Source organism: Emys orbicularis, chromosome 1 (assembly GCF_028017835.1).
Source record: "Emys orbicularis isolate rEmyOrb1 chromosome 1, rEmyOrb1.hap1, whole genome shotgun sequence".
NCBI classification, from domain to species: domain Eukaryota; kingdom Metazoa; phylum Chordata; order Testudines; family Emydidae; genus Emys; species Emys orbicularis.
Window position 1 is genome coordinate 140,796,815 of NC_088683.1, and position 144,179 is coordinate 140,940,993.

General features: G+C 43.0%; 2 protein-coding genes across 2 annotated transcripts; one reads left to right on the forward strand and one right to left on the reverse strand.

Annotated features, from left to right (window-relative positions):
* Positions 1 to 28,460: 28,460 nt before the first annotated feature.
* Positions 28,461 to 53,947, reverse strand: NDUFA9 (NADH:ubiquinone oxidoreductase subunit A9). The gene is made up of 11 exons (XM_065408428.1): positions 53,845 to 53,947; positions 46,037 to 46,201; positions 44,941 to 45,038; positions 44,652 to 44,743; positions 41,255 to 41,396; positions 39,808 to 39,910; positions 38,924 to 38,991; positions 38,727 to 38,803; positions 33,091 to 33,186; positions 31,733 to 31,799; positions 28,461 to 28,733 (listed from the first exon to the last, which is right to left on the reverse strand). The coding sequence occupies exons 1-11, from the start codon at positions 53,900 to 53,902 to the stop codon at positions 28,563 to 28,565; spliced, it is 1,137 nt and encodes a 378-aa protein (XP_065264500.1). The 5' UTR covers positions 53,903 to 53,947; the 3' UTR covers positions 28,461 to 28,562.
* Positions 53,948 to 67,923: 13,976 nt separating this feature from the next.
* AKAP3 (A-kinase anchoring protein 3) lies at positions 67,924 to 79,662 on the forward strand. The gene is made up of 3 exons (XM_065412196.1): positions 67,924 to 68,016; positions 71,760 to 73,979; positions 79,507 to 79,662. Exons 1-3 carry the CDS (start codon positions 67,924 to 67,926, stop codon positions 79,660 to 79,662), a joined length of 2,469 nt encoding a protein of 822 aa, XP_065268268.1.
* Positions 79,663 to 144,179: the final 64,517 nt, after the last annotated feature.

Sequence of the window (144,179 nt, forward strand, 5' to 3'; positions counted from 1 at the left end):
AGTGCCTAGAACATAGTCATATTAAAAAATCTTGCTAAGTAGTAATAAGATATGTGAATGAAACTGAGTTGCCCTGCTGATGTCAATGATGCTATTCAAGTAAGACAGGCAAGCAGGATTTGGCTCATATTTCATTTGATTTGCAGATCTAAGAACATTTCAATAAAGTGGTCCCCAGCTAACTCAATTCTTAAAAAAAAAACCACTTTTGGCCAAATTCTCCAATTCTAGAATAACTTAAGAACATACCATCCCACAATTCCAGCTGGGCTGTACTTTCCTGTCTAACTCCTCCTTTCTCTTGCACTCATTTTAACTCCATATTTGCTTTCTCCATTTCTGCTACCCTTCCACAGCATTTGAACAGAAATGCCATCCAAGAAATCCTTCTCCCGTGCTGCCAAGTTGGCCAGAGGCTGACACCAGCTTTCTGGTAAAGCTATAGTATAATGTCAGTAAGACCCATAATTTGGAGAAATGTCCCCACAATGATTTTTTAATGTTTAGTGGACAGGAAAGAAATGCAGAGGCAGAAAAGTCAGTCCGATGTGCTACCAATCACTTTGTGGTTTGCAGACCGAATTCCTTAATGATAAAAGTTCTTGGTTCCAAACGCTATTTGCTTTCACCTTCAGAACTGTCTGCATTAACAGCAAGTAATCCTAGCTGGCATTTTTTTAAATGCAGTATTGTCCTCATGTCACTGCAGCTCTGTGCTAGAGGAGAGAGAGCAAGATCACCCTGCGAATGAATTCATAGAGCAGCCCAGTTTAATGCCCTACTAAGAATCAAGGGATATCCCACCAGAAACACATCCCAGTACATGGGCTAGTACAGCACCACTGTGGATGCAGCCATATGTAGGGATGCCACTTGTCCAGTTTTATACCAGACAGTCCTCCATTTGTCTGGCTTGTCCCCCTCTCCAGTACTGGGACAAAAGCTGATGTGTTTTTGTCCAGTATTGGACAGGGGACACCATTTTCAACAGCACACCACTCTACCTCCGCTGTCGTCATCTTCACGCACATTGCGCACCAGGTCAGGCTGGCAGGGCAGCGCACTCTTGAAAATGGTGTCACCCATATGGCATGACTTTGCACGCACCATGTAAATGAGGTCACCCCAGCAGGAGCATCGCAGCACAGAGGAATCCCCCCTGTGTAGGGTGACCAGATGTCCCAATTTTATAGGGACAGTCCTGATATTTAGGGCTTTGTCTTATCTAGGTGCCTATTACCCCCCACCTCCTGTCCTGATTTTTCACATTTGCTGTCTGGTCACCCTACCCCTGTGGTGTGACCTCACACATAGCATGTACAGGGGCACGCTGATGGGGGCGGGGCCATGCAGGCAGGGGTAGGGCCATGCAGGACAGGTTGGGCCCGTGCCTTTCCTGACAGTTCCGGAATCTCTGGTATTCCAGGAACATGTGAGTGGCCACCCCAGCCATAGGGGTGTGACAGGGGTAGTGTTTTGCAGTGGCTACTTTCCTCCCATGGTAAGCGAGCCCAGGCTAACTCTGCAGTGAAGACATACCCTCTGATTTACACCGCTTGTTGTCTCCCAACTACTATTTACCTTTCCAGGTGAGGCACCGTTTGAGTGGATACGATTAGAAAAAGCAAAAGAGTAAATAGAGCCTGTGTCAACGTCCCTATTTGTTCTGTCATACTATAGACCAGACAGGGTCGGTGCAAGGAAGTTTCGCGCCCTAGGCAAAACTTCCACCTTGCGCCCCCACCCCCCAGCCCTGCAGCAGCACCCCGCCCCCCCCCCCCCGGTGCTGAGGCGCCCCCCCCCCCCGCAGCAGCGCCCCCACCTCTGCCCTGAGGCCCCCCCCCCCCGCGGCAGGTCCATCCCCCACCGAGGAGCCGTGTGGCAGCTCACCTCTGATCCACCTCTTCCCTGAGCACGCCGCCCCTGCTCTAATTCTCGTCCCCTCCCAGGCTTGCGGCGCCAAACAGCTGATTGGCGCCGCAAGCCTGGGAGGTGGGAGAAGTGGAGCAGCTCTACGGCGCGCTTGGGGAGGGGGTGTAGCAGAGGTGAGCTGGGGTGGGGAGCCCTGCAGCAGCTCCCACCCCCCAACCTTGAGGCACCCCCACGGCAGCTCACCACCCCCAAGCCCGGGGAGCCGTGTGGCAGCTCCTCACCTCAGCTCACCTCTGCTCTGCCTGCTCCCCGAGCATGCTGCCCCCGCTCTAATTCTCCTCCCCTCCCAGGCTTGCGGCGCCAAACAGCTGATTGGCGCTGCAAGCCTGGGAGGCGGGAGAAGTGGAGTGACAACAGCGCGCTCAGGGAGGGGGCATAGGAACACTGTAAAAAAAATTGGGGGTACTGCTTTTTGGCACCCCCAAATCTTGGCGCCCTAGGCAACCTCCTAGTTTGCCTAAATGGTAGCACCGGCCCTGAGACCAGCCAACCCTGTTTCAGCAACAGATAGCTCCTGGTGGCTATCAAACCTCAAATTATGCCAGGCTTTATGAAACAGACAAAAATCTGCTAGGCAAGAGGACGCTATTCTGAGATAGGTGCAGTAGTGGGGCTGTGAATAGAAGGATTATTTTTCAGTCATAGGTATCACAAGACTTAGCACTTCTATGCAACTTCTGCTCTTCCACTGAAACATTTTACTGCCATCCACAATTTATTTAGCCTGCTACATCGTCACAGCTTCAACACAATGTAAACATATTAAAGGCCAAGTTTTTCTTCATTTTATTACAGGGGACTGAAAAAATGACGAAGGTGGATTCATGGAGTGTCTGCTTGATTATCCCCTCTGGGGCCAGAGTTTGATCCCGCACCTGTAGCGAGATGGTTTGTGGTTAAGAGCTGGGACTCAGGAAATCTGGGTTCAGTGGCCTGCTCTGCCACAGACTTTCTGTGTGATCTTGGGTATGTCACTTAGCCTCTCTGTGCCACAGCACCCCATCTGTAAAATGAGGGTAATAACTTTCCCTTTCTCCCACCATTTGTCTGTTTTGCATATTGATTTTAAGTTCATTGGGGCAATATGTTTGTACAGTGCCTAGCACCATGGGACCCCAATCTTGGTTGGGGGATCTAAGCACTACTGGCAAATAAACAATAAATAAGTAAAATAACTAGCTGTCTAAAATGGATTCCCCTGCCCTCCCCATAGAAATGGCTATGGGACCCCAATCTTGGTTGGGGGATCTAAGCACTACTGGCAAATAAACAATAAATAAGTAAAATAACTAGCTGTCTAAAATGGATTCCCCTGCCCTCCCCATAGAAATGGAGGTGGGATGGGATGGGATGGGATGGGATGGGGGAGGAAGGAACTGGAAAGGATCATACCGGAGCAGTAGTGTCACAGAAGTAATGATTATCCTTCCTGACATCATATCCCCAAATCCCGCAGGGTGGAGTTCGCATTGCAGGCATGGTGGAGTCTGGCACAGATTAATGCTTATGTGGCCAACATTCAAAACACACTGGGAATGCCCACAAAGCAGAATGGAGACAATGCCATGCCATCTCAGGGAGGTAGAGATGGATGTGTAAAATAGAGAGGTGAAATGGCTTGCTCAGGTCACATGGTGAGTCGGGGGTAGAGTTCTTAGCTTGCAAACCCATTCCCAGGACAGAATTCCACATTGCCTCCCTCTTGGATAGATCCCTCTTCTTGGATCTGATCTTCTCCCCAAAACAGTCTTCCTTACCTCACACCTAGCTAGCACATACCTATATATTAGGGTGCCAACAGTCACCAAAGTACTCAGGCCCAGGTCCACAAAAGAACTTAGGTGCTCACCTCCCAGTTCAGGCACCTACATCCAAAATTTAGGCACCATGAAGATCCTCAAAACCCCTGTTCAGCTCAAGCCTAACCTGTGTAAGTGCCTAAACTCCCCATAGGCACCTACATTTTTGCTGTAACCCCCCCCCCCCCCCCCCCGCCGCCCCCAGTCAGCCAAGCTTCCACCTCTGGGTATCAGCACCACTGCCTCAGGTAGGTGGCCAGACACTTATCCCACACCTATGCCCCAGTTCAATACGCACCCCAAGTGAAGATAGGTGGGGGAATGCCTATCTCACCTTTAGAGCTCAGTGTGGTAGGTGTGCTCTGAGAATGCCTAACTCCGCACAATAGGTCTGGGATGAGGACGACAAGGCAGGCTCCCTTATAACCTCTAGCCCAGTGGTCAGGGCACTCACCTGGGATGTGTGAGACCACCACTTCCATTCCCCCACCTGCCTGATGAGAAGGGATTTGCACAGGGATCTGCCACCTCCCAGGTGACTGCGCTAACCACTGGACTATGGCATATTACGATATAGCGCTGTCAATCTCCCCTGTTGAAGCTATTCCACTTTGTATAAATAATTAAACATGCAGTGAGCCAGAGAGCATGTGAGAATGACTCTACGGGACCCACCTGAAAGGTAGGGTGTGACTCGGGCAAGGGCGCCATTTAAGGAGGGCAGGGGGGGCTGCCAGGGCCGGCTCCAGGCCCCAGTGGAGGAAGCACTTGCCTGGAGTGGCACATGCTAAGGAGCGGCATTCCGTCCAATCTTGGGGCAGCTTCAGCAGTTCGGGCAGTAGGCCGAGCGCCTTTTCTTTTTTTTGCTTTGGCAGTTCAGGTGGTGGTCCTCCTCCACCCACATTTCATACTGCCAGCTGGGAGCAACACTGCTTCCTCCTCTGCCTCCTCCCCTCACCAGCCAGGAGTGAGAGTGATGCAAGTTGCTTGTGTCACTTAATCCTTTCCTCCCCTTCCCCTCACCAGCCAGGAGCAACATCACCAGCTCCTCTCCCTCCTCGCCTCCCTGGGCTGGCTATTTTTGCACAGGAATACAGAGGTGTATCTGGCAGAGCCAATAGCAGGGCTGGCAGCTTCTGCAGCACTTTTTTCAAATTCATTCCTGAAACAAACACTCTCAGAGATGGGGAGGGGAGCTCTGTGCTTAGTTCACAAGATGCTTGCTGCAGAGTTCATCATGATCTGCCATTCACCTTCACATGCTGACATGTTACAAAGGCAGGAGCAGGGCCAGCTCCAGGCACCAGCTTGCCAAGCAGGTGCTTGGGGCGGCCACTCTGGAGAGGGGCGGCACGTCCAGCTATTCGGCGGCAAGTCGGCGGACGGTCCCTCACTCCAGCTCGGAGCAAAGGATCTCCCGCCGAATTGCCGCCGCAGATCGCGATCGCGGCTTTTTTTTTTTTTTTTTTTTGCGGCTTGGGGCGGCAAAAACCCTGGAGCCGGCCCTGGACAGGAGCAAGCCCCCTGTGACACCAGTAGACATAGGGCTGCTCAGGCAGGGGAAGCAAATTCAGGGGATAATTATCCCCACAGCCAGCCCAGCTTTGGAAGTTTCAGGCTGCAAGAGCAGTGCTGAAGAATGACTACCGGGGATCTTTCCCTCCTGTCAGAAAAAAACGTGCTGTCACACCGCAAATATTGTTTAAATTACACTTAAAACTTTCCAATTTTTTTCCAACTCTCTAAATTTGTAGTGAATGGTAGTACCCCAGTGTGGCCATTTATTCTGCCTCACTTGTCTGAGTTTTTCCTTTGCCAACAATGGGCTTTGGGTCAGGTCCATAGGCTGTGATACAGAAACACAGATTCCTCTGTGAATGCCTGGATTTTACCAAATCTCCCCATAGTGAGGTTGCACTTTTCTAGAACCTTTTTCCCAGATAACTTTTGAAGAGCTGCTGCCCCTCAACTGCTATCCATAAGCAGCCATTTTTAGCTTTCTGCTCTATCTCCTTCTCTTCCAGCTGGTAAATATTGTTATCTCCTGTTGTACTTGCTGTTTAACATTTCTGAGGGTGGCAGAGTCTCACAAACTTCAGTACCATCAATGAATTTCATAGAGGTGATGTTTACTCTCTCAAATCCTTACAGCAACACACTAGAAACCTCCTTCCAACTTAATCCTTTCTATTTATCATAACTATTTGTATAAACCCTTCAGTGAATATAAACCCAAGCCAATCTGAACAATTTGTAAGATTTGGCTGCCAAGATTTGTTTGTTACAGATCTATGCTGCTAACATTCATAATTTAATTATACTCTAAATAGTGATTTTTTTTTAAAGGTCTAGACTGTAGTGTTAATAAATACATTGTTTAAATAAATAGATTGGGCTAGTTTTTAAGTGACTATGGAATATTGATGCAGTAGAATATAGCCCCTAGAATCATGGTTAAAGTCACCCGCGCCCCATCAAAATCTGAAATGGTGCCCCTCCTGGGATGCTTAGGGCAGCCCTCACTGAAAATGCCAAGGTCAGGGCAGGCTGCAAAAAGGGGAGTAGATTCTCCCCAAAACTGGTGGTTAACACTGAAGCTAGACTCACCAACCGTGCTCCTGATCCTCCCACACTGGTTATCAAGAAGCTGAAAAAACAACTCACACAGCCCCCTTTATTGCATTCCAGTTCTTTGACTCCCAATCAGCAAATAGGTCCAGTACAGTGAGAAGTTATTTAAAAACTCTGCTCATTATACAAAATGTTCTTCTGACCCCAAAGAGCCAGCCACATTGCCAGATCAGTATTAGTTTGGATCTTACCCAAAATACCACGCTGCCAGACAATCCTTTAGTGTCTAAAACTAAAGGTTTATTATAAGGAAAAAAGAAAGAACAAAGAGAGAGTTGTTAAACGATAAAGCAGTCAGATACATACAGAGACTTCAAAGTCCATATATCAGGTTCTTAGCAGTACTGGTGAGGTTGTTGGCTTGAAAGTCCCTCTGGAAAACATCCACAGCTTGGATGGGTCATTCAGTCCTTTGTTCAGAGCTTCAGTTTGTAGAGAAGTTGCTCCAGAGGTAAGAAGCAAGACTGAAGACAAAATGGAGAAGATGCAACTGCCTTTTTATATCCTTTACCATGTGGCCTGTACTTCCTTTGTCTTGTCAAAGTTAGACTCAGGACTCATAGTTTGTCAGACCACTCTGTTTTATTAGCACAGCACTTTGCTAATACATTTAGATAATGTGAGCCCCCCTGCAAGATTTAAACAGTCTTATTTATACAGATAAAAGGGTGTGAACTAAACAAAGGGACAGAGAGAGCAAAATTGTAAAATTTGCATGGGGCACAATATGCATATCCTGCTTTCTTATTAACTCTTATTAATCTAAGGCTAATGCTTCACCAATCGCCCTTAAGTGGAGCAATTCATTAAGCAGTTAATGTCTGCTTTCCTGCCACATGGATTGCAGCATTTCTTATTTCTACTTAAAGAAATAGAATGAATTAAAGAATGCTGTATGTACCTTTAATATAATTCATTTCACTTTCAGAATCCCTCCTTTTGGTCAAGCTTACGCAAAGACCAACAATTACTGGGTTTCACATATTAATTGTTCTTTATCTCTTCGTTCATCAGTGATATTTAACATTATCATATTAGCACTCTGTTTTGGGGCAGTCACCTGGGTGGCATACCTTATACAATTTTGGATACAACAGGAGATTAACTGAAAACATACAAAAATCATTAGGATTTCAAACAGGATAGTTAGGGCTTCCTGAAACAACCAGTTTTCTATGCCAGAGAAATTGAACAGGTTACTTAGTCACTTTCATAAAGAACTCGGCTCTTCATGGGAAAGATATGCGATTTGTTCTAAGTGACTAGCACGATCTATTACCTCATTGGTGTTGTCAGGTATATACACACAATATTTTTTCTTTTTCCAATGAGAGCACAGGTTCCTCCTTTGGCCGCCAGCACTATGTTCAATGCCTGATGGTTTTGGAGGGCCATCTGTCAGATCGCCCGTTTCTTTGGCCAGGGCTCTTAAACTTTTTTTAGTTTTATTTGCCATTATTTTAACTACTGCTTGTAACCTTAGGAGCCTTTTTGCATGGTGTTGAAAGATTGTATTGTTTTTACTAAGGTTACTGTAGGGGGAACATGAAATTGATTTTTCTGTTTGATCCTCAGGTCAAGAAAAAATTCATATCCCCATACCCAGCCCGCCACTTTTTAGTTTTATTCGAATAATTCCATACACCATTGGCCACAGTATGCTGAAGGCAATGGCTTTTTCCCAGCTCCAGCCCTGTTCCATTACACACCCAACACCAATGACCTTTTTCCTCCACCACACTTATCCATTTAGATACATTTATTCCCACTGTTTCCCAAGTGTCATTATTGTTCCATGTTTTGTTAAACGGACGAGGTCCTCCAGTGAGATCTGGGGAATTGAGTGGGATTGCAAGGACAGGAACACCAGCTTGAGAGTGGGCTGGGATGTGGCTGCAAACCCAGCAATTAGAAATATTAAGGGTCTGAGCTATCCACACTTGCTGCTGGATAAAAGAATTGTCATTGTGGACTCCCCAAACCTTAAGACACCAGCAGCCGAGGAACAGGCGCCACCAGAGGCGCATGTTGGAGGCAAGGCCCTTCTGGTTCTGACAACCTCAACTGAGGGAACCGCAGTCACGGTTTTACATCCACCAGGCAGCAGGCGCTAGACTCGCTACTGCTCCTTTTCGGGCCTTGCTTTAGGTCGTTGTCTGCTTCTGGCAACCCTTACCAGAGTGTAGATGGTAAGGTATTTCAGGCTGTTCCTCTACGTTTTCTTCTGGAGTCAAAATTGACTCTGCGTAGTCCTGAAGTTATGATTGGTTCACTGGGGCTGGTGCCTTCTTACACTGCGAAGTATGTATCCACGCTGTGATGCCAGACAGTTTAACAGCCGTCTGGGTAGTAAGCAGTATCTGATGATTTTTTTATGTCTTTTAAGTCTCTTTACTTCTTTTTCCTTGACTCTGGCTATAACAATGGCCTTCACACCTTATCTTTTTCTGATGCATACATTTCTCATTCACACAAACAGATTGAGAATACAAACAGTAGTATTTTATATCGAGCAAAAAGGCATTGCAAATTAAAACCTTGCTAAGTTTTACAATCAATAACCAAGACAATTTACATTGAGACCCAGGCCTTTAGTGTTCCTCTAATCTACTTAACATAGACACAATAGAGAATCCTGTTTCTTACTTACTGAACCTTAAAACAAAGAAATGTATATTTAACTAGAGTGCCTACTTTGTAATACATATAGGAAACCATAGTAGACATTATAACTTATTTTAAAACAAAAGGGTGACCATAATCAGTTATAAGGATTGTTCTGGTCTGTTATTCCTTTCTGCTATTTAAAAAGGGTGGCTGACAGGATGAAATCAAATCATACAGTAATTCTTATGGGACATTATAAAATCCTGCTCCTACATATCCCCCTTTTGACACTAAGATTATTAATCGCCAGTGTCACTTTTTATTTAGTCCACGTAATAGAAAATACTGGGAGGTGATTTGGGCCTGTGGCTCTAGCTTTGCATACATTTGTTTTATTCAACAGCACATTGCAAACATTTTAATTAAACACATACAATTTAAAACCCAAAACAATTAGGGTTAGTAACATTAGTATGCCAGTAGTTGTGGGAGACCATTCAGAAAATGTTATGCCAATGGTAAGCTATGTCTTTTTGCAGTGGCAATTTTTAACATGTTGCCATTTGCATGTATAATATGAATGGTTCGGTTTTTCACATTGCCTTTTTGTTTGTTTTAGGAACTATGTTACCTTTTTACCTTTTTTTAAACACAGTACTTACATTACATTTACATTTGTCTATTGGAAGCTTGCTAACACTTTCATTTTTTTAAAACACTTTTTCCCCAAGAATTAAACACATACACATAGCCCATTATACAGTACTTTGGTCTTATTATTCATTTTATCCCACATACAGGATCCTAGTGAGATGTTTTTACTACAGGGCTTTGGAACAACAGGCATGGATAAGCATACCCACTTTTATTTGTTTCTGTATTAGGTTGTCCTGTAGTTGGTATTAGCTTTTTCTGAAAGACAAAAATAACATTTTTCTACCCCTTTTGGGGTGGCATTTATTATTGCTTAAAATATTCCTTTCTTTTACAAATACCCTTGCTGATTGCAGGCAAAACAAGAGGAATTACCTCCATATTTTCCTGTGTTTTTGTTTTATAGGCAGGCCAGGTTTTAATGGCTTCTATCTTTTAAGGGTTATGGGGAAGTTATTTTACTGTTCAGTCATTAAATCCATGAGGTGGTGTACCTCTTTTTTTTTTTTTTTTTTTTTACAGCAGACCAAGTTTACAATGTCTTTTCTGCTGTGTTAAGCTTTAAGTTTGTTTACAGGTAATAGCTGAAAAGCATTATTATTATAAAGGATTTTTTCAAAAATCATACACACTATACATTGTTACAGGGTTACTTATTAACATTACATTTATTTTAATTAAAGGTATCTTTTTATACCGTGCCTTTTATTTAGACAATTTGTTTGCTGACGAGGTATGTCCTTTATTTGCAGTTACTTTGTGCTGGCAGTTCTTTCCTTCCTTTATCAGTTAGGTAATTTGCATTAACACAGGCTTGGCTTTTGGATTTAAAGCCATCAGCAGAGCTCAGAGACGCTGTCTTAAAAGGAACACAATTAACTTTTACCAGAGTTTTGATTACTTTTAACTTTTGCTTCCAAAACACACAGAGATCTGAAAAAGAAAACACAATTTATTGTGGCTCCTTTGGAGCCCTAATAGGATTTTAATTAAGTAGCATGTTTTGTTTGCCTTTTTTTTACCCCGTCTATAATATACACTGAACATGTCTGCACATTTCTTTTATACTTTTAAAATATTAGCCATATTAATGTTTACATAAGGTGTAACTGTTTCTTTTGTTCTTACAGAGTTTTTATGTACCCTTATCAAAGTGACAGTCTGATTACACAGAGCCATTTTAAGGCTCAGTGTTTCTAACATTGCTTCTTTTTGTTTTGTGCACCTCACCCCTGCTGTTGCTTCAGAGGGGCACTGTCTTTATTCTTTTACTACAGCTCTTATTTGCTACTTTGTTACAAAAACAAACAAACAAACAAACAAAAAGATTCCAGAATCTCTTCCTATTCTTCTGATTTTGACTGTCCTGCTGCAGCCATGACTTGGTCTTTATTTAAAAACATTTTAAATTTTGTAAAGAATCAAGTTACCCCTTAAGGGTTAACTACCAAATCCCAAAGCCAACCAACACTGATTACCTGTGTCTGGCAAAAAAGGTCTGTCAGTTTTGCAACTTTGAATTAAAGAGTTACATGGATTTTAGTGGCATTATAAACAAAACAAAACCAATTTATCTTAAACCTACAAAACAGGAGTTTTACAAACCTTACATATTCCCACAGACAGACAGATACATACTCATTTTTTCTTCCTTAACATCCCTTTTACACTGCTTTGTTTTTACATAGCTGTACATAGATTGCATTACCTTTATACATTTGGGACAGTTAAGTTCCAATAGAAAACCCCCCCCCCCTTTATGTTCTTTTAGCAAATTTGACTAAATTGTTTATAGTCGAATGATTTTAATTAGATAGTCTCTTTACCTGGATTATTTACAGGCATTCCTCTGGAAAAGGGCCCATTCTTTCTTTAGAATGGCTGCAAAGAAACCAAGAATTTTTTTAACAAGGTCCTTTTTAACATTTTTACAAAGTTTAAGTGTTTAATTTTCTCCAGTTCACTCTCTTTCCTTAAATTACTTGTTTATTTTCCAAAATGACACCTTTATCAACTCAGATGTTACCATTTTAAAGTATTGTTCCAGGGGTTCATACTTGCACTTACTCCTGACACTATGCCCTTAGGGCTTCCAACCTGTTTTTTAGTTTTTTTTATCTGTTGCTTGCCTGCTTGTCTGGGCCCGATCCTGCTTTTTCCAATGAACCGTTTTGTTGTTGTTGTTGTTGTTGTTTTTGAGTGATATTGTGGTCATTTCACAATTTTGAAATAAATGTTCAAGGAAAGGGACCAGGAAGAGTGGGGGCTAGTTGAGGAGCCCACCCTCCTTGCTGAATTGGTAGTGGAACACTAAAGAATCAGTTTCTGAGGCAGACAACGAAGGGGAACAGAACAAGGGGCTTTTTATTCTTTTTACAATGAGAGGGGAGTATGAAGGGGGTTGGGATCGATCCGGGGTTGTTGTTTTTTCTTTCAGAGAATGGGGTAAAGAGGAGCGCTCGGTCTGGTGGTGGGAGAGGAGGCTTTTAATAAAGCTTTTAACTTATTACTTGAATATTTGAGAGAGGCGAGTTTTGATTTTGTCCACCTACGATTTGCCTCTTCCCACCACTGGATGAAACAATTAACCTCTCCTTTAGCCAATTTAGTTTTAGGTTGGCCGAGTTTGTCTTTTAAGACGTCCACTCGGTCTTTGTTCCAAGATTTGAACAGTGGCCACTGAGTTTTGGGATTCCCCTGAGTTAGCCTAGACCATTTTTCTATAAATTTACAGGAGTCCGGACCCTTCCTAAAATACAGAAAATACAGAGCCGGCATTCCTTTAGGGAACTGTCCCGACTTAGACATCTGGTTACCAATACAGGAGGACTTTACACACACCAATTACACAAGAAGGAAATTCGGGTTCGTCAGAGCGATGCCCGGTGCAACACACAAAAGGAGCCCACAGGCTACTGCCTTAATTGCCCTTGCTTTCACACCAAGGGTTTTACCCAAGGTGTGGTGCGGCTGCAATTGTACAGATTTCACTCACTCAGACCGCGGGGACAGGAACCCCTTGGTCGGCCGATCCCTGGACGGAGATGGCACCCAGACTCAAACACTCCACAGGAGAACGGATAGACACAGAGACAGGACAGTCCTCAGTCCGGATAAAACACAGAAATAATTATCTGACCAGATTCCTGATGTCAGATCCCGGGATCCCTACCAGAACAGAGTGGGAACCAACAGATTCGATGGCGTAGACCTCACTGTGGTCGTGCGCCCTTCCGTTCAGGAGGAGGACCGCTCGGGCCAAATGCCCAGGTGCCGGCTGCCACGGTCATCCTACAAAAATGGTCAGGAATCACACAGCCCCAGTGAAGACGGTTGCCATCTCAGTGGGACCTCCAAATTGTCAAAGTTAGACTCAGGACTCATAGTTTGTCAGACCACTCTGTTTTATTAGCACAGCACTTTGCTAATACATTCAGATAATGTGAGCCCCCATGCAAGATTCAAACAGTCTTATTTATACAGATAAAAGGGTGCGAACTAAACAAAGGGACAGAGAGAGCAAAATTGTAAAATTTGCATGGGGCACAATATGCATATCCTGCTTCCTTATTAACTCTTATTAATCTAAGGCTAATGCTTCACTAATCGCCCTTAAGTGGAGCAATTCATTAAGCAGTTAATGTCTGCTTTCCTGCCACATGGATTGCAGCATTTCTTATTTCTACTTAAAGGTACATACAGCATTATTTAATTCATTCTATTTCTTTAATATAATTCATTTCACTTTCACAGTCTCAAACACAAGCTTCACAGCAGATGATATGGAAAAGCCTTAGGCTATGTCTACACTGGCAGAGTTTTTTTGCCGAGTGTTTGGTTGATGATCAAAAAGCATTTAAAGAAAATTATTGTTGTGTGTTCACATTGTCTTCCACTGGCGGCATAACATGTTCACACTTGGGGCAATCGCATCAGCAGTGAGAGCAGTGTACTGTGGGTAGCTATTCCACAGTGCAGCTCTCCCCCTTCTGCCGCTAGGTCTTGTGGGAAGGCAGAGGGGATCGCAGCACATCAGGGGTCCAGGCTTAATGCCCCACGATGCATTGTTTTCCATCCCAGCATTGCATGTGCATCTGTCTTCAGTTCCTGGCATTTTTCAACGTCCCTTGTTTTCGCCCCGCCACAACTGGCTGCAGGAAAGGATGCCATGCTAATCTCCACTGCTCTGCTAGCTGTCACTAGCACATCACAAATAGCAGTGGAGTTATTCTTGAAGTCACGAAGGCAACGGCAGTCACATTTGCCTGACGCGGTGTCCGACATGGATAGCAGCAACATTAGATTGCTTTTGACATTCACAGAATAGCTGAACACAGTGGAATGTAGCTTTTGTACTCAGAAATCTAGCACTGAGAGGTGGGATCGCTGATTTTGAGCAGCCAGATACCAGGGCTGTTAGAGGGGTGCAACGTGGGGCAATAAGAATCAGGGAGGCCCTGAGGCAACACTTCGAAGATGAAAACCAGTAATGTTTGTTGCTATGCTTGGGACTGCAATGGTTAATGAATTTTGGTAGGCTAGGAAGCAGTTGTGATTGTTCAGGCCTAGGATTCAATATAAGCAACTGATAAAACTGCCTGTTGATTTGCAAGTGCCATCTGCTACCATAGCTTGCATGGAAACAAATAAAAAGTGCTTATCATTCAAACAACTTTGTTTTTATTGCCAATAAAAACCACAACACCCCCACACACACACTCTCGGGGGGGAGAGGAGGTAGCAGGGTAGCAGGGGAGGGCTGACTTTCAGAGCTAAGTGGAAGTCCAGCTTTCATATGAAAAGGTGTCTGCGGGGTGGAGCATAGGGGAAAGTGCCCAGACACTGGAAAGGAATGTGCGGGTGGAGTTTGGGGAGGGTATGGGAAAGAAGCACCGCTTCTCTCTGGCCGGCTTTGAAGGGGAAAGCGCCGCTTCTTTCCGGCCGCTGGCTGCGCGGCTGCCCCTGCTCCTCCTGAGTCCTCCAGCCCCTGCTTGCAGGGCTGCATTCTGAAAGGGGCTTTAGAGCTGCAGGCCAGGGCCCTGGGGCCCCCTTAGTCCAGGGCCCTGCAGCCCCTAAAGCCCCTGCATTCCGGGTGGCCCTGCCTGCTGGGGGGGTGGGGAGGGGCAGCTTCCCCGCTCGCTCCCTCCCTCCCTCCCAGAAAGTCCTAAGCACCGGGAAGCGCTGGGAGGGAAGGAGGAAGGGAGGGGGAGAAGGCGGAGAAGAGGAACTTGTGCAATGCTCCCTTGTAAAGTCAGCCAAACGTTATAAGGGAGCATTGCACAACTTTAAACGAGTATGTTCCCTAATGGAGCAGCGACGTGACTTTGAAACAACGTTAAGCGGGAGGACGTTAAGTGAAGAGTTACTGTACATGACCTTGTACTTTGCACTATTAAATTTCATCCCATTTCTATTACTACAGTTTTCAAGGTCATCCAGATCTTCTTGTATGATATCCCGGTTCTCCTCCTTATTGGCAGTACCTCCCAACTTTGTGTCATCTGCCAATTTTATTAGCTCATTCACACTTTTTGCATGAAGAGCATTAATAAAAATGTTAAATAATATTGGTCCCAAGACTGATCCATGAGGAACTTCACTAATAAGGTTCCTCCAGCTTGACTGTTCACCTTTCATGACCCGTCGTAGTCTCCCCTTTACCAGTTCCTTATCCATCTTTCAATTCTCATATTACTCCCATTTTATCCAATTTAAGTAATAATTTCCAATGTAGAACTATATCAAATGCCTTACTCAATGCCAGCAAGATTAGATCTACTGCATTTCCTTTGTCTAAAAAATAAGTTATCTTCTCAAAGAGATCAGGTTGGTCTGGCACAATCTACCTTTTGGAAACCATGTTGTATTTTATCCTAATTACCGTTCACCTCTGTGTACTTAACTACTTTCTCCTTCAAAATTTGTTCCAAGACCTTGCATACAATTGAGGTCAAACTAACAGGCCTGTTTCCCAGATCACCTTTTCCCCCTTTCTTAAAAATAGGAACTATATTAGCAATTCTCCAGTCATAGGGTACAACCTCCGAGTTTATGGATTCGTTAAAAATCCTTGCTATTGAGCTTGCAATTTCATGTGCCAGTTCCTTTAAAATTCTTGGGTGGAGATTATCCGAGCCTGCTGATTTAATCCCATTAAGCTGTTTCAGTTTGACTTCCACCTTGGATGTGGTAATTTTTATTTTCATATCGTCATTTCCATTAGCCACCCTGCCACTACACCTAAACTCTTCATTGCCCTTATTAAAAACTGAGGCAAAGTATTTGTTTAGGTGTTGGGCCAGGCCTAGATTATCTTTAATCTCCACCCCATCCTCAGCATTTAGTGGTCCCACTTCTTCTTTCCTTGCTTTCTTTTTATTTATATGGTTATAGAACCTTTCACTATTGTTTTTAATTTTCTTTGCAAGGTCCAACTCTGCTTGGCTTTGGTAGTTCTCACTTTATCCTTACACTTTCTGACCTCCAAGAGAGAGCTTTCCTTCCTGATCCATCCCATCTTCCATTCCTCGTAGGCTTTCTGCTTTCTCTTAATCACCTGTTGAGATCCTTGCTCATTCAGTTTGGTCTGCAACCCTTCCCTACACATTTTTTACCCTTGCTTTGGATGCAGGTTTCAGATAGTTTCTGCAACTTTGACTTAAAGTAATTCCAAGCCTCCACCTCATTCAGATCCTTGCGTTCTTCAGTCCAGTCCACTTCCCTAAATAATTCCATTACATTTTTTAAAATTTTCCCTTTTGAAATCACGGACCCTAGTTGCAGACCTATTTTTGTTTACCCTTCCATTTAGTTTAAACTGAATTAGCTCATGATCACTTAAACCATGGTGGTCTCCTATAACCAGTTATTCTATGAGGGCCTTGCTACTCACCAATACCAAATCTAAAATGGCATCGCCTCTTGTTGGTTCGGCAACTATTTGGTGAAGAAATCTGTCAGCTTTCACATTCAGTACAGTCTGGGCCTTACTATTCTCAGTAGCACTAGACCTCCAATCCACATCTGGGATATTAAAATCTCCCATAATCACACAATTCCCAGTAGTATTTATCTCATTAAAAACAATAGAAAAGGTCTCTCTCCATATCCAGATCAGGTCCTGGGGGTCTGTAGCACACCTCAAGCACTGTGCCATGGGAGCCTCTGGTAGCTTTCTTCCCCAAAGTGATTTTGACCCAAACAGACTCTGTCTGATCCATTCCATCACTTCTAATTTCTTTACAGTCTACCTCGGCCATGTCTACACTTACCGGGGATCGACGCTGCTGTACTAGACCCGCTACATTGACTGCAGAGTGCTCTCTAGTCAACTCCGGTACTCCACCGGAATGAGAGGAGTAAGGTAAGTCGACGGGAGAGAGTCTCTTCTCAATGCAGCACAGTGAAGACACTGCAGTAAGTTGATCTAAATTATGTCAACTCCAGCTACATTATTCACATTGCTGGAGTTGCGTAACTTAGGTCGACTTACCCCGATAGTGTAGATAAAGCCCTCATCATTAATATACAATGCTACTCCACCACCTTTACCTTTATTTCTGTCTTACCTGAACAGCACATACCCTTCAATACCTGTAACTCCAATTGTGACTACTATTCCACCATGTTTCTGTTATCCCTATAATATCTGGTTTCACTTACTGCACCAGTCATTCTAGTTCCTCCATTCTGTTACCCAGGATCCTTGTGCTGGTGTACAAACAGCTTAGTTTCTTCTGCTTGACTTCACCCAGATTCCTCACCTGATTAGATACAGTCATTCTACTGCCGGTATCACTTACCTGACTGTTCATTCTCCTACCCACTGCTCTATCCTTTCTCCATTGCTGTAATCGCTCTTTCTTGATTTTTCTCCCAGTCAATATTAAGAGAGATGACAGCTGGGAGCTGGAAACCTTTAAGTGAGTGTCTTTGGTGGACGACGGAGGGGGAATAGTTTCTGGGCAACAGCACCTCTGTGACAGCACCAAGCTTTTCTCTTTGAGCAGCCAAGGAAATTAAATTGAAGTAAATGGGACTAAACAAGTGCTAAAGTACTCTGCTGGGTCCCGGACCATGGACTACTGGACCAAGGAGGTTTCTCCCATCTCTAACATCTGCATTTCCATGAGCTTCAACAAAACTACCATCCCTCATTGAAGCTGGAGAACAGGAACCCAAACAGCCTACACATAGGCACCATCACTACACCAGTGAGTTACAAAGTGACCGGAGAGTACCCAAACATAAGCCTAACTGACTGGAAACTCAAATTGCTGGTAGAAGAGGTTCCGATTTAAACATACACCCCTAATGGTGTTTTTAAAAATTACTTCCTCTCACCTCTAAGTCATTTGAGTATCAAGAAAACCAGATGTCTTAGATTCTAGATTTCTTCAGCTCAGTGAACTACAAAACATAAGACCCAAAACAAAACAAAAACCCACTGACAGATTAATGCACAGGCCCACGTCCCGGACAATTTGGGGGCCCCAATAGGAGCGCCAAAACTTGGGTAGAAGTGGGCGGGGGGCAATGGTACCGGAACTGTGGCACCATCTCCAGCTCCTCCTCTTTCCCCTGAAGCCCTGCTCCCTGTCCAGGCTGGAAGCCAGAGCAGGGCTGTAGTAAGAGCCTCCCAGGGAACCTGGGCCTCTGTGGGGAGGGGCATGCCGCTGCCAGTGGGTCATGAGTTATTAGCTCTCCTTTCTCACTAAGTTTCCTTCATCTTTCCTTCTCCTCATGTATTTAAAGAACCACTTCTCATTGTCTTTTATGTCCCTTGCTTGATGTTTCTGATTTTGTCCCTATGTACTTATGCTATTCTTTCATATTCCAGCTTAGCAATTTGTCCATGTTTTCAATTTTTATAGGATTCCTTTTTGATTTTCAGGGCGTTGATGAGCCCCTGAGGGAGCCATATTGGCTTCTTACTATTCTTCCTAACTTTTCTTCACACAGGGATAGTTGAGAAACTGCCAGCTCTCCTAAACTCCTTTGTCTCTTAGATTTTCTTCCCATGGTACCTTTCCTACCAGCTCTCCAAATTTGTTAAAATCTGCCTTTTTGAAATCCATTGCCCTTGTTCCGCTGCTCTCACTCCTTCCTTTCCTTGGAATCATTAAATCTGTAAGCAGAGTCAGGATGAGCTCTACCCTGACATCTGGTGGTGAATTAGGGTGAGTGTGGAAAAGAACTCCAGGGGCTGATCTTGTTTGCATAGGCACACCCACCCGCCTGGCATGAGACAACAGCAACTGAAAGTGGTTACTTTGGCTGGTGTGGGATCCCCAGTTTCTCTGTTATTGGGGCAGGAAGAATAAAGTTTTGTTACCCTGATTCTGTGAATCAAGGCCAGTGGAACTGTTGTATGACAGAAGGACTCACCATTAACTAAGTAGCACTTGCTTGACAAGGGGCATGGGTTACAAAACCTAGTGAATTGAGAGAGGACGGGGACAGGTATTTGTACCTGATGGTATGGGACCCCCCCCCATTTGAGGGTCTGAAACACCAATTCCTCCACCTTCTCTCTCTCCACTGTTGAATGTCAGAGCTAACTTTGATTCCATTAGGAATCTAATTACAGGCTGCTGAGCTGAATTCACTTTAGGCCAATGGTGCACCAGCACTGGGGCTCCCGTACTACGAACTGAAATCACAAAAGAGCTAAAGTTACTAAGAGCGGAGATTACTGAGTGCTGTGTTAACTAGTGGGGGAGCCTGAAGCTATATTGCTAAGCGGCTGGTGGAGCAGCGAGCGGCTCGGAGCCTTGCGGAGACGGTTGGAGCGGCCCAAGGAATGGCGAGGGGAGCCGTTTGCGGGGATGGCTAGAGTGGCTCACAGGTCGGTGAGCCGAGCCATTTGCGGGGACGGCTGGAGCGGCTCACAGGTCGGTGGGTGGAGCGGAGCAGTTCGTAGAGCAGAGCAGTTCGTGGGATGGCAGGAGTGGACTGGCTCGTGGTGAAGGCTGCAGTGGAACCCCACGGAGAGATGGCCGGTCGGCCTCGGATCACGTAAGGTGCCCCTTAACACCCTGCGTGCCCCCCTTTTAGTCTGGGGCTGCACTGACCAGGGACAGAGACTTTGGGGGTTGTTGGACTTTGGGGACTTTGGGTGGTTGCTGGACCCAAGAGACTTTGGGGGTGTTGGACTTTGAGGACTCTAGGTGATTTTTGGGTTGCTGGATTCAAGAACCAAAGGGAAAGGACACAGCCCAATTTGCTGGGGTGGGTCTTTTGCTCATGGTTTGTGTTATGAATCCTGTTTGTGGTGTTTTTTCCAATTTAATGCTGATGTTGTTTACCTCATGTTATTAAACATTTTCTGCTACACTCAGACTCCGTGCTTGCGAGAGGGGAAGTATTGCCTCTTAGAGGCGCCCAGGGGATGGTATGTAATTGTCCCAGGTCACTGGGTGGGGGCTCGAGCCGGTTTTGCATTGCGTTATTGAAACGGAACCCCTAGATACAGAACCCGGCCCTTGTTGCTGCCAACTTAGATGGGCAGGAGGGTTACAAATCCATCATTTCATGATCACTTTCACCCAGATTGCCTTCTACCTTCTGATTCTCAACCAATTCCTCCCTGTTAGTCAGAGTCAAGTCTAAAATGGCTGTCTCTCTAGTTACTTCCTCTATCTTCTGAAACAAAAAGTTGCCCCAATACATTCCAAGAACTTTTTGGAAATTTTGTGTTTTGCTGTATTACTTTTCCAACAAATGTCTGGGTTGTTAAAGTCCCCCATCACTACCAGGTCTTGTGTTCTGGATATTTCACGGTTTGGGTCCATCCCTTACATACAGGCATCTCCAGAGGTGTTCCATAGGATTTACATATGGAGACCTCAACAAGCATACAATGTCCCTTTAAAATAATTTGCAGCCCCTAAAGACACATTTCTCCCCACCTCCTATTTATTACACCAGCAACTATGTCAGCATTAGAAGACAAGGGCTGCCAGCATCTCCAACGTAAGCCTGCAAAAATCTGCAATAATGCCCTTCTAATTTACTTTTTGAATAAGTCCATTAGTATGTGAGCACACACTCAGAAAATACCTGTGGGAAAAAATACCATATTGCCCTGATCCATACACATGCAACCCCCATCCAGATCAGTGAGAGCGCCACTGGGGCCTGAAAGCGGTATATGACACTGAGAAGTTTAACATGCCTTCCAAATATCCTGTCCCCCTGCTGAATGGTATTACTCAGATGTGTGTGGTGGTTGCCTGGTGGTAAAGTTTTCTCTCTTCCTTTTTAATCCTCTCAACCTCAGCAGCACTGTAACCTGAAGAAGCGTGTGTTCCCCATTGTTCCTGGACCCCACATAGCTGAGTCTGTTCACATTTCCAGCCCGGTGATTGAGCTGGGAGAGTACTTTGATGAACTCTACCTGACTGCAGGCAGAACACAGAGATCATGGATGGCAAAAATCAGAGGGCAAAGCATGGAGAGGGGAGGGGATCACTGTCAGAGGGTTTAGATGAGCCCAGCTTTACAAAAAGGTCATCACACTCTGCTCTAGTAGTGCCCTCCTGTGGTCAGTGTGGCAAACAACCCTTGTGTTTTATATGAAAACTTAGTTTCACCTTTAAATTGCTTTGAGCAATTTCCTGTAAAGAGGAAACAGGATTGTCTACATTTTCAAGAGACTTCTGCAGCAAAGTGTATAGCTTTGTTGTACAAATTCACTGTGGGCTGAGAGTTAGTATCCAAGGTCTTCACTATCGGAATAATACTTTTCCATTACAAAATCATGAAAAGTCAATTGTGTGTTTTCTTATAACAATTAAATTAAATACAACAAATAGAGAAGACAGGTCCTTTCTTCTTCTCCTTTCCTGACTTTGCAAACATCAAGATGTCTCCCCAACCCTCCAAGCCCTCCCAAATTTAAACCCTGAGTGTAGGAAATTTTTACATGAGCCAACACCACTCTCCTGACCAAAAACGATACCCTTCTCCAGTGACAAAGAGAAATGAAACCAGAATCAGCACCACACACTCCATATTCTGTGCTACTAGTCATTTTATCAAACAGCACCTCCGTTGGAATAATTTCAAATATTATGGGAACCTACCAAATATTTATTTAACTATAAATTCCTTTATTAAATCTAAAGGCCAAATGGTACGTATACAATTGCTCTAAACGTGCCTAAAACGACTAAATAATAAGCAATTTACTATATCCAAACAGTAACAAAACATTTATAAACATTTAATCAAGATACTTACAAACAGGCTAAACCAAGGGGTGCTTATTGGTCAGCTCCAGCGTGGTCAGGCAGGTATTATCAACAAACTCTTTAAGAATCTACTTTTTATACCCTTTAACCAACAAGTGATCATTGCCAATTATTGTCAGCTAAAAAACAATTTGAGACAATTCACCCTTACTTCCAGTCTTAATCAGGAGAAGATTTACAACTTCTTTTCTTCCCAAGGCCTTTCCTCCCCCTCCTTCTTTCTGTCCAACAGTTTTCCCATTGCACCTGGGTTCACACAAGCTTTAACACTGGTGTGTGGGTAGCAAAGAGCCATGTTGGCTCATTTTAAGACACATTCTCTTTGCTTGATTTAAAACCATTTGCAGTCAGTCACCCCTATCGGTCACAGGCCTGCTTTTTAGAAACTTCCTCTTATCTCATCAGTTATTCTCTGAGCCAGACATCCTCCCTACTTCATTCCTTCTGGCCTTCTAACATTACTTTCAAGGCTTTCCCTCTACTTGCAATTCAGGGCCTTTCTTTACAACACACACATATTTCCTTAACCAAACTTAAGCTAACTTTAATTCTTTAATTTTATACCTATCCTACAAACCCTTCTAGACAAGAAATGTAATGCTTTAGTCTAAGCCAGGTTATTCGGCTCAGTACAGGAGTAATTGGGTGGGGGTGATGTGCAGGTCACATTAGGGCCTTTCTGGACTTAAACTCTATGAATCTAGAATCCCCTCACAGAGGAACAAATCCTGAAAGGAGCAGAACATGTGCAGATTGCACAGAAGTCAGTGGAAGTTGCAGATGCTCAGCATCTCTCAGCATCTGGCCCTAATTGTACTTTGCATCAGATATTTCTACAGTAAAATTCTTTGACATTTCCAGATGCTGGTAAGCTTCCTGAATGTTTCACTTTCCAGTTTAAATTTATTCCCCCAAATAATAATTCCTAGCACTTACATAGAGCTCTTCATTCCAAGATCTCAGACATTACAGAGGAGAGCAAGTATCATTATCCCCATTTTACAGATGGGGATATGGAGGCACAAGAGAGGTTAACTGACCTGCCCATGATCACATAGCGAACAGAGGGTAGAGTTATGAACAGAACACAGCTCTCCACATGCCCAGTCTAGTGCACTAGCCACTGGACCATGCTGTCTCTTGAATAACCAAACATTCTACCATAAATGAGTTGGGAAGGCATGATGAACTATACGCCATCCCGCCCTCATCTTAGCAGATGCTGCAGAGGCTCTGTATTGTAATTAGCTTAGAAAAGTTATATCAAATCTGACAGATGGAGACAACCAGAAAACTCTAAACTGGTTGAAGTACAAGTGGTGAATGAGACAGTAATGAAGGGATTTAAATTATGGAATAGGGCATATGGCAAGGAAACAGTGGAAAAGAATAATGTTAAGGCGTGACTTGATTACAGTCTGTAACTACCTACATGGAGAACAGAATTTGATAATAGAGGGCTCTTCAGTGTAGCAAACAAAGGCACAAGATGCAATAGCAGAAAACTGAATCTAGACAAACAGACTAGAAATAAGGCACATATTTTGGATAGTAAAGGTAATTAACCAATGGAACAACTTACCAAGGCTTTTGGTGGATTCTCCATCACAAGAAATTTTCATATCGAGATTGGATGATTCTCTAAAAGATATACTGTAGTTCAGTGGTTCCCAAATTTTATTGGTTCACATACAATATTTGTAAAAGAGGATGTTTGAAGTACCACATGCAAATTTCTCCATCTTGTGCATTTTTAGGCCTTAGTAGGCTTAGCTTAAGTATTTATGAACTTATAATAAAAAAGGTTTTGAATTCGGTTGGTGGAGATATGTCTGGAGAAAAACACAGGTGAAGAGAGTTTGGCTGGGGGAGACTGGGTGGGAGGGTTGGTGGACATGAGGTTTAGAGATGGCTGGAAAATGTCTATTTGTCAACACTGAAATTTTGCAGGAACCTACCTGTTTTGATGAAAATTTCATCACAAAAGATTTCTCAGGTCTAAGATGGAATTTATGGTCAAGACCAGAGAAAAAGAAACCCACCTCAGAGCAGCCTGGTAGTCAGAGCACACACCTGTAGTGCGGGAGACCATTCGCTCTGCTGTACCTGATTCAGATGAGTGCCCTGGCCACCAGGCTATTGGCTACTCTGGGTTGGATGGATCTCTACCTCTCTTGCGCACTCGCTGATTTTTCATGAACAGCTTTGAAAGTTCTCGGTTTCATCCTGATGCAGAATGAAAAATTTTTGACATCACAAAGTTTCACAAAACGGGAGAACAATTTTCTATCCAGCTCTAATGAGGTTAGGTTGAGAGACAGGATTCTGGATGGAGAGCAAGGGGGCTTTTTTGGGGTGGGGTCTAGAGAAAGAGAAGGGGCAGGGAAGACTCTGGTGGTTGTGTGTGACTCAGGGAGAAGGGGCATAGAGGTGTGGGGAGTCTTGGCTGGGAGTGAGGGGCTTTACCTGGGCATCAGGCTGCTACCACCCTTCTTCTTGCGGTCGTGGTTTGATGGAGGCAGGCTTCCCCAACCCACCAGTCTTCCTGCTGCTTTTGTTACCCTCACCAGGGAGTTTTACTCCAGACTTGATGCTCCCTTGCAGTTCTCCTCTCCAGGCTGTCTGCCCTCTTCCTTTTAATCTTCCTAGAAGTCACTTATCAGCTGGGTTTTATCATGATAAGGAGATAGCTACCTTTCTCCACTAGTCTGCTGCTCCCTTGAATACCTGATTCCTTAAAGAGGCCGTGTAATGTAACAGGGACTGGCTGGCCCCAAGCCCCACTACACCTTCAAGGGAACAGACCACTCTGTTACAGCACAGAATCCTAGAAATGTAGGGCTGGAAGGGATCTTGAAAAGTCATCTAGCCCAGCCCCCTAAGCTGAGCACGACCAAGTAAACCTAGACCTTCCCTGGCAGCCATTTGTCCAACCTGTTCTTAAAAATCTCCAGTGATGGGGATTCCATAACCTCCTATGGAAGTCTATCCTAGAGTAGCATGCCTCTTCCAACAAGCTCATGTACCACTAGTATACACACGTCACAGTTCGGGAACATCTGCTGTAGTTCAAACAGGTATTAATGCAAGGGAGTTCTGTGTTATACAGGATATCAGACTAGATGATCACCATCGTCCATTCTGGCTTTATGACATATGAACAAATGTTTAATCTAGAGGTAAAATTTGCACCTAAAGTCTTCTCTACAACTATCAAAGTACTTCAGAGAAACTGAACCACTGTATTCAAAGTGACATGGATGCCGAGTATAGGATTAGAGTCACCCTGTGAATTTTGTTGCACTGTAGTTGCAAAAAGTCTTCACGGTTTATTGGCTATGCAGCTATCTGCAGCCAAAAAGACAAGTAAGAGCCAGCAACTTACCCTGTATTCCAATTACACAAACAAAAACTATGTTAAATACCCCATTATTATGGTCGCTAAGTCAAGCACTCAAAAAACAGGAAGTGCCAGAATTAAGGTTGCCCATGAAAACTTGGTGCAGCCCCCTCGTGCATATGCATGATAGTTTTTAATGACATGATCACATACTGTGTTTTCCACAGGCATGCTTCCTCCAGTGCATAGGATAGATAATGGCCACTGAGCTGCTGTTCAATATTTTATTTTATCCTCATTGCTCAACATGTAGCTCAGGCCTTATGCACTGAACACTAGTCAAATCCTGCCCTAAAGACAGAATTATTAATTTCCTCATGGGTTTTATTATGGTTCTCAACAGTATAATATCGGAGCACTTAATAACCTTTAATCTATGTTAACAATACTCCTCTGAGGGGAGGGGTTATCATCCCCATTTTATAGCTGGCACAGAGATTTCAGGCCCAAAGTACCTACTACTGCCCGATTTGAGACATCCTGTATCTGATTTTTCCAACCGTCTCTCATTATGTACCACTTCATATGCTCAAAGCACAGCTCCCACTGACTTCATTTTCAGTGAGAGTGCTCAGCGCTTCTGCAAGTCAGACCCAGGGTCTCAAGTCAGGCACCCAGGAAATGAGGAACACAAAATGACCACATGAGAAAAGCTTGGTTTAAGTGACTTGTCCAGCATCACACAGGAGCTCTAACAGAGACAGGGATAGAATGTAATTCTCATGGGCAGCATTCAACTGCCTTTACTATGAGCCCTTACTTTCTCTTCCTGCAATCCTCAGCCTCATTCATTGCACATCTTCAAAAAATGAAACAGGTCCTACAGAAACAGCCTCTTTCACTACATACTGCTAATTCAACCCCAGAGCAGGTCCTTCCTGGGCACTGAATAAGGTAGGGGGCCTCTGAAAAAAAATGTGCTGATCATGTAATTAAAGACTGCATCATAATAGTTCTGTGCAATCTTAATTCAATCATAAGGGATAGATTAAGATTGCACAGGCAACCTTCATTCTGGCATTTCTTAACTTCTGAGTGCTTGACTTTGCAACCTTGCTATTCTTTTAACTCTTTTGTGTGTGTGTAATTTCCTAGTTTTTAAAAAAGCAAAATGAAAACACAAATTCCATCATAGGGCATCATATTAACATCCACTTTGTTCATCAGCAGGGTTGGAACCATTAGATCCACAACACAGACTTCTGCCACTTCACCTAACGGGATAAAAGATAGCAGTACTAGGTTGTCATCCTCTAGGTAGATCAGCACTAGACAAGGATGGGGCACTGTCAGCAAATATGTGTGAAACACACGGGCAGCAGAGGAATAGTGAGACTCAGAAATTTTGAGTTCCATTGCAGGTTCTGGAAGGGTGTGTTCTCTGGTGGACACAGACACTTTTGCCCATTCCTCCACATGTGACACTTTCTATTGTGTCCCCTCCCACCTGTCCTTATCTATGTTATGGCTCAGGCTCCTCCCTGGTTCTTTTGTTACAGATCGATTCTCCTCACCTAGCCAATCCATCTTCACTCCTCAGACCTCTCATCCCTCTGCCAGTTTCCTTGTCCAGCCAGTACTAATCTCCCCCTCTGGACGTCTTGTCCCAATCCCCTCTCCTCACACCCAACCCCAGTACTGATCTTCTTGCCCAGACTGTCACAATTCCTCCCTTCCTCGTTCCTCATTTGATCTCTCCCATATCAGCTTCCAGTCACCTCCAGACACACGTTTCCTGTCCCCAGTGTCCCAGTCCCTATCACACCCCCTCTTCCTCGTCTGATCTCACTCTCCCCTCCCCCCGCCTTCCAGTCCCCTTGCCCAACCCAGTTTGCCACCCAACTCCCAATCCCAGTTTCCTCTCACCCCCATCAACCTCCCACCCAGTTCTTTGTCACAATCTACACCCACAACCTCTTGTCCCCTCTGCATTTGATTCAGGCAGTTTCCTCCTCCATGCTGCCCGGGTCCAGCAGGGTGGGGCACTGAGAGCACAGGACAGGCAGGCCCCCTACTCTCAGTTCTGGTGCTCGAACCCAGACAAGCATGAGCAGCTGGGAACTATGATTGCAGGGACAGTCCTGCTTACTCCTAGGTTGCAGCATGCAGATGGAATCTTTGGGGAAATCAAACTGCAAAGCTCTAGCAGGTCTCTACTGAGCATATGTGAACTATAACTTTTCTAAGCCTTATAACTTAGCCAAACTCAGGCAGATTTTCACAGGAAGAGCAAAAGGCACATCCCTGACACAAAAGCTGACCCCCGGCCAAATTTCAAGTCCCTGCACCAAAGCATGGTGGCACTTGAGCTTTTCAAAGAAAGTCACCAGAATTATTTTAATCAACACAACCTTTCCCCCTAGCCTTGTTCTCAAAAACAGCTGAACTGCTTTGGGCTGAAATCCCCCCCGCCCCAAATTAAAAAAAAAAAAAAAAGATCAGCTTGAGGCAGACACCCAGTATGGAAAATTTCATAAGAACATAAGAAAGGCCGTACTGGGTCAGACCAAAGGTCCATCTAGCCCAGTATCTGTCTACCGACAGTGGCCAATGCCAGGTGCCCCAGAGGGAGTGAACCTAACAGGCAATGATCAAGTGATCTCTCTCCTGCCATCCATCTCCATCCTCTGACGAACAGAGGCTAGGGACACCATTCTTACCCATCCTGGCTAATAGCCATTTATGGACTTAGCCACCATGAATTTATCCAGTCCCCTTTTAAACATTGTTATAGTCCTAGCCTTCACAACCTCCTCAGGTAAGGAGTTCATCCCAGCTGTTAAACTCTGGCAACGTATAAGCAAATAAAACAGGGGCTTATAGTGAGAACTATTGGGCAACCTTAACAGGCAGCACTACCAGCTCCACCTATAATAAGGGATGGCTTCTAAAGTCTGATGGAGGAGCACTGAAGATGAGAGGACAAGGGCTCTGAATTTGTTTGAGCTAGGTTACACTAAGGTAAGGAGCCCACTGTACAGTGGTTTTGAGATTGGAAGAAGGAACTGACTGTATTTTTTAGGCTCCCATGAACTAAAACATTTAATGATCACAAACTGAGCAACATCATGCAGTATGGATTAGATGAGCTTTAAAAAAAGAGAATTAAAGACATCTGAGACCCCCCCCCCCCAGATTAAAAACTTGAATGGAAATGATGACACGGCTGAAATAACGCTTACATGATCAACATAGGGATTTTACTCAGTATGTACAGAATTCTCCAAACAAAGTAGGTCAGCACAAAGGCAGTCTGAGAAGCACTGGAAGCCACCTTTGCCACTGTTAGATGGGAACAGTCTTTGATGGTTTTGTGTCATCTAGCTCAGCATCCAGCCAGCGATATTTGCGGTGACGGCGCAGAACTTCAATTGCTTTTAGTTCTATGGGAGTTGGTTGAATGCCCAGGTCCTCCAACCCAGGAAGATCAGGAAACTTCATGTCTGTTGTATGAAACTTTAAAAAAAAAAAAAAAAGTAATATGAATGAGCATAGCAGAGAGAACAGCTATACATGTACAATTACTCAGCTATTACAGTAAATCTAATCCTTAATGTACTAAATACTATGTACTTATAACTGAGCTTGCCTTTTATCCTCCAGAAAAACTGGTATAGAATACTAGGACTAGAAACAAATGTAAGTAAGTCTAAATGCAATGCCATAGCATCACTGCAGATCCTGGGAGATTCTACTTCAACTATTTGCAAAATTCCCTTTACATTAGTGCAGGCTGCTGGCAAAAGATCTTTCCCAGGAGAAATAATGCTCCAATGCAAGGCACTGCTGGATCTTACAATGGATTACAGGGGACTGTGCAGCTATTGCTTAGGGATCAGGTAACTACATGCCACCTCCAGATCTCTGATCACAATTTGCATGCATGGATGTGTGTGTTTGTTGGTGGGGGAGCGCCTGCAGGCAGGCCTGATCCAAAGAAGTCATGTACATTTGTGTCCTGAATTAGCTTCACCAGGAGTTGCAGATTTATATTAGGGTACAGGGGAGACAAGCAAATGCATTACATTTCTTTACTCCCTCCCTTCTCTTTCATATATTAATGGAACGTTTACTGTGCACCACCTGCAAAGAATTAATGCTGACCTTGCATTCACAAGCACATAGCTGGATTGAAATTACTTCTCTGGCACTTTGTCAGAAAACTTACACTGAATTAACAACTGTGATGGGCTGCTTTATTCAGTTTGCAGTGCTGTACAGATTCTGTAATACAAAGATATATTCACTCATCTAGCCCGGCCTCTGGTAGATGGTGCAAGATTGTTCCTTACTGTATATTCCCCAATGTTTTGGTTCAAGTCCAATTTTAAAATGGCTCAAGTGATGGGACCTTAGGAGCATATTCCATAACAGCTTCCATTTCACACATCACAACTGAGTTTGAACTTTAAAGCCACATACAGATGGCTAAAATTGTCATTTTAAAAGAACTGTTATAAGTTTAGAAAAATTGTAGGTTTTAATGAAGAAAATTAGCTACCTTTGCTATGAAAGCTCTTTAAAACGAGGTAATTAAAAATAGATTCTGGATTCCTGAGATCAGCATTTGCACCATGTCCTTGCATCAACAAAACCTCAACACATATATCTTTGTTTATGCTATTTATGTTCACCCTATTTAGCTGCACACCGGCAGCATTTTATCCTCATCTCTGCTACACCACAGCTTCCCCTGCTTCTCTGCTGTGTGCTCCAGCAACTGCATTATCAAACTCTGTTTAATCTTGACTGCTGCAGCTGCTCACCTTAGAGCAGGAAGACAGCTGGATTTTGCGACTTTTGGTTTAGAACATTGCAACCCCTGAGAACCTTAGAGCTGTGGGTCTCCCACTGTGATCCAACAACAAAGGCTTGCAAGCAGTTTATCCAGCTGAGCCCACTGAAGGTAGTGTGCCTTTGAGCTGCACTGTTATGATCACGACAGACCAATTGAGGGCAACTTTCTCTAGGGTGGCAGAGCGAGGAAAGAGGGTCAAGTATTTGCAATATGCCCTGGACTAGCTCATGAATAAATAATACGTTCTTACATAGCACTTTTCACAAGGGATCTCAAAGTGCTTTACCAAGGGGGTGAGGTGTTTCTATTTCACAGAAATGGAAACTGAAGCGTAAGTGACTTGCCCAAGGTCACACAGTGAGCAGATCTGGGAACAGAACCTAGGTCTCCTGACTCAGTCCAGTGCCATGTCCTGCAGACGATGCGGTGTCCAATTAAAAGTGATGCACACATTATGTTCAGACAGACTACTGCTGCCCTACCTTAGTGAAAGATTATCTAAATAACTCCATTTATGCAAAGATTTGTGGAATATCAACAACCTTTGGAAAAAATTACATCAGGTACTGACATCAGGGGGTATGACTGCATTTTTGCTAACCTTACCCATGGAATAACAGGACTTTGATATGTTAATATTGGCTAATACCCACATTTTCACAGTTGAAACAAGGTTTGGCAAGAGCCACATGGCTAAAACCACATTAAAAGCAACTATGAAAAGTTATGGATAAATGTCAAGAGGCAACGCTTTTGCTTATTGCTCAGAAGATCACGGATTCCAGTGTTAAATTAGGACTTCAGTCATACCCAATGCCGAGATTTCACCTTGAGTTGTTAAAGGTGTCATCATCTGGATGGGATAATTAAACCAAATTCCCTTCTGCCTACCCTAGTAAAACAAAAATCCTGCAGAAAATAGCTATGTACGCTTAACTGTGCTACAAGGGAAGGTGCTTGTGATTTATTTAAGTGCACATAAAACTAGGGAAAAAATCCTCATTCACTGCACAAAAACAGGTAAACTTTCCAATAGAAAACAGTCAGCTGCATGCCAGAGGTCTACTTACAATAGTTCTCTCTTCCCAGCCACCCCCTTCCTCTGACACTTCAAATAAAAGGTTTATCTTTCCAGGTTACCGTCAACAATTCTGTTGTCAGTCAGCCTGGCTCCTTCCTTACATGTTTAAGAGAAATGTGCCAAACCCAGCTGGCCCTGATTTCCCGTTAAATAGCTGCCAGACCAAACCAGGGGAACCTCCAGGCTGCTTCAGGTATGAATTCCTTTGCAGTCAACTCCCACATCATCCAATAAGCCTGGACAGGTAAAAGTAAGTGGGAATTCATGGGGTAAAGTAGCTGCAGCAACTATGCTATGTATCCCAGGAGGATATTTGAAGACAGTAAAGGAGAACTCTGAAATCTTAACATCTCCATAAAGAGATTTTTGTCTCCAAGAACAGTCTGAGAATGTTTGCAGGGTTTACACATTCTGTTAATGACACTCTATAACACCAAATTCTATTTGTGGAACAGATTGAAACACTGCAATATACAATCTGCAGGGACATCATGTTTCATTACTCCTTGGATTGCTAAGAAACACTCATAACACTTCCCCAATAAAAAAGATTAACTAGTGCTGCCCCAGACCTACCCGATCCACTTTGTCTCTCGTTGTCCTTGGTTCAAATGGATTAATCTCAAAGAATCTTGCAAATAAACTGTAACCATGAAAAATGGTGCAAACGTGAGTATTATCATAATACAGATACACAGAAGGCAATTCAGACAGGCATGAATATTCAGACTACCCAAAAAATTAACATTTTCTGTTCCATATTTCATTTTCCTAGCTGGAAATTCCATTAGTGCATAGTTAAGAATGTTAAGGTTTCAGCAAATTCTCAGTTATGGTTCTGATTACTATAAATGATCGCTATGACATTCTTCCATCTCCCACCCCCAGAGAAATGATGTGTGTGTGTGTGGAATAGGGGGAGGGAGATAAAAATCCACATCTAATAAATGCTCACTTCTACCCCCACTTTTGAAACTGGAAGGACTAGTATGCCTCTTTTTCAAGCTCTGCTCCTTGGCAGGCATAGGCAATAATCTCACCACTCATAAATGCTACAATTCAAAGCCTCTAAGGCTAAAGCATGCTTGCTGACAGCAAAAATTTAATGGATGTGCAAGCTAGGGGATGTAGTTTGGAGCTATCTGCATATATAATTTCCATATTATAAAAAGTGCAGTTTTAGTCTTTAAAAAACGATTGAAAATGGCAGTAGGGTGATGAAGCTCAATGTTTATTTTTGCTCAATGTCTCAACATCAGATTTGCTCAGTTTAAGTGAACAGGTGGGTTTTCTAACTGCTAGCCCTGCAAACAAAGCCTGGAATCTAAGAGCCAAGATGTTTTTTTTTCTGGTTCATGCATTATCATGCAATAGTCGTGATTCTGTAAGCCAATTTCTGCCTTCAGTTACCCTTATACAATCCCATGGTCTCCAGACGTAAAAGGGCAAAATTTGGTGTTGCAAATTTACTTAACAGTTCTGTTGACGATACTCAAGGCCAGAAAAGAATCCAGTTCACTCCCTCATAGCTATGCTGTCTCTGCAGTGCTAATATAAGTGGATTCATTTTGCCACTGAATGACTGAACACACAGTAGATCTGGACACCTTTGGTTAGTTTTGATTTAGCAAAAATGAGACCATTTAATAATTGCATAGTGAGCATGCACAGTTAAGAGTTACCTTAAGACTACTACAACTGCACACTTAATTGCAGTACATCCTAATGGGTGGATTTTTGGCTGAGCACGAGAGCCAAAATAACTGATGAGTATTTTGGGAAATTCAGTCTACATCGACCTCTTATTACATCCCTTACAGTTATCCTGTAGTAAAGTTTAAAGACCAATGCAAATACTCAGTTACTTTACATTCTTCATGCTTCTACCCACTTGACGGGCGGCAATTTCTAAGCCAAGAAATAATTCTACTTACTGGTAGAGAGGACGTGGGAGTGGGTATGGGAGATAGTATCTATGGGCAGTTGCATACAGATAGTCTACCAAGTCATAAAGAAGGTATCGATGAGGTCTGCAAAAAAAGGGTATCAGTTAAATGATGCTGTTTCATGCCTCCTTTTGCAAATATTCAAGTAAACGTAGCAACGTCTACTTTTCTTCAATCTAAATGATTTTTCACTCTTGTTGCCAGAGGGCAGCATTAAGGGAAATTTAATAGTTCAAGAGAAAACTCCGTTGTTTGAAAGAGTAAGCAATGAGGTCAGTAAAACGTACGAGCATCATATACAGAGCGTGAGGACACAATAGGTTTTATGAGCTTAGTATTACCAACCAGATTCATCCCCAAGATGTAACTCTATTGCCTTCAATAAGCTTACCACAGGTAAATATGGCCTTATTAAACCTGGATACAACATTTTCAATGTTGGGACTGAAATGGACTTGCAGTGTCCTATCACTCAGACTTCTATCCATCTTGTCCTGGAAGGAGGCCAAGAAGTAGTGGATCTTGTTTAGATTCACCAACATCTTGTTTTGAACTAGGACCCCAAACAGAAGACTTTGCCAAGGAAAAGGGGGTGGTACAATTATAACAGGGGAGATCAGGGGCTTCCAGAACACCTCTGGACCAAGAGTTTACCTATTATCTGGAGGACTCTGCCTATCAGTGAGGAGGCAGAGTAGTAGAAATAAATAAGAAAACCTCCCAGAAAAAAAAAAAAAAATGCATCCACCCCAGGGCTAATACCTTTAGCACTGGAGTGTCACTTTCCTGCTTATCAGGTTGGGTACTAGTTCCACATACAATTGTGGCATTTTAAGAAGAAACAGATTATTGGAGTTCCCACTCCCCTACCTGGTTCTTGATCTGGTTTTGCCAGTTTGTCCTGGCAGTTTAGTACTCCTGTTAAGTGAAAGGCTGAGCCTAATAGAGAATTTCTCTTGGCCCATATAAGGATGTGTCAGAACTCTATTGCCAAATCTTCACAACTACTCATGGCAGCCCTTTATTATTGAGCTATGTGATATGTCACACAGTCTGTTTGAATCCTCATAATGTTGTCATGCAGGTCATGATCAAAGGAGAATTGAACATGCCAACAGCTTTGGTCTCTGAAGGATTTATTGGGAATTCTCAGCTAGCAACCAGTGGCCTTGATGACCCACGAGCCCTGATGTGACTGTTGTAACTATTATACAGTCGGGGCATTCCAGAAGTAATACTTAGTGGCATTTTCACATTTAGTTTCCAGGGGAAAGTGGGATTTCAGATCCAGCTATAAACACAGGAGGATCAGACAGTGCCAGGATTATGGTGACCAGTAGGTGAGCTTGTTAAACTACACACATTACATCTATGCAGATGGCCATGAAACTGCAGGTTGGAACAACTGACTCAGAGAGGTGAACAAACTTCAGTTTGACAAGCCAAGGTTCAGACGGGAAAACTTTGTGTTTCCATGCATCAGAACTCATGCCCACAACTGACAAGCTCTTGGGAAGGAAGAGCAACGTTTAATAATTGTGTAATTCTATTTTCTTAAAGAATATGGAAAGTACTATGGTAAAACCACAAAAGTTTTCAGGGGCACCAGAGCAAGGATAGTACAGCAACACCTTTAACTATTTTTTTTTTTTTAAACTGACTAGGTCAAATATTTTCTAATTTGTGTGCCTAGAGTCAGATATCTAAATACAGAGTTAGGAGCCACCTAAATGTAGGTGGCCTGATTTTCAATGGTGCTGAGAACCAGCAGTTTCTATTGACTACAATGGGATTTGTGGATCTCAGCGCCTTTGAAAAATCAAGCCACCTATATTTAGGTGACTAAATATGGATTTATGAGCCTAACTTTAGGCACCCAGAATTGAAAATGGTGACAGGCTTCAAACTGACAGTGCCCCTTTAGTACCTCATTCTTATAAAGCCACATTAAATTCTATTCTCTTGCTAAAACGTGAAATGAAAACAAATAAGTAATGTCAAATTCTCCTGAATTCGAATATTACCAAATGTTGAAACAGAAAAACGAATAAATCAATTAATTCTTAAGGTTTGTACTGAGTTTCTTGCACTCTTAACATCCTCTTGTCTCAAATTAGTTAAAAACTAACATAAGTCAACTTCTATATTGGCTAAAAATCTATCGGTATAATACTGTAGATAGTAGGGGGTGTTCAAGTATATTCACACTTCAGCACTCATTTTTTCTTTAGTGTTCTCTGCTTTCCCACTAGCAGTTTCTTGGTGATAACAGGGGCCTTATTGTGCTAGGCACGGTATAATCATATAGTAAATGAAGAGCTTACAATCTAAAAGACAAGATATAACAAGTGGGAGTGACAAACAGCCAAGGTGGGAAAAAGTGGGAAACAGGATCGCAATAAAATGTACAAAATTCTTAGGCATTCAGGAGCAGCAATAACAACAGCACCTGCCCTGTCACAATTTAACATACATCTCAAAGAAATTTAACAGAATATTAGAAAACAATGTTTTGTTTTACAAGATGAGCGATTTTATTTTGCAACATTTTAATAGCTTGAGTTGCTAGCACCTTTTAAAAGAGGCAGTGTGCAGCTTTAGTCAAAGATTACTAGGCAGCCTTTCCTTGATTTCCCAAAATTGATCTGAACCTTAGCTTAGAAAATGACTTATTCAAAGTCTTTTTAGTCATTGCTAGGAGCTTGAATCTCCAAATTCCTTGGGGTGAAAGGATGGTATCCCTTGCTTGAATTCCTGCCTCTGAATCATGGGTGCTTAACTCTTGGCCTTCTATGGACTTTCAAAAAAATTAGACTTTCAAACAATATGAGTATGTTCATAATTTAGCTGATTCATCTTTATATTTGGCTGGAGAGCGCTATTTAATCCTCACTTCCTTCTGAAGTTGGAGCACTTGTTTCAACAAGGCCAAAGCGCTGCAGTTGAATGCATTTTTCTGTTCTAGTAGGAATCATCTGCTATCAATGGTTTGCATGCATAGAGACCTATCTTCTCGATTGCCCCCACCTGTAAAGTACGACAATTCAGAGGTTTAATTCCACTCTGATGTTGTTGTCTGGACTCTCTTCTAAATTTGCTGGATCCTTGCATGTTCTGCCCATGTGATATACTTCTCTCTCATTCTTTCAAAGAATTTCTATCTTTGATCTGCTGTGCAACATTTGTCTCTACTTGTCCTTTAAGATGACACTTCATATCATCCAGAGACTCGTAAGACTTTTCCAGGTTCCTTAAAACCCCCATTATCATTATTTGCGCCTTTAGCCAATTACTTGCTTCTTCCTATTGCTTTGCCATTTATTGAGAGAGATTTTGTAGTGTACTTTTCAGGAAAAGTGAGTAATGGCTGGTTCTGGACAGACAGCATGAAGCACACCTGCCACAACAGCTCCTTCTAAGAGCCCTGTGTCTGAGAGCTTAGTTACAGTGCTGAGGACAATGACATCACAAGAGGGAAAGACTGACCACCCGTGTCCACTGCATATGAAACTGGAGGGCTACCATAGTGACAATATCATAAACTAATGAATACAGAAAAGTTATTAAGTCACAGATAGGGTTTTTACAACCTAAGTCCCAGGCTACTAAACATATTTTATATAATTGTGTGGAGGTTTTTTTAGAAGCACTTTGTAACTTGACTACTTAGTTACCATTCCTCTCCATGATGTAGTCAAATGCTTCTCTTGCCTCATATACTAACTAGACCTAATTTTGCTTTGACCCCACATTACATCACTGAAATGTGGAAGTCAGAGCAAAATTTGGCTCTTGGGAGTTTCTGATATCCTATTCTACCCTGGAGTTTTCGTGCTTAGACCACTGAGTTGCTACCCAGTTTGGTTCTGAGTGCCCCTACAGAGCTGTTCCAGAATTCTCTCCAAATCGAAGGGTCTGCATCAGAGGCTTTCACCAAAGTCAGTGGGATTTCTCCTTTAGTTTTTGCCTCTACCTGGTATTACTACTTTATCTTAAATACTGGGTATTATAAATCAGAATTACCAAAAATAAAGATTATAAGTGAGCTGTTTCTACTTCATGAAAACATCTAAATAGGGCTCTTAACTAACAGAGATACACTTGTTAATGTGGAATAAGGGAGGTGTAACTGACAAATAGATTTTTAAATTTACAGTAAGATGTTAAATTATGTTCTTCAGGGAACTGGCTGATAGTTCTCTCCATGCTACTGAAATAATGCATACAAATTTCTCTTTAAGCTTACTCCTCTCTCATTTCCTTTATAGAATATCATGACAGCACATATGCTACTCAGTCCTATATAATAAAAATCAGTGTTTATAAGAACTGTTCCCTGTGTTGATGTTTACAATATTAGACAAAAAAGAAAACCCAGAACAGAATGTCATGTGTTAAACATTAACCATCTGCCTGTATGTTGTATCCCTTTCCTATACGCTTTATCTATGTTGTCTAGTTAGATTGTAAGCTCTACAAGCAGGACTGCCTATTTCTCCGAATATGTACACAACAATAAATACAATGGAGCCCTAATTGGGGTTACCAGAATATTAAACATCATGGCTCAAGTCTGTGTTTTTGTTGGGTTTTTTATTATTATTTTTTCAAACAAAGGAGATGGGATTTATTCCAGCTAAAATGGCATGCATAACACAGCGGGGAAACAGAATTTACTGCATAATATGTAGGGCCCTTCGTTTTCAGTTTTTATTTTATTTAAATTTTTCCTGGGAATTTATCAGTGTTTATTACCACAACAAAAACAAGTGAAAAGCAGTGCAAAAAACTATTAATAGTTTTTCTGGGTAAATATCGGGGTTTATTTTGGTGGACGGAAAGATGGGGGGGGAAATATTCAGTAGATTAATGCTCTGAATTCCGTTCATCAATGTGGTTTGCTGCAGAACTAAAACAGAACTCAAAACACAATGCCACCTCTGAGATTAAGAAAATATCTCTCTAATCCCTAATAAAACTTTTCATTTGAATAAACAGTTTACTGTTGTAGACTTAGAACTATTGGCCTATAAATATTTACATTTAATAATTGGACCACACCATTTACAGAGCATACACTCAACTTCATCCCTTTCTCCTGTTTTTTTTTTAAATTTCGAATACTTCCTTGTGTTCTGAAACATATTCTGATACAGATTTTCGTTTTCTTCCCATTTTAGTGCGTCAAATCTTTAAATCGTTATCTGTTAATGGGTATACATGAAATGTGTACATGGTGGGTGTAAGAGTCATCAGTATGTTCAGATGCGCACGCACTTCAGAGTGTGCGGACCTGTTTGTTTATTGTGTGAATCTTCTAGACTAGTACATAGCCTTACTTCAACAGGTAGCTTTGCATATACGCACAGACTAATGTAGTATCAGAATACATCTATCTCACGCAATGTATTGTATTTTCCTAATAAAACAAGTTATTTTTTATATATTTGAATTATAGAAAAGTAGGGTGAAAAATCAGAAAAAAGTAAATATTGCTTTTTGTAAAATTTGGAAATTTTTCATTAAAAATCGGTTAAAACTGAAAACGAAGGGGCTTAATAATATGTGGAAAAAGGCACCACATAGAAGCACTACAGTTAATTAGAATCAGATGAGTAACCTACCCAGTCAAGGCATATGTTTTTCCTTTAGCATCAGGATCCTTAATTGCACTCATAATTGCCTTGGCTACATCAACAACCTAAGAGAAATATTTACAGTAGTTTAAAAATATTTTTAAACTAACTTTAGAAAAGCAATTATACATTTTCTACAAGTGGTTTGAAAACAAGTTTTTGTTTTGCCCTTTTTTAATACCTACATATACAGGTTGCTTCTCTGTTTTCTTGCCCAGAGCAATAAGTGGCACACCACCAAAGGAACGCATATCTGGTAAAGGAGACACATGAGTAACTTAAGAATGTAATCAGTGAATCAGAGCATTGGGCAATAACCAACATATGATGTTTCAGAGCAACGCAGAAGAGCCAAAATGCAACTACACAGTGTTGAGCTACTATGGAAAGGGACTATGTTTAAAAAGTGCATAAACAGTCTTATTCAACCACAATCTAAAATGTTTATTAGCTTTTATTGCAATTAGCAGTGCAGAACCCATACAACCTTGGGAGAGGGACCTGGATTCTATTCTGGCTCATGTATCAGCATCAGAATTGCTAAATAAATTACAGTTCCAGAATCTTTATTCTTGATGATGTATGAGCCAGAAAGAGAACCCAGCTCAACTGTTGCACTCCAGCACTGGCAATTGGATAAAATAAGCAGACAGTGTCCCAAATACTCCAGATAAAAACATGAAGTCCAATGCTATAAAGTCACTTTTCAGAGTAGACACTGAATATTCTTTCCTAATCCCCACAGGTCATGATCTTAAACATGAGGTTCACTTTTATTTACATTATATAGATGATGACAAAGTACAGGAGATTTTCAAAACAAGTGTCGAGTATCAGAGGGGTAGCCGTGTTAGTCTGGATCTGTAAAAAGCAACGGAGAGTCCTGTGGCACCTTTAAGACTAACAGATGTATTGGAGTATAAGCTTTCGTGGGTGAATACCCACTTTGTCAGATGCATGTCAAAACAAGTATGCTTGTCCCCTTGAGAAGGGAAATTAATTATTCCCTACTTCTACAACCTCTAGGGTTAGTTATACAGATTGCATATTGTTTTATTGTAATACATACTTGCATAATAATTGAAAAATCGGTCCTCTCTTCCAAATATCTCAGCGGGCTTCATAATGATAGCGTCTGGAAATTCCTCCCTCACTACCCTCTCTCCAACAGCCTGCATTAAATCAATATGAACAAACCAAACAAAATCTCATTAATGTTATCCACTCTAAACAGGCAGGGTGTTTCTCAACCTTTTTGATATCAGGGACCGGCTTGCTGCCTTCCTAAACTGTGTTCTCCAGGACCAGCACCGGTCCACAGATCGGTTGTTGAGAAACACTGATATATAGAGTATTATTGTATCATACTATTGAAGCATTACCCGAATAAAATATTCCATGAACTAACTCTGGCAATAACATCTCAACATTATTTCCTTCCAGGCCATTTGATCTTTGATACGCACACAGTTATAGCAATGTGCAGTTCTCAGGGCAACCCACAAAAGCACCATCAACATTTCTTTAATGATACTCAGATGTAGGTTACCTACGTAACTCCCTCCTTAGTGACAAGATAAATATGTAAAGCAAAGGAGTTTAAGACATAGCTTGGCCTCAGCACGTTTCTCTGACACATGCAGGGTTCAGAATAAGTCAGGTGAGTCACAGGCCCCCACTTCGCCATCAAAACAAATGAGTTGAAAAACTCTGACTACAGTTTAAACTTGGTTGCAGCTGAAATATTTTCTAACCTTTGGCTGGCCTATGTTGACAAGGCCAAACTATTTTCTAGCCTAGTTAGAAACCAGGGCTATAACTCATTTTTTAAAATTGTCCTAATATGATTTGGCCCGTTTTAAATTTTGTTTTGATACTGTGAAAGTCTCGTGAGTTCACTGAGAGGCCCACATACCCAAAAATGAGACAGAAGCCATCTGAAAAAAGCAAGGGAACAGAAAAAAATGGTACCTCCTATTAAGAAAAAGAGATTAAACACTAGTATGGATAATTGTGGTGCAAGAGAGCCTATGCGTTGTAATCCCAATACAAAAGATAGTACTTTTGAAGCCTTTCTATACTCTCGTCCCCCATTTCTTCATTCCCACTACCCACTTACCCCACTCATATGCCACACCACCACCGGTTGTTAGGCCTGTTCCCAAATATCAACTCATTTTTGCTGACCAAGACAGTTCCCTCCTCTTAATGAGAGTGGTACTAGATGCAGGGGATGCTTGAGGATATAGGAGTAAACCAGATTAGATCCAAGATTACTTTTTTTCACCTAGAAATGTGTATGGAGAGCTAGGGGGCTCTGTATACACACTGAAGGGCACACTGCACTAGGCCCAGGTGCGCTGTGTCTAATGGTGTAAGGAGACTACATTTTAGGAATTGCTCCCAACCAGGGAAAATATAACTAAGTGAACACAGTTCCTAAAGTAATCTCTTGAAATGGATCTGGCAAAACTTTTCAATCTTCTGAATAAAATACAGACTGAACTCAGACTCACTTTATTCCTAAGGTATTTGGAAGGACTTTTCATGTCAGCATTCAGGTGAGAGATGTGAATGAGCTTTTCTACTCCAGATTCCCTGGTTACCTGGGCAATCTCTCTAGGAATATTTACAAATTCATCTTCAAAACTGAAGTTTCTAAAATAAGAAAATAAACGTTACTTTAAGGATCTTAAGAACAACCGATCCTGTTATCTAGTTCACTGTCACATGTTTCCTGAACAGATTTCAGAAGCGCATTATGATGCCATTGTTAGAAAAATGTCCTTAAATTAAGGGACTCTTTGCATATTAAAGACACCAGCAATTCAAACATGGCAGAATACTGTACCAAAGCAACTCTACTTTGTGGTTTTACCTTATCTCTAGTTAGACTAAAGCACAGCTTGAAAAATTCACTCATCTGCTTGTCTGTGGCAAGCAGGAAATTTTTCCAGGCAAGTACTATCAATTTCAGCAGAGGCTAAACTGTTCAAAAATAAAAAGTATGCTTGTAGCCCTTTTTTCAGGTTACCTTTAACCCACATGGTTAAGACTGTAAACCAATGTGATGTGTAATCTTCCTGAAAAATATCAGTTTCAGTGCTCGGTTTTTCCAAGTTTCAGCCTTGTGAAATCTGACTGGTCTTGTCAGTTTTCACATCATCTATTCAAAACATTGCAAGCAGTGTGAAACTGACAAGAATCAAGTCAATTTCATAGTGTTGTTGCTTGGGAAAACTCCAAACAGCTTCAGAAGCAGGAATTGGAGCTATTCAATGGGAAGCAGAACATAAGAACTGAGGCTCTGAAATGGATCTGTTCTTGTGGAAGCCAGAAAACTGAAAGGGGCAGAGCAGCAGTGATCACCTCACAGAAGTGAAGAGGCACTTGAATAGGAGTGGATGGAACAGAGAATGTTCCTTCTCACATTCCGCACCCAGAAGGGCTTGGGGGAGGAGTTTCAAATTTATCAAATACCTACTAGACTGAGCCTTATACAAAAAACAGGTCCCCACAGCATGGTAGAGATACAATAACCTGTAGAAATCCCAACAGACTACCACTGGCCAGAAACTGAAAAAGGAGGGAGTTGACTTCTCTTGCCTACACACTATCCCTGGAAGAACCCCCAGCTTCCATCATCTACATCTGTCTTTGGATAGTAGAAGTTTTAATCCAATGCTGCTATTGTAATCTGTCACCCCAACTCCACAGATCTCACTGATGTCTTTATTTTTGAGCATTCCAGAGTCATTCTGATCCTGGGAAGTTCTTGGAAATGTTACTCTTGCTCTGCTTGCAAAAATGCATATACTAGAAACACACAACAAGAATGAACAGCATCTTCGAGAATTATGCAGTGACTAAACAACATGGGATACCAGATGAGATCGGATACTAATACTATGCAGAAAGGCAAGTATCTAATGAAAGGCTCAGTAACGGAGGTTAGCCATAAAAGGAATCTCACTGTTTTTCTTCCTGCTTATGTGGTTTACAGGTATTAGAGACAGGAGGGATCATTATGATCATGTAGTCTGACCTCTTGCATAAAACAGTCCATAGAATTTCATCAAGTGGCTTCCTGCATCAAGCCCTATCTTCTGGTTGAGCTACAGCATAGTAGTTGAATTTTTATTAATGTTTAGTCCTGTGAAAGGTGTTACTTCAATAACCAGACTATCTTCCCCCTAGATAAAGCAAGGTTTCTATATGGGGCAGACAAAGGTGTTTTAAATGAGCACATGAAGAATATAATGTGAAGGATATAGGTAATCCCAGTGGCAAGTCTACAGACACTTCCCTCTCCCCCCTCCCAACCCCTCCCCCCCCCCCCACGCATGCACACAGACAGGCACCACATTTAAATTTATTCCAGGATCAATTTTTTGTCTCCCAAATTAGCAATAAAGAGTTCAAAGCTACTGTATTCAGACTTTAGAGATAGTGAACACAAATCTGATGTTTTAGATATAACTAGTAATATATAAACCAAGGTTTTAGGAATGCATATCAAATAACATGGACCTTGTTAGATACACAGAGCAAGTCATTTTTTAAAGTAAGCGAGCATTCAGTAGATTCAAATGATGTAATGGAAGGCTAAAAAAGCATCTACTAGAGTAGAAGTAACTAAAACGGCATCTACCAGACAGAAAAGAAAAAAAGCAGGGCCTTTATAAACTAATTGTGATCATCAAATGAGTCTGTCAAGCAGGTTCCCTCCTGAAAGTTATGTGTTCTGTTTGAATAGTCAGGTGTAAGTTGACGTATATGCTTGCTTATAAAGGCATACTGCTTTAGTCTCTAATTCTAATTCACAAATATTTTTTCTAATGACACCAACTGACCATTTAGAGAGAAAAGAAAACCATATCACAACAAGTTTTTTGGCCACAATTAGGGATGTCCATGTTGTAACATTTGCTTCTTTGCAGTGTGGACACAAAGAAAACATGTTATACCACATTAGGGAACCATGTTGTAACTTAAATTAAAACTTATGCTACTCTTTTTTTTGTCCTTGATGACACACACAAAAAAGTTTTAAATATGGATGCAAGTCACAACTAATCTTGGTAAAGAACTGAGCTCTAGTTTGGGCTGTGTGTGTAAACAGGGCCTACACAAACTTGAAGTAGTCATGATTACAAATAAAAAAAAAATTGGAGACTATCACAGGTATTTCTTTCAATCTAAAACAAGCTTTAGTTTTTTATGAGTTTCACAATTTATTCTAAATCCCACGTCTGTTAATAAATTAGCAGTATAAAAAGGAGCATACTGCTTTTGAAGCTAATAAGGTGTCCATGACAAAATCCCAAGGTGTTCATGACAAAATCCCATAGAACTGATGAATTCATTCATAGATTTAGGAACTCTCCACTAGCTATTCTCATTTATTAAGGTCTATACATGAATAGGAAATGCTTGGCCAGCATTTATATTAGGCCAGAATTCAATCCTGCATCAAAGTGGCTGTGTTTTGTCAGAATACTAGGGTCTCCATTTGCTACAAGTTCTATGAACATTTTTACACTACAAATGTAAATCCAAAAAAATTTGTACACATTAATGGCATAATATTAGTTCAGCAAACCAACATACATTATGATTGAGAAAGCAGTAAATTCAACTCTTTGTAATGAAGCAAAACTCATGCAAATGAGCAAAACTCTGTAACTATGGAAAGAACATAAAGCTTAGCTCCAGCTCACACTCAAGACCCCAGTTAACCCTTCGGTCACACAGAAGAACTGTGACACACAAGATTTCAGTCTTGTCTCTTTATAGATAGGGAGGATAATCCCAAAGTGATCATGTACCGTACATTCTGTGCTAATTATGTTGCTAAAATACCCAATGCCTGTTATGAATCTATCCATACAGAGAGACAAACAAGAAAATTACTTTGTTTCCCATTCTTGTCCAACAAGATTAATGACCACATTGCTGTGTTCCACGGCTCTTCGGGTAGAGTCTTTGTCTCTAGAGTCCCATTCCTGTAACCATAACACCAAATAGGAAGGATATGAGATAACGTCCAAACAGGTGTAATCAAAGGAAGTTCTTTCACATAATTTCCATATACAATTTAAACAGATGGAACTCTGTGGCTTACTTCACAAATGATAACCACTGGCTTCCTAGCATAAATCAAAAGCAATACTATTGCTAAAGTCAAAGCCAAAAGACTCACCAAGAACAGAATTTGCCCCAGGTCACCCATGGGTCGAAGATACATGAGCTCATACTGATCGCAGCGATGGGGTATGATTATCTGGGATCCAATACGCCCTAAAATGTTCAAAACAGTATTTCTTGATTTAAATCAAACTAACTATTATATAAATATTAAAGAAAATGCTGCTGTTAAAGTACAATAATTTCTTTTTAACTGCATAAAACAAAAACTCAATAGATGAGCTCAAATAACTGGATTCCAGAGATAACTTTTGTGATCAGATTAATAATGACTTTCACGCATCTGAGGATCTAGAGGTATTGTACAAATAAGTTACATTTCTCAATAACCTATTTTAAGAATTCTTATACCAGTTATGGATGCCTCATGGATCAAACCCTGTAACTTTATAATAAGTTGACTTCTGTAAACTGCCTGCAAAAGAAAAATTCTGTGTAATAATTTGCCACGTACATGTGTGTGTATTGCAATGATATGACTGACTAGCACAAAAAAGTGGATTACATCTAAGGAGATTTATGATTTGCATTGTGATTAATATAATTTTTTTTAAAAGTTGGAGGGAAATTGCAAATATTATTTGACATTTCAAATTATAAAGGACAACTTTAAAGGGTCAGATCAAAATTCTAAATAAAAAATATTGCTGCAAAAAGGTTTTTATTATGCAACTAAACACAAGGTCTCATCACTATTTACTTAATAATGTTTCTTAAGAATAAATTCTCTTAATGTTGAAAACATAAGAACTGACCAGAAGCTTCACCTAAACCTTGAATTGGATTTTATGAGTTCAAACAAAAGGTAATTCCCCTTCAATCACTATCCCCATTACTTTAAAATGTGTTCCGATTCTTCTGAACTCCCTGGATCAAAACCAGAAATCTTGTGAAAACAGGCCAGTTTTCATTTCTTGGGACTACAACATTAGACAAACATTAGGAATGTACCACAGAGAACAATCCCACACTGGGTCAATTTCTAACCTCCAGTACTCAGGAGATTTCCTTCCCAACTTTGTAGACTAAAAAGATGTGGATAGTTTAGACAAACATCTGAACTGCTGAATGTTATTCTCAGGCAACATTACCCAGACGGTTGACAACATATCGTCCCAGAAATCCTGTGGCCCCAAAGACAGTTGCCACAATGCCGCTAACGGAGGAACGCCCGCTTCTTCCATGGGGGATCACAGCATAATGTACATGGCGATGCTGCTGCAGCACAGGAGATACTGAGGCAGGAATGCCAGAGCCTGAAATACACAATCAAAGAGAGAGAGCATGTGAAGTCACTGCAAGAGTTATTATTTTCACTCCACAGATAAAGTTGAAGTTAGCTTTCCATTAAAACCCTGATTTTAAAACCACTTCCTTTTATTTCCCTCCAAAGAAACCAGTCCCCCCCTGAAATTTCCCATACTACACATGATCTTAGCCAAAAGGCCGAGAAGCGATAGGGTAGGATATAAGTTTGGAAAAGTCAAAAAAAAAAAAAAAAAAAAAGGAGTGGGTTTGGGTACAGGATCAGAGTAAGAGAGGGTTGTGGGGGAATTACAAAGGCATAATATAAACACCACAGCAAGATAGACAGGGAAAGGGGTTAACTAAAAGATCATTAAGGCACTGATACAGACAAACACAAGGCAGCTCCTGTAGGGACCTCGAGGAAAGGAAATGTTCTTCTTCCTCAATCCAGGCAACAAGGGGAAACTGATCACTTTGCTATACTGTTTATAAGACATTTTTAATTTAAGGTCTTTTTGCTCCCGTCTATACAATTGACCAGGATGAAGAAGTGCTCTGTTCAGCTGTATGTGCTATAAAGTGGCAAGACGCAGTATTTTCTTTCCTCCCTCTTCTTTTTCTTTATCTGTAGCTAAAGCCTGTTATTTCTTATTTGTATTACCATAGCACCTAGGAGACCTAATCGAGGTCCAGAACTCAATTGTGTTAGGTGCCGTACAAACATAAAAAGATGGCCCCTGTCTCAAAGAGATTACAATCTATGTATAAGACATAAGACAACAGATGGATACAGGCAGATAGACAAGGAAGTGCAAGGCAACAATGAGACAACATTGGTCATCATGGTAGGCAATGATATCAGTACACCATCAACCTAATAGTTGTCAAGCTTTTCGCAGGCTTCATGGCAAAGGAGAGTTTTAAGAAGGGATTTGGAGGACAACGATGAGGTTGCTTTGCAGATATTTATGGGAAGTTCCATCCAAGCATGAGGGGCAGCATGGGAGAAAGCACAAATCTGTTTTCACATGTATAAGAAGCAAAATTAATAAATATAAACTGCTTTGCCACTGGGCACAGGGATACATGGTAGGAAATGAGGAGTGGGAATAGATGTGATGGCGCAGGCATATGGGAAGGGACATGAGGGGAAATGGACTGGGTGGTAATGAACTATGTTACCTGCTCCTGGAATATCTGGGAGACGGGTGAGTAAGACAGGAGTAGAAGACTAACAGGGCAGAGGAGGCTGAAGGGGTGGTGGTGTAGACCATGGGCAGGCATGGATGTGGACAGGGGAAAGCAGAAACTTTTAACATTAAACTTCAAATGCTTATCATTTTCTAGATATAAAAACCTCTTCCCTTCCACTGTACTGAAGTAACAATTATACACCTAACTAGCCAGATCCTGATAGGAAAGCATCCTCGTTTCCCTTGTCTGATGCAAGTATAACTTCCACACACTTCCTATGGACTTGCTAAAGACTGCAGCACCTTAAGGTCTAACGGTGCAAGACTACCCTCTTGTGGGCCTTACATGCCAATGCAAGTTAAACTATTAGGGCTTATTAAAAAAAATGGGAAATTCACAAACTAAACAATTTGTTAAAGAGTTCAGTTGCAAAGAGTCCAGTTAACGCCATCATCAATTATACATTAACACAAACATTTAACATCTTTTTAAAAACCTAAACATTAGAATCCCTCAAAATCAACATTTGAGGAATCTGCCAGTTCATCATGACCATCCTTCATCACTCACTATCACCCCACCTGATTTACACCTCTGAGTCTACTTTAAAGTTGCCCCCTAAAATCTACAAAGATATAAACAAAGGTAAAAAAAAAATTACTAGGAGATTATAGAATCTCATTTCCTACTCAAGGGATTCATTTCTATATAGTGTATTATACCCTACATTATTGCTCACTACAGAAAACATTAGCTGCTAGACAATTTTGCAAAGTCTACACACACTCAACTCCTTATTAATAATATACTTCGTAACACTAAACATTTATTCATAAAAAATATTATTCTACTCAACCAATCTATTTCTTCTATGAGAATTTATAGAACTCACATAAATTAATATAGGCTAGGACTATATTCCTATCAATATATAACTTCAACAATATACTTCCAACAATCTTTTTCCTTTATAGAACAAAGCAAGGAGCAATGTTTAAAGTAGGCTAGGTGATATAAGTGAAGTAGGTGAATAGTGTGTGATCCAGAATTATGTTGTGGTAGAGAACTGGATGGATAGTTTAACTTCATTTTAAAGTATTCCAACATTTGGGGTGTTTTGAAGAGGTAAATAATTTTTGTAAAGAAAGCAATTGCTTTTTGAGTAGTTAGCTGGACTCCTTTGAAAATACACTGTCAACCTCAAATGTTTAAAGTTTTTTTGTGAAAACAGTATATAATAATATACACATACAGTATCAGTGCTGCTAGTTGTATTACTAACAGCAGGAGAGTTTCGGTCACAACACATCCTCCCAAAAGCAACATTACCTTAGACAGGTATGAACAGAATTTGAAAAATGTGCATTACTAGACAGATGATTAAATCTAGTGGCCAGAAGCTAATATGAAAGATGGGGCAAAAGGTTCACCAACAATATATCAGTAAACATCCGCAAAGCTACCTCATTATCTTCCTTCAAATCTCTCTACAAAACTCTCATTTTCCATGATACCTACAAAAAAAATCTGACAACGGTTAGGCTGATGTTGCACTGATACCACTGCCTATCATGCTGACCAATATTGTCTCGTTGTTTTCTTGTACTCCCTCATCTAGGTCTGTATCCATCTGTTCTCGTCTTCTTCTCAGATAGTGAAATCTATGAAGTAGGGGGCATCTTTTTGTTCTGTCTAGCACAATGGGATCCTGGTCCATGACAAGGGTTCCTAAGTGCTAATACAAATAAATGATGAGAAAAGATCCAGAGGCGATACTCTGGTAAGAGTCTCGATCTCTCGGTTGCTAGAACTATGATCCTGGACTCTGCTAAGGGATTCCATCTTCTCTGGTAAAGATCTGATATTTCATCAATTTGAAACTTTGATTCTTTTGGTTGATGGAAAGAAGCACGTCTCTCTCCATTCTTGCTCCCTTCTGTTACACCTCCAGAAACCTTCTGATGCTTTTGGGAGGAGGAGTTCTGTTACTCTGCCCTTCCCCAGCCTCTTTTTAAATCTTCCTTCTCTCTCAAAATAGCTCCATTGCCTGTTCTTGCTGCTACCTGTAATTTTCTGAGGCAGCAGTAGATCGACATAGATTTTGACAATGTTACTGCTGCCCAATGTGTTACGAATTACAACAGTGAAACCAGGTTTGTTAATTTCACTCTGCTGCTTGCCAGAACTATTGTAACTGTCTGCAAAGTCAGGAAGGTAGCTCTACATTCGGTCACATTCAGAAAGCTATGTTTGCAACGTTAAGAGTTAGTAACATGACCTAAAAGTGTTGCTGCTCCAATTGAAGTCACTAGTAGAATTAGTTCCTTTAGGGATTTTTGAGACTTTTAAGAACGTTTACACACTGTAGAACTTGATGGCATAGGTCTTTTCACTGACTGGGGAGTTTCCTATTTGTCACTAATTTGATTTTAAAAGCCCTGCTTGACTAAATTTTACAACACCCGAAGAAGCAAGGAACTATCATCTGTCTCCAGAAAAGGCATTTTTTTTTTTTAAATGTGAAGTGTAAAATGCTCAAAAGAGTTGCCCAGGAGAGGTTTCGGTTGCAAACCTTGAGACACATAGGTCCAGATTATCTGAGGTGCTGAGCATTTTCAGATCCCTTTGAAATAAACTGAAGTTCTTTATCTCCTTGGGACTTGGCCAAGATCACACAGAAAATCTGTGGCAGAGCCAGGAATAGAACCAGAACCTTAATTCCCAGGCCTGTGCTCTGACCACCTTTGCTGCAGCTCATCAAAATGGCTTTTATGCTACTTTTAATTAAATTACTTGGTTGTATTCTCTATATACCACACTACCTCCAGAACAATGCTTATGGTGATGGAATTAAATTTTAATCATTAATTTTTCATGCCATTTATCATTTTATATGCTCCATGTGACTTTAGCATATGACAACCACGCAAATATTTAAAAAATAAGAGGGAAAAGCTATTCCCAGCCTGTGGAATAACCAACTTGATTGGTGCACATTGATATAGCTTTCTTTCAATAAGTTCTAAGAGATGAGTACTGAACACAGTAAAATCTGTTTTTAATCTCTTACAGCAGGGGTCGGCAACCTGCGCCACGTGAGCCGATTTTTACTGGCACGCTGCTGCCAGCCGGGGTCTCGGCCGCTGGCCCTGCTCAGCCCGCTGCCGGCCTGAGTGAACGGAACCCCCGGCCAGCAGCAGGCTGAGCGGGGCCGGCGGCCAGGACCCCGGCTGGCAGGACCCGGCGGACGGAACCCCAGACTGGCGGTGGGCCAGCTCAGCCCGCTACCGGTCTGGGGTTCTGTCCGCCGGGCCCTGCTCTGCCCGCTGATGATCTGGAGTTCCGGCCGCTGGCCCTGCTCAGCCCGCTGCTGGCCTGAGTGAACGGAACCCCCAGCCGGCAGCAGGCTGAGAGGGGCCTGGGATACCAGCCGCCGGCCCCGCTTACCTCACTGGCTGGTCTGGGGTTCCAGCCGCCCGGGCCCCTGCCAGCTGGGGTCCGGGCCTCCGGCCCTGCTCAGCCCTCCTGCTGGCCTGCGGTACCAGCAGTCAGCCCAGGGCTCTGCTCCTGGCCTGCTCTTGGCCAAAAATTACACTACAATTAGCTTAAAAACTTGAAAACTTTGTATATTACAGTAATCGTTAAAACACGTATAATGTTAATAAATACATAGGTTTGATGAAACAAAGTAGTTGTACTTATATGCCTGTGCTTAATTTGTGTTTTCAATGATTTACCTTCTAAAAAAATCTTGCATGTCTCGCACCCCCAGAAAGGGCATCTCGCACCCCCAAGTTGCATGCACCCCAGGTTAAGAACCACTGCACTAAACTGATAAGATCTGCATTTTAATTTAATTTTAAAAACCTTGTTTACTTTACATACAACAATAGTTTAGTTATATAATATAGACTTATAAAAGCCATTAAAATGTACTACCGGCACGCGAAACCTTAAATTAGAGTGAATAAATGAAGACTCGGCACACCACTTCTGAAAGGTTGCCGACCCCTGTCTTACAGGAAAAAATCCAAGTTTAATCCAGTGCCTGTGTAAATTCAGTCCTGCAATTATGCCCCTATTCTCCCCATTTCCTACCCAATGGTTAACAGTTTCATAGGCCAGGTCTACACTGCAAACTCTATGTCAGTTTAGGAATGTGAAAAAAATCCATTCCTAACTGACATATGTTACAGAAACAAAGGTGGGCAAGATAATATCTTTTATTAGACCATTTTCTGTTGGTGAAAGAGACAAGCATGACAAAATCTCCCATGTAGACACAGTTTATACCAGCAACTTTTACCAGTATATAGTGTATTGTTCAGGGAGATGCATGGGCAGCAGGTATCTTAGGCAGGGATAGGCTGTGCCTCTCCAAACAGCCTAGTATGGCCCCATTCACACTCCACCCCCAGGCCAGGCCCCTTCATGCGTTACCCTGCCCTGGCTGGCCCAGGCTGGCTGACCAGCCTCCCGCAGGGACTCAGGGCAGCCGGTGCTGAGGCTGTGCCACATGGCGCAGCCAGACTCGGGATGCCAACATCCGGTGCACTGGTGCTGGGGCCTCGACGCCTGGTGCTGGGGCCCGCAGTGGGGGTGCTCTGGCCTCCTGCAGGGGAAGGGGTAGAGGAGGGGCAGGGCCTTGGGCACAAGTGGAGGGGCCGGGAGCTAGCCTCCCCCAAAGGCCAGGTCACCGACCACCCACGGGGAGATGCATTAACTATGGACTTGTCTACATGCACAGCACAGCAGTGGCACCACTGTGGCGCTTTAGTGAAGACGCTACCACGCCGATGGGAGAGCTTCTCTCATCTGTGTAGTTAATCCACCTCTACAAGGGGTGGTAGCTATCGACAGGACATAGCACTGTGTACACTAGGGGTTAGGTTCACACTCCTGAGTGACAGTTATACTGATGTAAGTTTGCAGTGTAGACCTGGCCTATATTGGTAAAAGTATTCCTTTTGTCAGCATAAGTTCTCTCTCTACTAGGGAGCTTTGCCAATATAGCTACTGCACCATAGACTAGCACATATGTCCAGTGCAACACAGCTTCTGTGTAGGTTAGGGTAAGGAGAAGCACTGTCTCACTCTTGCTCCAAACCTAAAACGTAGGTCTACCTGGCTACATCGCCCTGGAAAACATCATGCCCTGTGTGATGTAGTTAGGTTGACCTAATCCCCACTGTAGATACAGCTAGATTTCTTCCACTAACATAGCTATCACCTCTCCGAGAGGTAGATTCAACATAGCAACAAAAATACCCTTATGTCACTGTAGTAAGTGTCTATCTATACTGTTGCAGCTGTACTTCTGTAGCAATTATGGCACTAGACATACCCTGAAGTAGCTAGGGCCAATCCAATGCAGTACTTTTAATATCAAAACAGATCTTACATTGAACTCTATTAACTGGGGAGCTGGAGCAAAATACTGAAATCATGATAATCACTGTAATGATTTGTAAATTTAAAGAGTTCTCAAAACTGTAATCCTATGAGCTTTTCCTAGCGCTCCGCAGAATTATTTTGAGGACCAAATGCCGGGAAGCGAGATAGACCCATGGACAGATCATGCTCTTATGAAGTGGGATGCAGAAGAGAGATGTCAGGGATGCTGAGCTTGGTGGAGTGGAGAAAGCGCAATGGTGGTGCTAGACATAAGCAGGCTATGCAACTGCTTGGGGCTCCGAGCAACTCATTAGTATTATCTCCAATATATCATTCATCTTATTTAATGTGGACTTTTCAAGAAGTGTATTAGTATGAGCAAGCACTACCTCTGTGTCTGTATCACCAGGTATGCAGTGTAGTTATAGGCTTGTCGGGCTCAGGATATTAGAGAGACAAGGTGGGTGAGGTAATAGCTTTTATTAGACCAACTTCTGCCAGTGAGAAGCTTTCACGCCATATGGACATTACAACAATCTGCAACCCACTAACCCTTTTTGTCCTATGACTGCAGCGGGGTCGGCAGGCCACTCTACCTTGAGCGGTTCCTTACAATCTGCGCTAACTACTTATTCCAAACAATCTGCCCCTCCTTGCACTTTCCTGTGACCCCGGGAGTTCCTTTTCCAGACATGACGAAGGGCTCTGCGCGGCCCGAAAGCTTCTCTCTCACCAACAGAAGCGATTGCCTCGCCCGCCTTGTGTCGCTCTAGCACCGGCTGTCACTCCCCCGACACCGGGCAGCGCAGACGCGGTTTCCAGCCGGGCGGGTTTCTGCGGCCAGGGATTAGCAGCAGCCTCCCCGGGAGCTGCCCCCAGCCCCGGTCCTGGGGCAGGACGCGCCCCCGAGGAAGCCGGGGAAGCAGGAGCTCGGTCCCCACCCCTCGTTTCCGGGCGCGCTCCCAGCAGCGCGAGCCCAGGGGCGAACCCAACGCGCAGCCCGCGCCGGGGGCGAGCGAGCCCGGGCTGCCTCAGGGGGAGGCGCCGCGGCGGTGACACTCACCTGCCCTTGGCAGCAGCAGGAGACTGCGGGCAGCCCGAAAGCAGCCAGCTGCCGCCATCTTCCTCTCCCACAATCCCCCGCGGCCAACGGGTCCTCCGCGGGGACAGGCTTCCCCCTCCTCCGCCGGCCAGGGAGGGGAGGGGAACGGAGCCGCCTCCGAGCTGCGCATGCGCCACTGGGCGGGGCAACGGCGCCGGCCCTTCCCCCGCCGCCGGGAGACGGAGCGTGGAGCCGGGGGCGGAGCGAAGCAGCAGGGTCAGGGCGGGGTTTTCGCAGGGAGCAACCCGGGGGCGGGGAAGATGGACCCGACCCGAACGTCCAGCAGCCCGGGCTCTGCTCACACCTAGCCAACGTAGTCCTGGGTTGCCTGGAGGACTGTGGTTTGCACTGTGTGACCTTCCTCAAGAAAATAGGTCACTTTATAATCCTAAATTAGGAGTTTTTGAAAAGCAGTAATGTTAAGTGAGTCTCAAGGCTGGTTTAATAGTGAGAGAGAACAAGTTCCTTTGTTTATCACAGTACAGGTAGCAGTTTTCAGTGTGCCTCACCTTGGATGTGGACCGCCTTTAGAAATTATGGGGTTTGAACTCTGTAGCCATCCAGGTTTGGATTTACAAAAGCACCTAATAGAGTTAGGTGCCCAACTTCCATTGGAATTTAATGGAAGTTGGGCACCTAACTCCCTTAGGTACATTTGGAAATCCTTCATGTGCCAGTATATTTATGCTTGTATCTGTAATTTTCACTCCATGCATCTGAATAAGTGTTTTTTTTACCCACAAATGCTTATGCCCAAATAAATCTGTTAGTCTTTAAGGTGCCACCGGACTCCTCATTGTTTTTGTGGATTCAGACTAACATGGCTACCCCCTGATACTTGAAAATCCTAGCCCCACTCATTAGTTTTTCTGGAGGGATTGCCATTTGTCAGGTACGTATGCATACTTCTGAATGCCTGTCCACTAAGAAACAAACTTGAGACCAAGAGTTCAGCTACAATTTTTGGTCACTACCGCGCTGTACTGATTTAAATCATACTTAGTAACTCATTACTTATTCCTTGAACCACCTGGTCCTGCGAAATTGATCTTGAATGGACATATGCTATAAGTTATATGAATTCTGCATATTATCTGTTTATTAAGGACATCCAGCAGTTCTATCATTCCTAACTCATTCCTCCTCCAGCTCTTCAACTTCTTTTTCATCCTTAAAGAGTACTGCTGTAAAAGTTGCATCGTAGCCAAACACAATGTTCTCTAAATCTGCTACATGCAGTTGTGTTTTCCTGGATTTTCCTACCGATTCCCTCTGCTTTTTAGTCTACTTTGAATACAAATGACCAGTCTTTTGTAATCTTGCTTACCTCATTGTAATGAGCACTCATATTCACTCAAAACATTTTAAAAACATGAACTCAGCCAGTGAGGTGGGGAAGACAAAGATCTGTTCCAGTAATTGTGGAAGTGCAAAAAACAAATCATGTAAATGGAAAGAAGTAGGATAATAAATGGGCTAGAATATGATCTCACTTATGCTGGCATAATTTCAGAGTAACCCTCAAGATGCTTTTCATATATACTGTTGTAAGAGAGTAGACGCCACATGGTGTTTATATTGACTTCAGTAGACTTAATCCTAATACACATGCAAGTGTAAGTGACAGCTAATCAGGCAACACTAGACTCTAATGTAAAACAACCTCATTAAAAAATTATCCAGTTTTGTCTTAATTAAGGGCCCAGTACTGTACTCAGGGATGGGGGCTGTTGCACATATCACCCCTTCTCTTTCTCATGCACTTGCCTTCTCTTTGGTGTGTATTTATTCTGAGAGTGGGCTGCATTAGTGGAACATATTTGCTAAGACGGAGACTAATTGCAAATTTGTTGTTATAGAGTGGGCCAAAGTCTGTGTTGGTGTAACTATTTGTCACACTGCCAGTGAAGTTACGCTAGCTGAAAATATGGGATAGTGTCAATTGCTTAATGGGCAAGCAGATGTGTTGAGGCAGCATTTTAGTACTAAAGGCAATACAGTCTAGATTCTGAAAGTCTTACTCAATTTTCTCAGCACTTTCTCAGACACAGATTTCCTTCCAATCAATGGAAGTTTGGCTTAAGTAAGGTCTGAGTCTGACTTCAGATTCCAGCACTATATAATCAATATATTGTACTGTGTGCTCAGGTGGAAACCATGGAGACTTACAAAGCATACTTGGAAACCAGTCTCATTTTAACCTCAGAACTGTAACTTGTGAGTGTGTACTTTAGGCATCTAAATAAAAGAGAATTTCAGGGGTGCTGAGCACCGACAGCTAACATTCACTTAAGTCTATAAAACCATTCAGTTCCCAAGCAGCTGCATGGATCTTCCCATCTTCCTCCTCCCAAGCTCCTAACCCTCATGTTGCCCTATTCTTGTCTTAACCTAGACTGGAAGCTTTGTACTGCAAGGACTCCATCTTTCTTTGTGTTGTACAATTCCATGCACATGTGGTGGTATATAGAAAGTAATAATGTTGTTACCATAATGAGCAAGGATGGATTGTGACTGAGACAAAAGATTGAAAGTCAGCCAATGTGGGTTCTATTTCTGGCTTTGTCACAGACTTCCTCTTTGTGCAACTCACTTCCCATATCTGTGCCATATATTCTCCTTATATAAAATAATGCTTTCCATTCTCACAGTGGTGTGAAGGTAGATTTGTTAGTTTGCCAGAGATGTTCAGTTATTACAATGATATTCATCATTAAAAAGCCTATAAAATAATAAATAAATCCTTCTTGCCTTGATCGTGCAATGAGTCCCATGAAAATCAATGAGATTAGTTGTGTGACTTAAGGTGAACAGGATTTGGCCCTTTATATTTTAAAAGATTTTGGGAAGGCAAAGCTGAGTGGAAAAGAGCTCATTGTATTTGAAACAGGAAAATAAAAACCAAAGACCAAAAAGAAGTCTAACTGTTATTGATCACCTAAAGATCTGGTAAAAAACCACATACTTCAGCAGTCATGTATTTCTGCTCCATCCCCTACTGTACCCCAGGGAGGAGAAAGTATAGCTGCAAACTCTATATTACGGGTACGTCTTCACTTACATCCGGGTCCGGATGTAAGCAATCGGTTTTCTGAGTTCGATTTATCGCGTCTGGTTAAGACGCGATAAATCGATCCCGGATCGATCCCGGAAGTGCCCCGGATCGATCCCGGAAGTGCTCGCCTTCGACGCTGGTACTCCAGCTCGGCGAGCGGAGTACGCAGCATCGACGGGGGAGCCTTCCTGCCGCGTCTGGACCGCGGTAACTTCGGACTAAGGTACTTCGAATTCAGCTACGTTATTAACGTAGCTGAATTTGCGTACCTTAGTCCGAAGTGGGGGGGTTAGTGTAGACCTGGCCTACTTTATATGCTACAAGAGTGGGGATCAGCTATAAATGGTATGTCTCATTTTCCATTTGCCCACCTAGTCTAGATCTCCTCCTTGTGGTGTTACTGTTGCTATAGAAACACTGATGTCTCCAGAAAGCCTTGTGATGTCACTCTACATTCTGACAGGAGGAGGTTAAGTGGATGACCACAGCTACTGTCTTGCAAGAACATCCTAGCAGCTTAGTTGATAAAAGTGTCCTTTGAAATCCTTTTGGGCCTTCCACTTCGATGGCGCAGAGGTAGGAAAGTCCAACTGGTTTTTTATTCCACAAGTTATTAAATGTGAGGATTAAACAGTAACCTAGAGAGAGCTTTCTTATGGGCCTACTCAGAGTGGAGTAAATCCAGATTACTCAGTCTGAGTAAGAGGGAAAGTATTAGGCCATGAGTTACTCCCTGCAGGTTCCTTCTTTTTTATATCAATACCCCTGTGAATTGATCCAGATGGCTCAATGTTTAAAAAACAATAAAATGTTCTAAAGCTATTTGCTGAGTTCTCCCATCCCCATCTTTCCAAGGCTCTCCTTGTCCCCAGTTTGACATCTGTGAGTGTGTGGCAGGATGGGGAGCAGATAATCTCTACCTTCAGGAATGCTCATTTCTCTGTTAATGAGCTCAGAGAAGTTGGGCTAGTGGCTAAGAGGATAGAGCAGAGGTCCCCAAACTGTGGGACGCACCCGTCGGGGGGGCGGGCATGGAGGAACATCTGGGGGGAGCATGTTGGGGCCGAGCCAGCCCCCACGGGGGGCAGGGAGGGATCGCCATCCAGACCCTCCCCACCCCCAGCTCTGCTCCGGTCCAGCCACATATCTGACTCCCGGCCCCACGCCTGGCCCCAGCCCCAGCCTCAGCGCAGCTCCGCTCCCAGACCCGTCGCCAGCCTTGGCCGCTGGCTGGGGGCGGGGAGGGGCAAGGCCAGGGCCCAGCTGCCAGCCCCTGCCACAGCCAACCTGCAGCTCCACTCCCACCCTCAGCCTTGGCCCCGGCGCGGTCCCAGACCCATCCCCAGCTGTGGCCCCAGCTGTGGCCCCAGCCTCGGTCCCCTTACCCCCGTTCGCATCCCTCCCCCACATCATACCCCGAGCCGCAGCCCTGCTCTAGGGAAAAGTTTGGGGAACTCTGGGATAGAGTATAATGTACCGGGGGTAGGAAGCAACCTTGTAACACACACACACATGCAACCAGAATAAAGTTATTGGAATGCTGTCCATTAACCTCTCTAACATGAGAGGTTACATTATTTCCCCAAATCAAAATCGTGTCAGATTAAAAATGCCCATGGCACTAGATTGGAGAGTGCAAGGGGACAGTTTTCAGCTGTTGAGACCACTGCATATCGGGATGGCATTTAATGTCTCTCTTCTGTTATTACTTGTCAGTCTGTTTTGCCTGAAGTTTGATTGATTGCTCTCGGTGACAGATAGTAAAAATTAGTTAAAGCTATTGCTGGTGAGGCAGTGTTGCCTAGTGGCTAGAGTGCTAGATTACCACTTAGGAGACTTGGAGTCTAGTCCCCCCTCTGGTACTAGCTTGTTAGGTAATCTTGAGCAATTCACTTCACCTCTCTGTCTCTGTTTCCCCATCTATAAATGAGATAATGAAACCTCTTTTATAATGCTCTTTGAGAACTACTGATGAAAAGTGCTATAGAAGAGCGAGGTATTACTTATTAATAGTCACTTACTATTTTTTCCCCAGGTAACATATTTTGTGGACTGAAATCTCAACTCTACAATCTCCCCTGTTTTTATAGTTATTTATATCTGTTGATCATTGTTTACCTTTATATAATTTTTTTTAATGTCTTTTTCCTAATTGTCCCTTTAATAGCAGAAATCTCTTCCTGCTTCATTTTTCTCTTGACACAGCGGTAATGTAAATTGTCACTTGATTCTGCCTCAGCTTTCCCCACAAAATTCTCTTTCCCATAATATATTTAGAGAAAATCTTTTAGAAGAGCAGATGTGTCCAGCTCACAGTCAGACCCATTCAACCAAATTACTTTAGCACAAATGTAAAGACCTGCTTTTAGCTGGGCAAATACTAAACTGAGAACTGTTTTCAAGCTAAATTCAGTCTAGAATCTACTGTAATGAAATCTGGTGTTACACCTAGACACAGGAAGCCTGAGGCAAAAAGTCCAACAGGAGGAGGTTTGTTGGGGGCACAGATCAGCCCAGACTCCTTTCCATTGGGGTGGCAGGAGGCTAGTTGGAGCCCCACACAAAGCATGACTCAGCACATCCTCTGCTTCAGGACCTGACTAGTTTTTAAAGCTGCCTCCCTTAAATGGAAACCTCAAGGAAAGCTGGGGTAATAGCCCTTCCTGTGGTGCAAGGATCTAGGCTGGTGGAAGGAGGAGGTAGGTATAACTTACACTTTTCAGCACCGTGCTCAGGAAATCTCTCCCAGCACCTAATTAAGACATTGCTGTAAATGATTATCAAAACTCATCTCTTCTTGTCATCCATACTATGTGAATCTTAATACAAGCAGATTGTCCCTTACAGGCATGAAGGGGTGTAATTTGCTGCAACTGATGTGGAATTCACTTTCTGGATAGGCCAGGCATTAGTATTTAAGGGTTATGCTAGGGCCAAACTTCTAATTCATAGTCAGAGCCCATAGGATTGCTGCATCTCTTGGGTATCCTGTTCACACTTTGTAGCTGGACCTGCCCACTTGCACCAGCTGGCCCCAGGCTTTCCAGCAGAATGGGGGTTGCAGGCAGCTTGCATTGCTGTTTGCCTATTTCCTTTTCCCTCAGCCACGGCAGCCTTTGTGCCCATGGCCTAGGTTTCTCCAGTACAACTTAGGGAATCAAACCCATTCTCTTCTGCATTACAGGCACACAGTCATTTTGAAATGTAGTCATCTAAAAAAATTAGATGAGTTGTTTCAGCGACTACAAATATCCCTGAGTCTCCCTGACAATTTTTGTGGTTTTGTAATCATATTTTCCTAAAATTTTAAATGTTTTCTCCCACCTGTTGCCACATGAATGATCCAAACAAATTGACTATAAGGGGGGAAATAGTGAAACAGATGATAAACAAAGTCCATCAAATGCACAAAGTAAATAAATGGAAATAATCAAGCTTCTTTCTCTAATCTTTCAGCTATATTAATCTCAAGTGGTACTTGTAGTAGTACTAGGCACAACATATTCAGATTTCAGAGTAGCAGCCTTGTTAGTCTGTATCCGCAAAAAGAACAGGAGTACTTGTGGCACCTTAGAGACTAACAAATTTATTAGAGCATAAGCTTTCGTGGGCTACAACCCACTTCTTCGGATGAGTGGGTTGTAGCCCACGAAAGCTTATGCTCTAATAAATTTGTTAGTCTCTAAGGTGCCACAAGTAAACATATTCAGAGAGCAGTGTAATTTTTAAGTTGACAATTCATCATTCCCATAACCACATCTCTATGTACTCTGTGTCAAACTTGACCTAAATTCTGTAGCACTCTAATGCAGCAGACTGGAAATTCTGTGGCATCTTCAGATTCCTTGAATGTATTTGGTTTATTGAATGAAATATGATAGAATGGGATGTTCCAAGGGGATTTACACATATGCTTAATTTTACACACTGTGAGTACACCCATTGAAGTCAGCCGGACTACTCCCAGCATGTAAAGTTAAGCACGTGCTTAAGTCTCTGCAAGACAAGGGCCTAAGGGAGTTATAAGCCTAAATCTTTCCAAGCCATAACACTGGTCTACAATTTTTGAGAAGTCGTCTGCTTCAGAGATAAAATGTGCTATTTATTATGTATTTTGATGTGCTGAATTCAAATATGACAATTAAAACAACTGATTGGCTACAGTTTCTAAGATATTTAAGTTTTTACATTTTATGTCTATGTATATTGTGTAGATAGTAGAGTTTTAATCATAAATTGTAAACCTAGGTCTTTTCATGTGTTTATGGTTGCTTTACATGATAATTTTTATAGCCATATAAATAGGAAGAAAACAAAGAAAGAGGAAGTGGGACCGCTGAAGAATGTAGATGGAGTGGAGATTAAGGATAATCTAGGCATGGCACAATATCTAAATGAATATTTTGCGTCGGTCTTTAATAAGGCTAATGAAGGGCTTAGAAATAGAGTGAGCAGGACAGAGGGGAATAAAGGAGGGGGGATTGACATTACAGCATCAGAGGTGGAAGCCAAACTTGACCAGCTAAACGGGACTAAATCGGGCGGACCGGATGATCTTCATCCTAGAATATTGAAGGAACTGGCACGAGAAATTGCAAGCCCCTTAACGATAATTTTTAATGAATCTGTAAACTCGGGGGTGGTACCGTTGGACTGGAAAATAGCTAATGTGGTTCCTATTTTCAAGAAGGGGAAAAAAAGTGACCCGGGTAACTACAGGCCTGTTAGTTTAACATCTGTAGTATGCAAGGTCTTGGAAAAAATTTTGAAGGAGAAAGTAGTTAAGGACCTTGAGGTGAATGGCAATTGGGACAAATTACAACATGGATTTACAAAAGGCAGATCGTGCCAAACCAACCTGATCTCCTTCTTTGAGAAAGTAACAGACCTTCTAGATAAAGGAAATGCGGTGGATCTAATATACCTCGATTTTAGTAAAGCGTTTGATACTGTGCCGTATGAGGAATTATTGGTTAAACTGGAAAAAATGGGGATCGATATGAAAATCCAGAGGTGGATAAAGAACTGGTTAAAGGGTAGACTGCAGCGGGTAGTACTGAAAGGTGAACTGTCAGGTTGGAGGGAGGTCACCAGTGGGGTTCCTCAAGGTTCGGTTTTGGGTCCGATTTTATTTAATCTATTTATTACTGACCTCGGAACCGAATGTAGGAGTGGGCTGATAAAGTTTGCGGATGACACAAAGTTGGGAGGTATTGCCAATTCGGAGAAGGATCGGGATATTCTGCAGGGAGACTTGGATGACCTTGTAAATTGGAGTAATAGTAATAGGATGAGATTTAATAGTGAGAAGTGTAAGGTGATGCATTTAGGGATGACTAACAAGAATTTTAGTTATAAGCTGGGGACGCATAGGTTGGAAGTGACGGAGGAGGAGAAGGACCTCGGAGTCCTGGTTGATCGCAGGATGACTATGAGTCGGCAATGTGACGTGGCTGTGAAAAAAGCTAATGCGATCTTGGGATGCGTTAGGCGAGGTATTTCTAGTAGGGACAAGGAGGTGCTGCTTCCGTTATACAAGGCGCTGGTGAGACCTCATTTGGAGTACTGTGTGCAGTTCTGGTCTCCTATGTTTAAAAAGGACGAACCCAAACTGGAACGGGTACAGAGAAGGGCCACTAGGATGATCCGAGGAATGGAAAACCTTTCCTATGAAAGGAGACTTGAGGAGCTCGGTTTGTTTAGCCTAACCAAAAGAAGGCTGAGGGGGGATATGATTGCTCTCTTTAAATATATCAGAGGGATAAATACCAGGGAGGGAGAGGAATTATTTCAGCTCAGCACTAATGTGGACACGAGAACGAATGGATATAAACTGGCCGTGGGGAAGTTTAGGCTTGAAATTAGACGAAGGTTTCTAACCGTCAGAGGGGTGAAATTTTGGAACAGCCTTCCGAGGGAAACGGTGGGGGCGAAAGACCTCCCTGGCTTCAAGATTAGGCTAGATAAGTTCATGGAGGGAATGGTTTGATGGGATAACGTGATTTTAGTCAATTAGGCAATAACGTGCCATCGCTGGCAAAATGAGGGTCCGGCTGGAGATTCTTGCCTGTATGCTCGGGGTTCTACTGATCGCCATATTTGGGGTCGGGAAGGAATTTTCCTCCAGGGTAGATTGGCAGAGGCCCTGGAGGTTTTTCGCCTTCCTCCGCAGCATAGGGCAGGGGTCGCAAGCTGGAGGATTCTCTGCGACTTGAAGTCTTTAAATCATGATCTGGAGACTTCAACAGCTGAGTTAAGGGAAAGTGGGTGGGTCAGTTTTTGTCATGCGGGAGGTCAGACTAGATGACCACAATGGTCCCTTCTGACCTTAAAGTCTATGAGTCTATGAGTCTATAATATTTCACCTGTCCTGTTTATGTAACACTTTAAAAATCAGCAAAAGGGTTATATAAATACAATTTATTATGAAACAAAAGGCAAAAAACTATTCTGTACATAGTTTAGTCCTATTCAGTGTCTACTCGGCGCTTCTTGGCTTGTCTCCTGTATTCATTAAATGGAGCATCTCTTGTCACTGTCCAGCAATAGTCTGCAAGCATTGATGGGCTCCATTTGCCCTGATAGCGTTTCTCCATTGTTGCAATGTCCTGGTGAAATCGCTCGCCGTGCTCGTCGCTCACTGCTCCGCAGTTCGGTGGAAAAAAATCTAGATGAGAGTGCAAAAAATGTATCTTTAGTGACATGTTGCAACCAAGGCTTTTGTATGCCTTGAGGAGGTTTTCCACCAACAACCTGTAGTTGTCTGCCTTGTTGTTTCCGAGAAAATTTATTGCCACTAACTGGAAGGCTTTCCAGGCCGTCTTTTCCTTGCCACGCAGTGCATGGTCAAATGCATCATCTCGAAGAAGTTCACGAATCTGAGGACCAACAAAGACACCTTCCTTTATCTTAGCTTCACTTAACCTTGGAAATTTTCCACGGAGGTACTTGAAAGCTGCTTGTGTTTTGTCAATGGCCTTGACAAAGTTCTTCATCAGACCCAGCTTGATGTGTAAGGGTGGTAACAAAATCTTCCTTGATTCAACAAGTGGTGGATGCTGAACACTTTTCCTCCCAGGCTCCAATGACTGTTGGAGTGGCCAATCTTTCTTGATGTAGTGGGAATCTCTTGCACGACTATCCCATTCGCAGAGAAAACAGCAGTACTTTGTGTATCCAGACTGCAGACCAAGCAAGAGAGCAACAACCTTCAAATCGCCACAAAGCTGCCACTGATGTTGGTCATAGTTTATGCACCTCAAAAGTTGTTTCATGTTGTCATAGGTTTCCTTCATATGGACTGCATGACCAACTGGAATTGATGGCAAAACATTGCCATTATGCAGTAAAACAGCTTTAAGACTTGTCTTCGATGAATCAATGAACAGTCTCCACTCATCTCGATCGTGAACAATGTTGAGGGCTGCCATCACACCATCGATGTTGTTGCAGGCTACAAGATCACCTTCCATGAAGAAGAATGGGACAAGATCCTTTTGACGGTCACGGAACATGGAAACCCTAACATCACCTGCCAGGAGATTCCACTGCTGTAGTCTGGAGCCCAACAGCTCTGCCTTACTCTTGGGTAGTTCCAAATCCCTGACAAGGTCATTCAGTTCACCTTGTGTTATGAGGTGTGGTTCAGAGGAGGAGGATGGGAGAAAATGTGGGTCCTGTGACATTGATGGTTCAGGACCAGAAGTTTCATCCTCTTCCTCTTCCTTGTCTGACTCAAGTGAGAATGATTCTGGTGCATCAGGAACCGGCAGTCCTTCTCCGTGGGGTACCGGGCGTATAGCTGATGGAATGTTTGGATAATGCAGAGTCCACTTTTTCTTCTTTGACACACCTTTCCCAACTGGAGGCACCATGCAGAAGTAACAATTGCTGGTATGATCTGTTGGCTCTCTCCAAATCATTGGCGCTGCAAAAGGCATAGATTTCCTTTTCCTGTTCAACCACTGGCGAAGATTTGTTGCACAAGTGTTGCAGCATATGTGTGGGGCCCACCTCTTGTCCTGATCTCCAATTTTGCAGCCAAAATAAAGGTGATAGGCTTTCTTAACCATAGTGGTTATACTGCACTTTTGTGATGCAGAAGTCACTTCACCACAAACATAGCAGAAGTTATATGCACTGTTCACACAAGTACGAGGCATCTCTGCTCACTTTGGCTAAACAGAAATGTGTCCCTTTGCAAAATCAAACACTGACAAATAAGAGAGCACGACACTGTATGATTTCTAGAGCTGATATAGGGCAATTTGTTCAGCAGAGTGATGTAAGCTTCGTTATGATTGCATCATCCATGACTTCTAGGAATAACATGATGCAATTCATATCATGTATGACGCAATACCAGCTTCAGATTGCATCATTCATTGTTTTGCCTAAAAAGCAAGTACTGTCCAAACCCAGTCATAGATTTATTCATAGATCCAGTCAAAGATGTATTTTAGTCATTTCTGGTTTAAATTGAGATCCCTTCCCTTTATAACTCACTTATCCTCCGCCATTCCCAAGTCAAGGGTCGTATATACTGACCCAATAGCATATCTTGAAAACTAGAGCCAATCAACAATTTTAAGCATCATTTTCGTTCTCAGTGACCCAGAATTAGTAAAGTTTGACTACATTTATTTCAGAAGCATTTTGGCTGTAGAGCAGTGTAATGAATAATATCAACAATACACTGCCTTTGTGTTAATTTGGTATTTAATTTATTTTGTTTCCTCAGAATTTTTACTGTGATGCAGAATTTTGTATTGAAAGTGGAAACCACTAGGGGGCTTGTCTAAACAAATAGTGCATGACAAGCTGAAGTGTAAATCTACAGTGCACTAGCCTACCACACACTAACTGTCCATGTGGACCCTGCTACCACGTACTAAACGTTTTCTCAACAGGGCCGGATCCAGGCACCAGCGCAGCAAGCAGGTGCTTGGGACGGCCAACGGAGAGGGGTGGCACATCCGGCTCTTCGGCGGCGGGTCCCTCTGTCCCTCTCGGAGGGAAGGACCTGCCGCCGAATTGCCGCCGAAGAATGAAGCGGCGGCGGTAGAGCTGCCGCTGATCGCAGCTTCCCGCCCCCCTCCCCCCACCCCCCGCTTGGGGCGGCAAAAACGCTGGAGCCGGCCCTGTTCCTCATGCACGTTGATCTCCCTCTGTTTCAAAGCAGAGTAGATCCTATCATACTTTTAGTGCGCAGCAGCGGGGTGCACACAGACAGTGAGTGCACAGCACCCTAGGGCACTGTAGATTTACACCCCAGTTTGCTGCATGCTAACAGTTCGTCAGGACGAGCCCTTAAAAAAATTCAGGGGTAATTGGGAAGTTTTGGAAATTGGATAGGAGGCATTTGAAGCTTTTGGCAGCTGACAAGGTGTTGGAGGCAAGTTAACAAGCATACTAGTTGGATGTGAAAATGATCAGCAATGTAATAGTGAACAATGTTGATAGTGAACTTTGCATAATTAGATTTCCAAATTAACACATCTCTCAGAGCTGTGGTTTCAGGATGTGTGGAGACTCACACTGTAGAAGGACATGGCTGTGCCACTGTACACGCTGTTCAAATCAGAAAGCTGTCTTCACAAGCATAAGGGCTAGAACTCTGGAGCATAAGGCTGCAGCAAGTCCACAGCTACAGAGTACATAGAACCTTGACCATACCCAATTAATTATTATTTACATCTGAACCATTACTGTATTATTCTGCAGTTTTCCAGCCTTGCTACTTGTTGCTGCTTTTTTTTTTTTTTTTTTTTGACTGCAGCATAAACTGTATTTGAAAGGATAGAGAGCTTAGTCCTGAAATGTTTAATTTTCTTTCTCTTCCCCCCATTCCTCAGATTTTATTTCTGGCATCCAATGGGCCTTTAAATAGCTGACACTGCTGCTGTCTGTGGTTTTTAATGTTCTCAAGTATATGGTGATATTTCTAGTCACAAAGAGTTTTGCAGGCTGGATGGAAAACAGGAAGTTGATGCTGCCACTTTACAAAGATATCTTAAAATCAGATATTTTTCTTCTCCCTTTATAGGTTCTGATTTTATATGGCTGCCTACGGGAGCAATTCTCAGAAATTGTGAGGACAAATCACAATTTTTCAGAGACTTTCCTTAGGTCTCAGAACGTGTCCTAGAAAACGGTGAGTTCATTCATTCTGTTTGAACCTTATTTTCATTAAAACTCAGCTCTGAAAATGTTGGGAGAAGTGTCTTGAAGACCAGGATTAGATTTGCTCTTTGTGAGCATTTGTGTAATATATTCAATTGTATGGATTTTCAACATTTGCAGTCTTCCCTTACACAATCATGGTTCTGTTTTCTGGCAATTGTATCCTTTGTCAGGCTGGGGTTTTTAAAAAAAACCTAAGGGAGTTAGGTGCCCAACTCTCACTGACTTGCCTTTGAAAATCCCAATTATAGTATACAACTCTCAATGCTTATCAAAATCCATTGTGCCATACCCACATTCCCCTCTGCAAAATTGTGCTTAAAGGGACATTGCTATCTTGACATTTTGATTTCTGTCTGAAAATGTATTTTCTGAAATGTCAAGTAACACCTAAAGTTTCTATAGCTAAAAGAATTTAGTGTGGGCAAAGAATTATCTTTGTTTTTTCTTCAGTTTATTGCTAGCATTATCTTCTACTGCATGGTAGGGCATAGGTGCTGGAACTAGAGGTGCGGGGGGTGCTGCAGCACCCCCTAGCTTGAAGTGGTTTCCATTATATACAGGGTTTACAGTTAGGTTTAATTGCTCTCAGCACCCCCATTATACAAATTGTTCCAGCACCTCTGCGGTAGGGTACTGCTCTGAGATTATCTCTGGAGTGGTGAAGGGTCATGTGGTATCAAGAGACTGCATTTTGGATATCTCTACTATAGATCATCACTGATTGTCCCCAGCATTGTCCACATTCCTTCACCTTTTATATCCGTGCCTCTGATTTTGGTTTTCTTTCTACTTCATCACAGATGACTGACAACATTGACTGGTTACAGAGCCAAAGTGGACTCTGTAAAGTGGATCGCTATACTCCAGGAGGCGAAGAAGAACAGAACTGGACAGTAAGAAATGTGTTGGTTTTTTTTAATTATTTTATAAATATATTTTCATAAAAAGAACAGTCTGGAAAAATAACCAAAAAATATACCATACAGAGTCTGAAAAGTGATTTGTCTCTGTGTGGATATATTAAAGAAAGGCAAATGTTTTTCCCAATGAATTTATTAGTAAACAGGGCACTCTACATTGCAATTAGATTTTCAGTCACGTAATCAAAAATGCCAGATGTTTGCACTGTTATATTACAAGTATGGATTCATTTGAATGGTTTTATTCTATATGTTTCATACCTTGGAAGTAGTAAGGTCTTTGTCTCTCATATATGGTAGTTACTGGTCCCTTACAGTAAGGGATTTACTCTCCAAATGAGAGAAATCAGTGTTCAGCTCCATATATTGTAAATAATGTAAAGTTACCATTCGGGAAAATGGGATCTAGAATTTTTTCATTTGGTATAGACATTACCTTATCTTCCAAAATAAAATATTGCATGTTTTTTCTTAGGCCAATTAAGGTTTCACTAACAGAGCAGGTAAGGGTGGTGGGGATGATTTTCCTGTCCTGTGAAAATTTTCGAGACTTTGAAAATGTTCCTGTTCCACATTGGGACAAAACCTGAGACTTTTTGAAGTTTTTCATGAAAAAAACAGACCACAAGAGTGGGACCTCAGAGTAGTCTAGTTGTTAAGGCATGCATCTGGGATGTGGGAGAGACAAGTAAAAATCCCTCCTCTGTCATGTTTCTGTATCTCTATATCTTACTGTGGTTTCAATCAGAAAGTCCACCCTGGACCTGCAAAACTTTTCCCAATGCAAGTTTTGTCAAAACTGGTACATTCCTATGAAAAGTTTCAGTTTTGACAAATCTGCATTTTCCAATAAAAACCAAATTATCCAAAAATTCACAACCAATTCTATTTAGCAATATTGTATAATGTAGTCTTTGGCACAAGCCAGGAATATCTAGGTTGATGCTAGGGGCCAAATTCAGAGAGCTGTTATGCATCTCACAATACTGTGCCTTAAGTGTTGGCTTTATGGCTGATGTTGGTTTAATCTCAATGAAATGTCGGTTGCTGAATGTTCATAATTAATCATCTTGATGATAAATTTGGTTATGGATCATGTACTAGAAGAAAACATAGGGTACGATGACACTGTCTCGCTCTGGGTGAATAGTGAGAAAATTTATTCACAAATGTTGTGCTGAGATCAAACGAGAATTTACTTTTAACTTTGTTCACCTCCCTTTTTATTAGCTTTTTGCAAACATTCAGGCAAGCAAAGTTTGTTCATACAGAAGTTCCCCAAAAGCAGTATTTCTAACCAGAACCATAGATTTGTTTAATACATTTGTCAAATAAGTTATTAGTTGTGATTTGTTTATCCAGCTCTTGTACCCAAAATGTCGTGACATCACCAGCACTGTTATTAGAAATACCAACAATGTGTTTTAGCTTGCTAATGTATGGTAAAGATTATGGATAAGATAAGAGGTATGTACCATCTTCAAATTATGTGAATTTGATTATGGTAGTTGTTCTTAAAATAAAGATACTGGGAGAGTTGTTGATAGGTGCAGTGTATAAAGTGAAAGAATACATAGAAATATTATTTAGGGCTAAATTGTACTCTTTTACACTGAAACACATCCAAAGTAACTCCACCAGAGTCAATGGGCCAGATTCTGCTTTCAACTATATCTGTGTGAGTCCAGACTAAATCCACTGAATTTATCAGTTACTCTGGATTTACACCAGTATGACTAAGGAGCTGCATTTCCTGGGTGTGGAATCTCTTACAAAATAAAGTATACTTCAGTTTGGGTAAGGTTGGCAGAATTGGGTCCACACAAAGCCAGTGGCAACATTCAGAAACAGAACTCAAGAATCCTGACTGAAGCTGTGAGATTCTTGTTGGTTTTAGTTTGCCTGGGTTCAAACCAATTTTCTGTGAATTCAGATTAATGTAGTTGTGCACACTGAGTTTTGATGAAAGTTTTGGGTTTATCTGACTCCCAGATAATGATGGCAGTAAAGAGCAGTGTGAAACTGGCAAAGGTTTGTAAAGTTCTCTGTAATGCCAATAGGTTTCAGTTTGTGATATTGCTATCTGTTCACCACTCTGTGTCTCTCTCTAGTAGTGTGGGCCTCTTGGTCCTGGTGTAGCTGAGGTTGTATCCTGGACTGACACTCTGGAGTTCTTTTATGTAGGTGATATTGTGGGGCTGAAGTCTGCTGTTGTCCAGCCTTGAGGAGTTTATTGGATCTAAGCATTACATCCCTTCTCCCACCCAATCATGCAGTCAGATAAAATACATTATGCATCCCAAAGAGATGTCCTTTTGCTATAATACAAGGATGAGATGAGAGTTAGTCATATATCTTCTAGCATCTGTACACTACACATAGACATAATGAGTCACATCAGTGATGACAAAAATGTAGAATGCACGCACAATGGAACAGCTGCAGCGTTGAGGCAGATACATTAATTAAACCACCATTTCCCCCATCAGGTTCTCATAATTACTAGATTTAAGCATGTTAAAATTACTGGACAACATTATTAATTATCAACTATTTTATTATTATTTATTAATTATTATTATTATTATTATTTTAAAGTGAACAGCAACAAGAGTACAGCTGCTATATATTTCTTTCATTCTCGATGGGGGGAAACTATCAGATCCACATCAAGCTCCTCCCTTTGAAGCTGAGGGGATATCCAGATGGTCTAATGGGATAGTTACCTGGCTATTCATTATGGCTGTGATTGTTCTATTCCTCTTCATCAAAGTGCTTTAAGAGGGAAAAAGTAGTTAAACAGTCCCTGTGCTGCGGACAGCTACTAGATAAATGGCACCAACACTGGTGGAGCTGTGATGAGAACACTAGCCCTTCAGCTTCACAAATACCGGCCTCTAACTGGCAATAGTAGATCCTTTTCATGAGAGTGAGCGAGCTAAAAGAAGATGACATCAGATACACACACAAAGCAAGTACATTTCAGAGGGACAGGGGAAATAAGATTAAATTTGCTAAATGTCATTCCTTTGTTGCTGTTCTCAGACAACAAGTAAACTCATCCTCAGTGCTGGAAGGGTAAAGCAAAGAGCAGTCTCTGATCTTTAAAAGACAATGTATTTCTTGGAGAATCAAGTGAATGATACATGACATTTGGATCTTTGGTTTGTTCATTCACGAGAGATTAAACTCAGATGTATCTTTTTTTTTTTTTTTTTTTGCTTCTCTCTCCACAGTTGTTAAAACATCCAGTTTTTACATCCATTCATTAGTCCTTGTAATTTACATTTTTCTCTATTATGTAACCCATACAGAAGAAAGAGGCCAGACTACATCCTAGTGTAGGACCTGATCCAACTTCCACTGAAGTCAGTGAGAGTCTTACTATTCACATCAATGGGTGCATCTGCACAAGAAGAGTTAGTGTCCATGTTGCAGTTGCACCAGTGCTAAGCCACCAGTATAGAACAGGGTTTCATGCCAGTATGTCATCATGTCTGCTCTAGCACTTACGTTGGTTCTACCACGGGTTGAGCTGCAACACTGCTGGCAGTTGCTACAATTTAAGTATTGATTTTTCTGGTGTAGGCAAGGCTGATGAGAGTTGCATTAGGTTTTTATAGACTGCCTTGGATTGAGCAAGGTCTTTGTACCAAGGGAGTATGAATATTGGGGAAATAAACCATTGTAAATTTGTGATTTGTTTCAATCCTTAGACCGATTCAGCAAAATTTTTCAAACAAGCTGCATCCGATCCCCTCAAAGTCTTGAGCTGGCTCCGAAAAGATCTCGAAAGATGTGCACTTGGAATCCAGGATGTGCTGAAGTCTACCGGTAAACAAAAGACTTGTGAGAACTCAAGGGAACCATCAATAGGTGGGCAGAGCATCCAAATGCGCAATGCACCCTCACCAGGTGGTTTCAGTGTCTATGATGAGCAGTTTAGCATGGACGTTAGATCCAACAGTGGGTCACCCGATTTTCATATGGAGATGAAAGCCACCTCAAGTCAAAAGGACCCAAAGGACATAGAAAGTCAGCTAACTTCTGCAGATACCAAGCAAGGTGTGGATGAAGTCTCTTTTTATGTTAACAGACTCTCTAACCTTGTCATTGCAATGGCACGTAAAGAGATTAATGACAAGACAGATGGCACTGATAAGTGTATACACAAGTCACTTTTTGCCTCTCTTGGGGAACCAGGTCACAAGTCTATTGGAGTGAGCACAGATGAAGGCAAAAATAATCCATCAGCGAATACAACTCATATTAATATGAAGGAAACCAAATATGAAGATAATCCATCTTCCAAGAAGAAAACATTTTTTTATAAAGAAGTAGACGAACAATCTTCAACTAGAAATGAGCAGAGTCATGAAAGAAGGTCAGCACACAGTGAGAACAGAACATGCCATCATAAAAAACGCTTTGGCCCAGATGAATTTACGAATACTTTAAGCAAAGGGATTCTGGTTTATGCCAATAACGTGGTTTCAGATATGATGGTCTCAGTTATGAAGACCATGAAAGTTGAAGTGAATGACTCAAGCATAGCTTGTGTGGTGCTGAAAAAGGTGATACTAAAGCACTCCAAGGAGGTAGTTTCAGACTTAATAGATTCCTGTATGAAAAATTTACACAATGTCACAGGGACACTCATGACTGACTCAGATTTTGTTTCTGCAGTGAAGCGGAGCCTATTCAGTCAAGGAAGTCATAAGGCTGCAGAAATAGTACAAGCAATGCTAAATCGTTTACATACTACCTTAATAGTGCAAAAACCAGCAGGAGATAAGTCCCAGTCTCAAAGCCTTGCGTATGCATCTGTGAAGACGGGTTCACGAGCAGCAGATGCAAAGGCTCAGAACTTGAGGTTTTCAGCAACAAAAACTGAAACAGTTACCAAAGAGAAAGAAAAAGAAATGACCTGTGCAGAAACAGTAGGTAACCACATAATTAAGCATGGGCTTACTCTATGGCATCAAAACCAACAAAAATGCAACAGATGCTCGAAGTCTCAGCCTTCAGCAAGGGAAGCTGAACCTAAACCTCCAGAAAATCCACACTGGAGTTCAGAAATTCAGAACATGGCCAAAATGTCTGGAGATGCATGGGCAAAAGATCTGATTGTGACTGCACTATTGTTGATACAGTATCATCTAATCCAACAGGAGAACGCAGGCAAGGGCACAGCTGAAGGGGGCAAAACAAACAAAGCAGGTACCACTGCATTTGGATTCCTCTCGCATGAAGCCCATGAAAAAGGTGGTTGCAGTAGTTTCAGGCCATCTTCAGCAAAAGATCAGGATCCATCAAAACAAAGTGATGAATCAGGTTCCCAGAAGTCAGAACTTCAAAAGCAGAACCCTGAAAATGACATGTCCAGTGTCATATTAATGCTCATCCGAAAATTAATAAATGAGACTGGTTGCAAAATAGAAGGCCAGCAAGGAAATTCCATGATGGATGAAACAAACAGGAATCTTGGCAAAACCTCTGAGGGACATGCCCTTTCAGAAGTTGAACAGTCCTGTGAAGAAGCTATATCTGGACTGACAAAAATGATTACTGATCAGTTTGACATAAGTGGAAAAGAGGAGGGCAGTGGGCAATTTATTGACAGTTTGGTGGATACAGTGACAAAGTTGTGTCTTATGATAGCCAAATACAGCAACCCAGAGTCTGCTCTAGCAGAGATAGGGGACAGGGAAGATGGCACAGGATCTATGGATTCCAAGTGTACAGGAACTGCTGAGGCTGGGCTTGGATCAGGTGAAGACAGTGCATCCGGTCGCAAAGTGGTAGTGATGAATCAGAATCCTTCCGAGAGCTTACATAACAAACAGCTCCAAGCACTCCTCCAGTGGGTAGCAGCCTCTCAGACAAATGTGCCTGTATTGTATTTCTTGGATGAGGATGATGAGTTTCTGAATAAGGTAAGCAATGAAGTAATTGGGTACTGGGCAGGGACTTTAGGCCATGGTGGGATTTAGGTTCTTTCTTCAATGTTTTACTATCTCGTGGTATAAAGCTTTTGTTTCTAAGGAAAACTGAATTTCTGGCCTTTTCTCTTACTAAAATAGTACTCAAAGTGTTAATGATGGTGCTATTGCCTTTATAAAATAACACCATCATAAACATTAGAGGTGGAAAAAGCTATTATGCCATCTACTCCATCCCCCTGCCAGTGAAGAATTGTTCTGTATGGTGCACTCTCCACTACTTTCAGTCTAGTTTTACATGACCCAAGTGATTTTACTTCCACCACTTCTCTTAGTTCCACAGATTAATACAATTAAGAACTTTTTCATGATATTCCATTTTATGATACATTTTATGAAACTAACCTCCTTTGTAAAGCACCTTGAGATCCACTGATGAAAAGCACTATATAAGAGTAGATAATTAATTATTATTATTTATTATAAAGGGACACTTGTCAATTTAAAAGTTACATATTGTGGACAATCAAATTTCTTTCCCTAAATTACTAACCTTAGATTATAAATAGTGAAAAAGTTTAAAATCCAAATTACTTTTCACTTTATGTGCTTAGTTTACCTTTTATATTTCTTTCACTTAGAAAGGCCATTTGTCACTGGACAGTCCTGTTTTTCTAAAGTAGTGTCCCCTGTCCGATAGTGATTTAGACATGGATTGGTTTTGTCTGGTATTTTCATGTGAAGTCAGTGGACACACAGACGTTGCCAAATTTCAGAGCACGTCGCCCTGCCCCCAGTGACGTGACCTTGTACGTACCATGTGTGCAAAGTCATGCCAGCGGGGACGGGATGATGGGCTTTGAAAAATGGCATCCTTTGTTCAGCGTGACCTTGTTCACACTGTGTATGCAAGGTCACGCTGGCGGTGGTAGGTCCATGCTGTTCCCAGAAGTACTGGAATGTCCAATATTCTGGGGATGCGGCAGTGGCCACCCTACTCTCATCTTGGACAATGAAAGTCAGTTTTAGTGTTATTTATAGTAGATTTCACTTTCAGGTTGCTGCAATTTGCTCTATATACATAGGAAGTTTAAGAACAAAGAAATGGAAACATTTGTATTGGTCTTAGGTTTTATAGGCCTGTCTTTACAAAATCTAAATTATGGGTCAATTTTGAGTTGAGAGTGCCACTTTAATGTCATAGCTCTACTAAGTTTTACCTCTTTGTATTATCTTAAATAATTCTTCTCGCTCCTTGGTATTTGCACTCTTCAAACATTTGAGGACTTTAATCAAGTCCCCTCAGAACTGTTACTTAGCCAGGGTATAAGTAAATAGGTTTTTTTCAGTTTGTCCTCAAATCAATCTCTCCATTCCCCTAGTCATTTGTTATTTCCCTGTATATTTCCTCCAATTTGTTAGTATTACAGATGCATTGGTAGCTAGTTAAAGCTTTATTTAGATTTATATATTCTCATTTAAAGCAAGAAAAAATATCCTCCATTTCACACTTTAATAATTGAATTTAGTTTCCAAATTTTACACGCCAATTCTTACTAGGATAATTGAATTTTCTATATATTTTAAGAAATGTTCTGACTTTGTCAGAAGAAGCATTTCTTTCAGTTTTGCCCGGACAGTCTCACCTTTTTTGTCTCCCTCTAGCTAAAAACACACTGTCCCCAAAAACACAAGACTTCAAACACATCCAATAGTATCTCTGACGTACCACTGTTCAGATTTTAAATTACAATTTTAAAATTATTCCCCTTATTTGGCTTAATCAATTTGATCTACTCCAAGGAAAGTTGCTGGAAATGTCAATTTCTGCCAGCTGCTTAAGTTCTTCAGTGCTGGCAGCCTGCCACCCTGACTCAGTCGCTGTATTGAGGCCAAAAGGCACTCTAGCCCTGTTGGGGAAAGTGGCAGGCCAAATTAGCAAAAAGGTCACATCTCCAGAGTTCCTTTTATAACAAACCAATATTCTCCCTCATAGGGCTTTTTTCCCCCCAGTCTTTCTTCAGGTAGCAAAGACGTCTCCACGGACAATCTTGTGGCAAAGTTCAGTGTGAACTAACTTTTCCTCCTTGTGGTTATATTTCCAAAATAAAATCCAAACAGACATTTCTTCCCTCTGCCTGGGAGAGATTCTCAGCCCTTCTTGCTCCCTTCAGATCTTGGGGCAAGGCTGGGTTTATGTAGTATCAAGTATCTTGATCTGAGAGTAAACAAAGAAAAATCTGTATTGGTCTCAGTTTAAATTCTAGCCTTCAGAGAGGCTACCCTAGATTCTACCGAGGCTCCAGCTTGCCTATCCCCAGGACAGTTCATAGAGCTCATCCAGGCAGTCAGTCTAACCAAATGTAGATTAGAAGATTTAGTGTTAAATCTGATGGAATCCAGCACCTTAGTCACCTCCTAGGCAAGGTTGTGGATGAACAAACCAAGCATTTTGAACATGATAATGTTTCCCCACTTAGCAGGTGAAAGACATTCTACTTTAGTGGACACTGCCAGAGAATATTTGAGGAGCAGACTGACAGAAGACAATGATAGGCACAGATGCCTCAAACCTGGGTTTGGGAGCACATTCAAAATGTTTGTTCATAGCTTTGAAGAGCTTGGGAGGCAAAACTCCCCATAAACTTGCTAGAGTTCAGAGCCATCAGGACAGCTCTCAAATCCTGTCTCCTACAGATCAAAGGATTGCCAGTGCAGATTCTCTCATACATTCTGTTTATGATGTAGTACCTGGACAAACAAAGGGGAGATTTGTTCTCTCTATTGAGACAGGGGGCAACCCTTGGGAACAGTTAATCCAGAATGAAATTTCTTCATCTGCTCTGCAACTGGCAAATATAAGATCCCCCCACAATAGCCAAACATGTTGATCATCACAAGTGATCACATAAACCGTCAGTGGCTTGTCTGATATTTGCTAGGTGATGTCATCTGGACATGAGCAGGCCTAAGTTATTTAGAATGTTGAACATATATTTAGCCTTTGGAGAAAATTCTGCAGATCAAGCTATCTTGACCGAAAAGTTGGCTAAATTGCTAAGACATCATGCCTCCAGATGACTCTAGTCATGCCATAGACTACCTAATATCCCTGTGCTGGAACATCTCAGAGCTTTATCAGGTAGGGGATAGCGGCTTCAATGGCATGTATAACAATATTCCCTTGTCTGAAATTAATAGGACTGCTACATGGAGTTTGGTTCACACGATTGTGAATCACTATTCTCTCAACGCCACATCAAGAGCAGATGCTGGTTTTGGAAGATCGGTGCTTCATTTAATGTTCAGCTAATAGTGTTCCACAGTCCACCTCCTCTGGGAGGTCACTGCCTCCTAATTTCTTACAGTGGGGCTTTGTGGAAGCAGTGTCATGAAGGAGAAAAGTCAGTTATTTACCAATAGTAACTTTTGTTCTCTGAATGTATTGGCTCCATATAGCCACACTGTCCTCCCTTCCCCACTCTTAATATGTCTTGTTACAGAACCCACCTACAAATAGGGCTTCTGGATGTAGACAAGAACTGAAGGATGGTTAGAAAGGATGGGATATGTATGACCTTGTTCTGTGGACTGTTGGAAGTGGGGGAATTGTGCACCCTCCCTAACTGCCAGCTACTGCTCAAATATAGTTCCACAGTTGCATGTCTAGGCATTTGACTCCTGCATTATGGCTCTGTGGAGGCCATACAGTAAGAGAAGAGGAGCTATTGTGGGTAGTGACCCCTTTTTTCAAGGGGTGTAAATACACGTAAGTAGATGAAATTAAGAAAAAGAAAATACAGCATTTGCTGACAGACAAGTCTAATTAAATTGTGGAATAGTCTCCCAATGGTAGTGTTGGAAGCTTATTGCAAGGGACATTTAAAACTAGACAGAAGAAAGTCTGGATAATTGATTACTGGGAGCAAGCTGGCACTGAGGTCAACAGTGCTAAGTCTTTCAGCTTGTATTTCTATAATCAGAGTAAAAAAGCTAGGATTGGAATGTTTTTGAATTTTTTTTATTTTGTGGAAGAGAGAGTACATAGCCACAAAGCTCAGATGCAGATCTGAATCTTTCCAAGTCTTGAAAACTTAGGGCCTGATCCAAAAACAATTGAGATCAATGAGAGGATTTCCATGGACATCAGTGGACACTAAACCACACCCATGCTCACTATGAACTGGCTAAAGATATAGAAGAAATTCTGAGTGAATGCATATGCATATGAACACAGAAGTCCTAACATTTACTTCCCAAATTCTGCTCCATTCTGCCTCATGCTCTTCAAACAGTGGGTATTCTTAAATGCTATATGTGCTCTGATACCTCAGCATGGTGGAATAATAGCCTTCCACCTTGACTATGATTTTCCAGTCATGTTTCATTTTAGTAAGAAACCATCTATGTATCAACCTTGCTTTCTGGCATTTGATTTTCTCCTCACTCCCTTCAATGTTTTAATTTAAAAAATGATTAAAAGAAAACATTTTTCTCTGAATGTGCCTACAGGTTTTTTTGCCCCAGTGGTATTTAACTGTAGTCTGCTGTAGAATTACACATTTATAAATTTAAAAAAATTGCTTCCATGCCAGATGGTAATGGTTCGGCTATCCAATGTCCACAGCAGGTTCTGACCAAACCTGGTATTTCAGGGTATTTTGGATATATTGTTTAGCATCAATACTATCCTAAATGGTATGGAAGAAAAGCCCTAAATGTCTAAAAAGAAGACACTTTTCAAAGTGAAATATATGGCACATTTTCAATTGCCTTGGTTTTTCTGAATACTAAAATCAATCAGAACCAGGATGACTTAAATGCAGCCAGGTACTCAGAACCCGTTGCCAGAAGTGTTTTCGTTTTCTTCTTCTGTGGCCCAACAATGCCTGTTCTCCTTGGCTGCCAGTACACAACTTGATTTTCTTTTTAATAAATAACAGACACACAAAGTGGTGCCGAATTCTTTTCCTACAGAGATAGAAGCCAAGAAACAATGTATGCCTTTCTTGAACCATAATGCTATTAAGTTATCACTTGGCGCTACAGGCCACACATTTATATTTTGGGCCAAACCTTGCTCACCTTATACACTTAGTCTCATTCCAGACAATGGGACTACTCAAATTAGTTAGGAAAGTAGGGGGGTTTGCAACAAAGTAGCCACTGATGAAGATTTTTCTGATATTCAGCCTAATTTTTCCCTTTGTACGCCTTAACCCATTTCTTCTAGTTATTATGCCTTTGTATTTAACACGAAGTAAGTCTCTCTCTTTTGGATTTTGTAGAGGATTATCTTGTCCCTATTTACAAATGACCTAGCCAGACTAGCTATTTGGCTCTTTTAATCATTCCTCACAGGTCAGCGTCCTGCAGCACCACTGGGCTTGTACACCTAAGAGAGTAGAATGGAAGTAGGTGAATGAGAAGTACACCAACACCCTCGCCCTTCATTTCTCCCTTTTAAAATATCCCATTTATGGTGTATCATACTTGTGTTTTGCTTCTGTTTATTTCACAGCTTCAACAACTGTCATCAATAGCAGTGGAGAAGGGGTACAGCGTGGGGGAAGTCATACAGGCAGTGCTGAAGTATGAGAAAGAAAAACAACTGGGCGAGGCCCTGGGAAATGTTGTTCGGTTTCCAGTGCTGGACTGGCTGCTTAATAACCTGTGAGCAGAGGCATCTCCTCTCTCTTCCTCACCAGCAGTGTTTCGATTCCAGCCAAGCACCTATTACAACTCCAACATATCAGATTCAACTATCCACCACTGATTTGTAGAATACGATATTATCAGTTATACTGACTCCTGCTGGACAAGCATATAAATAAAACAAAACAAAATAGCTAATGAAGTCTGGTTGAAAAAGTTAATTGTAATACGTCCCTTTTAGTTGTCTCCGTCAATTGAATTTTACACCTTATGGCCTTCGATTCTCTCTCTTCCCATGCATCTTTTTCAAGCAAACTGGGGGAGGAGGATTTAAGCTCTTTAACAAGACTTTTCACTGTATTTGGGGCCAAGTTTGAACAATGCTGAATAGTTCATAGGCTTGATTCACCCATGCCAGCCAGATTACAGTTTGCATCCTTCTGTGTCCCCAGGGACAACTGCTCTTGAGTGGGGGTGATTCATCAGGGAAGGGCAACTTTAAATTCCTTGGTCATCCTTCTCTCTGCCCAGAAGTTGCAATGAATAAATACCTCTCCCATGCACCTTGGCCACTTCTAGTCCCCCAGCCAGTGCCACACACTTTTGGGGTTGTGGCTGTCAGCTCAGGGTCACTCAACAAAGTAGGGATTTGAAGGTGTAAGATATGCATCTTGGGGTGTATAATAGTCATCTTAGGACATGAGGGGTATATACAAACATACTATACCATTGACAATTACATTTGAAAAATTGTGGAGAGCTGGGGGAAAGCATGTAGTGGGATATCACAGGGACTGGAGGTTAGGTCTGGTCTTATGTAACATCTTCACTAGTGATCTGGAAGAAGGACAAATTCACAGATGATGTTAATAGGAAAGAGTCAAAATACCATTGAGGGCAGAGAATGGGACCTAAAGCGATTAGAAATATGGGCAGAAACTAGCATATGAATTGGAATTTAGAAAAATGCAAGACAGCAGCAGGAAAATAATCTGAAACACAACTATTCAATGGGAAATAGAATCCAGGAAATCAGTGCTGAAAGAAACCTAGGGATGATAATGAAGAGCAAACTAGATGAGAATTTACAATACAATAAAGCGGCAGTAGGGTTAATACTGTGTTGTGGTGTCTATGTAGAGGCATCATGTCAAGGTGCAGGGACACAATAGTCCTTGATTGTACAGCTCCAGAACAACCACACCTAGAACAGTGCATTCAGTTCTAGGAACCTGTTTACCCAGAAAGGCACTGATAAATTGGAGGAAGTTTAGGGAGTTTTGGGGGTAATTGGTTTATGAGAAAAGACTAAAATAATTACATATATTACTCCTGCTGGAATCTGCACCCACTGCATAATGCAAAATTTGCGCAAATCTAATGTTTTATTTTTTTCACGCAGAATTTGTGATTTCCACCAAAATGCTTCCTTTTTCCAGCTGGGGCTTTGATTGTCATCTGCATGTGGCTGGGGTTCCTGCCGCAGGGATGACAGCAGGAGCCCCAGCCATGCGGGGCTGACAGCGGGAGCCCCAGCAGTGTATGATTATATTGTGTTATTTTGACAAATAAAATATGCAGAATTTTTCAGAATTTTAAAATACTGTGTGCCTAATTTTTAATTTTGTTGGGTGCAGAATTCCCCCAGGAGTAATATATTTAGTCTCATTAAGAAATGACTAAAGAGGGATCTGATAACAGTCTACATATATATGACAGCTGTAAATGTCAAGGTGGGAAAGGAATATATTTACAAGAGTGCAAGTAAGAATAAGAACAATGGGATGAACTTAAGTATTGATAAGGGGTCTGTGACATCCCCCAGGGTTCAATCTGGACTGTTGGATCGTTGTGTCCCCTTAACACTTTAGTCTGATGTGCACTATGCCCTGCTTTGCTGTATGAGCTGCCACTCTGTCCACTCACGCCAGCCTTTAGCATGCAAGTCACTCCCAGACAAATACCAGCATGCTATGCCCAGCCACTCTGTAATTACATTCAGAGGGACACCTGCATATCCCTTGTCCCGCCATTTAGGGTGACCAGACAGCAAGTGTGAAAAATCGGGACAGGGGGTGGGGGGGGTAATAGGATCCTATATAAGAAAAAGACCCAAAAATCGGTACTGTCCCTATAAAATCAGGACATCTGGTCACCCTACCGCCATTGCACACCAGAAATGTGCATCTTACACTGCACACGACCACCTTGATTAGAATAAGCTCATTAATTAGTTTGTCATTCCATCAAAGGGTATGAATAGGTACCAGCCTTTGTAACTTGAGTAGATTCCCCAAACTTCAATCAAAAACACACTGGCGGAGCTAAAACATTAAAATAAGTTTATTAACTACAGAAAGACAGATTTTAAGAGATCATAAGTGATATAGGCATAGAAGATCAGAACTGGTTAAAAAAAAAAGATAAAAACCACAAGCTGTTTCTTAAACTTTACCAGGTGAACTCAAATTTCAAGCAGTAAGGTTTATCTTACCCCAAAGCCTGTAGCAATCTGTGCTAACTGGAAATTTTTCCAGTGAGGACAATTCCCCCCGTTCAATAATGTTTTTTGTCTTTCAAACAATGTTGTTGCCTTCAGCATAGGTGGGGGAGGAGAGGTGGTCTGATGATGTCACTGTCCCTTATTTTATATTCTCCTCCAGGTGCTGGAAAAATCCTTGCTGTCTCATGGGGTTAGGCAGACCCATTGTCTACATGCTCTGCATTCAGTCCTTCATATGAATTGCAAATTCTTGATTACACCCTTTGTGTACGTGAGGCTTGACATGTAAGGCTTGTGTTCACAGTTCCTAATGAATAGAGGACCGCAAACAGGGAAGTTTTAAAGGGAGGAAGTTTGTGGGAGGGAGACATAATATAATCGCTATGGTTAGGAAGGGGGCCACAATGACAGTGTCAACGCTGCTCCTGTCTCCTCCAACTATGCCTGTATCCAGACAGACAATCTAGCCATGGATGCCTCTACCCAGATCCTACCCAGATCCTAGGGTGGACTTGCAGAGACTGTGGCCTGCATTTCCCACTCACAGAAAGCCAGGCTGGGGGGACCATCCAGTGTGAAAGGTGCCTGCTGGTGGAATCTCTCAGGAAGCAGGTGGGAGAACTACAGGAAGAGGTGGCTAGGCTGAGGAGCATCCTTGAGAGTATTCATATGGAGACATCCAAGGCCAAGGAGGCTATCCAGCTACAGAAGATTGCTGTCACACCACCGGAGGAGGAGAATATGGCTCAATCACAGGTAGGACACTGGCTGCTGGTTACTTCTGGCAGCAGGCAGTGCTCCACCCCTACTCCCAACCCACCCACCATGGTGATGGAAAACCATTATGCTGCCCTGGCAACGAGCGATGAGGAATCACCCCCAAAAGTGGAGAAGGAGAAGCCATGGCTGGGAGGATCACAATCACCACTCCCAGGAGGAAATGTAGGGTAGTGGTGGTTGGTGACTCTCTTCTGAGGGGGACAGAGGCACCCATCTGTCGCCCTGACATGGCATCCCGGGAGGTATGCTGTCTGCCAGGGGCCCGTATCCGAGACATTACGGAGGGATTGTCAAGGATCATCCAGTCCTCTGACTACTACCCCATGCTACTCATCCATGTGGGCACTAATGATGCTGCAAGGTATGACTCTCAGCAGATCAGAAGTGACTACAGGGCTACAGGGCTCTGGGAGTATGGGTGAGGGAGTTGGGAGTGCAGGTGGTGTTCTCTTTGATCCTTCCAGTCAAGGGTAGGGGCCCAGGCAGAGACAGATGCATCCTGGAGGTGAATGCCTGTCTGCAAGGATGATGTCACCAGGAAGGCTTTGGCTTCCTTGATCACGGGATGCTGTTCCAGGAAGAAGGACTGCTAAGCAGAGATTAAATCCACCTATCGAGGAAGGGGAAGAGCATATTTGGATACAGACTGGCTAACCTAGTGAGGAGGGCTTTAAGCTATGTTCGAAGGGGGAAGGAGACCAAATCCCACAGGTAAGTCAAAAACATGGAGACCTGGGAGAAAGGTCGGAATTTGGGTGGAGCATGGGCTGTCATAGGGAGAGATAAGGGAGAGATAAGACAGAACTGGAGGGAGGGGTGGAAATCAAATCAGTATCTTAGATGTATATTAATGCCAGAAGTATGGGGAATAAGCAGGAAGAACTCAAAATGCTAGTAAATAAACACAACTATGACATAGTTGGCATCACAGAGACTTGGTGGGATAATATGCATGACTGGAATATTGGTATAGAAGGGTATCGCTTGCTCAGGAAGGACAGGCAGGAGAAAAAGGGAGGAGGAGGGGTCTTATATATTTAAAATGTATGCACTTGGACTGAGGTTGAGATGGAAATAGGAGACAAACTTGTTGAAAATCTCTGGGTAAGGATAAAAAGGATAAAAAATAAGGGTGATATCATGGTACAGACCACCTAACTAGAAAGAAGCGGTGGATGAGGCTTTTTTTGAACTAACAAAATCATCCAAAGCACAGGACTTGGTGGTGGGAGGCGGACTTCAACTACTCAGACATTTGTTGGGAAAATAAAACAGCAGGGCACAGATTATCCAACAAGTTTTTTGAATGTATTGGAGACAGTTTTTTATTTCAGAAAGCTACTAGGGGAGAGGCTGTTCTAGATTTGATTTTGACAAATAGGGAGGAACTGGTTGAGAATTTGAAAGTTGAAGGCACCTTGGGTGAAAGTGATCATGAAATGATAGAGTTCATGATTCTAAGGAATAGTAGGAGGGAGAACAGCAAAATAAAGACAATGGATTTTAAGAAGGCAGAGTTTAGCAAACTCAGGGAGTTGGTAGGTAAGATCCCATGGGAAGCAAGTCTAAGGCGAAAAACAACTGAAGACAGTTGGCAGTTTTTCAGAGATATTAGTAAGGGCACAAGAGCAAACTATCCCACTGTGTAGGATAGATAGGAAGTTTGGCAAGAGACCACCCTGGCTTAACCAGGAGATCTCCAATGATCTAAAAATCAAAAAAGAGTCCTACAAAAAGTGGAAACTAGGTCAAATTACAAAGGATGAATATAAACAAATAACACAAGTATGTAGGGACAAAATTGGAAAGGCCAAGGCACAAAATGAGATCAAACTAGCTAGAGACATAAAGGGTAACAAGAAAACATTCTACAAATACATTAGAAGCAAGAGAAAGACCAAGGTCAGGGTAGGCCCGTTATTCAATGAGGGGGGTGGGAAACAATAACAGAAAATGAGGAAATGACAGAGGTACTAAATGACTTCTTTGTTTCGGTTTTCATCAAGAAGGTTGGTAGTGATTGGATGTCTAACATAGTGAATGCCAGTGAAAATGAGGTAAGATCAGAGGCTAAAATAGGGAAAGAACAAGTTAAAAATTACTTAGACAAATTAGATGTCTTCAAGTCACCAGGGCCTGATGAAATACATCTTAGAATACTCGAGGAGCTGACTGAGGAGATATCTGAGCCATTAGCGATTATCTTTGAAAAGTCATGGAAGACAGGAGAGATTTCAGAAGACTGGAAAAGGGCAAATATAGTGCCCATCTATAAAAAGGGAAATAAGGACAACCCGGGGAATTTCAGACCAGTCAGCTTAACTTCTGTACCCAGAAAGATAATGGAGCAAATAATTAAGCAATCAATTTGCAAACATCTAGAAGATAATAAGGTGATAAGTAATAGTCAGCATGGATTTGTCAAGAACAAATCATGTCAAATCAACCCGATAGCTTTCTTTGACAGGGTAACAAACCTTGTGGATAGGGGGAAGTGGTAAACGTGGTATCTCTTGACTTTAGATATAACCATATACAAGTGGTGAATATGGGGGTACAGGGTGTCACAGGGTCATTGGCCTTCTTCAGGATTTACACCTGTGTAGTTGATAATAGAAGCTAGCCATCTGTTTCCCATGGTTTAAGCTCATTTACATATTTAATATATATGACTTGGTTTTTGTAGTAGGAAAAAGCCAGAGATTTGGAACGTACTTAAACTTCCCACTTTTTCTTGTAGCCTGACAAAAATTGAATGAATGCTTTTAGTGACATGCATTCTGGACCAAATTTTGTTCTCAGTTACACTGGTGTAAATCTAGAATAACTCACTTGAAGTCAGTAAGCCAAAATTCATCCTCTGCACTCTGTGGGGCACCCACAGTGGAGTTAGGATTGTCATAGGAGAAGGCAGCTTTAAAATCTGGAAGTCAGCCCATACATTGAGTGGTGTGGCCTGGCCTGTATCCTCTTAATTGGCCCTGCCCTCTTTCTGGGCAGTGTTGGCCAGCAGGAGACTTGTGTGGCTGTGCTGTCACTGATGACATCCTGGGGGCCCATAGACTGGGGTCTGCCAGCAGAACACAGTGGATGATTCTGGTTGTAACCAATGGAGCTGTTCCAGATTCACATTGGTGTAACTAACAGCAGATTAGTTTCCTGCATTCATATGATACTGCAATAGAGAAAGAGAAAGGGGAAAAAAACCTGTCAGATAGCAAGATTTCTCTTGTATTGAATATGGAAATTTCATGGGGTAAAGAATTCTGTACAGCTGGAGGACCACATAGATCCACCTCATCTGCTGGAGTACAGCTGGTGATTTCATTTCAATGTATGATGTAGTTAAAATCTGTGAGGTCCACTTAAGCATACCTTGGATGTGGAATTAGTATCAACAGCAGGAGGAGGAAGAAGGATTGGTTTACTCTGTGATGGTCATCTCAATGGAGTTGCAACACAGGTTCTTTTCAGCAACAATAGCTTCAGATTTCCTATGCAAATGAATAACTAGGCTATCTCAAGAAAAAATAACCCGTTGTATTCAAAAAAGAGAAAAATTGCAAAGCCAGTGCTGGAGGCACTTGCAGCAGAGAACATCAAGCTGGTCTTTCCTGTTTATAACAGGACATCTTGTTCCTGTAGGGAAGTTCTGTACATATAGCGCAATCTCAAACAGTGTCATAATGGGAGTCCATAGATATCACACAGAATAAATACAGACATTCTCATGGCTGCTACCAGCTGACATAAGTCATTTTATGAAGTGATATTGCATTTGGATTTGACTTTAAGGAAGGAACTGGTGAGTGTGCTACTAACGGAATGGAAAACTCTGCTCAAGCAAATGGCAAAAATAAAATTTAAAAAATCACTCTGGGATATACAGGTGAAAAAATAAAATGTTCCTGAATTTGACATTTATATTCTTTCTACATTTAGACATGGAGGAATTAGCAACAATGCACGGGACTGGGATATGGACTTCAAACCAGCCTTATTTTACACTAACATTCTGGATCTGCCAGTGCAAGCAAAGACAGAAATAGATTGTCGTGTCAGATGAGGAAAGTATGCCACTGGGTGGCCTATGATCCCTCAGCTAACATGCGTCTGCCTCAGACAGCTAAAGTAAATGGAACAGGATGTCTCTAAATACCTGCTAGAATAGATTGTTTTTACTTAAATTGGGAAAGAGAGATCCTCAAGTTGTGTAGTCACATTTTGAAAACAGCCAATCGGCCCTTTCTATGTTTTGTCCCAGTACTTGACTCCTTCCTCACCTCACTCCTCTTGATCAACAAAATACCCAGTTCTTCCATATCATCATGTGAATTCTGAATCCCCCACCTTGGGCACAATCCAGTGTTCATAGGAATCCATGGAAGGGACCTTACTGACTTCAATGGGTTTTCAATCAGGCCCCTTGTTGCTCAAACTGCCCTGCCACACATTTATCAGTAATAGTAGTGGAAAGGGAATCCAAGTGTAGACACACTAAGGGTATGTCTTCACTACTGGCCGGATTGGCGGGCAGCGATCGATCCAGTAGGGATCGATTTATCGTGTCTAGTCTAGACGTGATACATCGATCCCCGAGCGCTCTCCCATCGACTTCTGTACTCCAGCTCGGCAAGAGGCGCAGGCAGAGTTGACGGGGGAGCAGTGGCAGTCGACTTACCACAGTGAAGACACCGCGGTGAGTAGATCTAAGTATGTCGACTTCAGCTACGTTATTCATGTAGCTGAAGTTGCATAACTTAGATCAATCCCCTCCCCCAGTGTAGACCAGGCCTAAGGGTTTAGTGCAATTGTAGTGGCAGAGGGCCATCTATGTACTAATAACTGATCTTTCAGTGTGCTGGGGTGTGATGAGTTATAGTTGTTTAAAAGAGATTTCATGACATACAACATCCCAGAGTTTCACTTAACATTAGAGGTTTCCAAATTTCTCATCGACAAATTAGGGACCGAGATTCATGGAGGGCTGATAAAGGGCAGGATTGCATCAGTGCACAGACTAGAAAAAGTGAAAATGCTTATATACTCCTAGGCCAGCACCATCTCCTCTAGTCCCTCTTGTCACTTCCTCCTCTGCTTTGCCATTCTTTAATCTTTTGTGACAAGGGAAGTGCAATGAAAGGTAGGAACATGAACAAATACCTTCATATTAAAATATTGTGCATCTTACTGCTTTTGATTTCCCTTTACCCATTTCTTTATTCTTATCACTCCCTGTAGCTCCCATATTGTCTTAGCTGCATACTGTGTTTCCGTTCCTGTTTATTTTTTTTCCCCTTGATTATTTTTTCTCCCCATTCCTTTGAGTTTCTCCCTATTCTTTCATTTGCACCTCTTACCCTCTCACCTTAACTATCCCATAATTATTTTTATTACAGTAGCACCTAGGGACTCTAACTAGGATTGAGATCCCAGCAGCCAGGGCACTATCCAGACACACAATGGGAGATTGTAAGCTCATCGGGGCAGGGACTATCTAAATAGACAAGACAGACAATGGCCGGGAACTGGAAAGGGAAACAAAGCAGTGAAGTGACTTGCTCAGGGTCGAACAGCAGATCAATGGAAGAGCCAGGTATAGCGATCAGGTCTTCTGACTCCTAGTCCCGGGCCTTAACATATAATGCTTCTCCCCCACTCAGAGGAGACTTCTCTTCCTCATCAAAGATGATATGCTTGGGTCGAGGGCGGAAGCAAGCATCATGCGGCTGCTCCATCTAGCTTCCCACAATCCCTTGTTTCTTCAGCACCAGCCCTTGGAACTTCAGCATCCCCACCCTCTCTCTTTTACCCTGCTCTCCTCCCCCCAGCTCTTTCCTTTGCTCATATCCCCACCATTCCCTGCACAGTGAAACTAGACTGGCCACTTTTATTTCTCTTTAACATCACAATGGCTCTCATGGGTTCACACTGCCGGGGAATATTTAAATATTAAAAAGTCCTTTCTGTATTGAAATTTACACTTTGTTCCCATCAGCCTGGATCCTCTCCCTGTGAAAGAAATATCCAGGGGAGGAGTGGGACAGAACTCCACAAGGAATCTCCTCACAGAGTTTTTCCAAGACCATTCAGAGGGATTGCCCCTCCTTTTCAGTTCTGCCCCCAACCACTATGTCTCTCACAGAATTTGCAGGAGGCCAAGGTGCTGTGCGGATTCTGGAATTCCTTCTCCACTTCTCTCTTCTAGCTCCAGTGGAGCTATGCTGTCAGGGTTTCCACCAGCCCAGCTAATGCAACCTCCACGAAGCACCTACGGGACTGAAGAACTAACAAAGCTCCAGGAAAAATTAACTATCCACTGCGCTTTCTACTGGTGGTGACATACAGCTCAAAAACCCTTTCCCTCCCCTGCCCGGTGGAGGGGGTGCTGCACGGTCTAGGGAGAAGGGAAATTGTTGTGGAGAGGCCAGACTGTCCCCTCCCTCAGTGACCCTCAGGGAGGTCACTGCAGAGAGGATGCACATCACAAACCCCAAGGGACTTCTCCCCATCCTGTTTAGTAAAATTTAGGGCTGTCAAGCAATTAAAAAAATGAATCACAATTAATTGTGCTGTTAAACAATAATAGAATACCATTTATATTTTTTTTTATATTTTCCACATTTTAAAATATATTGATTTCAATTACAACACAGAATACAAAGTATACAGTGCTCACTTTATATTTATTTTTATTATAAATATTTGCTCTGTAGAAATAAAAGAAATAGTATTTTTCAATTAATTTACTACAAGTACTGTAGAGCAATCTCTTTGTTGTGAAAGTGCAATTTACAAATGTAAATTTTTTTTTGTTACATAACTGCATTCAAAAATAAAACAATGTAAAAGTTTAGAGCCTACAAGTCCACTCAGACTTACTTCTTGTTCAGCCAATCACTCAGACAAACAAGTTTGTTTACATGTGCAGGAGATAATACTGCCCGCTTCTTGTTCACAATGTCATCTGAAAGTGAGAAAAGGTGTTTGCATGGCACTGTTGTAGCTGGCGTTGCAAGATATTTACGTGCCAGATGCGCTAAAGATTCATATCTCCCTTCATGCTTCAACCACCATTCCAGAGGACATGCAATCCAAAGCAGTGCAGACCAACGCATGTTCATTTTCATCATCTGAGTCAGATGCCACCAGCAGAAAGTTGATTTTTTTTTTTTGGTGGTTTGTGTTCTGTAGTTGCTCTTTTAAGACTTCTGAAAGCATGCTCCACACCTTGTCCCTCTCAGATTTTGGAAGGCACTTCAGACTCTTAAATCTTGGGTTGAGTGCTGTAGCTATCTTTAGAAATCTCACATTGGTACCTTCTTTGCGTTTTGTCAAATCTGTAGTAAAAGTGTTCTTAAAACGAACAACATGCTGGGTCATCATTTGAGACTGCTATAATATGAAATATATGGTAGAATGCGGGTAAAACACAGAGCAGGAGACATACAATTCTCCCCCAAGGAGTTCAGTCACAAGTTTAATTAACGCATTATTTTTTTAACAAATGTCATCAGCATATCCTCTGGAATGGTGGCCAAAGCATGAAGGGGTATATGAATGTTTAGCATATCTGGCACATAATTACCTTGCAATGCTGGCTACAAACATGCCATGTGAATGTCTGTTCTTACTTTCAGGTGACATTGTAAATAAGAAGCGGAGACCATTATCTTCCGGGGGGAGGGATAGCTCAGTGGTTTGAGCATTGGCCTGCTAAACCCAGGGTTGTGAGTTCAATCCTTGAGGGGGCCACTTAGGGATCTGGGGCAAAAATCTGTCTGGGAATTGGTCCTGCTTTGAGCAGGGGGTTGGACTAGATGACCTCCTGAGGTCCCTTCCAACCTTGATATTCTATGATTCTATGATCTCCCGTAAATATAAATAAAGTTGTTTCTCTTAGCAATTGGCTGAACAAGAAGTAGGACTGAATGGACTTGTATGCTCTAAAGTTTTACATTGTTTTGTTTTTGAGTGCAGTTATGTAACAAAAAATCAGCATTTGTAAATTGCACTTTCACAACAAAGATTGCACTACAGTACTTGTATGAGGTGAATTGAAAAAATACTATTTCTTTTATCATTTTACAGTGCAAATATTTGTAATAAAAAATAACACACACTTTGTATTCTGTGTTGTAATTGAAATCAATATATGTGAAAATGTAGAAAAACATCCAAAATATTTATTAAATTTCAAATGGTATTCTGTTGTTTAACAATGCGATTAAAACTGCAATTAATCATAATTAATTTTTTTTAATTGTGATCAATTTTTTAGTTAATTGTGTGAATTAACTGCAATTAATCGACAGCCCTAGTAAAATTCCTTTTTACAAACCTATATTTAGAGCCTGAAAGTGCTTGAAAATAGCTCCCTTTAATATACACACCACATCAGAATCTGTATCTAGCTTATTTGACCATGTCCCTTTAAATACTACTTTTCTAGCCCTGACACGGGAATGTTAAAATTTATAAGCGGTAACTTTGTCAAAGTCTGTCTGGGTTTTATTAGCCATAAAAATAAATAAGCTTATTTGAGTGGTGGACAGAGGGAGTAACAGAAAAAGAATCCCAGGAGACTTCCTCCTCTGCACAGAAAAGCATAGTCTTAGAAACATTTGGACATGCCAAATATTGGCATTGTACAATTGTAGACACTACTATTAGTTCCATAGTTTGAGATCCTAAAGCACTATAGGTTTGTATTTTGATTGCATAAGTGTTAGGAAAATTCATTAGCCTTTCAAATGGATATTTCATAGCAGTAAGCCTTTTAAATTATCCACAATATGTTTTAGTTCCCTAGGGCATTCTGCTTTGCTGGTATGTAGAGCTTTCAGGTTGGTGGTGTTTCAGTGGACTGTTTATATCATCTATGTGCTCCATAACTGTAGAGCAGAGAGACTTTTAAGAATTCATAGTGCTTTCCTTTTACAAAAATGTGTCTTGTGTTTGACAGCTGCAGTGGTTTTAGGGACAGAGACAAAAGACCAAGTTGTCCTCTACACCCATTAAGACAGAATAACAGTTGAGAGTTTGTGCTTGTGGAGACTCCAGACTTAGGTGGTCAAAGAAACTCCATTTGAAATACCTTGTTGCAGGATAGGGTACAGAGGAGGTTAATGGAGAATTCTTTCCCGTGTGTACACTTTCTTCTCTGTGGAGCAAGTCCTTTTCCTGAGTCTGGGGCTACAGATTCTCCTTGGGAGATTAAGTGATGCAGTTGTGCTTTGCAATATGGTAGGGATACGTACTGCTGCAATATGCAGGGGGCAAGATGTGACCCAGGGAAGGAAAGGCTGGGGTGGCAGAGATCTTCCATTGCAGACATCTTCCTGTTCTTCCTTTTTTCCCCTTACGCAATTGCCTCAGTGAGCTGGGAATGCATGTAAAGAACTGCAGAACCTACTCCAGCTGCCTTAGAGCAGCCTCCATGGAGTGACCCTGTAGCCTGACCAAGATAGTTCCTCCCCCTGCACTATCCACCATGCATCTGCCCCATATCCCCAGGGCATTTTCCCCTTTGAAAATGGTGAAACTCACCAAGCCAAATCTTCACCTCATGTAAATCAGCACAGCTTCAGCTAAGTCATTTAACGGCAATTTACTGAGGATCTGGCTCAGTTTGTACCATCATCCTTCTTAGTGCTTATCCAGATTATGCAAAGAACAATGAAATCCTGCTATAGCTTTTTAAAAAAATTACTGTAGACATATACATTTAACAACTCAAATATTGAATAAGAACTAGCTATAATGTTTTAGTTTCAGAGTTAAAACTCTGGAAGGCAGGAAGAGCAGAGGTACCATTAAACAGGCTCAATGACCCCCTTACACAAATAAAGTATGTGCAGGTGTGTCAGCATTTCAACTGGGGGCCTGCTCCTGAAGGTCATTAATTAGTGCAGAATGCAGACTTCAGTTTTCTTGCCAGTGTCAATGGAAATGATTCTGGAAGACAGCCCAGACGGAAGAATTTGTCACAGGTTAGAACAGTTTCAACTCTAAGACCAAGTATACAGCTTACACACATCATTTTGCGAGCCATGGGTTCTGAGAGGTTTTTTAAGACATTTTTGACAAGTGGCAAGAACTCACTTGCCAGATCTTGTCTGAAATAGTAATTTCTTTCCTTCTGAAAAAGACTTTAGTCTAAAAGTGTGTAGCAACAGAGCTGGGATATCAAAATAAGGCAACTAGTCATATGAAATAGCTAGAAAAAGCCTATGACATCATCTCACCTATATGCCTTGGGCCATGAGGCTTTACAGTACATTTCCTAGTGCTTTGTTCAGTCTAGTTTTAAAAGTCTGAAGCGATATACCATGTGCTCTGTTTGTTTGGGAGACTGTGTGCTGACCATGTGGGTTCTGAGCCTAGCAGCTTGCTAGGCAAGGCTGAGAGCTGAGCACTTCTTAAGGAGGCTGAGATCCCTAAGCCTTTTAGCACCCATCAACCTTTAACCAGGGGGCAGGGCTACTTTTAGGGAGACCAGGCTTTAAAAAGCCCGCTCCTAAGCGACCAGAGGAGCTAGCGGACAGGAGCAGCTAAGGGGAGTTTTGCAAGGGAGTTCGCCAGATGAAGGAGGAGCAATTACATGACCCTTGGGGTAAGTTTGTTGTCTGTAGTATGCGTATCTGTGTTTGTGGTGTGCTTGCTGCTTGACAGAAATATACCGTGTGCTCTGTTTGTTTGGGGGACTGTGTGTGTGCTGAGCCTAGTGGCCTGCTAGGCAAGGCTGAGAGCTTCTTAACGAGGCTGTGATCCCTAAGCCTTTTAGCACCCATCAACCCTTAACCAGGGGGCGGGGCTACTCAGGGCAACCAGGGCTTTAAAAAGCCCACTCCTAAATGACCAGAAGAGCTAGTGAACAGGGGAGTTTTGTGAGGGAGTTGATAGGGGGAATGTGAGCAGGGGCTAGAACTCAACATTCTTTAAACTTAAAAGCCCAAAACACCCCCTTGATATAGCAAAACAACAACAAAAGAACCAGCTGCAGGAGTAAAAAGAGAATGCAGGCAGAAGTCCAGCAACAGAGTGGGGGCTACCCAGTTTATTGCACCCAATGCAGCATGTATGATTACCTGCTCTATGCGCACGTGGCGTATGTGTGCAAGGAGCTCCTGGCCCTCAGAGACTGCATTCGGGCTTTGGAGACCAGAGTGGCTGAACTAGAGGAGCTGAGGGAGTCAGAGAGGTACACAGATGAGACTTTCCGGGACACAGTAGAATGGTCTCTCCCCTGGTCTGACAGCCTCTGTGCTATTGAGGAGGATAAAAGGCCCAGGGAAGGAGAGCATCTAACTGGAGCAGAGGGAAACAATCCCACTGTTAGGACCCTCCTTCCAGATGATGATGTTGTATCCTCTCACACTGAGGATACCTCTCGGGGGAGGGGACTCCAGTTATTAGGAAGAGAAAGGTATTAATAATGGGCAATTCGATCATTAGAAACATAGACAGCTGGGTTTGCGATGACTGAGAGAACTGCATGGTGACTTGCCTGCCTGGTGTAAAGGTTGTGGATCTCTTGAGACATCTAGATAGACTTATGTATAGTCCTGGGGAGGAGCCAGTGATCATGGTACATGTAGGTACCAATGATGTAGGGAAGGATAGGAGAGAGGTCCTGGAGGCCAAATTTAGGCTGCTAGGTAAGAGATTGAAGTCCAGGACCTCCATGGTAACATTCTCTGAGATGCTCCCAGTTCCACACGCAGGACCAGTTAGGCAGAACTGCAGCGCCTCAATGCGTGGATGAGACGATGGTGTAGGGAGGAGGAGTTTAGATTTATTAGGAACTGGGGAAACTTTTGGGAAAGGGGGAACCTATACAGGAAGGATGTGCTCCACCTAAACCAAAATGGAACCAGATTGCTGGCGCTTAACATTAAAGAGGTCATAGAGCAGTTTTTAAACTAAGGGCTGGGGGAAAGCTGAAACTTGCAGAGGAGCACATGGTTCGGATGTCCCTTGGGGAGGATCTATTAGAGAATCTCTGTCCTAGTGAGGACAAGAGGATGGAAAATGATAAAATACAGGCAGGATCTGATCAGAAACAGTCAAATAAAGAGTCCCATTCAATTACATTGTGTAATGGGTTTCAGAGTGGTAGCTGTGTTAGTCTGTATCAGCAAAAAGAACGAGGAGTACTTGTGGACCTTAGAGACTAACGAATTTATTTGGGCATAAGCTTTCATGGGCTAAAACCCACTTCATCGGATGCATGCAGTGGAAAATACAGTAGGAAGATATACACACACACACACACACACACACACACACACAGAGGACATGAAAAAATGGGTGTTGCCATACCAACTATAACGAGACTAATCAATTAAAGTGGGATATTATCAGCAGGAGAAAAAAAACTTTTGTAGTGCCCATTTCCAACAGTTAACAAGAAGGTGTGAGTAACAGTAGGGGAAAATTAGCATGGGGAAATAATGTAATGGCAGACAGCTAAAGGAGACAAGTTTTTAAAGTCCTTATATACCAGTGCTAGAAGTCTAAATAATAAAATGGTTGAACTAGAGTGCCGCATATTAAATGAGGATATTGATATAAATGAGGATATATAATATAAGTTCCACAGAAACTTGGTGGAATGAGGATAATCAATGGGATACAGTAATATCAGGGTACAAAATATATCGGAAGGACCAAACAGGTCATGCTGGTGGGGGAGTGGCATTACATGTGAAGGAAAGCGTAGAATCAAATGAAGTGAAAATTGTAAGTGAATCAAACTGTACCATAGAATCTCTATGGATAGAAATTCCATCCTCTAATAAGAAGAATATAGCAGTAGGGATATATTACTGACCACCTGACCAGGATGGTGACAGTGACTGAAATGCTCAGGGAGATTAGAGAGGCTATTAAAATAAAAAACTCAATAATAACAGGGGATTTCAATTATCCCCATACTGACTGGGTACATGTCACCTCAGGACGGGATGCAGAGATAAAGTTTCTTGACACCTTAAATGACTGCTTCTTGGAGCAGCTGGTCCTGGAACCCACAAGAGGAGAGGTAATTCTTGGTTTAGTCCTAAGTGGAGCACAGGATCTGGTCCAAGAGGTGAATATAGCTGGACTGCTTGGTAATAGTGACCATAATATAATTAAATTTAATATTCCTGTGGCAGGAAAACCACCACAGCAGCCCAACACGGTAGCATTTAATTTCAGAAAGGGGAACTACACAAAAATGAGGAGGTTAGTTAAACAGAAATTAAAGGGTACAGTGCCAAAAGTGAAATCTCTGCAAGCTGCGTGGAAACTTTTAAAAGACACCATAATAAAAGCTCAACTTAAATGTATACCCCAAATTAAAAAACATAGTAAGAGAACCAAAAAAGAGCCACCATGGCTAAACAACAAAGTAAAAAGCAGTGAGAGGCAAAAAGGCATCCTTTAACAAATGGAAGTTAAATCCTAGTGAGGAAAATAGAAAGGAGCATGAACACTGGCAAATGAAGTGTAAAAATACAATTAGGAAGGCCAAAAAAGAATTTGAGGAACAGTTAGCCAAAGACTCAAAAAGTAATAGCAATTTTTTTTAAAGTACATCCGATGCAAGAAGCCTGCTAGACAACTAGCGGGGCCACTGGACGATCGAGGTGCTAAAGGAGCACTCAAGGACGATAAGGCCATTGCGGAGAAACTAAATGAATTCTGTGCATCGGTCTTCACGGCTGAGGAAGTGAGGGAGATTCCCAAACCTGAGTCATTCTTTTTAGGTGACAGATCTGAGGAACTGTCCCAGATTGAGGTATCAGAGGAGGTTTTGGAACAAATTGATCAATTAAACAGCAATAAGTCACTAGGACCAGATGGTATTCACCCAAGAGTTCTGAAGGAACTCAAATGTGAAATTGCAGAACTACTAACTGTAGTATGTAACCTATCATTTAAATCAGCTTCTGTACCAGATGACTGGAGGATAGCTAATGTGACGCCAATTTTTTAAAAGGGCTCCAGAGGTGATCCCGGCAATTACAGGCCGGTAAGCCTGACTTCAGTACCGGGCAAATTGGTTGAAACTATAATAAAGAACAATATTGTCAGACATATAGATTAACATAATTTGTTGAGGAAGAGTCAACATGGTTTTAGGAAAGGGAAACCATGCCTCACCAATCTACTAGAATTCTTTGAGGGGGGTCAACAAGCATGTGGACCAAGGGGATCCAGTGGATATAGTGTACTTAGATTTTCAGAAAGCCTTTGACAAGGTCCCTCACCAAAGGTGCTTATGCAAAGTAAGCTGCCACAGGATAAGCGGGAAGGTGCTCTCCTGGACTGGTAACTAGTTAAAAGATAGGAAACAAAGGGTAGGTATAAATGGTCAGTTTTCAGTATAGAGAGAGGTAAATAGTGGTGTCCCCCAGGGATGTGTTCTGTGACCAGTCCTATTCAACATATTCATAAATGATCTGGAAAAAGGGGTAAACAGTGAGGTGGCAAAATTTGCAGATAACTATCTTTAGTAATTTTGTAAGATCCAGGCAGACTGGGTGACTGGGCAACAAAATGGCAGATGAAATTTAATGTTGATAAATGCAAAGCAATGGACATTGGAAAGCATAATCCATAAGAACATAAGAATGGCCGTATTGGGTCAGACCAAAGGTCCATCCAGCCCAGTATCCTGTCTGCTGACAGTGGCCAATGCCAGGTGCCCCAGAGGGAGTGAACCTAACAGGTAATGATCAAGTGATCTCTCTCCTGCCGTCCATCACCACCCTCTGACAAACAGAGGCTAGGGACACCATTCCTTACCCATCCTGGCTAGTAGCCATTAATGGACTTAACCTCCATGAATTTATCCAGTTCTCTTTTAAACCCTGTTATAGTCCTAGCCTTCACAACCTCCTCAGGCAAGGAGTTCCACAAGTTGACTGTGCGCTGTGTGAAGAAGAACTTCCTTTTATTTGTTTTAAACCTGCTGCCCATTAAAACTAGTTTTAAACTAGCTAGTGACAAAGGATAACAAGAAAATATTTTACAGATACTTTAGAAGCAAGTGGAAGACCAAGGACAGGATACGCTCATTACTCTATGAGGCAGGAAAGACATCAGAAAACACAGCAAGGGCTGAAGTGTTAAATGCCTTTTTTTGCTTCACTTTCTACCAAAAAGGTTAGCAGTGATCAGATGACTAACAGATAACATCAGTGTAAACGAGGATCTAAAGCTAACAGATAAAAAACAAGTTAAGAATTATACTCTGGGGGGGGATTCTGTGCCTTTGCACAATGCAGAATTTTGCAGAAATTAATGTTATGTGTGCAGAATTTCCTTTCCCCCACAGAAACGGGCTGCAGTGCTGCTGGCTGCCCCTAGGAGCTACTGGACCTGGCAGAGCCCAGCTCGCACATAGAAGACGCTGCCAGGGTGAGGGAGCTGGAGGGTTCCCGGCAGCTGCAATTCCCGGCACGCCCTGAAGGAAGGTGGAGGTGGTGCACAGGAAACTCCACACAAGCCTGGGACTGAGCATCAGGCTGTTTCTCCCTCTGGATCCCTGGGCTCTAAGGGGGGGGACCCTGCATCTGGGCTCTAGGGGGGAGGGGGTGCAGGTAATCTGGGCTGGAGGGGCCCCATGGCTGGGCTCTTGGGGGTAGGGGGTTTGGGTGTATTGGCTGGGGGCGGGGCTGTGTCTGGGCTATGAGGGAGAGGGGTTGTGGGTGTCTGGCCCTCCGCCTGGGCTCCGGGTGGGGGGCGAGGGCAGAGAAACAGGAACTGGGTTGTCATAAGGGTTTCCTTAACTCTCTATAGACACACAAATTCCCCAAGGAGTATTGTTACAGACATACTTGCTGACAGGTATTTTGAAATAAATAACCAAAATAACGAACTGGCATGATTATGTAGTATTATTTTGACAAATTTTAAAATATTGTGCACAGAATTGTTGGCACAGAATCCCCCCCCCCCCCCTTGCCCCCAGGGTAGAATTACTTAGACAACTTAGATGTCTTCAAGTTGGCAGGGTCTGACAAAATACATCCTAGAATAGTTAAGGACCAGGCTGAAGAGATCTGAGCCATTAGTGATTATCTTTGAGAACTTATGGAAGACAGGAGAGATCCCAGAGGACTGCAAAAGGGCAAATATAGTATCTAGCTATAAAAAGGGGAATAAGGACAACCCCGGGAATTATAGACCAGTCAGCTAAGCTTTTGTACCCAGAAAGATAATGGAGCAAATATTCAGCTTGTAAGCACATAGAAAATGAGAAACAATCAATATGGATTTGTTAAGAACAAATAATTTTAAACCAAATATCCTTCTTCGACAGGAAAACAAGACTTACAGATGCGAGGAAACAGTAGACGTGCTATATCTTGACTTTAGTAAGGCTTCTGATACTGTCTCACATGACCTTCTCATAAACTAGGGTAATATAGCCTACCGATGGGTGCACCACTGATTGGAAAACCATACTCAGAGTAGTTATCAGTGGTTCACAGTCAAGCTGGATGGGTATATGGAGTGGGGTCCTGCAGGAATCTGCCCTGGGTCTGGTTCTGTTCAATATCTTCATAAGTTTGGGTAATGGCATAGAGAGTACACTTATAAAGTTTGTGGATGATATCAAGGTGGGAGGGATTGCAAGTGCTTTGGAGGACAGGATGAGAATTCCAAATTATTTTGAAAAACTGGAGAAATGGTCTGGCGGTTATGGTGGGTCACAAACTAAATGAATCATATCAATAACATTGTTGAAAAAAAAGTGCAAACCTCATTCTGGATGTATTAGCAGGAGTGTTATAAGCAAGATGAGAAATAATTCTTTCACTCTATTCAACACTGATAAGACCTCAACTGGAGTACTGTGTCCAGTTCTGGGCACCACAGTTTGGAAAGATGTGGGCAAATTGGATAAAATCCAGAGGACAGCAACAAAAATGATTATAGATCTAGAAAACATGACCTAGGAGGAAATATTTAAAAGATTGGGTTTGTTTAGTCTGCAGAAGAGAAGACTGAGGGGGGACATAAGTCTTCAAATACGTAAAAGATTGTTATAAAGAGGAGGAGGAGGAGGAGGAATTGTACTCCTTATCCATTAAGAACAGGACATGTAGTAGTGGGCTTAAATTGCAGCAAGGGAGATTTAGGTTAGACATTAGGAAAAACTTTATAATCGTAAGGGTAGTTAAGCACTGGAACAAAATTACCTCGGGAGGCTGTGGAGTCTCAATCATTGGAGGTTTTTAAAAACAGGGCAGACAAACACCTGTTGGAGATAGTCTAGGTCAGAGGTTCTCAAACTGTGGTCTATGAGCTCCATTCAGGTGGTCCACAGATAGTTCCCTCTAAGGTGCATGCCTGGGCAGCTGCACACAAGAGAATGAAGGGCCACTCACCTAATTAGTGGTGCTGCGCAGGCGGGGCTCCACTAATTAGGTGCCTGGACCCTGGAGAAGATGCACATGTAAGGTGAGCTGGTGGCCTTGGGGGGAATAGGGGGTAGGTGGGAGGGGGCAGTGGCGTGAGAAGAGGGGGTGGGGGGAAATTGGGATGTGTAGGTCTGCAGTGGCAGAGAAAGAGGTGACTTTCCCCAGCTCCGGGGCTGCGGCTGCCAGGGAGAGATGGCCCTCCTTCCCAGCCCCAGCTTTGGGGGCTGCCACGGCAGGGGAGAGAGGGCACATCCTTCACATTAGAAAGGTAAGACTACTGATAGTAAAATATGAGTTGTGTGCTTTTATTTGTAGACCAAAAAATGTTATTTTTTTTATATATAGCGCTTTTATCCAAAGCACTTTACAATAGTTAGCTAACAGTACAAACATTTGGAAAAAATCATTAAGTGATGTGCCGAGACCCTCAGCAATTTTCAAGTAGTCCGCAAAAAGAAAAGTTTGAGAACCACTGGTCTAGATAATACTTCGTCCTGCCTCAGTGCAGGGGACTGGACTAGATGACCTATTGAAGTCTCTTCCAGCCCTACGTTTCTATGATTCTACATTGCCAAGTATTGTTAAGCCATTGGAATTTAGACACTGAAGTGATAGGAATTTTAAAGCACCAAGTTTTATGGTGGCAGTACACCAGTGCACAATTTATTGCTAATATTCAGCAATATTATATAAAGTATAGTTGTTTGGTTTAAAGTGCAGAACAGAGAACAGTTTGAATCTGGATCCCACTTAGGTTTCAGGTAGAATTCAGTATCTGAGCCTAGAGTAAATAACATTTCTCAGTTAATTTCTAAAAGTTTAGAAATGTTTTTGGTCAAATGAAACATTTTATCTTGACAAGACTGAAACATTTTGATTGAGAATTTGTTTGATTTTTTTATTGATTAAAGGAAGTTTTGAAACAAGAAGTTGTTTCAAACAAAAATTGAACTATTTTGTGGGGGAAAAAAATCAAAATAAGAAGGTTTCTTTCAGATTTCCTCTCCCACCATCCCTCAAAGTGATCAATTGAAATCAATGGGAGTTAGGTACTAAATATCTTTGAGAATCTGGGCCTGTGTGTTTATGCAGGTCCTAAAACAATGGGGCCTTGTGATGGGTTGCTTTACTTACCACTGCTGGATTGCACCACCTCCTGGCAGTTCTGGGGATTAGCTCGGTCAGGCTGACACCCCTTCCAGCAGTTCCATCCTCTCAGTTTCTCCTCTGCAGCCCCTCTCTCAGACGCCACAGTGTCCTCTTCATGACGCAGCCCTCTGGCCTGGTCACTATTGTGGACCTTTGAGTCCAGTGGTTCTCAACCAACATTACGTGTACCCCTGTGGGTACACAGAGGTCTTCCAGGGGGTACATCAACTCATCTAGATTTGCCTAGTTTTACAACAGTCTACATAAAAACACTAGCAAAGTCAGTACAAACTAAAATTTCATACAGACAATGACTTGTTTATACTGCTCTATATGCTATACCAGGGGAAGGCAAAGGTGGCACACAAGCTGATTTTCAGAGGCACTCTCACTGCCTGGGTCCTGGCCACCAGTCCGGTGGGCTCTGCATTTTAATTTAATTTTAAATGAAGCTTCTTAAACATTTAAAAAACCTTCTTTACTTTACATACAATAGTTTAGTTATATATTATAGACTTATAGAAAGAGACCTTCTAAAAACATTAAAATGTATTACTGGCACACAAAACCTTAAATTAGAGTGAATAAATGAAGACTCGGCAAACCACTTCTGAAAGGTTGCCGACCCCTGTGCTATACACTGAAATATAAGAGCAATATTTATATTCTAATTGATTTATTTTATCGTTACATGATAAAAATGAGACAGTAAGCAATTTTTCAGTAATAGTGTGCTGTGACATTTTTATGTGTTTGTAAGCAAGTAGTTTTTAAGTAAGGTAAAACCTGGAGTACACAAGACAAGTCAGACTTCTGAGAGGGGTACAGTAGTTCTAGAAAGGTTGAGAGCCACTGCTCTAGTCAGCAGTCAAGGTCTCTTTCACCCTATACCTCGCGGCATTTCCCTGAGCCCTTTCTAACCTTCTGGCTCTCCCTTCCTTCTCTGAGTCTGCCAGTTGCACTGCTCCCGCCTCCCAGGCCTACATGCCCCTGCAGTCACTCCCTGGAAGGAGGAAGGTGTGTTTGGGAAGTTGTAGATTCAGTCTCTATAGCCCCCTCTGCTTCCAATTTTCTGGCTTTTGTAGAAGCCTTGCCTGTCCCTCACAGGTGAGCTCTCTAATTAGCTGCCTCCAATCTAAAGCTCCCTTGTTTGCAGCCTAATTAGCTGATTGGGCCCACCTGGTGTAATTCAGGTCTTGCACGGCCAGTGTGGGGAGCACACCCTATCACAGTCCCTTAATATCATTTAAGTCCTTTAATAACACTAATTATTGCTATTTGTGTTTAGTCTAAACAAAGCTGTACAGAAAAGGTTTCTAAACTCTGAACTTCTGTTTTAATCTTACCCACTCCTTGAAAACAGTTTGCTTTTTTAAAATGTCAGGCTTTTGTTAAGGGAATCTAAGTGGGTATATATAGTACTTCAGTACACAGTTTATTCATTTAAGCCCTGAATCAGCAAGATACTTGACAAGTGTCTAAGCATATGAGTAGTCCCACAGACGTCAATAGACTAGTCATATGCTTAAAATTAGACATGTGTTTAGGTACTTTGCTGATTCTGGCCCTAGTTTATCTGACTCAGAGAGGCAAGTTGAATAATTCAATACAGAAATTAAAAGCCACTGGAAATTTTAAAAACAAACAATTTCCTCAGCAAGAATGAATGAAATGAAACCACCACATGAGGGCAGCAGAGGGACAGGAATGAGAAAGGAGTGGGTATGCTGCATCTTGACCAACTGAGCTTTGGATGTACTGTATCTCTGAGGGTGTTTCAGCCCAAGCCCAAATGTCTACACTGCAATTAAACAGCCCCTGAGCCCAAGTTAGCTGGTGCGGGCCAGACGTGGGTGTCTAACTGCAGTGTAGATAAATAGGCTTGAGGTATGTCACAGGGATAAAAAACCCACAGCTGGTCCTGGTCAGCTGACTTGGGTTTGCCGGGCTTAGTCTCCAGGGCTGAAAAACTGCTTTGTAGACATTCAGCTTGGGCTGAAGCCTCAGCTCTGGGACCCCATGAGGCAGAGAGGGTTCCAGAACCCGAGTGTCTACATAACAATTTTTAGCCCCACAGCCAAGTCAGCTAGATGTACCCTTAAAGACCAATAAGTGGACCTCATTTGAAGCCTACCAGGAACAAAAAAACCATAGGGATTTGTTGAGGTCTGGGAATTCAAATATGAAACACACTGAGATATGTACAGTACAACCCCGTTTATCCAATCTAAGTGAGACTGGGGCCAGATCAGATAATCAAAAATTTAGATAATCAGGAGAATGGGCAAAGAGCTTTCTATCCATTATTTTAAAATAAAGAGTTGCTTTTAAACTAGCTGACCCTCCTGGTAAAGCATTAAAACATAGCCTCCTTCTTTGTTTACAGTGTACACGAACCGTTACAACAAGTAAAGACTATCAGTTTATAAAAATGCATCATTTTAAGTTGCAACAACAACTAACACGTAATATGCATAAACTATCAAAGTAAGATACAGTATTGTATATAGCATCACGGTAGGTATTGCTCAAAAAAAAATCTGACAGTTTTCAATACTGTGCTTTTTCCAATGTTATAATCTTGAGCTGTTTTTGCCAGTGACTCCTTTTTTATTTTATTAATAATCTCCATTTTAGCATCCAATGACAATACTACACATTTTCGCTTAATACTCAGTCATTTTACAAGGCTGAAAAGATGCGACAGTTACAGTAGTGTTGCCATGGAGGTGATGCCAATTTCCCATATTCCTCTATGTCTGCACTGGTTGTTTGGTTAATACAGAGAGCTGCATAATGGAGGCTCAGATAAATGGGGTTCTGCTGTATAGGGGAAACTGTTTCATGTTACTCATTTGAGTTTCTCTGAATTTTTTCTTAGAGTCTCAAATGAGTAATATGAATCAGTTTCACATTCTATATCAAGGCAAAGAATTCGTTACATCAGTCAAACTAAGAGCATTTTGAATGTTTATAGATGCAAAGAGTGAAACCCTGGCCCCACTGATGTCAGTGACAAAAATTCCCAGGAGGGTCAAGATTTCACTCAAAAGAGAAAAACTGAAACAGAATTACAAGAGAGGCAGTAATATTTGAACCAGGAGAAAAGTTAGAAAAAATATTTAGGCTTCCTGGTCCAATTCTTTGTTTCAGCTTAAGAAAAGACAGGCATCCAAGTGTTTATGTACTTGCATGTACTTATGGTTAAAAACAAAACAGACATTTCAGTAGCATTTGTTCACTTTTTAAGAAAAACCCACTGCAATTTGTAACGATTTATTTTTCCTCCAAAATTCTTATTTCCCTCAAATAAAAAATTTTGATGTTGAAAAAAATTCTACTATGGTACTAAACCTACCAATCAAAATGGAGAATGCAATTTATATATATAAATATAAAACGAACACTAAACCAAAAAGCCAACTGCAGTCTGCAGAGCACGATGCTCCCTGGCATTTTCCACCAACCATGATGGGCCTAGGTCTGAATTGCAGGTGATGGCTTGGATTCTTTCCTGCATTCCTTGTGTGTGTTGGTCCAGGAATGTGTTCCTTTCAGTGAAGGGGGAAGGTGCATCTTCCTATGTGGTTTTGGAGTAGCCCTGCTGCTATGCAGAAAGGCTATCTTAGACACTGGCAGTCTCCTCCTACAAACGTACCACAAACACAGTGAGGTTTAAAAATGTCATGTGGTTGTGACCAAACCTAGTGTTGACCATGACTAGCAGAAAGGTTTTTTTAAACATGATTTCTCCTTGTCTCTACTAGATAAGTCTTTTTTTTTTTAAGACATTAATTAATACAGGTTAGCTAATACAGTTTTAAAAGCCACTCATTTTCCCAAGCCTGCAAAATCCCAACGCAATTCATGGTCCAGAAGAGTTCTGCAGGGAAGGATTTAACTGCTGTAGTGGAAGGAGAGAAAGATTTTTAGGGTCAGCCATAACAATGGCATAGGGCTTTTGAGAAATCCTATATATTATAAGGTGAGAAGGGACTATCTAGTGCTGGATTTTGCCTCTGATCATTTTTTTCCATTAGCATTGCTAGTATTTTCTTCCTTTCTGCTTCATCCAAGAAATCAAAGAGCTAAGGCAAAATTCCCATTGACTTCAGTAGGGTCAGGATTTCACCCTAGGGCAGTTGAACATGAACTTCGTTTACTGCACCAAACCATTTCAGCTGACTGGGGCTGCGAGCATTGTGGTGGAAGGAAACGTAGGCACCAACCGTTGCAAAGGACTTAAAAAGAGACATTGGTTGCTGCCTTTTACAAAGGAAATGAGCTGGTCAGAGTATCAGCTGAGTGCTCAGCGTGGCAGGAACTCTGAAGCTGATATGAAGCATTTCTAGGAATTGCATGCGTCTCTTACCAACACTAACACATTTCTCTACTTTTCTTTCACAAGTCTTTAGCTTCAAAGTGTTACTAAGAAAAGTAACTGATGTACTATAATGTAAAATAGGGCCAGCCTGTACTTGGCCTTTGCACAAATGCATATGGGAGGTGAAGGGCCAAAGAACTCTTCCTCTCTGTGCAGAAGCCCAGCACAAATGCAGTATTGTCCTTATTTGTATTCCAGCAGTCTTACATGCCCCATTGTAGTTGGCACTGTATAGGCACAAAGTGAGACAATGCCTGCCCTGCAGCATTGACAATCTTGTTTGAGAAAGACAAGGAGTGGAAGAAAGGAAATATTGTTATTCCCATTTTATCAGCAGGGAACTGAGGCATGAAGGGATTTGCCCCAGGGCACAAAGAAAGTCTGTGGTAGAACCAGGAACTGATCCAACCTCTTTTGAGGCCCAGTCTAGTGCCTTAACACCAAGACCATACTTCTCCTCAGAAAAGTGACTAGCACACTCCAGAGGGAAGACACTCCGCTACTGTGGTGATGCATGCAGTATAAAAACCTATATAGAATAGGCGCTGCTCCTGACTAGCACTTCCTGGGGCACTAGCAACTCTAAAACGAGCAGCTATAGGATGCTGCAGAAGTGGCTCTCACTGGCTGCCACCAGATTTCCATCCCCTCCAGTCTATGGATGGATGGAAACAGAAGGACTGAGCAACATTAGATGCTCCATGCAGCCTTTTGTATGATGTCAGGCCTCTGTTACACCTGGGACTGCAGCAATACCTGCCTCCAGTTCTCCTGTGTGGAGAAGGCAGCCACTTCCTGCTCCTCCATTATGATAGAGTTCCCTGAAACACCAGGAACTGCAGTAGTACCCAGGATCTAATCCTCAGCCTAGCCTGAGTGAACTGCTACTTCTAACCACTTCCCAGCAGGCCATTAGACAGACTTTGCAGTGACCCCACCATGAGCACTGATTTCTCTGTGCCAGTGGGTAGCTCCATATCACTCAGCCCCACGGGGAAATGCATTGGCCTTCCCACTCATCTTATTCACTTTCAAACCAGGACTCGTGTGTGACGTTGTGCAGTCTATATGGTTTTATAAAAACTTGATAATAAGTCAATATAATGTAACTGGGATAGTTTTAGAGAAAATACGGTAATAAGTGACTATAACCTAACTGGGATATGCTTCATGCAAAAGATCTCTTGTAAGGTATCATTACAAAGCTTATAATCTACTGAGTGTGATCATCTGATTCGTATAAATGTACCACTCTTGTATCTAAAACTAGAAATATAAAATGTAACTCTGAGGGCCTATTGTAATTATGTAAAGTGTGGGCCATTAATGATGGTTTGGAATCTTGATGACTCCCATTGTCTGCAGATGGCTGTTTACCTGTGAGTCTCCCTGTATATGTGTGTGCTGGCAAGTGAGTAATGAAGTCTTGCAGTGACATGTGATCATGTCACCTGAACTAGAATCCATCTTTAACCTGGTGCTTTTCCAGTGAGGGGGGGGGGTGGAAACCCAGAGGGACAAAGGGTTCCCGCCTTATGCAAAAGATATATAAAGGAGTGGAAGAGAAGAGAGGGGGAGAGGAGCCATCATGAAGAATCCCCTAGCTATGACCTGAGCTGCAACAAGAGCTGTACCAGGGGAAAGAATTGTGCCCAGGCCTGGAAGGTGTCCAGTCTGAGAAAAACTTACTGAAGCATCTCTGAGGATGAGATTATCTGTATTTAGTTTGATTAGACATAGATCTGCGCATTTTATTTTATTTTGCTTGGTGACTTACTTTGTTCTGTCTGTTCCTACTTGGAACCACTTAGATCCTACTGTCTGTATTTAATAAAATCACTTTTTATTTAGTAATTTACTCAGAGTATGTATTAATACCTGGGGGAGCAAACAACTGTGCATATCTCTCTATCAGTGTTATAGAGGGCAAACAATTTATGAGTTTGCCCTGCATAAGCTTTATGCAGGGTAAAACGGATTTATCTGGGTTTAGACCCCATTGGGAGTTGGGCATCTGAGTGCTAAAGACAAGCACACTCCTGTGAGCTGGTTTCAGGTAAACTTGCAGCTTTGGGACAAGTGATTCAGACCCTGAGTCTTTGTTAGAGCAGACTGGAGTGTCTGGCTCAGCAAGACAGGGTGCTGGAGTCCTGAGCTGGCAGGGAAAACAGAAGCAGGGGTAGTCTTTGCACATTGGGTGGCAGCTCCCAAGGGGGTTTCTGTGATCCAACCCGTCACATCCTGTATTTGTCTTCTGGCCACTGTTCTTCACCATCTCCTGCTTCTCCACTTCCTCATATCTTCATCTTCCCTTCCCTCCTCTGCTCTCAAGCTCTGCCACCTTCTCTCCTATCAGCCCTGCACCATTTCTCCCAGCCCCACTCATTCTCTCTACATCACCTTCTTGTCTCATGAAATCTCGCTTAATCCAGGTCAACCTGCCATATCCACCCTTTGCCCCTGCTCCTCACCATTTTGAATGGCCAGTCAGGCCTCTCTTCCTAGCTCCCCCGCCCCCCTTCCCCTGCACTCTCCCTTCCATTCTCCTGCTACCACAGGAATTCCTGTTCTAACCCTCAGAAATCACCTGCCATCTCCTCTTGCTCACCAAAGCCTGGCCCGCTCTTTCTGACTCATCTGTGGTTGCTGCCTTGTCCTTCTTTAAGGCTCTCATTCTGGAGGCCACTGAAGCATATGCTTAAATGCATTCCTAAATTGGGATAAGATTTAAGAACATACTTAAAGTTACACACATACTGTACATCCCACTGACATCACCAGGAGCTAATTATGTGTCCAAGTGATTTCTAGGATCAGGGCCTAAATTCTCTACCCAAAGGGCTTCACCTCTTCTCTACTTCTTGTCACTTTCAGTCTCTCTCCTTCCCCTTATCCCTCCCCACTCTTTTGAATTCCTTAGAAGTTCATTCCAGCAGGCTCTTCTCACTCCCTCAGAGTGGCTATTATACACTATGCCCCTAGCTGCATGGCTTTCTTGGTCTCTAACTTTGATGCCCAGCTCTTTATTCCTTGTTTGCCTGCCCTCATCGTGAGTGACTTAGGTTTTCACATCAGCGACCTGTGTAAGTCTATGCCTCTCGCTTCCTCTCATTAAACTCTATTTCTTTCCAGCTTTGGACTTAGTCATTTCCTGGATCTGTTTTACTAAGCAATGCTCCTTTACCAATCTCTTTCTCCCCTGTCCTGTCACTCCCTCCTTTCATGATCCACACTGTCAACTTGAGATCAATGTGGTTATGTCAGATTTACATTGATGTAATCAAGGGAGGAATATAGACCCCTATCTATGTTTCCTTTACTGCTCTGTCTTCATCTGGCATCAGCATTCTGTGTCCCTGTATACAAGTTCATCACTACTGGCCTTCTCTGCAGCTTTGGGACAGCCTGCATCTCTCAACATGTGTTTCACTTTTCTTTGCAATACTCTGTACTTGTCTCTCCTGTATAGATATATTTACTCTATTTTATTATGTTACAATTGTATTCTTATTACATCTATATAAAGCAAAATATATTGCTAGAACTGATCCAAATATGGGATTGTAATTTTCATGACAATTTTGTCTGTCTCAAAGTTTGAAATCATTCATCCCACTCTATACCTGGTTGAAAATATAGACTCTTTATGAACATTTTAGACAAAATCTTTCACTTGATGTCTCATCAAAATTTTAAATTTTAAGTTTTCTTAGAAGTCGTGAGTTTCAAACATTTTCAACCAGCTCTGTTGTATTGCCTTAGTTTGAGAAAGAATGTGATATGATGCTCATTTGCCAACAAATGGCTGCCTTGCACATCCAGTTAAGGTGCAGTAGTCTTGTCCCTTTAAAATGCCTCACTTCCTGCTGAGGGAATCCTGGGGATCACCACCACTAAGGTCCCAAAGGGGAAAAAAAAGATCCTTTTTCAGCATGGCAGGAAGCATTTTAAAGGGCCTTGTAGCTTGTGACTGTAAATATCTTATGAAAAGGCAGAGGAAGGTATGATGTGTGCCTACTCTTCCTGTGTGATTAGTGTAAGAAAAAAATAATACTCAAAAACAACAAGAAAGGATGAGGTATAACTGCTTCTTACTCTCAGTAAGCAGCAGCAAATGTGCCAACAAAGAGCATTTTTATATCTTCTCTGCTGGTTCCTGGAGAAGACTTATTCCCCCCAACCCCCAGTAATAATCTTGGATTTGGCCCTTCTAAGATGTAACGTGGCTTCAGCAACACACCCACCCATGTATGGCATTTTACAATATGTTCAGGGGCAAGTTTGTTAAAGAGAAAGTGATGCTTTTCCCATCTCATGTCACACCTACAAGAGCACTATAGCATATTTAAACAGCCACATGGTGCTGTACATCTCTTTCCCAAGCAGCCATAGTAATGAGGGCCATAAATCAGACTATGACTGTTCAAGGTGCAATAGATCAAAGCAAGCAAGCAACACGACTTCATACTTTACAGTGGGTGTGCACACACATGTATAAAGACCAAATCCAACTTTTGACTGCAATAGACACTGCCTGCAGGCTTGAGGCTAATGAGTCCTCCTAGCCCTTAAAATGTTGTATGAATTTGCTGAAGCACACCTGCCCCCCCCCCCCAAAACCCCCTATCACCTCCTCCATTCCACACACCACCACCACCACCACCCCCGAGGTCCCCGCTACTCTGGGGGGCAGGGGCAGGTCCTTGGGCATAAGGGGCAGGGCCAGCAGGCTAGCCTCCCCAAAGCGGGATTCACCCGTGGCCCATGTTCAGCCTCTTATAAGGCCCAAGTGTTCATTAAAATATCACCTGAACCCTCTTAGTCCTGCCCCTTCTGTCTAGGAAGCAACTAATTAACTACAGCACACGTGTAGCAGATGTGCCTAACTGGCTTTAACCCTGGCTTTCACCTCATAACACACATAGAATATCAGGGTTGGAAGGGAGCTCAGGAGGTCATCGAGTCCAACCCCTTGCTCAACGCAGGGCCAATCCCCAACTAAATCATCCCAGCCAGGGCTCACATGCAATGCTTAATTCAGGGATCGGCAACCTTTGGCACGTGGCCTGCCAGGATAAGGCAGGTTTGTTTACCTGCCTCATCCGCAGGATCGGCCGATCGCAGCTCCCACTGGCTGCAGTTCGCCATTCCAGGCCAATGGGGGCTGCAGAAACAGCAGCCAGCACATCCCTCGGCCTGCGCTGCTTCCTGCCGCCTCCATTGGCCTGGAGTGGCAAACCGCGGCCAGCAGGTAAACAAACCGGCCTGGCCCCCCAGGGGGCTTACCCTGGCAGGCCACTTGCCAAAGATTGCTGATCCCTGACTTAATTTGTGCCAGGGCTTTCCAGGGCTGAGCTCCGGCATCTCTGGGCTTGCTGTATCAGTTATGAATGTAAAAAAATTGCTTGAGCCTCAGCACCTCTTTCATTATAAATTAAGCACTGCACACGTTTCACTTTAAGCCCATGCTTAACTCCCATTGGCTTCAATGGGACTTTTTGCATGTGTTTGAGTGCTTTGCTGAATAGGGATAGATTTAATCGTGTGTTTAACACCAAGGCTATGTCTACACAGCTGTACTACTGCAGCTGCACTGCTGTAAGGTCTCCTATGTAACCGCTCGATGCCAGCAGGAGAGTGTCTCCCATCGACACAGCACTGTCCACACCGGCACTTTTGTCAGTGGAAACTTATGTCGGTCAGGGGGTGTTTTGTCACACCCCTGACTGACAAAAGTTTTGCCGACAAAAGTGCTAGTTTAGACAAAGCCTCAGTCAGGCTCACAAAATGAAGACATTAACAACACTGGGGTTGGAGCTCTGGTAAAGTGTGAGGAGGTGCTTTCCACACAAAGTTCTGACAAGGCACCTCAAGCCCAGCCCACAATGCACCTGTTCTTCCAGCTCTGGATCCCTTGCACAGTTTTGTGTTAACTGTTTACCAAGATAGGGATTATTATCCCTCTTTTATAGATAGAGAAACTAAAGAGCAAGGAAGCTGTAAGTAACTTGCCAAAGGTCACACATGTCCCATTAGTGATAAACCTGAGGAAAGAATCCAGATCTTCAGACTCCTAGTTCTGTACCTTACCCACTGGGCTATACTGCCTCCCCCTAATAAGCGATGGGGGCCATCATCTTTACATTTAGGCCAGTTTGCATTTTCCTGAGTTAATTTTAAATACAAGACATGTTTAAGGGGTGTATTTTCCAAGTTCAACATACTGGGTAAAACCCTGACTCCACTGAAGTCCTGGCAAAACTCCTACTCACTTCAAGGGGCCAGGATTTCACTCACTATGTACATAGAACTTCTTGGGAGTGATCCTCAACTAGTATAAATCTCTGCAGCTCCACGGCAGTCAATGGAGCTACCCCAATTTACATTGGCTACAAATCTGGCCAGTAGTGCTCTGACTTTGGCACCATTAAAGCAAAAGCAAAATCGTGTTCATAAGTTACTTTTTTGTTTGGGGCAGAAACAATGGCAGTCCTTCTATGCTATTTCAGATCCATGTTCCTAAATAGGAGCCTTTACTCATCTAAGACAGGTTATATGTTTGGTCTTGACAATTTATTTTCAAAGCCAGCACAATGTCATGATTAACTTTATTATCGGCACTGTGTGGTCTTCCTTGCAACAGTTGGAGGAATGGATCTTTTCCTTTGTAATGTCTGAGTGTCAGATTCAGGGAGTCTGTGGAGATTTCGTGGCTTTGCCTTCTCCTCTGACTCAGATTAACTACCATCTGGTAGTTATTCAAAGAAAAACTTTTCCCCATTGTCACTTCCTTTGTCTGGTGGCCTGTAACATCTGACCTCTGCTTTGCAGGTCATAGCCTTCACCTCATTTCCTACCCAATAGGAATAATGACAGCAGGGTTAAGTTTATATGATACCTCTTGTAAGTGCTACTTGTAAGAGCTGGGCTTTAGAATTGCTCTTCATGTCTTTGATGCTAAAATTTCTGGTTTGACCTGCTATCAGCATTAAATTGCTTTGCCCTCTCAGTCCAATCTGGCTCTCTTGGTTGCCAAGACTTGCACTTCTAGTTCTCTTTTCTGACTTATGGCCTATGAAAAGAAGTAGTTCCATTCAGGTGCTTGAACATAGCATGCTGTTTTTACACAGTGAAAGCACTTCTTTAAAACAAAATCACATCACTAAATCCTGCCTTCACCTCCCCCATTCAATCCTATAAATCACAATATTTAGATTGTATGTTATTAATGATATTATTGGTGCTCTAAAGGTCCCATTCAATATTAGACTCCAATTGTGGAGTCACTGTGCAAATATGTAGTAAGAGACCATCCCTGCCCCAAAGGGCTTACAGTATAAATAGTCAAGTCAGATAAAGGAAGTATTATTACCCCTGTTTTGTAGGGAACTCACATCCAAAGTTTAAGGGTAAAATCATGGACCCAAAACTCCCATTGACTTCAATGAGACCAGGATGTCATCCAAAGTGACTTGCCCACCCTCACAGCTGGATGCTCTGGAGAGCTAGAAATGGAGCCAAGTTCTCTTGAATCCCAGTCCAGGGCTGTAAACAAAAGACCATCTTTCCTGACATAGGCTCTGATACTGCACCATTGAAATCAATGAGAGTTTCACTATTGGCTTCAGCTGGAGCAGGATCAAGCCCATGGTGCTTTTCTTTCTTCAACCTCACAGCACTTTGCAAAGGTGCACTGCCACCCCCAATTTACAGATGGAGAAAATGAGGCTGTGTAACTGTCTCCCTTCTTGGGTTTGGGGCTGCCACCTTCCAGTGGGGTGAATGTCCATAGGTCTGGGCTCCAGCCCCCTGGGTGTGGATGCAGCAGAAAACAGTTTATGGCTTGCAGCTTCTTGGCTGGGGCAATTAACAGTCATTTGGGCTCTGGCCCCTGGATGGGGCAGAGCAGGGAAATAGTCTATAGCTTGCAGACGCCTGGCTGGAGCAATCAATAGCCATTTGGGCTCTGGCCTTCAGGGTGGGGCAGCACAAGGAAAGAGTCTCCCAGTCCCTGTTGTAGGTCTTCTGTCCTAGGGTGAATTGGCAGCCACCCCAGGTATGGGGTGGCAGCAGAGGTGTAGGGGGCCCTGGGCCCACCTTACACCACCTGGTCCCAGCCCAGGGCCCTAACAACGGCAGGTGGCCCCACCACTGGGTCTGCAGGGAAACCACTAGAGCATGCTGTCTCACTTTCCAGCAGCACAACTGGAACAAGGTCTGATTTCCCTGGGCTACTTCCTACCCAGCTACCGCTCTCAGCAAGGGATGCTCCATCACTGCAGGTGTTGGCTCTTCAGTCCGGTGGCCAGGCATCACATCCTCTGTTTGCTCCCCAGGCTCCTCCATCTCCAGCAGCCAGGCATCGATTCTGCAGAGCGTTCAGAGAAATGTCTGCCTCCTTCCCTGGTCCAGCCCCATCTGAGCTGCAGGACCTGCTCTTATACTTCCAGCCACGCCCCTGCATTTCCTGTGAGGGGGGCAAGGCGGGTTTGGCTGCGCCCACCAGGGGGCACTAACCTCTTCAATACTGGAGGGAGGTCCTTTGGCCTTACTACAGGCTGAAAGAAGCTAAGTGAGAGAAGGACCTTTATACAGTAAATATAGGGTCTGTGTAAGGTGCTGGCTTGACAGCCTTGGAGTCCAAGGCTAGGTCTACACTACCCGCCTGAATCGGCGGGTAGAAATCGATCTCTCGGGGATCGAATTATCGTGTTTCGTCGGGACGCGACAATCGATCCCCGAATCGACGCTCTTACTCCACCAGCGGAGGTGGGAGTAAGCGCCGTCGACAGGGAGCCGCGGAGGTCGATTTTGCCGCCGTCCTCACAGCGGGGTAAGTCGGCTCTGATACATCAAATTCAGCTACGCTATTCGCGTAGCTGAATTTGCGTATCTTAAATCAACCCCCACCCCCTGTAGTGAAGACCTGCCCTAACACTTCCTATCAACCAAATAGATACAAACATGAGCAGTGGCAGCACAAATTCTGTGACAAGTTAGACCTCCCCTGCCCCCAGCTGGGATACCATCTGATATGCTGGGGTTCCACTCAGCCCTCTGGTCCTGCCAGCCTGGATTTCCCTTGCACTGGGTTGCTGTGCCAGGCTCAAGCCCCTTTCCAGCACACACCTAGGTAAGACCACATTCAGCTGCAAACAGAGACTGCAGCCAGATCTGTGTGAGAGGATTCACCCAGGACTCCCTGTGGAGAGAGAAACCCCAGATAATATTGTCTTGCGCTGTATAGAAAGATCTGCACAGTGCAAGCTCATAAAAATTCACCCTCTCTCTCAATGTGGAGAGAGATATGCACAACTTCTTACCCCACCCCCCAGATATGAATTACACAATCTGGGTTATGTTATAAACAAGAAATAAGTTTATTAACTATAAAAGGCAGATTGTAAATGATTATAAGGGATAGCTAACAGAACAAAGCAGATTACCAAGCAAATAAAACAAAATACGCATACTAAGCTTAAGATCTTAAAGAGACTGGTTTCAAGAAGTAATTTCTCACCCTAAATGTTGTTTCAGGCAAGTTGCAGAGTTTCTGTATCTTAGAGTTCCAGTTATTCTTCTTTACAGACTAGATTCCTTTCCTAGTCTGGACTCAGCCCTCTCTTTTCCCTCAGCTTAGTTCCTTTGTCTCTTCAGGCACTTTCAGCAGTCTTTCTTCTTGGGCAGGAAGGCAATGGAGAAGAGTCCTGTTTGCCTTACTTCCCACCCTTAAATAAGATGTACATAAGGTGGGAATCTTTTGTTTCCCAGTCTTGACCTCCCCCTCCTTTTAGTGGAAAATTACTAGAAGTCCAGGATAGTGTTTGGAACCACGTGACAGGACCACTTGACCTAGTAGTGTCACAGCAACGTCCCAGGACACCTCTCAGGAAGGAGAGAGATTAGTATCTTCAAAGTCTTATTGTTTCTTCCTAGTGGTCCATCAAAGCTGATGGCCTGTCGTCTGGTGGGTGTCTCCCAAATACACACACAGTTGTAATTGTTTTTTTTTTAATCCATGTAAAATTTTGAAAAAATGGGTCATTTTTAAACACTTTGAAATGAGAACAACTTTGATCATTAGAAATTTGACAAATAAGGATTTCATTTTTCAACCAGCTCACCCAATGAGTTGAAAATCCCTCCGGAAAAATTAGCCACTTAATTTGGTACCTAAATGAGAGCTGAGCTCTTTTAAAAATCTGACCACTGTTTGGAGTGCTCAGCTCTTTAGAAAATATAGCCCTATGTGTCCAGACAATACAATAAAGACAATTTTTTAAATGTTAATCTAGGCAGTAATGCTGTGGAGCACCTGCAGAGGGCAAACTTGTTCCACAGTTGAGGATAATTTATTGCTCCCTCTCTATGAAATATATTTGTTCCAGTTGAGGTGAGTATTAGGAGCCCAGCATTTTTGTAAAAGTCTCTATTCTTGTTTCCTAAAAAAGCATTTTAGTTTTAAACAATTTTGAGTGAGTTTGACATCTTCATGACCACCAATCAGACATAGTAGTTTCTCACTATGTAAATTATATCAAGGTGGTTAACAATTTAAACCATTAGTTTAACTTAATTCCTATCTTTGATCTTGTACACTCATGTAAGGTGACCAGACAGCAAGTGTGAAAAATCGGGACGGGGTGGGGGGTAATAGGAGCCTATATAAGAAAAAGACCCCAAAATCGGGACTGTCCCTGTAAAATCGGGACATCTGGTCACCCTACTCATGTATGGAAGCCCTTTGAACCAAGGAAGAAGAATTAAATTAGTCCTTAAATGACTTTCCTAATCAGGCCTCTTTAAGGTGTCAAGTTGGGCACCTAAAAACTGAGGTCTGCAAAATCACTAGTCCCTTCTGAAACTCTTGGCCTGCACTGAAAAAAAAAATAATAGTGATTTTAATTTAAAATTGTAAGTTTTTGGAGCAGGGACTGACTCTTACTATGTTTTGTACAGCACCTCACACCATTTTCCCTGCATGCTACTGGAATACAAATAATTACACAACAATAGAGAGAAAGAGGTCAGATTAACCTTTGAATTAGAGGCATTTTTAAAGGGCCAGATTAATTTTTTTCTGTTTCCCCAAATATCTTACATTCCCTTCACATACATTTGTGTGTTGTTTCCTTCAAAGCTCTCACTTAGGCTATGGCTACACTACGAGACTTTTAGCGACGGCTGTGCTGCTACAGCCATGCCGCTACAGCCGTGCCACTAAAAGGCGCACAGTGTAGCTGCTGTTTGTCGGCAGGAGAGAGCTCTTCTGCCAACAAAAAACTTCCACCCCCCATGAGCGGCAACGGTCTCCTGCCAACAAAGCGCTGTTCACACCGGTGCTTCTCATCGATAAAACTTTTGTCGTTCGGGGGTGTATGTTTTTTTAACACCCCGAACGACAAAAGTTTTGCTGAGGAAGTGACAGTGTAGACAAAGCCTTACCTTCCAAGAGATTAGATAAGAGGGCAGATTCTCATTTACATTAAGGCCTCATTACACCACTCTGGTTGCAGATTATAGTATAAAATGGGTTTCATGTACTTAAAGCCTGCTTTACACTGTCAGAGCAATTTAAGATATAAAGGAACTTTACCGTAACTAAGAATCAGGCCTTATTCTTCTGATTATTTTAGCCTGATTCCTCAGAATATCAATTTGGATTATACAGAGCTTCCCACAGTGGCAAAAGAGCAAGGATCATGCTTAGTTAAGGAAACTTTTGTATATTCCATGCACGATCCTTTCAATTTTGCTGCTATTGGTAATGAGAGTTAATGGTGCACTAGCTGTAACCTGGAAGACTGGGAGAACATGTTTTAGGGCATATCCCATTGCATGCAGTGTTTATTTTAGGATTCTAAGGTTAGCCACACAGCTAATAAAAGAATGTGCAATAACTCATTTTTAATGATTGTTTCCTGGGTGTGGTAAGTGGTTTTGTCACTGTAAATTCTTAGGCAAATAAAATCCAGCTAATCTTCTTAAAGAGGTAGCTGTAGCGGTGTCAACCTATCCTGAGCTGGCAGGAAAGCTGCATAATGATTGGAATTCTCTAAATTGTTCATGTCGGTGGGATATCAACAGTCAGCACAATAATAATAAGAGGCATGTGTTTGCTTGCAAATGAATTATTACATAATTAAAGGATTGATTTACATAGAGTTGTGCGTGCTCAGTACTTCATAGGTTCTAACTTCTTTACTCTTTTCCATCCTAGACATACTTGCTCTCGTGCAAACCACCCCCAAACACAACTCTATGTAAGTGCAATTGAAAATTTTTATTTTAAGCACAGGAAAGTCAGGAAGTTCAGAGTTCAGGTTCCTACAACAACCTTAATGACACACTGCAGCAGCTTGTTTGAAATGAATTAAGTCTGCAGTAATGTATTGAGTGCTTTGATAGCAGGAGAGAAGAGGGGCATCTCTTTTTAACCTGTAATCTCTCCAGAATACTATGTCATTCCAATTCATCTGGGATAGTGCAGTTACGTCTCTGTTACAATTCCAGTAGACCCTGCCCAAAGGGTCACAGTAAATGGAGAATTTTTGTTTAATATAGGGTGTCAGTTCAGTGGCTTTTGACTTTCTTTAAAGTCTCACTCTTTCCATTTTGAAATTACTACTCTGCCATCATGTAGTGGCCAATGATAATAAGCCTTAACTCTTGTATTGCACTTATAATACTTTTTAGCCAAAGGGTAGCTAATGGATCCCTAGAAAATAACGTTAAGTATTGTAAGTAAGCCTCTATTTTACCAATGTCTTGGAGACTGAATACAGGGTCTGATCCTGTTCCCTTTGAAGTTGATAGAAAACTCCCTTTGTCTTCACTTGTGAGCAGGATCAACATTATGGAGCCACTGAAATACCTAAATACCTTTGAGGATCTGGGCCTTGGGTTCCTAAGCACCTCACTTAATGGGACTTAGGTTCCTAAGTCACTTAGTTCCCTTTGAAAGTTCTACCCTGTATCCCGCATAAGGATTTTTAAATCTGACTGAGGGTTAGCAGCTCTTGGGGACAGAAATATAATCTAGTGGGCAAAGCTCAGGAGATTTGGACTTTGATTCTTGGCCCATTCACTGACCAGCTGGTGACCTTCGGCGAGTCACTTAACCTCTTTGCTTCTGTTTAATCTCCTACCATTTTTCTGTCTTGTCTCCTTAGATTGTAAGTTCTTTGGTGCATGGACTGTTTCTTAACTTGTATTCCTGCAGCAGCTAGCATAATGGATCTCAGTAGTGCCGTTGTACAATGTCCAGCAGAATGGATCTCACTTATGGTCTCTTGGTGCTACTGGAATACAAATAATAAAACAAAATAATAATAATTAATAATAACAAAAGTCAAAGAAGAACAAGTGCATTTCAGCACCTAAAATGCAATAATTCTGCAGCAGGCGTGACAGAACTCCTGACTACCCAAACCTTCGGAGTCAGTTCTTGGTCAGGATTTTTGGTGACTCATGAGGATAAATTTTAGATGGTAGCTTTCCCCTTTTTATGTTTATAAATCTTGTATATTTTGAAGGCTATTTGTTTGGGGTTTTTTAATCCTCATGATGTAATACTGAGGGATAATAATAATAATTAATAATTAATAAACTTGACTTGAATTTTGTTATTGGACAGCTGATCATTGGAGATTAATCCTGAGTTTTGGAGGGATATGCACAAGCATCAGCCTATCTGAGCTTTTGCCCTGTTTATTAAGTACATTTAGATAAATTTAGTAGCAGCATCATGCAGTGTTTGGAAAATTTGTCTTGCACATTAAGACTTTAAAGATGTCTTAACAATCTGAGCAACATATTTATTTTTAGAATGTTTATCCTGCCAGCCAAGGATAGGGTCAGGGTTGGGGTCAGGAGCAGGGTCAGAGAGAGCATCAGGGTTAAGGTTAGAGACTTCCAGAGCTTTAGATCTTTGGTAGCCTCATGACGTAGGGCAAAACTGAGTGAGTATAATTTTCCCCAGGTTCTCAGGGATATGTACCAGTAATCCTTAATATCCAAAGGAGACCAGATGGCCTGCACAAATAGAAATTTGATCATTCTATTAAAGTGCCCACAATTCTTCCGTACCTTACAAATGGGACTCAGCTACATCAACAAGCTGGAAAATCATCATAACCCAATAATTAGTACAAAGGGGTTTTAGAAGACAGTATTGTCTAGTTGTTAGGGCATAAGATTTGGGAATAAAATGCCTGGGCTCTATTCCCATCTTGGCCCCTGACTTGCTGGGTGTGAACTTGGTCACATCCCGTCACCTATCTGTGCCTCAGTTTCCCCTCCCACCTTTTGTTTGTCTGTTGATTTACATTGTAACCTTATGATGTGCAGGGACTGTCTCTTAATATATGTTTGTACAGTGCCTAATATGGTAGGGCCTGATTTCAATTGAAGCTTCTGGGTACTACTGTAAATATGAATTACATACAAAAAGCTACGTGAAAAGAACATTATTTAGGTTGCAGAGTCAAGCATTCAAATGTTAGAAAATGCCAGATTTAACAATTACCCTGCAACCTGAGTGCTGCCCTCTTGTGCATCCAGCCTGTGCACTGAATGAGGTCAGGGTCCTATATTTTTAATGCATTTGAACAAGAGGGCAGAATTAAAATTGCTCGGACAACCTAAATCTGGCATTTCTTTCAAATGCTTGACTAGGCAAACTAAATAACATTATTTTAATGCAGTGGTTCTCAAACTTTTGTACTGGTGACCCCTTTCACATAACACGCCTCTGAGTGCGACCCCCCCTTATAAATTAAAAACACTTTTTATATATTTAACACCATTATAAATACTGTAGGCAAATCAGGGTTTGCAGTGGAGGCTGACAGCTCGCGACCCCCCCATGCAGGGCCGGTGCAAGGAAGTTTCGTGCCCTAGGCGAAACTTCAACCTTGCAGCCCCCCCCACCCCTGCAGCAGCTCCCCGCCCTGAGGTGCCCCCCCCACGGCAGCTCGCCCCCCCCCCCGCCCTGAGGCGCCCCCCCACGGCAGCTCCACCCCCGGGGAGCCGTGCGGCAGCTCCCCACCCCAGCTCACCTCTGCTCCGCCTCCTCCCCGAGCACGCCGCCCTCGCTCTAATTCTCCTCCCCTCCCAGGCTTGCGGCGCCAAACAGCTGATTGGCGCCGCAAGCCTGGGAGGCGGGAGAAGTGGAGCAGCCGCTGCACTGGGAGAGGGAGTCTGAGCCGCACGTGTCAGCGCACTGCCGGCAGCCCAGCCCAGGAACGCTGTAAAAAAAATGGGGGCACTGCTTTTTGGCGCCCCCAAATCTTGGCGCCCTAGCCAACCGCCTAGTTTCCCTTAATGGTAGCACTGGCCCTGCCCCCATGTAATAACATCCCCACCCCCTGAGGGGTCCCAACGCCCAGTTTGAGAACCCCTGTTTTAATACAATTTTTGGTATGTAACTTCCTAGGTTTTATTTTAAAAGGAAAAAGATAAAAAACAAATTCTGTTATGTACACCTCTCCCCATCATGCTTCACCAATGGGAGTTGAATGCTGAACCTTTAGTAGTGCAGCACAGACAGCTACTACTTGTTCTACAGGTGTAACTACACTAACTGGCAGCAAAAGAAAGCTGTTTGTTATCCCAGTAGTGTGGGGATCCTCTCCTGGAGCCCTGTGCTGGGTCCAGCAGTGTGATTGTGAGGAGAGCCCAGGCCAGCTCTCTCCACTTCTACCTCCTGCTGCAACAATTATTGATCTGGCAGCTGCCAGGTGTTCCCAGTGTAGGGTTTACTGCTGCTGCTTTGGTCGCAGTATAAGCATGGCTCTTTACAATGTTCATGTTCAGTTATTATTTTGGCAGATTGCCAAAATTTTCCTGAAGAATGCTAGTAAGAAAGGGCAGATGGACTTATCAAACAATTTATAACTCAGCTAAACCTGAATGGGATTTCGTGGGACAAAGAAAAGTCACTTCTGAAGGCTTCCCCCTGATGAATTGCAAAGGTCTGTTGTTAACAACAGAGATGTTAGAACTTCTCGGGAGAGGGGGGCGGGAATCACAAGCATCCTTTGTAATAGCAAGTATTAGGCAACATAAATAGAGGGAGGTCATTACCAGCTCTCACAATAATAATAATAGGATATATTTTGGGAAGAGATTAAACAGAGACAATGAACCTGATTCTGATCTCACATTGATGTAAGTTGGAAGTAACTGTATTGAAGTCAGTGAAAATACACCCATGTAAGTCAAAGGAGAATTGGGCCCAATATTTTGTCCTCTGGATATGGTGAACCTCATGAGAAACTCTGCTTGATACTGTAATCTGGCTTTGTTTATTAGTATCTAGTTGAAGCTGCAGCAACAACAAAATGAAATCTAAACCTCCAGCTCTAAAAAATCCCCAAGGGAATGGAGGAAATTAGGACTCAAAGGCAGTAGTAATCAAAGCCAGGATCAAGTCTTCTACAGCTCAGACCCAAAGGCAGGGCTGAATAGTTAATTATTAGTTTAGGGTGTGGTAAAGTGTATCCAAGATAATAGCTTCTTAGAAAGAAATTAAAAAGGACCCACTTGACAAGGCTGAGTTTTACCAATCTTGCCTCCAAGATTTTGCAGCTGCTTCTGTCTCTCACCATTGAGTATAGCATCACGTGTTTCTTGAAGATCCTTGTAGCCTGGGTGTAGTATCTGAGACCTCTGTCTATATCCCTTTGGGGTAACTGTGTTTTCTGGATAGAGCAGCTTATGTTATATAAAGGGAAATGTGGATAAAAGCCCAGGAAACTTGATGATGGCATTTCTTACTTTTGTCCGGTCACTTTGATGTGGAATGATGACCTGCCACCCTAACCAACAGCTTCTAATGCCTTTTATAAACCTGCATTGGTCTGCTAATCATTTGCAATACAACACCATAATCAGGGCCGACGGGGGGGGGGGGAAGAAAGCCGGTACAAATTACCGGGGCCCGGTGGTCCAGAAGGGGGCCCGGCTTCCCCTCCCTCTCGTCAGCCCTATTTAGCCGGTCCGCCCTTGCTGGGGGGCCCGAAAATTTTTTTTCTCTGGGGCCCGAACCCGCTCTTGGCGGCCCTGACCATAATACATGCCATGCTGATTTGTTTTTCATGGTCTTATGTTCATCATCTCTTGATATCACATGTGCAGATAGATACCATTGAATGTGTGATGGGGGAAGGGGGAGGAGAAGGCAGAGGGGATGGCATTAATGACGAGGGGTCAGGTTTGCAATAACTAGTCTTTCTGGAACATTAAGACTGCATCTCAGCAGGATGAACTCTGACCATTATCCTTTGAGTTCAATACAATTTACGGTAGGAAAACCAAGATCTTGCCAGAACATTCAAAATATCATGGTATTTTAAGGATTGCCTTGAAGAAGGTTACAATTTCCCTTTCTTCTTATTCAGCATGCTGACCTCTTGGCTACCGCCGTACCAGCCTAGAGGTGCATGAATTTTTGGGGTAGAGGGGAGGATTCTTGTATCATTATTATTATTTATTGAGTGTTGACAATGTGCATAGCCCTGTACAGAACAAGGAAGACACTAGGATCCTGCCCTCAAAGAATTTACATTCTAAGGTCTCAATCCTGCAACAGTATCTGCACATACACACCCTGACTCCCATTTGGAGTCCAGCAAAGTCAGTGGCATTCTGTGAGTTTCTGCATGAGTTTCTCCTGCAGGAGCTAGGCCTGAGTAGGTAGGAAAAACAATGCACTACGTACAGAGTTTCTGAAGTGCTTTGGGGTCGTGCACTTCATAAATGAACAAATCTGTCTGGTTTTCTTCTTGCAGAACACCTCCACTCCTCCCAAAAAGTATCGACATTTTGAATTGCAATGTCTGGCTGTACTCCAGATGCAGCATCTCTGCAAGTGTCCAAATCCATCCCGGTACAATGCCAATCATATTGACCCAGATACTCAAAGGTATCAAGGTTCTTAACCAGGGCTGCATTTATACCTGGGGTGCCCCTCGGCACAGGAGCTTGGAGCCCCTCCTACTGCCCGGCAGCAGATGGGAGCTGCAGGGTCACACCACTGCCCATGATGGCTTGGAGCTCCTAACCGCCGCAGGCAGCAGGGATACCTGCCACTTTTAACTGCGCCCTGCTGCCCAGCGCCCCCACATAGCCTCACCACAACTTCCCAGTGCCCCACATAGACCCTCTACTGCCCAGCACCCCAACACACACAGACCTCCCCCCACTGCCCAGCACCCCTCACAAACCCCCCACTGCCCAGCGCCCCAACATACACAGACCTCCCCCCACTGCCCAGCACCCCTCACAAACCCCCCACTGCCCAGCGCCCCAACATACACAGACCTCCCCCCACTGCCCAGCACCCCTCACAAACCCCCCACTGCCCAGCGCCCCAACATACACAGACCTCCCCCCACTGCCCAGTGCCCACCCCCGCCTCAGAGACTCACTCTCCCAAGCTCTGCCCCTCGGCCACACTCACCAGCCCCGCTGGGAGGTGACTCTGTCCGCCAGGCTGAGCAAGGAGCACTCCAGCAAAGCTGCACGGGGCCGTCTCCCCCTCAGTTGGCTCCGCCCCCTGCCGGGACCTGGGAGCAGAAAAATTTGAAATTTTAGGCGCCAGTGCCTACTGTACCTAATGGGAAATCCGGCCCTGCCCTTAACTTCCACTTAACTTCCCTGGATTAGCGCTGTTTGCATGCAGACAGAAAGGGTATTAGGCTTGAGCCTGCGTTCAAACCCTGGGCTTACTTTGCAATGTAGACATAGCCTGGCCTAAAAGGCCACTAGATTCTGCAGCACTCTGGTGCAACTGGCTATACATTCTGGGGCAGCTTCATTTAAATCAAAAATGGAATTAATATGAAACTGCATAATACAAGCTATACACTAGCCCCTGTGTTATTTATTTTGGTATTAAACTACATTCATTTTATTCTGTTTCTAAATGGATCTAGGACAGATCCTCATCTGATATAAATAAGCAGAGCTCCACTGCAGCAGGAAGCACAACACAAGGAATACCGCAAACACCAAAGGAATGTTATCTATTTTTCTAAAGCAAACTTGGCAAGTTTTTTAAAGGGCACCCACTGTGGCAAATTCCAGACTTCAATACAACCTTCTGATATTGAAATTTTGAAATCTAAGGCATTGATAATGGAGGGCCAGATTCTGTATCCTGCTGTGGCCCCTTTAAACAGTGGCAGAAAAGAGCCGCATAGGTAGCAGAACCAGCCTCCTGGCATAGGGGGCTTCCCAAGGTGGCACAGAGCTGTGTACTGCCCCCCCCTCGTCTTGCAGTTCCCATGGTAGAGGACATATCAGGCGAGGAAGGGAACATGGCAAGAGTGTGCTGCAATCCTGCTATACATAGCTGGCATAACAGCTCCTAATGGAGCTGTGCAAACTGGCTCAAATTAGAAAAACCTTGAGGTTGCTCTAAATTGTACTAGGGACCATACTGCCTCCCCTGATGACCTCAGAATACAAGGGGGCAGAAAGTTGGCATAAAGCCGAGTCCTCTCTTTTCTTGCAGGACATGGAGCTGGGGCAGGGTGGGGAATAGGAGCCATAAACTGCTGTTTAAATGCTACAGTAAACTTTAGACTAGAGAGCAGAGTTCAGGGAAAGTCAGTCCCATTGTTAATTGTTCGGTTTTCTGTCTAGATGGGAAAGTTTGCAATTTGTTTCCTCCTCTGCTCACGAATGCCAGATGCAAATGAGCACAAGGCAGTTATTAAGAAATGGAAAATCAGGAAATATCTTCCTAACAATGAGGTCTGTGAGTGTGTGGAATAATCTCCCAAGGGACTTGGTGGATGCCCCATTACTCGAGTCACTAAAAATTTCAGTGCATAAAGTCCTAGAGAACGCTCTGTGACAAACCAGCCCCACATTGGCTTGAAGTGGACAGTGGCTCTGGAACATTTTTAGTAGTGGGGGTACTGAAAGCCAGCCCGCTTACCCTGTCTGCCTCCCCCCACCCCACCCCTGCTAAGGCTGGGAGCAGGGCTGTGTCTCTGGGAGGGGGGGAACCAGATAGGGATAAGGGGACCGAGGCCACAGCTGGAGGCGGGTGTGGGTGCGGCCAGGAGCAGACCCCCGGCCGCGGGGCCCTGGGAGCGAGGGGCTGGGCACAGGGCTGGGAGTGGGGCAGGCCGCGGGAGCGGAGGCCTGGGAGTCGGGGGTGGGGGCGGGGGCGGGGCTCCAGGCACGGGGTCAGCGGCCAGGAAGCGGGGCCAGCAGCTGGGACCCCTGCCCCGGGTGAGGTGAGGGGTTGGGGAGTGGATTGCGGGCGGAGGGCCATGCCAGGGCATAGGCACAGGAAGGTCCCTCCCCCCAGGTTTTTGCTCAGAGTCAGTGGCTGGGGAGTGGGGCACGGGGCTAGCGGCCCCGCATAAAACCTGGGGGTGCTGCAGCACCCCCCACACCCCTACTTCCCGTGCCTATGGAAATGGATGGATATAGACTACATGACCTAATAAGTCTCTTTCATCCCAAAGTGCAAGACTCATTCAGCTAGGGAGAGAAATGTTTCTCTCCATTCCCTCTTGAGTGTATGCTGTTGCGTGTTCACTGTATACAGCCTATTTGACAAGGTCAGTGATAAAACATGCTCCTTTTTTGCATCCTCCGGTTAGTTTATTTTCACATCTACCTAGTCACAGGTACTGCAGTGCTTCAGTGAATGCCTGTAAAAAGCAGATCAGCAGAGAGCAGGAGGTAAGGTTACAGCCAGATTGTGGTTTCATCTCTCTCTGTTTGAGGCAGAAAGCATTTGCAACTACTTTCCTGTCTTCACGGAGCTGCTGATGACTGCATCTTCTTGGAATTTGCCTGCTTTTGCTGGCACACAGCAACATGCAGAGCCACTACACTCAACAGGGATTCATAGGCTGTGTCTCTTCTTCTGCGGCTAACCAGGGTCACTTTGGTTTCTATTTTCGGGGAAGGAGGGTCCAGTGATGTGTGTGATCTTGCTCCAGTTAAGCTTAAGCTGATAGTGAGGCGAGGGAGTGGGGGAGAGAGAGAGAGGCAGGGGAGAGGAGATTGATGCAATATAAGGCACTAAATATATTGCAGCAATTGAGTGATGGCAAGGAGGGTGTGGGACATTTGGCCCTGGCTTTTTCACACCCAGGCACTTGAGAAAGTAGCATCCCAAGAACAGAAGTGTGTGACTCCACAACTCCTTTGCTATGGAGACTGAGCACTTATAATACAAGGCAGAGTCTACTGAATACAGCTTAGGGAAGAATTCTGATTTTCAAACTTCCTATTGAGCTACTAACATCTGCTTGATCTCTGCCTGCTCAGGGGTTGGATACAGACTTGACAGAAGCAACGGCATATATAGGGTATGTGGAAGTGCTGAGTGTTGCCTTAAAAACAGTGGGCTGAATTCTCAGCAGGTGTAAATCATTGGATCCGTAGGCAGTGGGAGTGGGATGATGCTGATTTATACCAGATGAGAATCTGGCCTAGTTACTGCAATGGCTGTTCTATACATTTGGGAGCCATGCAGTGTTTATGCAACTATAAGACAGAAGGTTCATGTGTAGCCAAAATCTCGCCAAAGCAGTTGATCTTGTGAGATTTGCATGATCTGAAATTGCACAAGAATTGTTCACAAGATTTCAGTGCCATCAATTGCAAACTGAAATCTGAACCCCAAACTTAAGCCTGTACCCATTCTGGATCAAGATTCCGGAATTTCTTCCTTGCCTCTAGTATTGAGAGTATCACAGGATTTGCCATAGCAGTAGATGATAGCAGGCGTTCCCAAACTTTTTTCCCTAAGGCCCACCTGTGCAGCTGCAATAGGCATTGCAGTCCACTATTAACATTTCTTGAGGAAAATTATTCATTTTAATTATTACATATATATAAACTATAACACTGTAAATAAAAAGAACAGGAGTACTTGTGGCACCTTAGAGACTAACAAATTTATCTGAGCATAAGATTTCGTGGGCTACAGCCCACTTCATCAGATGCATAGAATGGAGCATATAGTAAAAAGATATATATACATACAGAGAACATGAAAAGGTGGAAGTTGCCATACCAACTCTCAGAGGCTAATTAATTAAGATGAGCTATTATCAGCAGGAGAAAAAAAACTTTTGTAGTGATAATTAAGATGGCCCATTTCAGACAATTGACAAAAAGATGTGAGGATACTTAACATGGAGAAATAGATTCAATTTGTGTAATGACCCAGCCACTCCCAGTCTCTATTCAAGCCCAAATTAATGGTATCTAGTTTGCATATTAATTCAAGTTCAGCAGTTTCTCGTTGGAGTCTGTTTTTGAAACTTTTCTGTTGCAAAATTGCCACCTTTAAGTCTGTTACTTAGTGACCAGAGAGGTTGAAGTTTTCTCCTACTGATTTTTGAATGTTATGATTCCTGATGTCAGATTTGTGTCCATTTATTCTTTTGTGTAGAGACTGTCCGGTTTGGCCAATGTACATGGCACAGGGGCATTGCTGGCACATGATGGCATATATCACATTGGTAGATGTGCAGGTGAACGAGCCCCTGATGGCGTGGCTGATGTGATTAGGTCCTGTGATGGTGTCACTTGAATAGATATGTGGACAGAGTTGGCAACGGGCTTTGTTGCAAGGATAGATTCCTGGGTTAGTGTTTTTGTTGTGTTGTGTGTGTGCTGGTGAGTATTTGCTTCAGGTTGGGGGGCTGTCTGTAAGCGAGGACTGGTCTGTCTCCCAAGATCTGTGAGAGTGAGGGATCATCTTTCAGGATAGGTTGTAGATCTTTGATGAGGCGCTGGAGAGGTTTTAGTTGGAGGCTGAAGGTGACGGCTAGTGGCGTTCTGTTATTTTCTTTGTTGGGCCTGTCCTGTAGTAGGTGACTTCTGGGTATTCTTCAGGCTCTGTCAATCTGTTTTTTCACTTCAGCAGGTGGGTATTGTAGTTTTAAGAATGCTTGATAGAGATCTTGTAGGTGTTTGTCTCTGTCTGAGGGATTGGAGCAAATGCGGTTGTATCTTAGAGCTTGGCTGTAGACAATGGATCGTGTGGTGTGTCCTGGATGGAAGCTGGAGGCATGTAGGTAAGTATAGCGGTCAGTAGGTTTCCGGTATAAGGTGGTGTTTATGTGACCATCGCTTATTAGCACAGTAGTGTGCAGGAAATGGACCGCTTATGTGGATTGGTCTAGGCTGAGGTTGATGGTGGGATGGAAATTGTTGAAATCATGGTGGAATTCCTCAAGGGCTTCTTTTCCATAGGTCCAGATGATGAATATGTCTTCAATGTAGCACAAGTAGAGTAGGGGCGTTAGGGGACGAGAGCTAAGGAAGCGTTGTCCTAAGTCAGCAATAAAAATGTTGTCATACTGTGGGGCTATGCGGGTACCCATAGCAGTTCCGCTGACTTGAAGGTATATGTTGTCCCCAAATGTGAAATAGTTGTGGGTAAATAAACAATGTCCATGTTTCCTTTTCCTTTTAATGTAAATAATTGTAATGATAGAAATCCCTAGCAATATGCACTCAAAGAAATGCTTCAAGATCTTTGAAACCAAACAGTTTTAGTAAAACTACACTTTAAAAAAATGTTGAGAGCAAAATGTAGTGTTCAAAAAGGGAAAACACAATGTATAAATGTAAAATGTATAAAACTGAACAATAAGCAACCCAACAATGTTAACAAAATTGTTAAAAAATTGTGTTATGATTTGTTGATTTTAAAACAAAATAGTTGTCCAAGTTTGAATACTATATTGTGTTTTCAATTTTTTTTAGTGTAGTCTGAATTTCTGTACTGTGTGAGTAAAGACCCAGCCCTACTCTCTACTTATTAGAAAAGAATCAAATATTGTAAATAAAAATATAAAATAACAGTTATATTATAACACACTGAGGCAATGGGTACGCATCCAGTCAGATAAAGGAGAATCCAGATTTTAAGTATGTGTCATCATATTTTCTTACCCCTTTCTTTATTTTTTTGGCCGGCTCATTTCATGTAGCTGTAGGTGGTCCAGGACTTTCATTATCTTCTCCACCAGTGCACCCTTCTCGTTTTCGAAAAATAAATTGATCTATGTCAGATTGGAATACTGCTTGCCGTTTTTTACAGTTGTATATGGGGGACTGTGTGTACGGTGCTAGGTTACCTTGCAATGAAACTCACCATTGTACTTGTGAGAATTAAACTCGACATATTGCAGGTTGTTTTTTAAAAATATAAATACATACATAAAGTTTTTTCTATACTCTGTCCAACATATACAGCTCAAAATATTACATTTATATTGTTGTTACTTAGATTACGCAAGGTCACGTGGAGTTAAAGATTTACTAAGAGTTTGACCGGAGAATGTAGTTGTGCCGGCGGACCACCCGGGACTGTAATGTGGCCCACCTTTGAGCAGCGGCCCACAGTTTGGGAACCCTTGGACTATAGGATCATCCCTTTTAGGTGTGATTTTACCAGAGCTCATAAACTAAGTAGGGATGGACATGGTCAGTTTTTGCATGGGATCACTAAGGAATATCTGTTGGTAAATGCTACAGACTGTGGGGTTGGCTCTTCTCTCTGTCTCATTATTGAATAAATGCCCTTGCATGCTGCCATCCTGCAGATAAACTATAAAAATCATGCCGTTGAATTACACAGGCAATTGTGTTCACCTATGAAATTCAAACTATGTCTAGAACACTCACTTTTGACACCCACAATAGGGCAACAGCTGAGTATATTATTGCTGACAAACAGAAATAGAGTCTACATAAACATCTGTGAAGGAAACGTATGAGTTACACTATATGTAGATATAACAAGATAAATCATATTAAGGAGAGATGTGCAAAATTCTGCTCTCAGCTCTGCATGGTGAAGCTAGACTCCATTATTACGCTCACATCTGACATGATCCAAATCCCATTGAAGTCAAAGGCAAGACTTGCACTGGCTTATGATCAGGGCCCTGCTTGCTGCAATCATGGAACCCTCTTTTCTGTGCCTGTAGAGACCGGACCACTGAAACTCAGATCCACCATATGGTGCTGGGAGCCCAGTTTTGCACCAGGTGTTCTGCACGGCCATTGTGATTGGCTTTTGCAGCTCTTTCAGCTCACAATCTCTCTATAACAGATTGTCTTGCTATGTTGATTGTTCAGGCATGGTAAAATGACTAATGTGGTGTACAGTCCGTGACGTAATGATGGTTTGTGGTGGACAAATGGCTATTGATTGTTTCCTGAGGCTGCTCTGTCCTTAAAGTATTTTTAGCTCATACCTTAAACTCTTCATACATAAGCATCGACATCAAGGTGGGCTCTCGCCCTCTATCCCTAATCTGTTAGTCATTCTAGCCTGATCGGAGGAAGGTGTAAATAGAATCAGGGAACAGTGCCGTTTATGTTTCCATTTCTCTCACTTGCTACTCCACCCTAGTCTGAGGCCTGGTCTACACTACCCGCCTGAATCGGCGGGTAGAAATCGACCTCTCGGGGATCGATTTATCGCGTCCCGTCAGGACGCGACAATCGACGCTCTTACTCCACCAGCGAAGGTGGGAGTAAGAGCCGTCGACGGGAAGCCGCGGAGGTCGATTTTGCCGCCGTCCTCACAGCGGGGTAAGTCGGCTGCGATACGTCGAATTCAGCTACGCTATTCGCGTAGCTGAATTTGCGTATCTTAAATCGACCCCCCCTGTAGTGTAGATGTAGCCTCAGTGAGTTAATAGCCTGATGAGACAGAGCTTAGGCCTTGTCTACACTACGAGAGTACTTCGATTTTAGTTAATTCGACTATGTGGAATCGATATTACAAAGCCCTGTGTCCCCCTCCCCCAGGGGCCGCAGGGACATGGTTCCAGCTACTTCCTGGAGCGGGACCGGGGCCAGGGCTGGGGCCGGGGCCGGCAGCCTGCCCTGGCCCCGGCCCCGGAGTGCGCCGCTGCCACCCCGGAGCCCGAAGCCCTCCTGTCCCCTGCCTCCCAACTCCCTGCCCTGAGCCCCCTGCTGCATCCCACACCCCTTCTGCACCCCAACCCCCTGCCCTGAGCCCCCTGCCCTGAGCCCCCTGCCACATCCCACACACCTCCTGCACCCAAACTCCCTGCCCTGAGCCCCCTGCTGCATCCCACACCCCTTCTGCACCCTGAGCCCCCTGCCTGCACCCCAACCCTCTGCTGCACCTCAACTCCCTGACCAGAGCCCCCGCCACACCCCTCATGCACCCTCTGGGGGCAGGGAAAGGGCGGAGTTGGGATGGGGACTTCGTGGAAGGGGTTGGAATGGGGGCAGGGAAGGGGTGGGAAGAAGCAGGGCCTCATGGAAGGGGTGGAGTGGGGGCAGGGCCGGGGGCAGCGAGGGGGTGTGTGTCAGTGATGCGGCCCTCGGGCCAATGAACTAGCCCTCATGTGGCCCTCGTGGTCATTTGAGTTTGAGACCCCTGCATTAAGCTGAAACAAAGCGACTTCTACTGTTCTCCTCTAAAAGAATTCTCAGATCTTCAGAAATATAAAATCAAGAGCAGGGACCTCTGTTGTAAATGCTCTTTTTACACCAGGCATCTGGGCTGCCCAGAGGGGGGGCAAGTGGGGCAATTTGTGGGGCAAATCACTTTTAACTTTTCCGTGCCTCAGTTTACCCATCTATAAAATAAGTCTAATAATACGTCTAATGCTACTTCATTACGTCACACGCTGTTTTAAGACTTCATTCAGTTAGTGCTGGATCCTACATTCATTAAAGTCAATGGCAAAGCTCCAGTGACTCTAGGTCCTTAATGGTTCAAAATAACTTTGTGATCCTACAATGAAAGATGCTATATCTAAGTACTAATTATTATTTGTTAACTAAAAAACCCTCCCTAGTTTTAGAATATTTTTTCTATTACCCTTTTGATAATGTATAGTTAATCATTATTATTACCCACAAGCGGGCCAGGCACGTCCCAGAAAACATAGAAGCCCCAAGTAGCTTACAGTCTAAGTAATGGATTTGATAGACAAGCGAAGATATAACCGCCATCAGGAAAGAGGGACACAAGTTGATTATGTGGCATTCAGGCACTGGTACAGTGTATGGCTGAGAAGTGATTTTTAAATATAAAGTGTCTCATTGGGCCAAATTCTCCTTCGTCCTGCTCCCTGGGTATCCATTTACATTAGTGAGAAGTGAGTGCAAATTGTCACCACTTCCAGTGAACAGTATTTTAAACCCTCAGAATTGTCCACGTCAATAACACAGTGAGCAGGACCACAGAGAATTTGGCCCATATTAACAGGCAGTGTGGCAGGTCTGGGTTTCTAGGAGTGATTTTAACAAGGTGAAGCCAGAAGCTTCTTGAATAGTCAATCTTAAAGTCTGTTTCTAAACTAAAATGAGTCACTAACAGACATGGACAAAACTCTGCTGGTGTTTTCGTATGTGTGTAATGAGTTGTGTAGTCTACTTTCCTCTGTGTGTGTGTGAGAGAGAGAAAGACCCAGACTGCTTTGGATCTTCAGCACTTTGAATGACTTTCTTCTGCTCTTGCCAGCATGGGAAGGCAGCCTCCCACTGATCACCATGCTGCTCTCCCCCTCCCTTACTTACAGAGGGATGCTGCTACTGTTTCAGCTGTGTCCATCTAACCAATGCGAATATTTAAAGCTGTTAAATTGATGGACTGAGTAAATAGGATTAGCTCTGTGTGCCCGAGGGGGGAGCTCCACTGGTTACACAGATTGATAGGAAGACAACAGGGAAGGCTGACGAGGAGAAGATTGTTTTCAAGCCTACAAGAATACGCTATATGGGAGGTACACAGATAGCTTCCAATCTGCTGGTGATTGGATTAGACATGCTCTTAAATGTGAAGTGCCTATACAAGTCTGGGGTTTAGCCGGTGCCAGTCTGCTGAGAACCTGCCGAGGTGCTAGTGTAAGGATTCTTGCCACCCCAGCAGGCCTTGGAGACGTCTCGCTGTCACAGGACAGAAAGCCCCCGCTGCTGGGCCCTGTCTAGCCCACCATTCCAGGCATCAGATCTTTAACCCATTCTCAGTGAAAGCTGAGATCCTTTGCTTCCATCTGTTCACATGACATGGCTTTACAATTGGCCATGTAACATCCCAAAGGGAAGCGTGAAGCGATCTCTCACCGAGTTGTAGTAGGAAATCTCTCTCTCTTTTTTTTTTTCCAGATGAAGAATTTGAATGTCTTTCATGGTCTGTTTGAAATATAAAGCAGGTTTTTGACACATTTTTTTTTCATCTATGCTTGTCAGGGCATTGATTATTGTCACTAACAGAAATGTGAGCCAAACTCTTTTTCTTTTTTTCCAGAGCTTGGAGATTTAGATTAATATCTCCAAGAACTTTGCCTGCTATTTTTTTTAGTTTTGATTTTCTAAGCAAAATAATAATTTAAAAATGGGTATGCTTATGCCTTATCTATTCTGAGGAATGGTAGGGAGTGGCATTGGCAAAGATGATAGAGTTCTTACACTGGTTTATATAAAAGATAACTACATATTTTAAGTATCAGAGGGGTAGCTGTGTTAGTCTGGATCTGTAAAAAGCAACAAAGAGTCCTGTGGCACCTTATAGACCAACAGACGTATTGGAGCATAAGCTTTCGTGGGTGAATACCCACTTCGTCAGACGCATGCAGAAAAAAAGTGAAACAAAAATAAATATTTTTACTTTTGTGTGTAAGAAAAATTAAATTATCCAGCTGTGAAACTGGAGTAGTGATGCAACTGTCTAATACTTATTTTGACAGTGATTGGGACAGTGGAATGTTGACTTTTAAGTGTTAGTACATAGCTTTTCCTCTCTTTTTAAAGCAAAATACTTGGTCCTCCATTCCATAGTGGTATCAGTTATATTTCTTTTGCAGAGCCTAGCCAGGTGAATAAATCTGGCCCATGAGGATTAAGCTGTGAAGATAGGGGATAAAGACACAGAACTAATTGTGCAATATGCCATAATAATTATGTTCTACTTTTTCCTCTGTTGCTCTCAAATGACTTTAGGAAGGAGGGGAGTATTATTATTCCCACTTTATATGGGGACAGTGAGGCACAGAGCAAAAAAGTGACTTACCCCAGGGCACAGTGACTCAATTATGGGGCCAGAATAGATCCCAGATCTCCTGACTTGAAATCTACTGCCCTGATCACTGCCCCACATTAAATGCATAATGTACTTAACATGATTACAGGTGGTTCATAAGTATGTGCCTGTAAAGGTGGCAAAAATAGGTGGCCTAACCAAATCTGACTTCCATTATTTATCCCTGTGGAGAAGGGCTGGGGTTTCCTATCGTCACTTAGAAATGGACTGAGTACTGTAACTAAACTTTCTGGGAGCAATGGACTTTAAAAAAAAATAGAATTAAATGTCTTCAAGCATTTTAAAGCTGGCTAAATGACCAAGGCTGCTATATCACATACACTGCGTGGTGCTAAACCAGGTTCAATGCACACCATTGGCCAGATTACAGTGGGCCCTGCACAAGTGAGCTAGATGGAGAAGAGAGAGAGAACACACCACTCCTTATCCCCAGTGTAGCCATGCAGCAGACAACCCTAATGTGACTGGCTGCATTCTGGGGTGGGTTGAAAGGGGGGAAAGCTGGACAATGCTGCCAGCAGCAGTAGAGGGCTCGGAAGGGCTATCCCTTGGTGAGTTGAGGATGGACCAGTGTTCATCCCTTCCATAGCTTGCTGGGCTGTACCAGGAAGGGAGCACTGCAGGAAGTGCAGGCTAGATCTTTTCAAAGACTCCCAAGACCTACAAAAATGTGTGGGGGAAGGTTCTCTCTTAGGCCACTGGAGTGAAAGGAAAGACTGGGAACTGTTCCATTGATTTCAATGGAGATTGGATCCATCCCTTAGTGCAGATAAAGGCACAGATTGTCCCAAATCCTTGTGCTGGTGTATGAGGTTAGAGAAGATAGTAGTGTGTAGGGAGCAACAATGAATCAGACCCACAAATCTCATTCTGACCTTATTTAGACCAGCTTTATGCCAGCATAACCTCATGGATGTTAGTGGGGTTACTCCTGGGTTATAGTGGCGTAACTAAGAGAAGAATCTGACTCTTTACTGTTTAATTTCCCCCAAATTTTGCTTTCTCAAAATGTAATACTTCTGTTCTGCTGCTTTCTATGATCCCAATCCTTATATTGAATTCAAGTAGCTAATGGTCACTAATACCAAGCTTCCTTATTATTCTCACATTCTCGGGAGGAACAGATTCAAAGTGGCTTCTCCATTTGCTGGAATCACTGCTGTCTAGATCATGAAGTGTCTGCTCCATTAGATGACATGTTTAGTTGGGTTGGTTACCCCATAGATATGTGAGCATCTCAAGTGCCCCAAGTGAATTCCCTGTTGTGATGTTGCACCCCATAATGCTTTATAGAAATATGCTTATGAGTGTAAATATGATGTAAATGGAATATGCTTCATGCAAAAGGTCTCTTGTAAGGTATCATTACAAAGCTTATAATCTACTGAGTGTGTTCATCCTATTTGTATAAATGTATCATTCTTATATCTGAAACTATAAATATGAAATATAACTCTGAGGTCCTATTGTAATTATGCAAAGTGTGGGCCATTAATGGTGGCTTGGAATCTTGATGGCTCCCATTAACCAGGACAATTGGTTGTAAATGGCTCTGTTTACTTGTAAGCCTTCCTGTATACCTGTGTGCTGGCAATTGGGTAATGAAATCTTACAGTGACATGTGATCATGTCACCTGAACTGGAATCCATCTTTAACCTGATACTTTTTCATTTAGAAGGAGGGGTGGGAACCCAGAGAGGGACAAAGGATTCCCGCTTTGTGCAAAAGATATATAAGGGGGTGGAACAGAACAAAAGGGGCTGCAGTCATGAGAAATCCCCTAGCTACCACCTGAGCTGGAACAAGGACTGTACCAGGGGAAAGAATTGGGCCCAGACTAGAAGGAGGCTAGTCTGTCAAAGAAGCTTATTGGAACATCTCTGAGGGTGAGATTTACCTGCATTGTTTCCTACTGTATTAGGCTTAGACTTGTGTGTTTTATTTTATTTCGTTTGATAATGTACTTTGTTCTGTCTATTACTTGGAACCACTTAAATCCTACCTTTTGTATTTAATAAAATCACTTTTTACTTATTAATTAACCCAGAGTATGTATTAATACCTGGGAGGCAAACACCTGTGCATATCTCTCTATCAGGGTTATAGAGGGCGAACAATTTATTAGTTTACCCTGTATAAGCTTTATACAGGGTAAAACGGATTTATTTGGGGTTTGGACCCCATTGGGAGCTGGGCATCTGAGTGCTGGAGACAGGAGCACTTCTTAAGCTGTTTTCAGTTAAACCTGCAGCTTGTGGGGGACGTGGTTCAGACTTGGATCTGTGTTTGCAGCACGCAAGCATGTCTGGCTCAAACAAGGCAAGGTACTGAAGTCCCAAGCTGCCAGGGAAAATGGGCTCAGAGGTAGTCCCAGCACATCAGGTGACAGTCCCAAGGGGGTTTCTATGACCCAACCCATCACACCTGTAATCTGAGAACCTTGAAACTTGATGCAGGTATTTATCATTCCCCTTGTGTAGATTCCTGCTGGTCTGTATCAGATGCCCACTGCAGCTTCTCTATTGCTTTTCATTCCTTGTATTTGTAACCAAAGAATTACCCCACTACTCTCTCCATTGTATTTTGCTGGCCTTGTACTTAACTTTGACGTATGAAACCACCCCTCCAGTATGTCTTCCCTTTTCTATCACTCCTGTATAGATTGTCCCCATCTACACCGACATTCTAATTATGAGAACCAACCTACCAGGTTTCATTTACTGTCAGATAAGTCATAATTTCCATCATTAAGGCCCACTACTTGCTTTTTCCCCATATAAAGACAACTTAATACAACAATGTTCTTCTCATTCTTCTGCTGAGGAATAACTTCATTTTCTGTCTCATTTTGCATTCTCTAAATTTAAAAAAAAATCCACCTCCCCAGCTTTCTACCTAGTTTAAGCGTCACTGATTGGCAATATGTTGAACCCAAAAGACTGGTACTCCAGCGACCATCTAACCTGGAGACCATCTAGTCACTTCTCATCACCAAAGATTTTTCAATGCTCCACTAATCTAAAATCAACCTTTTGACACCGCCAGCCCATTGATCTACTTGTCTCCATTATCAGTCATCTCATTTCTTCACTTGCACTGTGCACCAGAAGGACTTCTGAGATCACCTGAGCTGACTTAAGATCTATGACTCAATCTTTAATCCTTTTCTGACATTATTGAAGTCATTCTTGATTTTATCAAAGCTCTCGGTACTTGTGCAGTAGGATTTCACATGCCTGATGTAAGTATCCATCAGACAAAGTAGAAAGAAATTAGAGATGGAAAAAGCCTCTAAGGTCATTTATAGGAGCCCCATCCTTGGGGAACAGAATGGAATGTCACTTTTTAAAATGCTTTATCAAGTTTAATTTGAATGGGCCCAAAGGATGGTGTTTCTGGCTCTTCTTTTGGGTATCTACTCCAGTCTAAAAGACCTCACTGTTAGGAAATTATATTCAACTTAACTTTTCCTTTGCTCAGTTTCATTGTATTATTCCTAGTTATACCCCTTAGTGTTGTTTACACTTGTTAAATATGTGTACATAGCTACCATCAACCTTTCAGTCATTATTCAGCCAAGCATTACATAACTGGGGCCTGATCCAAAGCCCACTGAAGTCAATGAAAAACTCCCATTGACAGCAGTGGGCTTTGGATCTGGCCCTTAGTTTGAGTAGTCTTTCCTCACAAGTCAAAGGCTATTACCACATTTCTCATGATGTAACTTTCATTCCCAAGGGTACTTGTGCCAGCAAATGCCTGAGATTCTAGAGCCTGTCCCAATAAGGGTGAGATTCTTGTTCCTGAATCCACCTCAGTGCCTGGAGTTATCCTCCTTGTCCTGGGACCCTTCATTTTATCATTGGCCAAGGGAGGTCCAGCTTCACAGTCTCCTTCTCCCTAAAGCTTTCAGCGATTCCTGACATGTAAGAGTACTTAAAAGGCCCCACATACAACTGATCTAAATGGTACATGCACAAAGGCATCTCAGACCTCTGGGAAACTACCTAGTTCAATTGCAAATGATGTTTCTGGAACTGAATGCACAAAAGGGTCAATAGAACTGTTACGTAACTCTCCTTGTGGATATGGCAGCCTATGGATCAGCCTGAACTAGCCCAAAACCCATGCATGCAATCTGTGCCTAATCACATGGACTAGCAGAGTACTCAGTGTTCCCTCTAGCTTTTTTTCTCTGATCAGAGAGCCACCCTTTGGAGCCCATAGCTATGGGGCCTCCCTGGTTTTTGAGATGGTATAAATGTTGAGACTAACTTAAAAAGAAACCCTGTAATTTTCCAGCTATTTCTGTTGCTGGGTTAGCCCTGGAAACAAACTGATCACTAGGGGCTGAAAACCCATCATATTGACTCTTCCTGAAAATCCCTATTTACCCTATGGCCAACCTGGGTGGCTTTTTTGGGGCTCCTGGAAAACCCATGTGTCCTTCTGTTATTGGGGGAATCCCAGACCGGTTTACAGCTCCAGGTAGAGAGATTATAATAATAACTTGTATTACAATTGAGATCGGCAGCCTCATTGTGCTAGTCACCATACACACACATAGAGACACTCCTTGCCCTGAGGAGCTTGTCTAAATGGACAAGACAAGCAGAGGGTGGGAGGGGAAACAGAGGCACAAAAAGGTGAGGTGACTTGCAGCGTAAGGCCAATGCTGAGCACTTTGGAAATCCCACCCTACAAGTTTTCGAGCACTCATCCATACAGAGAACAGAAAAAATTTCATGTGGCCAGTCACAGCTACCCAGTACAGCTTGAATAGCAAATAAGGTACTCCCAAAAAAACTGTTCAGGGTCAACCCAAAGACTTAACAAACTTTGCAAAAAATGTGCCAATATTAAATAACAAAATAAATTTATGGGAAACATGATCTGCTCATAGATATTTCACAGTCAAGGAAAGGCTAAATTCATTGAATAAATTACTCACTGCATATTATTAACTAAGCTATAGTCTGTCAGTTTCTTATGTACACCAGCAAAAGCAACTGGGCTCCACCTCTCCTGGGCCTGATTCAGCAAAGCACTTACGCACATGCTTAACCTTAAGAACAGAAGTATTCCCATTGACTTGAATAATAATTGTTACATTTTGTGTTTCTGTGGCACCTTCCATTCAAAGAACTCAAAGTGCTGCACCAGTATTATATCCAATAACTTTGCCGCACATCACCTACGTGAGGGGCATTATTATCACCATTTCACAGATGGGAAAACTGAGGCACATAAAGGTTAACTCATAGACTCGTAGGACTGGAAGGGACCTTGAGAGGTCTTCTAGTCCAGTCCCCTGCACTCAAGGCAGGACTAGGTATTATCTAGACCATCCCTGACAGGTGTTTGTCTAACCTGCTCTTAAAAACCTCCAATGACAGAGATTCCACAAGCATCACAGACCAGAGGTGAGTGACAACTGAAAACTCCAAGCAACCATTCAGTAAACACTGCATTCGCTCCCACAACCATTTTAACTCACCTTCCACAAACACTGGGTGCATGTGAAATTTTATTCTCCAGACTATTCAAGTCTGTGTAAAGGGAAAGCAGCAGGATGCTCCCAAAGAGATTAGGGTTGCCAGGTGTCCAGTTTTCGACTGGAACGCCTGGTCGAAAAGGGACCCTGGTGGCTTAGGTCAGCACTGTTAACCAGGCCGTTAAAAGTCCTGTCAGTGGTGCAGCGGGGCTGGCAGGCTGCCTGCCTGCCATGGCTCCGTGCAGCTCCTGGAAGCAGCGACTTGTCCCCCCTCCATCTCCTACATGTAGGGGCAGCCAGGGGGCTGCACACACTGCCCCCGCTGCAAGCATCGGCTCTGCAGCTCGCATTGGCCAGGAACCGCAGCCAATGGGAGTTGCGGGGGTGGCATCTATGAGCAGGGCAGTGTGCAGAGCCACCCCCGCAATGTCCCCCCTCCCCGCAATGTCCCCCCTCCGGCTCCTACACTGCCCTGCCCACTGCATCTGTGGGCAGGGCAGTGTAGGAGCCAGAGGGGGGACATGCTGCTGCTTCTGGGAGCTGCTTGAGGTAAGCGCCTCCTGGAGCCTGCACCCCTGATCCCCCTCCCACCCTCCAAACCCCTCAATCCCAGCCCAGAGCACCTTCCTGCACCCCAAACCCCTCATCCCCAGCCCCAACCCAGAGCCTGCACCCCCAGCCGGAGCCCTCAATCCCCTGCACCTCAACCCCCTGCCCCAGCACGGAGCCCCCTCCTGCACCCTGATCTCCTCATTTCTAGCCCCACCCTGGAGCCTGCACCCCCAGCCGGAGCCCGAGCCCCCTCCTGCGCCGCAACCCAACCCCCTGAGCCAGCCTGGTGAAAATGAGTGAGTGAGTGAGTGAGGGTGGGGAGAGCAAGTGACAGAGGGAGAGGGGATGGAGTGAGCAGGGGTGGGGCCTCAGAGGAGGGTTGGGGCAGGGAGCAGGGCAAGGGTGTTTGATTTTGTGCAAGTAGAAAGTTGACAACCCTAAAAGAGATGCATGTGAATGCTTGTACAAATGTGTGTTCACATGAGTCTATGTGCTGGAAGTGATCTTGGGTTTCAGACAACCAGTGAGAAAGGAGACCCAATATCATGTGAGCTAAGGTGACCAATCACACAAAGAGAATAGTAAAATAAGAAGAGGAAGTACCTGAAGCAATAGCTGTGGTAAATAGCTGAGATCCAGAGTCTGAAATTAGTTGGCTTAAACCAGCCTTCAAATCACTTCAAACAATGAACAAATGTATAAAAACTGAAATCTGTTCACAGATGTTTCCCCAAGGCCTTGTCAAAGTTGTAGAAAGTTGTACCGCTTTAACCATAATGGAATACTCCATACCAGTTTGAAACTCCTTCATGTAAGGAGGGGAAAGGCTAAATGGGGGTTGGGGTGGGGAAGGTTGCAGTGGGGGAGAAGGATGCAGAGTCCTGAATCACTGTGGGCCAGGCAAACTTTCCCACAGGCTACCTGAATCCCAAGGGCTGCCAGTTGGCCAGCAGCAGACTAAGGGCTTGACCCCCTGCCCTCCAACATTTAGGCAATCCAATTGCTTTGCAACTCATAAAATAAGCCACGGTGCCTCACGTGCGTTCACATATGGGAGGGGAGAACTGACCCTAAGTACTGCCTCAAGGAAATGTGCAGGCTGCTAATTTCAGAAGACACCTTTAGTTTTGACCTTCCATTGTATAAAGGCCATGATGTTGCAAGGCCCTGGTGTACTCTATCTGTGCAACTGTCTATTCAGGAGTGGACACGTACCCACAAAACAACTCCCAGCACCACATTTTGGTTATTTACAGAATACAGGGGTCTCTCACACTCTGTTTATTTTTAATGGATTTCTCTTTGTACAAATTCCAAACAAAATACCATGCAATATATAATTCTAAACATGAAGGAAGCTCAAGCTTTTAAAGTACATTTACACAGTGTATACACCATTTTACTCCCGATTAGTGGATGTGGGGAATGCTGTAGATACAGGAGAGCTAGAGCTTTCTAAAGTATTAGATATAATGCCTCTTGATTATTTATTTGTATTACTGTAGCACATGAACTCGTACTTGAAATCTTAATAATTCAATCTGGCTTGGTGGTTAGCACTGTCTTGTGCACTGAAAACTTGCTACACAAAGAGTAATTGGTAAATTGCAAAGTCCTGAGTTGTGGACTGGTGTCTAATGGGAATAGCCTAGGGAATGATGTTAAAACTGTTTTTTTTTATAACAACATTTATAATGCAGAAGAGGGACTACACAGCCTATGAAGAGCCAGACTGTGATCGCCTTACCCATGTTAGAGAATGAAATAGTCACAGAGATAGTCTGATTGACTTCTTTGAAACGATCTTTGTGAGTGAGAAGATCAGAATTTGGCATACTACTACAATTAGAAGTGTTGTGAACAGCAGTATCTATGGACAGAGAAATAGCACAAAGGGACCTAGAGAGACTGGAAATACAGTCAGGAAATAAGGAGCTAGCACATCTGGGAGAAAAGATTCAGAAACATAACTATTCAGCTGGAGGGAGAAATGCAGAAAGCAGTCATGCTGAGAGAGACTTCAGCGTGAGGGGGCAAATCAGATATGAGTTTGTAATGCGACATTGCAGAGGAAAAAAATTAATACCGTTTGGGGCTGTATACAAAGAGGCATTGAGTCATAAATAGAGCCCTGTAAATCTGCGGGTTTCCGCTTTATATCCGTGGACCATTTCTGCAGATAGCAGCGTGGATGCAGATACAAATTTTGTATGCACGCAGGGCTTTGACGGTAAGAGCGGGTGGGCAGCTGTGAGGAACCACGGAGCGGATCCTCCACCTGCCCTGGGCAGAGGGCCTGGGGGTGGGGGGCAGGGACAGGGGCTGGGTGCTGCTCGGGCTCCACGGCCAGAGCCTGGTTGGGGAGATCTATGCTGGCAGCTGTGAGATGCGTAGGTCCCTCCACCTGCCCTGGGCTGGGGACTGGGACACTGGGCCGGGGGTGCTCGGGCCCCCCCTCCAGGGCAGGTGGAGGGTCCACCGCAGCTCCCCAAAGCTGCCAGCTCTCCCCCACCATGCTCCGGAGGGGGTGTGCCTTGGAGCCTCAGTCCAGCCCCTGATGTAGAGCGCTGCAAATCCGCAGTTAATTTTTGCAGATCACGGATTGGATGCGGAGAGGGTGACCAGACAGCAAGTGTGAAAAATCGGGACAGGGGGTGGGGGGGTAATAGGAGCCTATATAAGAAAAAGACCCCAAAATCGGGACTGTCCCTATAAAATCGGGACATCTGGTCACCCTAGCTGTGTATCCGTGCTGGGCTCTAGTCATAAACTCAGGAGCTGCTCTAGGTTGCACAACAAGTCTGTGACAGAGCCAGGGACAGAAACCAATGGACTGCAATGGGACTTAAAATTCTGCGTGTCCTTAAGAGCTTTGCTGAATAGGAGGGATTTAAGCAAGTGCTTAAAATTAAGCATAAGCTTAAATGCTTTGCTGAATCAGGCTCACATTTTCTAGCTGATGTTTGGGTGGATTTTAGCATGAAGCATTTTATCTGCCTCATCTAGAACTGCAACTCCCAGGAGATGAGCCTGGTATTTGGCATTGGTCTCCTTTGGCCTGGATACCTGCTTAAAGTATGTGATGAACCACTTCACAGTGCTATCAACACTAATGAAAGATATATTGTAGTCAGCCTTCCTGTAACCTTCTTGCATCCCTGACAGTCATCCAC

Coding starts and splice junctions, on each gene's coding strand:
- AKAP3 (XM_065412196.1), top strand. CDS start 67,924: ATGACTGACAACATTGACTGGTTACAGAGCCAAAGTGGACTCTGTAAA. Junction 68,017..71,759: donor AAGAAGAACAGAACTGGACA/GTAAGAAATGTG, acceptor TTCAATCCTTAG/ACCGATTCAGCAAAATTTTT. Junction 73,980..79,506: donor ATGATGAGTTTCTGAATAAG/GTAAGCAATGAA, acceptor TTTATTTCACAG/CTTCAACAACTGTCATCAAT.
- NDUFA9 (XM_065408428.1), bottom strand. CDS start 53,902: ATGGCGGCAGCTGGCTGCTTTCGGGCTGCCCGCAGTCTCCTGCTGCTG. Junction 44,744..44,940: donor TGGGGCAAATTCTGTTCTTG/GTGAGTCTTTTG, acceptor TTATGGTTACAG/GAATGGGACTCTAGAGACAA. Junction 31,800..33,090: donor CTCCCACGTCCTCTCTACCA/GTAAGTAGAATT, acceptor TCATGGTTACAG/TTTATTTGCAAGATTCTTTG.